The sequence below is a fragment of the Varroa destructor genome, unplaced genomic scaffold, assembly GCF_002443255.2.
Source record: "Varroa destructor unplaced genomic scaffold, Vdes_3.0 BEIS01000001.1, whole genome shotgun sequence".
Classification (NCBI taxonomy): domain Eukaryota; kingdom Metazoa; phylum Arthropoda; class Arachnida; order Mesostigmata; family Varroidae; genus Varroa; species Varroa destructor.
The window spans coordinates 6,205,027-6,349,205 of NW_019211454.1; the positions used below are offsets into that span (position 1 = coordinate 6,205,027).

Below are 144,179 nucleotides of genomic sequence, written 5' to 3' on the forward strand. Positions count from 1 at the left end.
AAAAGGGCTAACGGTTGGAGCTCATTTTGACGAGTCATTTGGTAGTTGATACTTTCCTGTCCAAAACGCACATTGATTTCCCTATAAAAATGAAGTAAAAAGGTGTACTAAACACAGCTCTCTGGACTATTTTGATGAATTCTCAAGTTCTTCAAATCTGAATCATACTGAAAATCGCCACCCTAAACGTTATCCCAGAATTACCCAAAGCTGGCATAAAAGCTAGCAATAAAGTCGTTATCGGGAAAAAAAAAAAAAAGTTTTTATTTTTGATGGAAAGACTGGATAGTAGTGGATTCTTGTTCAAACTCCGCAAATGTTGTTCATCATAATGAGTTTGTTGTTCTGTCCAAGAAGGGACTAGCCTTCATTTAGTAGCAGAAGTAGCGAATGAACGCATGTTTGTTGCGACAAACAGCCCGCTAAAATTTTCCTTCGTCATCCTCCTGTATATGTCTATCATTTCCTGTTGAAGCATACTGGCCTAATTTATGATGGTTTTAACATAAAGTGCTGCTTTGATTCCATATTCTCTCTCCCGACGTCCTCTCGCGTCGCAAGCGGTTGCTGACACGCGTCTTGAATATGTTGTCAGGATTTCCAGTAGCTTGTGTCCTTCAAAAAATCCATTACGAAATCAACTTCATCGCTAAGTTGCCTGCCGCCCAAAAAGCTCTGCTTTGGCTGAACTTTAGTACATAAATGGTTTGTCCGAGTTGGTGTATTGCGCAGCAGTATACGCTAACATAAGATCGTCTGGCCCGGTTATCAAGCACTTGTATTTGTTGCTATATATATATATATATATATATATATATACATATACATATATATAATCTGCTCATGCTTTTACTTTCGCTAATACTCGTCACTCGAGAAACATTATACTAAGAAACGAATTTATAAAATAAACACATTCGTAAAGGCGCAAAGGTAAAGGGAAAGGTAGAAATGATAAACCAGCCGAGAAATAAGACTAAAACAGCGTTTATGCTACACGGTCAAATGAGCCTGCTGCCCGCGATAGGCCATTGTATAAACAAATCGCATAACTAAGATTCTTGTCTATAAGACGATCGTATGAGCGACGTATGCCTATTCTCATTTTCGTAAACGATAGAGAACCGACTCAATAGAACAGTCCGTTTCGCCCAATTAGAGATTGAAAGCTACTGAAGTAGAAACGCGTCATAATGTAACCACTGCAATCGTTAGCCATTCGATTGTGTAGATTTCGAAAATGCTTATCCATAGTTCGTAGCATAAGATCTCCGTGTGAAGGAGAGTTCTGTAGTGAGCGATCCTCACAAGTCGTTAAGGCGATGCCTAGAGGACACACTTCAAATTAACGGACAACAAACGGCGTCAAACGGTATCGCTTAGGATAAAAAAAATCAAAGCGATATGTTAATCTGTCGGACAGTAAAACACAAATCGTTTTACAACATCTTACGCTGCTGTTTCTAGTCACTCAAGCAAAAATAGCACGTTAAAAGATTCATACGAAAAGTAAACGAAGAAAACGGATGGAAAGAGCCGAAAATGAGAAATTTACCTAACATATACACAATGGTTCTAAGAACGCTTGATTTTTATCATTTGCTATATGTTAATTTGGCCGAATGAGACACGTACGCTAATTGCAGGATAGGAACGTCAAACGGAAATGAATTTAATGATCAACGTGAACGCAAGAGGCAACGAATATGCGACCACTAAAGAGAAACAGTTGAAGAACTGACTACACGCTGCAATCTTCTAAGTAGTTTCAATGTTAATTCTAGCAAAGTATTAGATCTTGCCACTAATAAAAAAAAAAAAGAACTCAAACGGGCTGAACATGACGCAACGGAGGTTAGCGCGGTGAGTTGTCAGTTGCTTCCAAGCACTTCGATCGCCTCCAACGCTCGCGTAGATGACTCGAACCTCGAATGAAGCGTCGGTCGTTGTAGAACGGATTGCATTCAAAGCAAGTACAATGCCTTCCAAGTCTCTCAAAAAGATCTATTTTAGAAGCATTATTATGAGTAGTATCAGACCCGGTCCTCATTTCTGCAAAGTGCTTTAACGCATGTCCACTTCATAGTAGATCAGTTTCCAAAAAACGCAGGCAGAATATATAATAACCTTCATAAAAACGAATATATTATAAAGTTATCGAATATTGTGGTAATTAGAGTTGCTACATATCTCAGGGCGGCCTTCTTTCTTCAGGGAAAGCTTCTTGACTGAAGGGAAAAGAACTGGTAAAATAGTAGTGGAAAATCCGAGCTTGTAGTTTGTCATGGATAAACAAGTGACCGCTACACTCGTTTTACGGACGAGGTTCAACGTAAGTTGGCGCTTTTCGTATTTCCTGTGCATGACGTGCCACTCCATGCTCTTCCTCGCTTATGCAATGTATGAAAAAGGCAATGAAGGTGGTATGCCATGTACAGCAATGTCGGCTGGAAGCCTCTTGGAACAAAAAGACCCTTTCTTTTCTTTCAAAGAATCTTGTTGCCTCGTTGATGTAGCCTGACAATGTGGGGTCTGTTTTTGAAGGATGCGCAGTTCTTCGCCATCGCAGTATGCATTGCAGTAGCGGTCCGAAAAAGGGAAACGAACGGTTTTGAACACGTCAGCAGATATCCGCCTTGTGGAACAGCCATGTTATGGGGTTCATGGGGCGGTGGCCAGTCAAAACGACTAAAGGACGGCGATTGAATTGAAGCGACCGGATGGTACGACAGTGCAACTGGCAAGCGAAGTAAAGCAAAGATTGCTTTTGGCTCTAAAGCATTCCTTTGTTGGATTGCATGGAAAAGCGCGTTTCCAGGAACTCAAATAAAAATATCTTACGTCTAATCAAAAAATATCAAATGGTCAGTTATGTTAATACTATGTCGAATTGACGTAAGTGGGATCTGTTTGAATTCCAAAAGTGCCATTGTCGTAGAATGTTTCTAGCGTTCTGTTACTTAGCGAGCCTTAAAGATTTTAGGATACACTGCTGTCTCTTTTATACAGGTATGCAACGTAGAGCTTGTCTAAGGTAAAAGCGTATACGTGTAAATAAGCATTAGGATTCCCGTGAACACTACAGGGATACTGTCTAGTTCTCTTGCCCGAACGCGTCACTTTGGGTGATCGCTCTCCACGGCCACATGAACGACGCAGCACGCCCCAATAATCCCAGATAGCCAGTTCCGCAGTTTTCGCTTGCCCCATTGGGTTGAGCTTGCTTTTCTACCGAGTTTCCCTTGCTTTCTAATAAAATAACTTTTAATAAGGACGCAGTGAACTCTGAACAACGCGGCCCTCCGTTATCTTGAGGCTTGCCTTGGAAGCCAGGAAAAGTAATGTCGGCTTATCAAGCCGAACAACTCTGACTCTATTTGTTTTGTACTTTTAGCTTTGCAGATGCGCCATAGAATACTTTTCACTGAATAACTAACTTTTCGTAGACAAACCTCAGTTGTTAAGGTCTATTCATGGTATAGCATTCCTTTATCAGATGCGATTTTTCGGGTACTGCTGCCAGACAGTGATCTAGAATAATCGGTTTAAATCATTAATTTTAATGCAGCCTAAATGGTGAGTTCAGCCGTCCACAGTTCTAAAGAGAATCTGTTTAGAATACAACATATAATGGCGCTTTATGAGAGAAGAAGATTACAGCACAGACGAAATAAATTTCGCATAATCTAACTAGATTGCGTATTATAATTCCAAACTGACCTATTATACCCTACCTTATTATTTCCAGTGACTAGGTGTGACTTTTTTTACTCATTCTATCTATTTATTAACTCAGATCGTAAAAAGAGCCTTTTCAGACGTACATTTACCTCTTATTTTTCATTTCGCGTTAGTTACGCGAGCTCATTATACGAAACTCCTCGACCTAACGTTAACCTAGCTGTTTGCTTGGTTGAGTTTGTTCTGAGCCCTGTTATTTCTACCTGCCATAGGAAGATGCTGTGGTAGAAAGGTATGACACTGCCGCCTCGCACCTCTAATTCTCACAGAGTTGCTTACTTGTCGTTTTGTCCCGCGGACCTGCAGTGAGTAGAAGCAGGTGTTAGGGCAGATGATTCAAACGGCCTCAACCGGCGGCTTTTACAAAAGAGTAGTTAAACACAAAGGATAAACCAAGCTAAGCCTTATGACGATGATTATCACACACGCCAGCAAAAACAGCCAGCTGAGGGCCCCGAAAGAAACGTACATTATGTCCAATTTAGTAGGATAGAAATGCAAGGTTTTTGAACACGGAAAGGAGGGAGACGACGAAGGGCTTGCATTTGCGGGTTGACGTTACCCTGATGTTTTTCTACTTGCGCTTCCTCTTGTTTTTTTCTCTTGCCCCTTCACATTCTCCTTCTTTTTGCGCTCTAATTACTTTAATTATGCTCTGTCCGTCTTCTCGTGTCGTAGCCGTTCACTAGGGCATCGGTTCCCGCGCTAATTACACTTCTGCTCTTTTGGTCGTTTGTCTACCATACCCATCTATCCATTTACACTTACGAGAGGTCACGTAATGTAAACTAAAGGAACGACGCTTCTTGGTTTCTTACGTCTGTCACCAAGCGGAGCTTGGTAGGCTTTCCAGGAGGTTTACAAGGCTTCGTGGGGTTGTTGATCGCTTGCGTCTTTGAAACCAATGTTTTCGTGTTGGCAAAATTAACACCTAGAAGTTCAGGAAAGCAGAGGATGAGATCGGAGGGATAAAGTTTTGACAATAGATTCACAGCTGCTGAAACATTTAGCCTTCCTATGGCTTGGCTTGCCGATTGCATATAGGTTGTCTCACGAAGCTCCGTGTCGACTGTATTTCCGTCTAGGTGATTTTTGCCAATTTCATTAATATGCCGTTACAAAACCTGCTTAGCAGTTCGCGCGGCAAATTCAATTTTCTGCAGTAGTTAAGCTTATATTTTAGCCTATTTGCATATTTTCTACGAAAATCAACGAAGCTTAACTATAGCTTTTACTCATTTATCTAATACGTTTCGTAACAACGTTTAATTAGCCCTCAAAAATCGTAGATATATTACATTTAATTGTTTCGCTTAAACGCTCATTATATTGTATTTTTTTAAACAAAATTGAATAATTGGTTAAATTGGAAAAATTAGGTTGGTCAGGATATTGAGTGCTGTATTAAGCAAAATTACTCTATATACGCTTGTGCACATTAATTTGCTTGCATATATATGTAGATGCACACACACATATATATATATATGTGTCTGTGTGCATCCACATATATATATGGTATATATATATATATATATATATATTACGATAAAACACATTTTGCAAACGTTGTAAAAACAAAAAAATACGATGATTTGCATCTTTTCGATTCGGTTTCGTCACGATGGGATAATGCATCATCACTGTAGTAAATGTTCAGAGCTTCAAAGCTTTAACGGGCAAACCCTGTGGACACAGTAGAAGACGCATGTAAATAAAAATTTCCCATATATAACTACAGTTCATAGGCGCGCACGCATTGTATTTGGCGCCTTTTGCAAAAGCCGTGGTTGGCTTAACCTGGGTTCCCTGATCCGTGACCCGGTTCGCCTTATACATCTTAGACTTCGAGTATATATGACCAAAAACGCGCACGAATTTGCATGATTTCTCGCCTCTTCCCACTATTCGTTGCTTCAAGCGATATGTAATATATATAGCCACACACTAAATCAATAACGTAAACAGTGATGAACATGAACGAGTTATCATACTCCAGTCTGGCTGTGACGTCAGCTGCGGAGTGCAGCAGACGTTACACGCTTTTGCCAGGCCATGCCAAAAAAACGAGAACTGAATGAGCTCATATATTATACATTTTCGTTTGTTTCTTTGTTGCTAGAGCGCAGGTCGACGCGCCATGTAAACGACACTGTCTAGCTGGATGAGTCTTTCGGTACTCAGCTCCATTGTTACCATTTCTCGACGTTCCGAATTCATGTTTACGTGAAAGTTTCTAAGAAGTGGACGGGATTTAAAACCTGAAACTATTATAAATGACAACGTAAATTTCGAGCGACGTTGCCATGAAATACCAATAAGGGAACAAAATTCATAAACGATAAAAGGCTGATGTTTTGATCGAGTGGTCGTAGGTTAGGCTCAATTTGCGGTGCTTCTTTTTTCTGTTCGGAAACAGCCTTCGAGGGTAATGCCGATTTGGGAAAGTCTATGGGTATACTTGATTTTCAGCGTGTTATTAACTGATTAGAATGTAACAGGCTAAGTTCGAAACGTTTGCGCTAATTCGTAAGCTGTACCATTTGTGCATTATTTCTACCATTCATGAAATAGATCATTGCTGCAGGAGTCAATAGGTGAAGAATGGGAGTCAAAAAGTGAAGTTAATCTACATATAGTACTGTCATTGTTATGGATCAAGCGCAATGAGATCGCTAGAAAACATTATGAACAACTTAAGACAACTTAGTTCCAATATCTTACCTTTTATCTGATGTGCCCAGCCATATATCGCATACGGTGGCTGTTTTTGCTACGTCAGAGGCAAATATAGATCTCATTTCTTGCGAAACCTCGTCTGGCCTCCTCGAACCCCGCTACGTTCAAGCGTTATCTTATTCAATAGCTATAGTCTTGGATAACCGGAGTAGATACTCTGAAGTCTCTATTCATCCCCATAAACTCCAAAATTTACTAGATGCCTTGAAGGTTGAAAAACGATGGCCCCAGGGGATGCGGAAGGATGTGTGTCGATTTACAATGCTTGGGGTAGTTTTTTCTATGACGCCTCCACTACGCTACAGATAGAAATATTCTCATTATCATGGTGAAAATCATGAGCTTTATCTTTAAGTTCTCACTAAGCCATATCATAATAGCAGTGTTCAATAAGAAAACATTTAAGCGAATTTATTAATACTTTTTAGGGCCTTCCTTTTAAACTGCGATGTCAGTCGAAGCTTGAAACACGTTTGGTGAGTAGATAACTTATTGCAGTTTCAGACTGTTCGTATGTATAAATCGTATAATTGATACATATCAGCCATGTATGGAAAACTTAAAATAAATGTTTCAAGTTTTGTCCCCGGTGCTGCCGTGGGGTATTGCTTTGAAGGGCTGGTCATCGGCGCAAAACAAGGTGTACCAGGTCAAGTTTCGAAACTAGACCTACCTTCGTATCTCTCATTTTGGTAGACAAACATCTTACCGCTGCATTATCGCAGAAACTAATATCGAAGTCCTGGTGGTAAGCAGCAGATTTGAACTTGATAGCTAGCTAGGATCGTTGTCTTTGTAATTGTCCATACATGATCTTCCACATAACAATAACTGAAAACAATTTATTTGACGGTAAAAATATTAAACTTTATTTCTTCTTCGATTCTCATTCTCGTCTATTTAATCTTCAACATGTCATTCATCATCGGGGTGATACCTCATCACTATGCAATGGCCCATCAGAATTGTATATTCTCTCTTACATATAATCAGCTTCGTCGGAACTATCACCCATTCATCTACTGTTAAAGGTCATTATATCTAATTAGTAGCACAATCTTATCTATACACGTTGTTGTTGTTGTTGTTGTTATGACTAAGGCATCGGGTGACGCCTGCCCCAACGCCTAATCAACACAGACTAATTATTTTAACACAAACCCCCGACAGCGCCTCTGCGACGGTGTCCCGATCAACCATTCAAAATCCCGGTCGTTATGTTTTGCTTGAGTCATTGTGTTTAACAACACTTCATTATTATTAGACACCTTTCCGACAGTAGCTACGTATAATGCGCTTTTTTTGATTTTATTTCATAGTTTGCTTTCTGAATTCAGTTAGTTAGACACAAAGAATTCCATAGGTCACCCTCCCGTTTTTTCGGCCCAATTTGCCCACTTCCGCAGCCCAAGATAAACTAGTTATGTGGTTTTTGGCGCGAGTTCTGTGTTAATGTACACAGATATGCGTACAATAGAGATCTCGACGAGGTTCGTTACGTTCACCTAAAGCTTTGTTTTTCGCGTTTTTTTGCGCTGATTTTTCTTTTGAACGACATACTTCGCGTCTTTATCGAACGAACAGGCTGTTTATTTACATCTACAGTAAATGTTCCTGCTCGTGCGCTCTTATTTGATTCATTTTTCTCTACTTATTGTTATTATTATTATTATTATCATCGTATAAGACAACAGTATTTCTTTCAAATTTATTTTATGCAGAAATAATGATTCATTAGGTTGTTTACTTCTCGAACAATCGTTTATACATACGAGATCCGGCCAAGCAGAAGCGCTCCAAAATTTAGTAGGGCCAGTTCTAGTTGTTGAGTCAACCAACAATGGTGGCAGTCGAAGCTCGTCGTTATTATTGAACCACATCATAATTGTGCCTCACTACCCACCTAATTTGACAAAATTTTGTCTTCGTCCAACCTATACAATCGGTACCTCAGTTAAACGAACAATCGGCTAACATCTCCGCCATATCTGCCAGCTTTTTCAGATACTAGTGACGTGCCATTCCGTTATTAAGACGGTACGCGCCAGCCGCTCCCTCATAAGGCTGCAGCCATAACTGTCCTTGTAGCTGCTTTCGCTGATTTTTGTCTTCGATATTTACATGACGCTTGAATTACTAGCGATCGGAGGACGCTCAGCTTAAAATAATCTTACTCATCCCCTATTTGTTTTACCCTTTCGACTTGATGTAATCGAAATTAACTTACTTATTACTATCACCATTATAGTCACTGCCGCTACTATTCTTATCTGTTCGGTTTGCTTGCTAAGCTACGAACGAACTTCATTTTAACGGAAAATTATCATAAGAACTCAATGGTCCCTCCCGCTTTGCTGTCTGTTGTCGTAGCGGTTGCGCGCGAATTTTTCTGGGTTGATCGACGGAGACGGCATAAAAATGATGATAGATATAATAATTTCATTATTATTGCTAACAGTAACATTATTACAATTATTATTTATATTTACTGTCACTAATTGTCTCAAAAGGAACGAAGAATGGTTCATGGATAGTCTCAGCATTGTATCAGGCAGACGAGTTTGACGGACTTTGAAACTGAACAACTTTTGGACTAGCTAAGTTGGAATGATAGTTTCTGAATTTGCAACAGAGGTACTGTCCTTCAGTTGTTTCACAGCTTCTGAATAGCCATATATTTACCATTCGCATCCCTAGATGTAATTTCTCCATCTAGGACTTTTGGAAGTAAATCGATACTGGGGTATGCTTGTCCATTAGTTGTCCTTTTTAGGATATGGAAAGCCCCCTGTAATTATACAGACTAAATCCGGGAAGTAAGCGAGTTGAAGTCCACGTTGGATATTTCTTCGCTCAATCCAGGAAATCATTGAGGCATGGCAATTAGGTCTGGCGTTGTCATTAAGTAATCAGACTGGGTGCTTTCGATTGCTGTGCCAACGGTCCATGAGACTCATTAAAGAAACCGATGCCTCTGATGTCCATGGCACATACTGCCGCCACCTTATGTCCAAACCCGCTCAACACTGCTACCGAATTCAATTTCTTTCCGGGGTGACGCCATTCTTTCGCCCGGTGCCTCTCCGGTTGTTGATAGAGCTCGAAGTACGCCTCGTCTGTGGCCACCGCGTACTCCAAGCGGGATTTTTGTTGGTACTGCAAATTGCACGTGGAATAAACTATTTTCTACTTACCTGGAATCAATTCACGGGAATTCATTGGTTGCTCAGTTTCTGCATTTTCAGTATTTGAGTTAAAGTTCTGCGCCACGTTACGCCTACGTGAAGCCGCAGTTCTGGTCGATAGGATCTTCAGCTTCCAAGCTCTGCTTTCGTGAAGAGCCTTCTCCATTACGGCAATGCACTTTTGACTAGTGAACGTTGATTTTCGGAAATGAAAAACGTTTTCTCTTCTGAGTAAATTTCTGCCGAAGTGAACTCACAATTTTCTAGAAGGATGGAGCATTTACAATCCATATTTCGTTTGCTGACAGCACGTAGTTCAAAAGTCAGTCAATTTTAAAGTCCGCCGTGTTTGTCTGCAACAACCTAACAATGAACGGGGTAAAGAATTTTAGACGACCACCTTCAGGGCAGCGACAAGGCCACGTCATCTAATATGGGCTAATCCACACTACAATTAACCCGCTACACCGCTTACAAGTATATCGATAGCAGATTTAGGGAGTGACAGCTGTTCACTCGGTCTGTTTAAATTGCACGTTTTCACCTGTCTCTACACTCCCACTGTGCGGACCTGCGAACTTGATCGGCTAAAACCTACCTACCTAATGACGCCATTAACCCATGTAGCCTTAGAAAGACCATATGCAGTGCAGCGATACTCAAATCAACGAAAGGAAACCAACGTTTAATTCGTACCACCCTTCGCCGTCTAAACGAGTCGGCAAGTTCTGAATGTATAACATATTTTTCAGAGGATTAATTTTGTTATGTTTCCATTCCATGTGTTCTTGAACGATTTTTGTAGCGTGAAATTTCCTGATACGACATTCGTGTACATCTAGATCCTGATAACGCGTTAGTCATATCTAAATCGACACCTGTCACTATCGGCTGACTGTATGTGATCATCGATGTTAAGAAGGGGCCAGTATTGAAAGACAGAAATATCTGTGGCTTACAATACTTCTTAATTAGATAGATGTGGTATGGTAGTCGATCGCTAAGACTATTCGTGAGGCCATCCCCGCCGACCTTGCTATTTTGCCTACTATTGCTTTTCGTCCACCAGCTCGTAGCTTACTGAGGTGTTTGGTAATGAATTTATCTCGTTAATACACTCGCACTAGATGTGTTTAACACCGCGCATCACCTCATATTTTGTTATTGCACAGCTGAGGGCCCTTTCTCTTCCGTACATTTAGCCAGCTATCTTAACACAATCTTGACTTAATTACAAGTCCGCGCGTTATCTCCACACGAACATTTCTTTAACAATCCCCGCATCGTATAACATCAGGAAATTGGGGTTCCTATTTACACGGATGTCTGTACGTTTATATGTTTTTTATTATAATATCCTATTTTTAACTGTATCATTAGGGTCTGGGCGTAGCTCGTCTGTCTCGTTGCTTTTATCTTCTAGTTAACGAAAGGCAATAAAAGTAAAAAAAAAAAAAACATTGTATATGTATGTTCAGATTGACGAATTTTAGTACTATTGTTACCTTATCCAAGTCCGACAAACAGCGTATTCACCCAGGACGAAGACATCTGCTTTCGTTCTATGTCATTCGAGCCCCTGTAACGAGGCTCACATCTTTAGCTAGTATCATACATCCGTATTGCAGTGGCGCGCAAATTTGAAAGTTAGTCACACCATTAAATTGGCCTATGGCAACCGCTGCCTACGCTGTTTGCTTTATGCATTCAATAACCTAAGCTACATATACACGATGGACGTTGCACGACGCGAGACATGAAGTTTATCGTGCTGTGTTTCAGTTAGGCTCGGTTTTATCCAAATCTTCACTCTCCTCGACGTGCAACGTCCGGCGGAGTCATATACGAGCATTCACTATCTCACAAATATTCGAGGCGGATCATACGCACGAATCATTGTTAGGCTAATCACGGCCACCATTGTAATTTCCTGTACCTTTCTTACGTCTCTTCTTTTCTAAACAACACTTTTCATGTATATGTTATCGATATATACAAATGTGTGCAGCGGCCCAATCCACAGTCTAATTCGGCGGTGTTGCTAATCAGCGATTCCGTGTTCGAGCTTAGACACCTGTTCCGATGATACATATACTTAGCCGGTATAATAATAATAACGCGTACATGATTAAATCTGCAAACTAATCGACATCGATGAGTCACGCCCCCTTCCTCGCCATTGTTGTGCTACAGTTAGTAATAATAAAAGTAGCAAAAGACCTCCGGCATCAGCGGACGGGCCTATTTGATCGAAAGGCCACACTTACAGCGCACTTCACAAAAGGAATCGTTTATTTTTTTTTTCCGTTTTGTCTATTTGATCAATTTAATATTGAAGTTTGTTTTAGCTGCCGCCGTTGTTGCCCATGCCATTGAGGTGTTTGCTGGTCCGCGCCGTGGGCTGAGGCGTCTTGAAGGCGCTGCCTGTTAGAGTATTCTGGTTGAGCATAACGGTCAGTTCCTCTTGAGGCGATAACGGAAAACAGACGCTGGCTTTTGATGGCAATCGTTCAGTGACGGTTGTACCGCCTCCTCCAAAACACTCGTCACCTGCACATCTGTAAATAAAAAATCGAGGATGAGGTTTATTGAAGCGAAACTGTTTACTTTATACAGCATATCTCGTTAACTCAACTGTTAATCAGAATAATTTAAATCTTTCCTGGGCTCTCTTCATTAGTTGACCGTCACAAAAAACTAAACATCCATGTAGTCTTATAGGGAATTCTGGGGCCTTGCCTGATGTCTCCTTACTCAGAATATACGTCGCTCAAGGGGCTAACTGCGTTTATAAATAGATCTATGGTATGACTACGGATATATATATAGGTAGAGATGGCAATCATTAAGGTCTAGCCGACAAGCTTATTTAGACATTTTAGTTAAGCAAATAGGTTCGAAGCAGAAACCCGAGCTAATTAATAACAGTAACCTATTAATATTCGTCCGTTCAATTTACACTGTTAAAAGCTGTGGGAGGTTACAACGATGGATCACTAGTGACAAATAAACCTTTTTTAAAGCATAGCAAATTGACGCGTATCTGATATTTCCTCTAGGCGAAATTTTATTTATAATATATATATATAAATAATTATATATAAATCTAAGTTAGTAAAAACACTTAAACCAAGTTTGGTAGTGCTACATATTCTTTGGCAAGGTGGCGTGACTGTGAGGCAGTCACTTAGCGCTGTTACGCGGCCCATTTTCGTATATACGATTCTGGCCGTCGTGGTGGGTTGAAGCGTTTTTGGGTTTCCAAATGAAGTATGTTTCCGACCACATGATGACGTTTGCTTATACGAACTAGCAATAAAGCGCACGCCACCAGCCCTTCTGTAATATATACACGTCTATACATACTGGCGTCAAGCCGTTTTCTACATTTGCATTGAAATAACGACCTAATGTGTCTGATTTAAAGGCTAGTGTACACAGAGGAAACAGGTCCCTGGTTCGGAGTGCAAATACTTTCAGCAAGTGACTGCAGTGTACACACTATTAATAATCAATGAACGTATCATTTTTTTATTTCGTATATTTTGAAAAGATTGACAAATGACAGGTACGTTTGCATACAAACTACGTTTTGTCTAGAATATGGGGGACAGGTGGGATTTTGGCACCCACACAGCTGCAGTTTGGGTCTCGCTCGTTTTTGACTATCCTGGCACACATAATAGTTTTTCGTCCCTTGTCGTATAAGCATTTATGGCTATGGTGTGCCGGTTACCAAAAACGTATAGCCGTTGCGCGCATGGTGAAAGCTGATGGAAGTAAATGCCGAAGCGTTCGTTTATTGTTGTACAAACCTAATATGATTACAACGGCCGGGTGTCGATCCTTTGCGTCTGGCTACGGTCGCGTAAGCACTCGCCGCAGACATCGGCATGAGATCTCGCGTCAAGCTTGCGCTGTTCTTGCGTCGCTCGAGCGATGAGACTCCGTTCGAGCACCCTTGACGATACGAGCTAGCTATGGAAGACGACCATTCACTAGATGAATCTTCACTCGCCTCAGAACTCTGTAGATTCGGTGCCCGTTGGATCCGGAAGGGGGTCGAGTTCATCCAATTCGCTCCGTCATAAGTTTGACATACTAAAACTGAACATAGAAAAAAAAGTTGCTCAAGAATACATGTTTGACTTCGGTTCTGTTTATCCTTCCTGTGACTGCACCAAGGTACGCTAGAGTGCCGCTTACTTGAAGTAAAGTAAGTAAAGTGAGACGACCTCTACTTGGGTTGATATAGATATAATTGGTTATCGAAAAACTACTGACCGTTTCTCTAATTAGACAGCTTGAAATTTATACATCAGGTACTATCAATCAGATCGGCGTCGGTGCCACATTAAGGCTAGATGTTGGCAGTGGTTCATATGGTTAAATTGTTAGAATAGAATAGATACTGCGCTCAGATTTACGACACACTACCTGCTCGATTTTGTAACTTTATTAAGATAAGGGCACAACTTCTCTCTAGGCACATAAATAAAATTGAGCTACATACAACCGATGCATTATTAGAAGAGATTGCCCAATAATGGTACTCGCGGTTTTGTTGTGGAAAAAATTAATTGCAAAGTTGATGGAATCGCTGCGAACGGTGATGAAGTCTGGCTCGTGCATAGCCAAAATGGCGTTAAAGAACTAAACATCCATCAGTAAACAGTTTTGAACCACTCAAGGAAGGGTAGACACAAAAACAAACTCGATGTTTGGATGTGGCACGAACTCAGGCACGAAAACAATTTGCGCGATTCCTATTCCTATTTAGCCGACTCTACGGGCACGCAACGAAACTGAGCTATTTAGGAACGGTTGGCCACGGATAATAAACATTTAATCAATATACAAAAGGAAAGAGGAAATAAGAATAAACTAAGTATGTTTTACAATGAGCTCAGGCTGACGCTAAAGAAGTTGACGCTACGTGTTTGGCGGGGCTGGACAAGAAGTGTGCATTATAAGTAAGTTGGTTGTTTGGCTGGATGATCTAGCCGGACCCTACTATTAACAACTAACAAGATTACTACAAGTTAATGGAAAAAAAAAAATCAACTCAAACTGGTAAGCAGGAAAAGTGTTATTTGTCATAAATGCCATAATAACGCCAGACAACAAACATCATTAACTACAGAAAAGCCAGATGGGAGATTTTCATAGTCCAGATCTAGTACCAACAGATTATTATCTGTTTTGGTCTGTGCAAAACTTTCTTAGTAGTATTTAGTTTTAATAGAGCGGCACGAAAGTTACCTATCACAATTTTTCGCTCGGAAACCATAGAAGCTTTAAAGAAGCGATTATATATAAGGGAGGATAGCAAATAATCATTGATAAAAATAGGGCATATTTAGTTTAATAAACTTATTTTGAGATGTAAAAAAATTGACTTCAATTTTGGTTCGGTCAGTACTTTTTCAGTAAGCTATAGTATATATACATATGCTCGGCACTCACTCTTGTTTCGTGGACAGAGTTCTTGGTATGGATTTTGGAGTTCGTCGAATAGTCTGCAAGAGGTCGTGAACCTAACGTTAAGACTGAGTATTTGACAATAGTAGCACACTGAATTTACTTACTAGATATGAATGGTTCGCGATTACTTGAAAAGCAAAAAAAATCAAGGTAAGTTTAAGTTGCTACGCTGTGGATGTGCCCCTTTGTATCCCTAGGGTCTTGTGAAACGTTTACTTATTATCTAACGTTATTAGAAGATCATAGTTATTAAGGCAAGTACTACGAATTCTACGGCACATGTCTGTTCAGTGATAAAGCATCAATAATCTGCAATAAATTTATGAAGATATAGAACTATTCTACGTAGTGTAATTTTCCAAGTAAGACATTGTCTATCTCTCTCTCTAGTATACGAAGGTTCCGGTGATATAAAACTATTTTACAATTCCTAGGCTGTTAAAAGGCCATTTTTAGCAAACAGTTTGAAGTAGTACATCAATTCACAGTAAGGTTGATAAAAAGTTGCCAAAAACGATATTGGTAGCTTGAAAGCCTAGATGTGTAATATTGTAGTAGTTCAATATAACCTTTATCGTGCCCCACCATAAACTATCTCGTCGGAAAAGCTCGACAGAGGAAAATAAAACATTCATTAAAACAGTCAATTTTGTTTTCTTTATTGACTTCCGTCTCTGCTCAATCCGTTGGGTTCTCGTAAGACTCTAAAGGTGGCTAACAATGAAGGCCAACTAATCTCCAATGGCCAGGCGATGAATTCAATGCTACAGTATAACAGAAAGGTCAAGGCAAATACTAATATGAGGAAAAGCGAGGTACCCAGCGCTCGTGGAAATAGAAACGACGAGATAGTGAGAGAGAGAGAGAGAGAGAGAGAGAGAAAAAGGGGAACGTAACGATGCAATGCTATTGCAATAATTATGTCTAATTACGTGAGTTACGAGGAGCTCGTACTGCGCAGAGTCGAGTCGCTCCCGCTCGGTCCCTGGGGGTCCCACTCCGTTCGGTCCTGTGCCGTTGACCTGGCCCTGAGGCCCACCGCCCGGGTTGCCGCCTGGACCGCTACCACTACCGCCGCCTCTATGCCCTGGGTGGCCTAGTGTGTGGTGATTATGAACGGCTCCGGGATGCATGGCGTGCATCTGGAGCGTCTGATGGGCACTCTGACCGCTATGGCCGAGCGTGCCTGCGATGGCGCTCTCGCGTCGTGCGCACACGTCTGAGTCCTGACTCCCGGCGACTCGGAACGTCGCGTACGGCGTGACAATGTCATCCTCATAATCTGCAAGAAGTAGCGGACCGCAACGGTATGCGTTATTTGCTGACGACAAAGATTAATGGTTACATGAACGCAACAAAACAGAAGTGAAATCTAATCATTTAGGCAAAGCCAAAACTAATTTAAGGAGCAAGCTAGCTATTCATATTTGATTGTTAAATACATTATGCATGGTACATTTTAGCTTCGTACAGCGTTTTTTTTTTTTTTTTTTTTTGTAGAAAGTAAACAAAAACGCATGTAAACGTGATTGCCTACAAATAGCTATCTACAAGTATTACTTACATTGTAATCGTGCATCCGGATTACGGACCAGCGTACAATGCTGCGACTGCATCGATACAGGCGTAGCAAGCTTCGCAGGGACCTGATACGTTGATGAAAAATTGTTAATATGTCGGGGGCTGCCTCCACTAAATAGTGTATCGCATGACTCAATAAACTTTTTCTGCGTGTCGCCGGTAGACGGCGCTCGCGTCCGTTCATAGAGGCCGCTGCCATTACCCAGCGGACTCTGTTGGCTGTCCTGGAGAAACATTAACTGTCGACGTCGAACGTAAACGTAGCCGCTGATCGTCAAAATGACGGTGAGCGCAAACACTGCCACAATGACGGGCACGACGATTTGCACCTCTTCGAGAATTGAGTTCGTCGCGTATCCGTCATCGAAACTGTTGGCTAACGCCGGCGCGATAGTTCCACCTGCGATAGTGCGGGTAGCCACAGCGTAGATGTGTACCTGGCTTCCGGCGTCATTTGATGCGGCCACCTTTATCTCGTACCATGTCGCTGGACTGAGGCCGGTTATCTGTGGGAAAAGATAGCGCGCACATTGTTTCAATTAGACTATAGGCAACGAAAAACAATTGACTTGATGATAATATTCATTCAAAGGGTGATACTGTACAGGCTAACATTCGCTTAGCGCCGTTGTCGATGACGATTGACAGCACGCGAGACAGAAAAATAGCATATTCGTCGAGGGTCTTTCATGATGCAGGTGTGCCTCCCGTACTGCCTGAAAACTCATTAATAATTCATGCGGAGCAGCTTGGCAGCTAACGGAAAAATGTTTCTTTTTTTTTTTTTGTTAGAAAGCGAAGTGACTGAATTTCGCTTCACATAAACACAATCGTCCCAAACTGCAATGACCTATATAACCCCACGTTAGGGTGCCTCCTAGGCAGTCTTGCAATATTATCCAATGCAATAGCTTTTATAAAACGTAACTTGCCTGCAGTTTACTTTTCGAAAAGTAACGCTGAGACAGGCGGAACTGTAGTAGAAAAACCAACTAGCGCTTTTACTTCTAAATTATTCAACAAAAGTTAAACGAGGTGTGAAAAATTATACCTAGCTTTTGAAAGTTGATCAAAGAAAAAACATCCAGTACAGCAAAGTTGTAAGAGTTTGATAGCACCAAGGTTTTAAGTTAACGTCCTTTTGCTAAAATGGCATGGAGTGGCCCACATAAGCTCACTTTCCTTTATATTACTACTACTTCGAGAGTACGTCGACGAACGAAGTAGCTCTTGATACGAGTCGAAATTTGCCATTTCACTTGCTTGCTTTATTATTATATTACTGCGGGTTCTTCTGACTGGTTGCAGGTTCGATTAAGCTAGACATTTGAACTGTGCGATCTATATCACCGCAGCGGAGCGCATCTTACGAAGCACCATGAAGTCCAGACTCACCGGGCTACACATGCTCCGACTATATAATGCAATCCAATATAGAAAAATCAATCGTAGCTGTAAAGGCATACGACCATTTGCATAAGAGAGCTTGAAAAGACGATCTAACGCTTTAGCCTATTAAAGATTGACGAAATTACTAGAAATGCTACTCTCAAACGTACCACAACGCGGTCTTGAGCCTGGTTGTACTGCACTTGAATCCATTCTCCGCGTTCATTGGACGCTTGCTGCTTTCGATAGTTGATAACATAAGCGCGCATCGGACATCCACCATCGCTCCAGGTACCGAGATCGAGTGTTATTGAGCTGTTGCTGGGCGTTGCAAAGTCGTCCTGAAGCGGTGCAGCTGGTACTCCACCTGTCAATGCATTCACGTATTGTATTAAGAATCCATGTAAGAGCCGCCTCCTAGGTGTTTTTTAACTTAAGAACATAGAATGCACGCAAATCAGCCCCCTAACCTAACCCCCTTCCTCAACGTCTCCTGCTAAATTACGTTAAAAACTTTTAGTTGTGTTGTTCTAGTACTTAAATTAAGAAGACAATAGAGTTTTGTTATACACCTTCTGTCTGGCCAGTGATGATATCGCTGGCCTCTCCAACGGCTCCCGACCGTCTCGTACCGACCAGGTACACCTGGTATTTAGTGCCGCACTGGAGGCCCTCGAGAAGGTACCAGTCCTGCTTGGATGAAACTTCTACTTCTTCCCACTGACCGCCAAACTTTCTTCGGTAGTGAAGTATTAGTTCTGCAAAGTTATAAAATAATAAATTGACATTGAGCACTTTTCTACGCCTTTCCTATTATATACACGTACGGTTTATTGACCAAAACGGTAAACGATGCTCTGCGACAAGTCTTATTTTTATTATTCATGGAAACGTCTGCTTACAATCTGTGGCGGACATCGTTGTCCTTGACTCCGCGATTTAATGCGACAAATAAGATCGACTATATAGGACCGCTCAAAAAGCGCATTTCTACCTGATACTCAAAGACCTCAACCGAGCTATACAACCTACAGCTTAAGAATAAGACGGTACAAAATAAACACTTCGTCCGAGATAGAACAAAGGACCGTCAGGAGGTCCTTACCCTTAGATGGCCTCGGAATACCGTAAGCATCTAATTGATAGATAGTACACAGGTAATATAACGGATGTAATCCAATGTAACCAGTGTAACCATTGTGGGCACAACGATTACTTGGCCGCTACATTAGTAGGGCAGTGAGAGTGTTGAAACTCCTAAATAGTCTGCTAGCCTCGACTTCGAGGAGGAACCTTGAAACTACAGTCGAGCCACCCTCTTCACCTCGCTGTCGTAAGCACGTGTTGCTCGAAACCTTCTCAGACCTCGGACTTCTCAGCGTCCTTATGTGCACGTTACGTCTAGATGTGTCGACAAGCTGAGGAAGACAGGTCGCGGGTGCATGCTCTATCTGACCCCTCGCTATGACGGGTCCTAGTAGACTCGTGGAACCGATGGCCTTCTGTCTTATCACCGGCTTAGCCCTAGTGACTGGAACCATCCGAGAACACTGCTTAGTGTTCTCGAGTATCTGTGCGAGTTCCTCCCTCCGTTGCTGGTGCCCGGCATTCGACCACGCCTACAGAGGTCCAGCGATAGAAAGAGGCTTGATGAGAGCCCTGGACTGATGAGTCGAGGCTTGGTTAGCGAAGTAGAATAATGCAGGATCAGGTTCCTCATCGACGGCCGCTACCAGCAACTATCTTCGTATTCTGCACTAGTAGTCATACCAGTAGTAGTCGCTTGAGATCGTTAATAGCAAACAAGCCTGAAAGACGAGCAGGTTGCCCACGAGCGCCAAGCCTTTCCCATGGGAGAAATACTGAACATGACCTGGGTACATGGTAATGGGGCGACTATGGATACGAGATGAACGGACAAACGAACCAACGGGGGAGGGGGCTGCCGAAGCGTGGAAGACGAGCCAAGGATCGAGCCATTCAGATGGCCGATACTTCTGCTGCTGTCGGCAAAGACGAAACATTGCTATATGTATCGCGTTGTATGAGAATCGGACATGCTCGTTTCTAGTTCGTCTGATCAGCGCTGAAGCTATAAGTAGGTAGAGAAAACGAGATATTGTGCGAGATGAGAAGCCATGGACGATGAGCTTCGTGCATCACGAAGAACGACCAGTAAAAAGAGCGCTACTGGCACTAATATTAAAAGGGACCTAATGAAGCATTTGTAGATTCGGAACGCAAAGTAAAATAGCAGTGGCACCTTGGCTTAGCCATGAGCAAAACTAGGCATGTAAATAGCTCACCGGTTTAGGCTAACGTCAATATAGTAATCCGTCCATTTCTTTACAGTGAATATAGTCAGAGGTTAGCCTTATGTGCAGCGAATGCTTGTCTCGGTCCCCTCCACGACCTTATAGGAAAGATATGTTTCACTCTTCAACAGCGATCTGTGTTACTCGCCGTGAGGTAGTTAATGGTCATGACTACTCACTGTAGAATAAATATACTGGTAATATTGAACCGATGCGGCGGCGAACACCTGCGCACGTGTCCGTTACCGATCTTTTCGACTACGATTCGACAACGCAGAAAAATGGTTCATCCTGGAACAAGCGTAGTGACATTGCTATATGGTTGAATTTTGCTGCTAGGATTAGGGGCGGCAGGAACGATAGATGAAGTTAACGCCGCACGAAGTTTCAGTACTATTGTGCATGAAAAATCCTGTATTTGTACATGCATATATCCGTACACACGTACAATACAAGTTTAGTTTCTCACTCGCTTACACCTAACTGGTTTCTGTTCCGCCGGACCGCAGGAGCTCGACAGCCAGCCGGTAGAAATACTCACTAAACATGGCGTTCATATACTTTCGGGGTAGATCCCATCTAATCCGGAGCTCAGAGGTGGACGCTGACACTACAGAAACGGCGGACGGTGCTGGAAGTAAGCCTGAAAAGAAAAGCGAAGAAGGTAAAGAAACGATCAGTGCGAGTCGACACTAGACGCCCATGCACAAGCCGCTTGTGGCAGTTACCGACGTATGAGTTACTTCTGGCACTGCTAGAACTCGACCACTGTTTCTAAGCTGCCATCAATATCAAGCCATCTACGAGAAAGTGACTATCTCCTAAGAGAGGCTGTGATACGTAGAAGCTGCCTTTAAGCTCTCCAGCTGAGGATGATGGATAAAAAAAAGTCAGGCAAGTTTAGTCGCAGCTTGCCTCACTTCTGTAGGGAGCACTTCGTCAGTGAGCTAAGTGCCTCAACCCATCGCGGAAGGAGGGTTCGGACAGGTTCCGGATGCTGTGCCATGCGAAGGAATACGGCGCTACCATGGAACCGTTTGTACGTGAAGCGTATATGTTTGCGCGGATCTGGCTGCAATGTCTGAGCTTGGCTTGGCATGCCCTGCATCTCCACCTACCCTCTTTCACGCCGATTTTCTAAATCACTCTTTCCAAGTGACCCAACGGGAGACAAAGCTAAGTCTCGCTTGCGAAAGCGGCCAATTGAGAAGAAAATAACAGGATAGACACAATAGGCTAAACGAAGGTTCTCTGGGAAAAGTCGTCCAGCCGGGACCCATTGCAGGTGTAGCATCTACCGTTAGTGGCAGAACATAGTAAAGTAGGAAGCGATAACTTTTAGACGATCGACTAGCTCCGGGGAGGAAGAGCTTATCAGCGCGTCTTGTCGACAGAAGAGCTGTCGCTCGTATATCATAAAACGTGCAGTCAACAGCTAATCCGCGCGCGCATTAGACGTCGTGCATAAGACGCTAGGCGCGTCATTCCTTTTTAAAGATTTGGCTTTAAAGCGATAGGAAATGAAAGAAATTGAGAGCAGGCTGAACGGCCATCCTGTGCAGCTTTTGTTTAGTGTAATCTCGCCAAGGGAATCACTTAGAGTGTGCTACGCCCGGATACGTATGAGCTGCTCGATTTCCCCTTAGTTAACGTCAGGATTGGGTATCGACCCACAGAATAAACGGAGGAGGGTGTTCACGATGATGAGATTACCGAAAAGATAAAAAATGGCTTGAATTGATCGTCTCTTAAATAAGTCGTTATTAAGCATTTTCGATCGATAGTATAGTTCGAAGTATAATAACGAGCCTGGGTGTTAGCATAAGAAACTCAATGTCGTAGAGAAGTGAAAGATTTAAGTTTTTTTGCCGAGTGGCTTTTTTTTATCGACCTCCAAACGTTGACCTGCTCGTTCAGATATTTATATACAAGTCTACGATTATGAAGTCTGCAAAGTCTCTTTCATTTCTTTCCTTTTCTTTCATTGTGAAGTTAGTTCAAATAGCAAAATAGAAAGATGTTTGTAAATGTGAAAAAATTGACATTATTTTTTCTATAATGGAGTTGCGAGATCAAATTCATCATTTGCTACTAAAAACACCAATACAATATTGCGGTTACTCTCGTCTACGTAAATTGCGGACCAACTGGATTGCCAAAAACTAAATAGATATTGATGAATTAATTTTTCAATTTAATTACAATTTATTATGATTACGGCGCAAACCGCCGCAACGAAAAGCATCGCTAAACAGCCACTGTTTACAAGAATAGCCGTAGGTTATTTAGGTTCTCTTTTCTCAGCATTCGCCTTCCAGCCCCGAATCCCTGCTGCCGCAACCTGTGTATTTGTATACTTGGCTCACGTCCATGCTCTTTTTTCCGTTTCGTGATAAACAACATTAACTAAGCTGGCGGCAAGTATCAGGCTGGCACGTGCATAGGGTAGCAGCCGTCCTGAAGAGGCTCGCGAACTATCCTCCACTGTATATGGCTGAACAGATCCAGGACGCAGAGACCCGGCTCTCGTATACAAATTTTATGAGTTTGTGCACTTATAAATCTTACGGCTAGCTCTGCGGGGGAGCCACATCGGTTGGGAAGAGCCCGCTTCTGATTGGACGAGCGCAATAGCTAGAGAGGCTAGAGGACCCCGCGCGTTCTGCTAAAGGAGGGCGTCAACGCCAAAACGAGCTTCTGAACGAACCAGATGAATGGACCACAGGCCGCTTCCGTGTGGTTTCTTCATGTTACGATATATTAGGAACCGTGATGACAAAGAGAAATAGTAAAGTGCAAATGGTCATGGCAGTAATTCGAAAAAAGGTACGAACAGTAAAAACGACCTAAGTGGAATTTTGGGCCAGGCGAGTGCTAAATTAAGATCGGAGTAGATTTGTCTGGAGGGCATAGGTGCAATGTACATTGGTAATAGACAGGTATTGCGAAACCTGTTTCCATCAGTGTTATGTTAAAATTCTATGAATACAAACAATAGATGAGAGCTATAACCTACATGACGACTTTGTCTGTAAAGCGATTTTTGACCGTTTCAATGTTTGATCTAAAATATATGAGTTTTAGCATAGGTACTCAACTTTAAGTTAACTACTCTTTTACCTTTAATTTGAACTTGATAGTTAATCTCATCCGAGCCATGTCGATTTTCCACTCGGCAAGTGTAATTTCCGGTATGCTCATCGCTGATCTCGCTAAGCAGTACCGAGCCATTGCTGAGAAGCTGGAATCGATTCTTGTTTTTGTCAAGTTTTTCCCCGCGAAAATTCCAGACATTCGAGCCCGGTGGAACACCGACGCTGAGGCAGTTAAGTGTCATCGAAGAACCTTTGGCTAGGAAGACCCGCTCCGAGAAAGACGCTATTCGGGCGGGAACTAGCAAATAAAATAGACAAAAAATATTATCAATACGACATTCTATAATGCCCATCATTTTTTTTGCCGATGTTGTGAATGTAGCGTTCATATACATACGTAGCTTCAAATAGCAGTTGGCTTAGGCAATAGATCTTTTGCCAGTAATATCAGTGTTGTAAGCACTGAATCAAACAACCTAAACACACGTTTTCAACGGAAAAACGTTTTACGTTCAGTTAAAAAAAGCTGGCAATAATTATCTCTCAAGGCTCAAAAGTAACTCACTAGTGTCGCTTGTTGACTGAGACATCACTCGGGTGGATTCGCCTTCACCTATCTGTGTCGAAGCGCTCACCCAAAACTCGTAACGACGGTTAAGCTCAAGGCCAGTGGCCTCAAAGTATCGTTGGGAAGCAGCGACCTGATGTTTGCTCATATTCTGAAATTTAAAAAGCCGTAATTAAAGTACGTTTCATAGAAGTTCGCGTTTTCATACTGCTTTTTTTTTTTCGAGTTTTGGTCGGAAGAGTAATCTCTGCAATTATATCCGATACGCAGAAATATATATAAGGTTAAACTGAATAATTTCAAATAATAGTTATGGTAGGTAAGCGAAACAATGGTTTCTTTTAGCAATCTACCAGAAACGGTGACCAGTTTATTCTATAACTTGGCATAAAACGCTTAAATTATCAATAGGCAAAGGCAAGATGGAATTGAAGCTAAGAATTTTTGTTGAGGCCGGCCTTCAAGTCAGCTTATTTTTCTCTGATAAGGCAAACCAATTGGTAGTGCCCAAGAACGTATTTAGTTACAATATCAAAAGAAAAAAGTATATTAAAAAAAAAATCAGAGCTTTTCTATCCAAGAATAGACGCAAAAATTTTTCTAAGACGGCGTCTTTAAACGTTACAATCAGCCAAGCGGTTATCCAGCTTACTCAACCAACAAAGGTTCTAACGTCAACTCATTCATTTCGCCGTCATCTTCGTGTTTCGTATACCCCCCTTCTTGTACATGTTAGGAATTGCCAAAACATTTCTCAATCGTTTCGGGATCGTCGGCTGCACCCCGTGTCCGTCTGCCCGTCAACCAGGGGTGTGAAATCCCTTCGAAGCAGAAGGACGATGTGCTGCTACTGCCGCTGATATAAGAAATTGTTATGGTCCGGCAGCAGCAGTAACGTCCACTCTTATAGCGTAATGTTGTAGATCTTTTCTCTGTAGTTAGGTGGGACAGTCGGACGGCGACCTGCGAGATGAGGGGGTAGAGGAAGGAACTAAGGTAAAAACGTGGAATGACTTCGGTAGCAAACGATTTTGAGAAGTGGGCTAATAGCATGCGTTCAGGGGGAATGCGTGTTTCAACGTGCCGTACGCTGACCATGTTAGCGGCACACTCGGAGGCAGGAGAAGGCAGTGGATGCGCTGGTAAATCTGTGAGTGCGTATACCTGAACTAGCTTTTTTGTGTGTGAGTTTGTATGCTTGTTGGTTTTTTTTTTCGGTTTGGCCCCATCATCCGGTTCAGCGTAATAACGGTGCTGGACGATAGTTCGTGGCTTGCTGTGCACTGTACTGAGGGCGTGTAGTGTAGCAGTGTTCTGAAAGAAGCTCTAGTAAATGGCTTACATGGCTTCCGTTCGGCTTGTCGGTGCTGCCTACGCTTCGCTGGTAGAGCGTATACGTGGTGATGACTCCGTTACACTCCTCGGGGAGCTTCCAGCTGACGAGGATGGCCTGCTTACGATACGGAAGCGCCTTGATGTCTCCAGGCGGTCCGGGAACTGCGAGCAAGCACCGGGAAACGACGATATATAAGGAAGAGGGTTTGAGAGCCAGCTAATGTAAAATACGCTCCTGAGTTTCTCATGCATGCCCTGAGCATCGGGTGTAGGCACAGACCAGCGGTGACGATGTGGTCTGAGTAGCTACGAGCCTCCCATGTCTGTGCTATGTCAACCTAGGCGGCGGGGAAATGCCTTCCCAATGCTCTCGAGAGGTAGCCACAGACATGCTGCTACACACGACAAATAGCACAAATTACACCTCTATACCACATGACGACAGACAGCATCGCCGTAGATAAGAAGGGACATAAAACTTGCGTAAGACCGTCCTTTGCCACGCTGGCGCAATTTCAAGCGTACAACTCCTCGAAATATTTATTCAGATTGCTTTAGATATGGCAACCATAGTATGATTCTACTGGTTGGCTGGAACACTGCAAACTACTAGCAATGATCATCTGGGAGCTGGCTCACTCGTAGGCACATATAAACACACATAAACAGATTTCGAAAACGAATCCGCCCACACTTGCAACAAGTAGTCTTGCCTGAGGTTTACGACCAGTACAGCATAAATAAGATAGTTTAAAGTAACGAAGTAAACTAGTAGAGTTTAATAACAGCCCAAGATTAGTAAGTCCTTCTACGATCTTTGCACGATTCTAGTGAAACTGAAAACGCTGGTATAAATATCGGAAAAAAACGTACCATCCTCTAATGTTTTACAATAGACAGGGTCACTTTCAATTCCATCACCCTTTCGCGTTCGAGCCAATAACTGGATGGAGTAGTTGGCAAATTTGGCCAAGCTGTCAAGGTTGTAGTCTTGTTGTTCGCCAGATTTGATCACTATCTCGAGAATAGGCTCGTCGTCCTCTGCAATATTCATACATTAGATCGTTTGCATAGATCGGAACATTTGAAAAAGTTTAATAAACCAACGGCGCAATGGTTTAGCAGCTGAACCTATAGCTAAGAAACCGAGGAGACTGGCACAAGCCCCGCCAATGGTATATGTGACCCGACAGGTGTGATTAAATAAACAAATACATCAGTAAAGGAACGGAATGCTTAATAAAATGAGCGTATCAAATGGACCTTACGAGTCAACATATAGGTGATTGGAAACCTCACCGTCTTCATGGGATTCAGTCTTTCGATACCGAATCTTGAACCCTTCGAGATGGCCATGCAATGCATTATGTGGCGGAGGACTCCAAGTCACTCTGACTTTACTAGACGATTTAGCCTCACAAGCGACCTTTCGAGGAGGTCGGCTTGGTACTGCAAGACATAACCATATATTTAGACGCTTGAAAAAAGTACAAATACATTTTTATTCAAGTTACAAACCGATTCTAAATCCTTCTAGACTAAGTATGCAAACAAACGGTTTACAAAACCTGCTAATGAATCTCACCGCCAATAAATGTGGCTTTTCATGTTAACCGAACTGACTCCTGGGTGCCAAAATGGAGCGCCCGTTTTCAAAGCCAAAAGCCCGTTCGGTTTCCCGAACAGGTCAGACGAATTTTTAATTTTCTAAAGATGTCTGGTTACGCCATAACCTAAATATCTATAGATTTCTGTTTAAGTTGAAACACCAACGCGCTATTTTAAGCCGTAATCTGTCAAAGCGTGTGTTTTGATTAGGTCGAAATAGGTTTTTTGCACATTTCAAACTCTCGAAAGATCATTCATAGCCCTGCCAATAACATTTATATTGTTATAACTTTGTATATACCAACTTAAATACCTACTACTTACTGTACTTCACTATAATTGTTACTTATAGCAATCCTAAATCTAGCAACTGACCATCCTCCATTGTTAGCTTGACAATAGGGTCTGAGCGTGGGCCGGCGCCTTTCTTATTGTAGGCCTGTATGCTAACTGAATATCTTGTCCACTTATGAAGTCCTTTAAGCTCAGTTTCGGTACGCGGTTGACTGGAAGACTTAACGTCAACCGTTTTGTATTGAATTTTCTCACCGGATGAGTTGTAACCAACATAATAACCAAGGATATCGCCATTGTGCATATGCACCGGGGGAGGCTGGAAAATCGAATACGAAATCCAAAATATCTTGTTATATCATAGATGTATAAGTGTATAGAGGAATGGTTTTGCATACACAAAGTGACACAAAACTTTATTGAGAATGAAAAAATTCATTTAATAGTTAAGGAGTGTTCATTAGTTAAATTCGCTACTTATTTTACGTTCTTTTGCTAATTAAGCAGATGTGATTATAAAGAGTATTCAAACACATTAGCCCCACCCTATATGTATATACGTCTATTATAAGCTTGCTGTGCCACATATAACTATTACTGAACGAGTTCTTCTAGATAATTCATCAGTTATTTTGCGCTCAACTTTATAAGCATAAAACATACATTTTCAATTTCTACCTGGATTTATTCAAGTTCTCTTCTTTGCGCCATTTTCACCAGCTTGCTCTTTGTGATCGACTCAAAAGTTCCTTAATATACCTTTATTTGCCGTCACGATATGCCTTTCTCATCGTCGTTTCAACAAGTCAAAGTTGGCTGAATTTCACAGTTTGCCCCTAGCCCAACCGTCCTTTCGACCTACAGTCGATATATCATAAGCGTATAGCGTACGAAATAACTCACCTAAAGGACAGCCTTCTTAGAGCAACTCAGCTCTTTTTAGGCTTGCCTCCCTCATCTCCGAATCGAGCAAAAACAAGCAGAGAAAGGGCGCTCTGACAGACGACACAGTGTGACCAATTTCGTCTAGCCTGTGTTATCGTAAGGACAACTGCACAGAGTTCAGCTAAACCACGACCAGCGCAGTCAGGACCACTATTACTGTTACTATTATGAGTATTACAATAATAAGTTATTTTTGCTTTCTCGAGGGATGGCACACTCCATGTGGGAATAACGACGGGTTTGGCTGTACACGACATAATTCACTCATGTTTTATGTCCTAAGCTGTGCTACTTTACTCCAGCTAAGCCAAACGGATCTGGCTGACAACGGCCTGGCTATGTGGCGTCACTGCGGCCTCATATCGCCTTTTCGAACGTGCATGTCAACCTAGTTGGCAGTGGGGTCGGGGACCGTGGGCCGCCGCTTATTGCGAATCTCATCTATGTCCTATATAGTGCCGCCTTCAACGAGTGATCTATTGATCGATAATTCTCACATTGTCATCCGTTGCACTGAGGACAGAAGATGACGGTCGGCTAACAAATGGAGAAACGTTATGAGATTCATGCGATTTACGATAAATGTTAATTCAATGATGATGACATTTACTCGTGAGACCACTGAACGTAATCTCGAAGAAAATTTACGATTGAGATAAAAACATAATGAATCATTACCATTATTGCTAAATTTTGGGCTCTGGTACTGGCGCGTACGAATCTTAACTAAAGAAAAAAATAAGCCGCTATCAGATGAGAGAATAAGCAGCATTCAATAACATCCCAAAAACACAATTTGTGGCTATGTTCAACCTGTGTACAAATTTTCTTCTATTTTTTCAATCGTCGTGAAGTACCTCCAACCATGCTTGTTTAAAAAAAAACTATACATATTTTCTCCTCCGAAGCTTATTCATGCTCTCGTATTGCTCTATCGTCTCACCTAGCTTCATTTAATTTATTTTGACGTAAATTCAAATTAGATCCGTCGTTTGTCCAGTGGCGAAATCGGATTTCATGTCCTCAGGGGGATCAGCCTACTTACCATCCATGAGACTCGTAACGAAGTCGAAGATGTTGGCTCAACGCTAATTTGTTCCGGGGGACCCTCGGGAACTATAGGACACAACGGAAAAAACAAGAAATATTAAATACTTAACACTGGCTCTGTTTGTCCTATCCTAATTGAAAATACGAAGTATTTGCCCCAAATACTTTCGAACACCGATATGAGGCTTAAGCTGTTTCCCTGAGACTGTATCGAGTATTTGATAATGTCGCTACTGTTTTAGGCCGTGTGTTTTAGGACTTCGTTTATTTATTCTAGAGTGTCTAGTATGTGACGACCTGTGTATACTGCTAACTTGGTCCATTGGACCTATTTGATTGCATAAATCTTTAACAAAAATTATTACGGCTTATCGTTCGGCGTTCGGTCACTGCTATTTCTCTTTAACGTTTACCTCACAACACACAGGAAACACGTTGAGTACATTTTATCGTAAGTAGATTTTGATTACCCTTTATCTAGCCTAGTAGGGACGAACGATAATCAAACGTCATCAAACCCTACATGAATTGTGACTGAATACAGATCAAACAAAACGTTCGCCTGCAAATCGAAACTGATAATCGGCGCAATACATAGAGCTCAGAATTTGTCACACGCGACGATGCGTGCATAAGGAAATACCAGTGCGTTTGAAAAAAGTAGATCCGCTTTAAACGCCTCACTCTGCCTACTGACTACGGACCCTGTGTAATGCTCTACGAGGGTAGTTTATAATGTCGCATGAATGGCAGCTTAGCCAATGCTGATTCTGGGTAATATAAAGGAATTTTGTAAATTCTAAACCAGCCAAAAAGGATTTCTAGGTATTTGTCTATTGGATATTAGCATTATGTTGAATATCGCGTACCCAACCACTATCTTGAATTAGGCTAACGTATTTTACGTTGCCTCTGAACCGGCATCCGCTCATTGACTCGCTGACTTGGTGTGGGGGCCAGATGAGTCAGGTCTTACTAAGTGTCGTAAAATTTACATATTGCGCCTGCATTACGCCAGCACCCGGTACCCAACCACTCACTGCAACTGGGTGCTCGAAGCACACAATCATCCCTGTAGAATGAAGCCTTCGTCGTCTCGCCATCATCCAGCATCAATCCGTTGATCCTTTATTTCGCTCCTATAAGTAAGAAGCTCGTGTTCTCTAGAATAACTTCAGCTCGATAACAAATGGCTGAGGACAGATGACGATTTCGAGCCCTTAGTCGCAGGGTCTCGCTTACACCCAGGCACGCTTCCTTGCCGCGAGCTTTTCCGCCCTCTTCTTCTTCTTTCCATTTCCTTGAACCTGGTCGAAATCATTGAATCTGTACCAGTACGAACGACATCGATTAAAAAATGATAATGGGAGCTAGAGAGGTGGGTTCATATTCTCGTGGAACGATGCTGCCAGCCGGGACAGAGAGAGTGCAGAAAGCAGCAAATTTCCTCGACTTCGGCCACCATCTGCGCAAATCGAGGTTCCGGTTCTGGCCTTTAGGTTTCCCGATGAAACAAAATATCAAACAAGGTCCTGCCACCGAATTCTATTGCCATCGTGGACCCACACGCGCTCCAGCTCGTAGACGGCGCCTGTTGCTGTTCAAGACGGGAATTGAAATTGGATTTGGATCCAAATGCTGTTGGCCGCTGAATGCTTAGCTTCTTGGCCCTGTCGGTAAAACTTGTAACCACATTTATCCTGAGGGCACAGGAAATCACAAAATGCCGCGTCTGTTAGCATAGCCTCGTCGGACATGGAGCTTAAGTGAAGAACAAAGCTTCACTCGAAAAATGATACACTACCGTGCTTGCCGTCCGTTCCTGCTGCGTTTAGTTGTTCCGTCACTACAAAACGGAAGTTGTTGCCGGCGCAAGGTTTAGTTATGACAGGTATCATTGCACTACTGTTGCTGCCATCTGCAAATGACATTCTACTAAAAGCGGGTTATTTACATCGGTTTCAGGATAGCGGTGTCGTCTGCATCGTTGGCAGTGTATACGTTGCGTTCATAGCACTTTTGGTTCCACCTTTATGAAGCCGAACGTGCTCTTCGTCCCCCTCGTTTTCTTTCACTATACGCGAAAAGGCAAATTTGCAATTGATAAGAAGACATATTGCTCTATATAAAAGTAAGAGATACCTGAGTTCTGGTGGTGCATTGTGTGATCACGTTAGGTTTATCGGGTGAGGTCAATGGCTCAAAGCGCGTATTATATACTTTAAAGGTTGTGTAACGATCTGGAAACCCACCTTCGCCCTCGGTTTGAAAGGGCACCTTGACGCTAGGCAGTGATTCCCCAACACCATTTTCAGCAATTATGACCAATTCGTACGATGACGACGGGCGCAAGTTCTTGATAGGAGATTGAGTCTCAGTTGATGTAACGGTCATGTTATGAGGCGACGTTAAATGCACACCAGATGATCCTAAATTAGTTTGAGAAATAAAAACGTCGTCGTGAATAGCAACCCTCATAGTAAGATATAGAAACAAAGATTGCTGTTAGAAAACTGAAAACGGCCCTCGTGTCTGTTCTAACAGAGAATATTTCATACGAGTTAACTGTCTGACGAGTACAATCAGGTCACGACGTTTATCTTGAATCGCGTGATAAAATCCCATGCTCATAACACGCACCGAAATCGATAACAACAGGTAATAATATACCCACGTGTCGTCTCCATTATTTGAATGCGGTACTGATTGATGAGGCTGTTTCCACTGAAAGGCGGGTCCCACTGAACTCGAGCGCGTCTTGAGCTAGACTCAATAATCCGCACGCTACGCGGAGGGTCAGGCGGTTCTGCAAAAGTGTTAGAGGAATATAAACATTTAGAAAAAAAAAAAGTTTCTCCACAACGCCTAATTTTAACAGGCTGATATATTGATATGTGGATGTACTGTTCAACGTTCGAATGGCGCCTAACAAAGCGGTTCGTTTAAGAATCCAAAATATTGTAGTCTTATTGAAGAATTCGCTTTTACGTGCTCATCTCTTGATTTGTACATTGACCAAATTTAGAACCAGCTAAACCTATAGAAAAAAAAATCAGTACAAGCAACAAATGTTGCTACACTGTAGAATAGAACTACTACATTTGATGCAAACGGTAGTCCCCCAGAAACTGTGGCAGCTGGGCTACAGACCAGTCTCATTTGTCCCCATAACTATTAACAGAAAGAGGCGGTAGAAAAATCCTCCCGTTATAGTTTACTTGGCCTTTGTCTAGAGTGGAACCAAACGAGCGTCGTTAGGCGTTGCTTACCCTGCACAACGAGCTGAATGTTCGTATCGTCTGTGCCATATTTATTAGTAGCTACACAGGAATACAGTGCTGAATCTTTGCGTCCGACACGGCTTAACGTCAGCTCAGACTTTGTTCCATCGGTGATAGGCACATCCCGGACTTTGGCCACTGCCAGACCTGCATTTTCAGTAGAGGCAAGACCTAACAGGGGTAGCTTGTCTTTATGCCATTGGATTTGAATCGGCTGGTCGCCCTTTACTTCGCAGGTTAGTTTCACGTCTTCATCTTTACGGACCATTTTTGTATGGAATTTGGTTTTGAATTCCGGTGCAACTGTTGAGAAACGGACAACGTCGATGTAATAACGAATCAATTATAATTATAATTATTATTATTATTTATGCCTCGATTGTTTTACGTAATGTACTATTTCATGTTATCACATCTAAAAAGTTACCAAAGTTACTCACTGACCGATCGAACGGTTAGCATAGGTCGTCAGTGCTGACCAGCAAAACTTAAACGAAAAACTTCTATCTAGCAGTCGGCTCTGTGTGATCGCTATTCTCTACATCTTTAAAACAAAGTAAATTGAACTTACTGTGAACGTTAAGCGAGATCACAGAGCTAAGCCCTGGACCGACATCGTTAGTCGCCTGGCAAAGATAAAACCCTGCGTCGTTCTTCGTTACATCCTGTATCGTCAACGATCCATTCTCATAGATTTGATAATGGTAACTTGTTGTAACGGGCTCATAATTACCTTGCCCTGTAATTTTCCATAGGCGCATGTATGCGACGAACACACATATGATCGAGACACGTATTACGCATGAGCGACTCATCATAAGTTACATAGTGCTATTCCTATCGATTTCTAATAGTACATGACTATTTTGTACAATGTTGTTGTCGTTGACATTAGCATTTGTAGTAGATAGCCGCGCGTCACACGCACTGGCTTTATAAACTTGTTCCATGACCATTACTATGCAATAAGTTCTACCCCTTGAAAGTCATATCCTGTCACTGTAGGCACATTTAGCCCTTCATAGTTACACCCTGTATGTAACGCTGCTCGACTAACGTCTACAGCTGAATTAGACTGTCATTTGTATAAGGGCAATAATCAAAAGGGAATGATATTAGTCTGCGGTTAAATCAAGCACGCCCATATCGGCAAGCCTTATTTTGCTGGATCCTTTCAAACGGAAACCTCTGTTCGTATACAGTGGCCTGAATCCAGATGTCAGAAGACTGCACGTAAGCTGATTGTTGTCCGACTGCTATAAACTATCCTTTCGCCTAGACTTTGCTTGACCCACACACAGCCTAGTTGGTCTGTTAGCATACCGCCGTTGTAGGTGACCAGGAGTTGAAAGCTGTTCCGGCAGAGGCTTCGACGTTCACCGATGTTAGCATTTTCGCATTGTGCTAACCGAGGGGATGAGGAAAAAGTGGACGAAATTGAAGAAAATTGGACTAAAAGAGGGCGAACCGTCACTGTCCAAAAGGGATCACGGCAGTGAGCATTAAATTTACGCATCGTATAGACCCGGGTAGAATAGGGTCAGCTCGATAAGCATAATGTGCTTGGCACGAAATACGAAGAAGAGGCCTGTGGGTGCGGATGGCCCTCGGAGAAACCCGCATTTTCAATATCAATACGAGAGGTCCGTTTTAATAGGGGAAAGCTGACAGCTTCAGCGATCTAAAGGCCTTGTGGTGAAGTCCATGCTGGAGCAGGCTGTACACCGTAGGCTGCTGCTAAATGTAGGCATGGGTATTCACTCAAATCGCACGTATAAATGTAAGGTGAAGTGCGATCGAACCACTTCTACTTTTCATGCTTTTAAGAATGATGGGTTGGTTACCTTCCCCGCTGGCTTTGCTAAGTTTTGTGTAGGAAAGCCAGCTGGATGCGATGCCGGATCCGTGGCTGCTGGCATAGACAGCAGTAGTTCGCTGCTTGCTTGATGGAAAAAGAAAGGCGCGGGCACAGCTTACATGCTGAGCCAAAAGAGGTTGAATCTCTTCTCTTGCAAGGTTCCTGTAGGATTCCGCAGGCAGCGCAATTGAGGAGCTGGCGACGCCGACTACCGGCGATGCCAAATCTAGCTAGTAGTGCCTAGGGCGCTGCTGCCGCTAGAAAGCGCCTTTAGGTGCTCGCGAGCGCGTCGGAGCGTAAAAGCTGACACCGCAGATTCCTGAAGGGACCCCAATCCGACTACATCGAGGACTGGCTCTCCTTCTCCGTCGGGAGACGCTGCGTTGGAAAAGCGCAGCAGACGGCGGTTGTACGCTCCGTGAGCTGCGGGCCGCGCTTCAAACCGCTCAATCTAGAAGCAATAGTCGCAAAGACGGAGGAAAACAGTGTAACGCCTCACGTACTATGTTACTGGCCGTAATAAGCTAGTACACGACATCGGCATTAAATCTAATACTCGACTCGTATAAGAGTGTCAATTCTTGTGGCCGGTCATAGCGACATTGGAAGCATGTTGACTAGGTTGTTATTGTCAAAGTGACAGTAGTGAATTATAGACAGGCGGGGGTGGACAATTCACTTTCTATATAATAGAACTTGCATTCAGTATGAACTGGAAGTATTGAGTAAAATGGAAAACTACTTACTTCCGTCCTAGCTGAGCAAATGCGGACTATTCAAAAGATACATTTGGTCGCGTGGTAAGTGGTCAGTTCTATTAGTTATCTAATCATTTCATAAGCTAGTCTATATAGTAGTTCCTATTTGCTCGGCCGCCATTACAATGGAAGCCCTGTATGACTTCTTTTGGGCTCAGTCGAAATTTAGTCTACAGATACTGTTATTGTTACACGACCTCGTCAAGGGTGGCGTCAATCTCGTGCTGGATTTACACTTCGGTTTCAGTTACAGATGCGTGCATTGCTCGTGTAGCCAATGATACATAGTTTGTGATGATGGATCTGCGGTAATAGTAATAATAGTAACGATAAGAGTCTCTATCGATGCGATGCTTAATATGTACGAATATCAACTACGCAGCTTACCGGCTATTATACTATTTCCCTATCCAAAAAAGCGCTTCATCCATGCATAATTTTGGTAATAAGGATTCTCTATCTATTTCTCAAATCCTTGTCCTCTGCTCTGCTATCAGTCTACTACGGAGCCGGCCAAAAGTGAACTGAGCGCCGCACAAAGGAGCCCCTGAAATCAATTGTGTTACGGGATTGACTATTGTTGCTTTATAGGAAACCATCCGAATGCTGCCGCCGGGAAAAGGAGGTACGCCGAGCGAACCGTGACAACTGGACAAGTCCATTTGGCCAAATAGACCTCGTTCGGCTTTAGGTCGGATTTAGGTAATGCGCCTCTTTTATTTTATTCTCCGGACCCCAACTCACGCCGGTATTGGTCATCACAATTACTTTATATGTATAGCCTCCAACTATGCTAAGCAGTACTTATTAAGACGAAAGAAGAAACAGCGAAGTAATAAAATGTCAGTACTCTTGACGGTGAGTTTTACCCGTTCCTTTCTCCCAACGCAGCTGCGGATGTGGGTAGCCTTCAGCCTGGCAGTCGAGAGTCGCTGACCGACTCACAACAACGTCTGTGTCCTTAGGCTCAATTGACCATCGAGGAGGCACTGAAATATCATAGATTTTATGTATGAGCTATAATGATATTGGCATTTAGTTATTCGTGAATTTACGGGAGTTGTTTATACAGCTTTAGGTTTTTTACTGTATTGGCGTATGGCAGGGTCACGTGAAACACCTCTAGGCATTCAAGGCATGCTTCAGGTTCGATGATTTTCATACATATGGCTATGAAAATGGTGATGGAATAAATATCGTCCAGAGCTAGCTCACTGAGTAAAATCATTTTAAACGCTTATGCTATAGTCTTCAAGAACAACAGTAAGATCGGCTGTTTGATTGGGTTCTTCACAGGACGCTTTTCGAATCAAGTAGTGATGGAACAATTACATGGCCTCTCGATAACAAAAAAAAGGCTACAAATGCAATTACAGTGGCATGTTTTTTTGCGCTGAAACAAAAATAGCTTCAAGTAAAAGGTAAATTTTTGATTTTGTTCTGCTTGAACACGTCGTGTCTAAAGTATGGAAGAAACACGGAAAAATAACACACTGACTGTGCATCTAGATGTTGTCAAGCATGTTCTATATGGCACTAGAAACACTTACTAGCGGGATAGTTCGCTTTTCCCAAAAAAAAAAACGTAGGTCACAGAATTAAGTCTTGAAGTGTTCTTTCACGGGCTAAACGTGTTTTGAGTTATTTATTAAACCTAGTCACCACAATATAAGGCTTCGCGTCCAAAAATGGCCATATTTCAAAAACAGATGTGCGTGCGTGATGTTAGAAGATATACTGCAGTATACCTCGCCTTCAAAGCGTGCGTATTAGTGTAGAGTCTACCGCTCACCATGAACTGTTAACGTCGACGTGTAATTAACCTGCGCAAAAGCGTTTCTAGCAATACAAGTATAGTCTCCATTGTGCCTGGGCTGAGCCTTCTCGATTGTAAGGGTGGCAAAATCATCTGAGTACTTTTGGACCCGCACCGAGTCCTCGGGCAGAGGACTTCCATTACGCAGCCATGTTACTTCAAAAGGCGCATCGCCATCGGCCACTGAGCAAGTTACGACAACCTTCATCCCTTCCTGAATTACTCGCGGGAAGGCGAAGGGCTGAAGAACGGGTTTCACTGTTTCAACAAACACAGACAAACGTGACCCTTAACAACTTTGGTCGAAACCTAGTCTAAACCTGTGAAAACAACGGTATTAACAAAAAAACGCAAAAACATTCTACCAGACATTTTAAATATGAATATAGCTAAGAGCCATTTAAGCAGGGGCCCTTTATGATCAATATGAAAAGCAATTCCTAAGGTTTAATCACAGTCGATTTTGTCACGAAATCTAATTATTTCAAAATCAATAAGCCTAAGCCAGATGTAGCAACTTCCGTTATCAAGTCACGGTTGCCACACAGATACTATCTTTTTTCAGTTTAAGTTATCATTCTTGCATCATAAGTCGCTGTAAAGCTGAATATATATATGGCATTATATTAGTTGTAACAAACATGCAAATTCTTTGGTCTAACCCATACTAACTATGCATTGTTTTTTTTTTACAATTTTTAGAATTTCATTGTCAATAAGTCCTTGGAATTAGGCCCTTTTTGGGTATAGCATCAAAAACTTGTTTCCATTTGTAGTACAACCGAAATAGATCGTGCTGTACTTATCTGGAATTTCTCTAGCAGAATTATAAAATGGCATGGCAACTATAATATAATGATAATGTCTTCTTTTTCGTAGTTCTTTGATTTTCCCGGTTATTAATGTCTGCTCTGCATTCCTAGTTACTAAAGCTTAACTTTCCAATACCAATTTGACTTTTTAGTTATCGTACTAATTTAAGCAAGGGCTTTAGCAATCATCTTAAGCGGTCTCTCTTTGCCGGCATCAGACACGCTTTCCAATTCCATGAACATCGCCATACAATCAGCTTACAGTAAGGTAGGCTGAGGTTCTGAATAGGAATTTTCACATTTTAGGCAACCCGTTCGAAATTTGACCTAGGCCAAAAGGGAGTATCACCTTCGACGTCGCTCTCTGACGAAAGTGAAGCGGCTGTAGCTTCCATTTGAGGGCGTCGGTAACAGTTAATATTCACTGTCAAATATAGTTGATTTAAAGAAACTTTTATTAAACTCAAAAAGCATTTATTTAAGATATCGATTGAGCCAAGCATTTCCTTGTAGTCATCCCGCCCCCCCGGGCCCTTTGCGCGATTAGCCGATACTAGTCGATGTATGTAGTGTAGTATGTGTTATAAACAAAAAAAAAAAAAACAAAGAGCCGGCCATCACGTTTCTATGCTAGTGTTGGCTAAACATTTCACACACGAATTGAAGTTCATTGAAGCAGGAGGAGTATAAAGGTGGGTAGCAATTTTCTGTCGGACTAGAAGAACAGCTTTTTCATTGTGGCATACAGCACAGGGTGACACACGGTCAGAGCTGACCTGTTTTGCTGGCCTGGAGACGCGCTCGAACAAAGGAGCCCTTGATATCCAGCGCCGTGTTCTGCGTGGCAAAACGTCCACGGAGGAATCATCCGCGCGCGTTTCTTAGAACTACTGATCGGAAAGCTTGATTTCAGAGTAGCGACTCTCCCAACCCGCTCCCTTTATTGCCCCGCTGTGTTGTCTGTACGGTGGCCCTGGGCGGCACAGTTCGACGGATGCAACAGCCAGCTCGTTACACACCGCCTGAGGCCACCAATGTTGTTGGTGAAGCAGGTAAAACCGCTGCAATGTAACGTTTCCGTTCGTATTGAAGGCAGACGAATCCAATAGTTGTAAATAAACATGTTCAACTTTATCATTACTTGCTTTATTATTCTCGATAGCGGGGCTCGAAACCTTAGATATCTTTAACATTAGTTGAAGTCTAGAATGTGACAACAGTTTTGAATTAGTCGAAGTGCAAACCGAACAACAGACATTAAACTGGGAATCCTGTGTTATTTCATGGTTTAGCTGTGTGAGGAACATCTGCTAAGGGGATTCTCCCTAATCAGAGCGTAGTGGGTATCCGCCGACAAATGGAAAATGAATCGCAGATTTATCATGTGATATTAGTCATGTAATAGCGTTAGGGATTACCGCTGAAGTAGGGCTATTTTCTGCGATTTTTTTTTATCCTTTGTGATCGTAGAATCGACTTTATCTGCTTAGACCTACCCTGAACTTTGACTCGCAATGTGCCGGAATCGGCGGTTCCATCCTTATTTCTTGCTGTGCAGCGATATAATCCTTCATCGCCGTTCTTCACCGCCGTAGCAAGTACCAGGGTCCCGTTAGCAAAAACTTGTTGGCGCCGATTTGTTGGGAGTCGTCGACCATCTAATGTTGTCAAAAAGATGACCAAATTGTGTACAGATAATTACAACTTTCCAACACTGTTTGCAACATGCTTTGCAATCTTTCTGCAGTTTGTAAAATTAGATCGAATGTTTTGTCTTTGTACCATTATTAAAATAAGCATAAGCCGGGCAAGCATGCTAAAGGCTTTTGGCTGACTAACCTTTCTCCCAGAAGATCTCCGAGATCGGATGGCCTGAATACGGACATTGTATTCGGACAGTCTCTCCGGCGACTATGTAGCGATCTTCCATACGACGTACGGTTGGAGGGCCACGAATATTGATCCGAGCTTCGTGCACCTTCTCGCCGACGTCACTTCGCGCAATGCACGCATAGAAGCCGCCGTCTGATACGCGTATGTCGGAAATATTAACATGCGACACAACGTCACCTCCTCTTCGAACGTAATCCCCTGCGCGAACGCGCTCATTATCCTGTACGGGTAGACCGTCGAGGGTCCAGGTAACCTGGGGCAGAGGCGTTCCCAAAGCGATACAGTGCAGACTCAAGCTACCCGAGCCAGGCTCGATTGTACGCTCCTTGAACGCGTCGGTAATCATTGGTGGAATTTCTGAGAGTTTTAAGTAGAGTCGAGCGTGGTGTCAGAGAATAGAACGCGTAAAAGAGTGTGTATATATTTGTTAATTTTGATTACCTCATAACTTTATCAAATTAAAATGATGTAGCTGCGGCACCGTAGTAGCAGAGTGCGCCAGGCGATCAAGCAACATTCAGGCCACTCTGTGATATTTGCTCGTCTTATTTCCAAACAAAATATCTATTTTTCTAATGAAGTGCAGTCTCCTAACTTTCTCACACCACGTTAACAATATCAACAACGCGTACCTCCTAGGACAATTTCGCTAGTGGCCTGCGCTGAGTCCTGCTGGTTTCTAGCGTAGCACTGGTAAACGCCACGTTCATTTCGAGTCAGCGATGGAATATGTAGTACGTGCGGTGAGATCAGCTGATACTTAGAGGACGAACTTGAGGTCTCCAGTCCCTGGAGCGGATGCAGGGGCCGCTGATCCCTCAACCACGTGATCGAATCCACTGGCCACCCAGAAACGTTACACGTTAGCGTAGCAGTTCGACCGGTCTCTACCTGGACTCGTTCTGGAGTTATGTGTACTGATAGTGGGGCTGAATCAATAATCAGACAGACACAAAGCGAATTTTAAATAGATACTTTTTGCCATATAAGAGACGACAATTAAACAATGTTAAACTCGATTGATTTCGTATTGTTACTTAGAACTGTTGGGCTCATGGGACATTTGTTCGGAAAATTTCTGTGAAAAGAAAGCTCTTCCAATGGAGAACAATCATGAAGCCTACTGAAATCGGACCGATTGTCACAGAAACGGTTCATTAGAAAACACAAGCGTAGGGTAAGTAAAAATATACTTCAGGCTGCGTTTACCGGGTGGCGTAGATGTTCGAACAGTTTGCTTTGAATCAAAAAATTAAGCAGTGTTTTTAAGCAAGATAGTTTGCGGAAGTAGATCTCATTCAAAATACACAATCGTATATGAAGTTAGTGTGAACTGCAATTCTTAGAAGAGGAACCCACTCTGGTGAAGGATGCGCCTGCCGACTAGCCAGTCTATGAGGTTAAGGTCAGACAAATGTAGGCATCGTGAGCCACTCTGCCAAGGTGATAAGGTCAGCACCATTACGAAAAAGACAATTTTGGATTTCTAGTGTCTTACATGGACACCCTGAACCTCGTTAGAATGTCAAGACTAATATTTGTCAAGCACGGTATCATCGGCAATTTCCGACCGCTTTTATTAAGATACACCAATATTTCCAGCAAACGACATTTATTACGTCGGCGCAACCAAAAAAACAACTGGGATTTAACATTAAAGTATTACTATTACCATATACAATATAGAACCGAGAAAAGGCTTTAGAAAATGCTACATTTCAACGACGGCAACTTTTTTCCTTTTGTCTTCAATGTAAATAGATCGGTCTTGACCTTAAGTTTTGGTAAGGTCATACTTAAAAAATGTAGCATAATATTTAATATTTGTGTGCCTTATACTTCTTGTTCGTTTTGTTATTTATTATTATCTATTATTATAGTTTTATAGCAGTTTTTGCGACTGCGAACGCCCTTTGTGGCCTTGATAAATAATTTCATCCCCAATTTACCTGTAACGGTGAGAGTGCTCTCGAGAATTTGTTCTCCGGCCGAATTGTTCACGACACAAACGTACATTCCACTATCTTGGATTTTCGTCTTAACAAAGTAAAGCGATCCGTCCGCCTGTATAACGCCCCTAGCCTCTGTGGCTGGCCGGAAGTTATCTTTGCGAAACCATCTGAAAGTAACGTAACAGGGAAGACCCACTTACTCAAAAAATGAAATATGTTTCTAAAGCGTATCTTTCTCACAGGATGTTGACCCAATGTAGGTAAGTTGATTATTTAGTTATCACCTGAAAAGTAAAATATGTGGTTTTCTTATCGCCATTACTTCACGAACTTCAGAGTGGCCTGGCTTTGACCTCAACAGAAGTATCGGGGTCAACTATATCCAATTGAAATCGGGAATCTGTATCTTTAAAGTTGGCTGGACGTACATGCGCACGTCATGGATATAATTACTGTATGTTGTTGTGATCCCGTTCTCTGTTTTTTATACTTTTTGAGATAATATATAATCTATAATATATAATAATGGTACAATAATAAAAATAAGTTTGTTATCTTTGAATCCTCCCTTTGCATCCTTGATTGTGAATGCATAGATATTCATCTGTGGTTCTCAAAATGCCCAGCCGGCAAAAATAACTCTACCAAATAGTTGACTTTCGAATATAAGTATGTATCATAACATTGAAAGTACCTATTATCTTAATAATATTATACTATTACACACAGGCTTTAAGCTGAAACAGCTTTTTTATTCATTGTCACTGTGTATGCAAAGTAAAGCTTAGCTGCAGTAAATAGCCTGCGGCAGCGAAAATATGCAGACGTTGGTGAGGGAGGGCCTGCCTAGCTCTCATAAGGCCAAATGAAATGAATATGGCACTGGTAAGCAGTTCACGGTGTATAAGCAACGCGGCCGCACCAGATTCATGGATGTCTGAGCGCGTGATTGAACGCTTATCTCGATGATACAAAAAAAGGGTAGGGCATTTTGACGTCCAGGCAGTGCTGGCGTAAAGGCTAATGGGTGACTAAATATGATAAGCTCCGTATTGGCTGTTAAGAGAAACGGACATGGGATAAAGGCTGCAAAGTTCAAAGCGTGCGTTCAGTATTGACCGAAACGATACAAAAAGAGAGCAGATGATGCGTTCCCATGGCTTTTCTTTTTATTTGATTTAAAAACGGGTCTTGTTTGCCGTTGATGACACACCATTTCTTTACATTGATTTGAGTCCTATGTCGCAGGCATGACATAGAAAGCTGAATGATATAAGGAACCTATTTTAACTAAACACAACATTGTTTCCTCGTCATAAATCAAGGTTTAATGAAACAATAAAATGAGTGCTCGAACCAAATGTAGAGACATATTTTTTCGAATAACCCCAATGCTCGTCTAGCGTCCATCATTGATTCATTCTGAGCGTTGTGTCTCCGATCTTACAGCAGAATCGATTAATCGTTTTTAGATGTCAGAACACGTCGTAGTTCCGTGCTTTTCCGTATGAAGTTGTCTTCATATTCTCTGTCACTTTTCTCGGGTGGATACGCGACCTACCTATATGTCGGTGTGGGGAACCCTTGTGCGACACAAGTTAGTTCCGCGGCAGAGCCCTCGTCTGTTCGTACTTGTGCCAATGTGTCCGACAGCCTCGGTGGATGCGCGCCCTGAGCGTCGGTGATGATCAGCCTGCCGGCTGTTGCACTTAACTGGGTCTCGCCGCTGAGCGCATGGCGCGTCCTACAGCGATAGCTTTTGAAGCCGTCCGCTATTGTTGCCTGCCTGATGTGCAATTCGCCGTGGGCCAAAACGCTATAGCGACCTCCTATAAAACATAGGCAAGACGGAGACAAGGATTAAACCAGAGCCTGAACACGGTCCAATGCATTGTGTAGTAAAGGACAAGATGTAACAATGATGTTTTGGCAGAAGCCGCATGTTCGGGCAGGGGCAGCGAAGGTGCTATTTTTTTTAAGGGAACGGTCTTGGTAAAACGCGCTATGGGATAACCTTTGGGCCTATTAATTGCCTTGCCTTGTTGCGCGACAGTTATTTGTTGTGTTTTACGAAGTGAATCTTTACTTGATCAGAAACGACAACAACGGATAAATTAGGATGTATGAAACATAATTATGCAAATGCTTTCATCGTAGGTATTGATTATCAGAGGATATGTATTTACTAATTACTCATATCTTTTTTTGGTGTACAAGCCACAAAATTATTATATCTATCTCTCTTTGCATGAGGCCCGATCACTTTATGCTGAATAGGGCTCAGTATCCATTTATTGTACAGCGAGTCAAAGTCTGTATGTGTAGCTATGGTAGTCCAGATTGTCGAGACAGAAAAATACACGGTTTTTGTGATTTTTTGATTGGCTTGCCTTGAGGACAAAAATTTATGTTGAAAACATCATGTAACGTATACAGGATGAGTTGTAAGTTATACAATTTGTTTTTTCATAAAACTTGATATAAATTTCGGTAAACTGCCGAACACCAGTAAGAAATTTGTAAAATATCTTCATTTTCAAAACAATCTGATATAAAGTCTTGGTTGATGATTTCTGAAAGGTATCGTTGAGCTTACGTTAGTCGCTTGCTTTAAACTTTGAGCGACGTCATACTCATATGGCACATTCAAAGCAACAATGGAATAGCCTCAATTAGGAGCTGGCTGTTTAATTGCACCGAACAATTGGCATAGGGTATCAAACATCTGGTAGAGGATTACATAGTAAGTAGATCGCAAAAGCGAAGTATTTGACTAGGTGAGTAAACATTTAATATAAAGTAATAAAGTTACTTAAGTAATACATTCGAACTGCGAACACTATATTACGCAGTAGAGGGACGAAAGGACTTGGGTAATTTTTTAAGAACTGGAATGGAACGATGGAAGTTGCGCAACAGAGGAGCTAGAACAGCTGCGATACTTGAAATTAGCTTAGGTTAAATTGGGAAAAAATTATATAGTAACGAACTGGTTGCATTCGCTATGTATCCGTAGCACGGATGACCCATATGGAATCTATGAATAAACAAACGAATTTCAAGTTAAAAATGACCGAATGTGGTACATATGTGGTACTGTTCGTCATCATACAGGTAGAGCGGCAACAGTAACGGATATTAGAAACCATAAATATGTTGTGAAAATATATATCCCTATATTATAAAACGATCATGCTTGAATACAGAAGGAGTAGTCTTGCTGCTCCTAGCATAGCATGGAATGATCAGACAAATATAACACTAGTGCGGGTCTCGGAACAGCGAACTTTTGGCAGTCTTCCCTGCTGTATCAAGGGGTTTCCTATTACACGCTCACTATTACGGCAAGAATCGATCAAGCATCGACCTCCTTTTGCTTTCCATTGTTATCGTTGACATAACAGTGTCGTACATAGAACGTAACGAACGTGACCGGCTGAACTTTACTCTTTTCGTTAGGGTCTCGGTGTACCCCTCAAAGCAGGAACTAACCCCATCTATAGATAATGTTTGATAGGACTCGCTGACTTAACGACCAGCAGAAGCCTGACGAGTGGGAGCCTAGCGAACAATCGCAATCCTTCAGAAAATTTCACCCTGCTGACCTTTTTTCCATCAGATGGGAGGATGAAACGAGTCGAAAACAAGGGAAAAACCATAAAACAACAATAAGAAAGGGCGTCATCGCCGTCGTCGGCGCGTTCTGCACATTTGATTAGAAATAAGAAGGTCCACGCGGAACATTGAAGGGGAAAGGTTTTCGGAGGCTGACAGCACAGTCCACTACGTCGAGTTGGCAGGACCCCCACTATTAAGCGACGGTTGTAGGTATAATGCGTGGATAGTACAAATGCTTATATAAGCATATATGGAGCTAGATATACGTTCCTATATGAATAAGAGCGCACGATGGTGGGAAGACATGTAAGCTACAAAAGACAGGATAATTATGTAGCTACTTCGATGGCCATCTGGCTGACCTTCTCTCGCCTGCAAGGTTTGGCAGCAATGCTACGGTAGGTGTTATATGGTAAACTGTGAGTGTTAAAGTTTAGATGAGAGTCGACGACTGAACCTGAACAAGATTAATCACTTCCTGCACGATTGCACTGTTGGCAGAACAGCCGAGGAACTCGTTAGGCGAGCTGCGGATAGTGACGATGACGAGCCGGGAGTGATAGGGGAAGAAACAAATGCTTTCCTGTGTTCGCTGTGGCCGCATGAATTTGGGCTGAGGGCAATCCGACGTTGGAGGTATACCGAGTACCTATCGAGCCAACGCAGGCCTCGGTACACATCGGAAGTCGTGCTGGTGAAAACTGTAACCGACGGCAGCGATAACGGGTTAGCCGCAATAGGTGAGCTGGTACTTGGCCGATTTCTGAACATGAATGGAGGAGTCAGGTGGAACAGGCGTTATGGTATCACGGCGTGATGATGTTTGTTGAAGGTGGTTAAAGGTAAGTTGTTTACGAGATGTACTCATATAGATTATTTCTGGATTAGGCGACATTGCACCAAATAAAAATATGAAGATTTATGAACAGCAGATATTATTACGTTTAGGTTTGTAGCACTTTTGTATACAATGAAACGAAGCTAAGACTACTAGGTCATTGCGGGAATAGAAGTCTCATCAAAAAATCCAAGGGCTCGTTGTCAGATCAGCCTAGATGGATAGGTGGCTAAACAAGAGGTTTTTTTCTTGGCCTTTTCTATGAATCTGTTTTTCGGCAAAATAAAGAAACTCCGAATCTTCCTTTCTACGTATCGGATTAAAGCCGAAGGGAAAAAGGGCGAATTGGGAACCAAGCTTCTGTGTCTCAGGTACCGCTTGTACTTGCCATTCGCTAGCTGACGCGATGCTCGTCCCAGGTATCGGCACTGTTAGTGCTTCCTTTCGGAAGTTGGCTAACGAGAAACAATGCGAGAGGGTGCAATGGTAGCGATAGTGCCATGTGCAAAATACAAAACTCTACACGCTTATACGCTGCCAGCGGCCCAGTGGCATGCGTACATTCTGTTTAGCCAGAATCGAACGCCAACGTCAAGTAATCGACGATTAACCTGACTGTTTGTTGCATACGAATTTTAAAAAGATTGCCCACTTTCAGCTACGTACAACCGGCCTTATTATACGTATATTTAGATATACGACCCGGACCGAGATACGGGAAATCTCTGCCACCACTTTACATCTAACTTTGGCTATGCGCTCGCAATCTCTGTTATACTACTGCTGTTATACTACTGCCTATAGCTTCGTTTTTCGAACAGGATCAAATAAAATAAAGGAGCAAGCCGTACTAAGTTATAAAGGAACTTGTTGTTCGTCAGTTTTATTCTGGCTAAGTTCGAGAAAAGAAGTAAACATCATTTGGACAACAATTGATCTCTCCATCGATGTTTCGTTAGTCACAAGGCGACCCCATCTCTCCCAGGTCTTTTGAATTGGATCAACAACAAACAGAAACGAATCAGGCCCATCGTATACAGGCAGGGTGTATCAACAATTTTCAAAGTTCATGCGCGACGCGCGCTTCTCATAGCTCATTACAGTTGTTCCTATTTGTGTCTTCGTCTTCTGTTACATAATTACATAACGATTCGTGTTACAAGTTCGTGCAACACGTCTTTCCAAGAACTTTTCCGTAGAGGTACATTGTGGGTTAAGCATTATATTTATTTACGAATAGCAGGCTTCACTTCTAGGCCTTTGCCAGAATAGTGTGGTACTTTGGTCGGCATTTCAGCACTCACTAAATCAACATTTACCTATGTCTCTTGCATTGGCACTTCTGTTCAATGCTACTGCGTCTCGACCGTTAGCTAAGTTTTTTATGTTCCTGAATACATTCGTATATGTTTGTGTCTATGTCTAAACCGAAAATGTTGTCAACTGGTATAGTATAACAAGTCCTCCCCATGCGTTTGGTTTGGGTAATATGAAAGATGAAGGTAAAAAGGCAACAGGTTAGGTCAGTTCTATCATGGTCGCTTAGATCACTATTATGAGACGTCAAAGTCAGAGGAATGACGGTTCGAGTAATTCGAGCCGTTCGCAAGAAGGCAGCCAAAGAGTTTCGCTTGTTAATCAAAATAGCAATCGTTTCGTCCTCCTGAACTCCTTTCGTCTCTAGAGGGCATCTGTTTCCTTTCAAACGAACGCGCGTACCCTACGACTTGCTTGAGGCTATATAGTTACTTCAATTCTTCTTCCGGGCCTTGCCAATGTGGCCTAGTCCCTGTAACCGATCGCAATGGATCACGTACACGACACACGAGCGAGTTACATAAAAATAACCTGTTTCACGCGTTAAAGCATCATTTGCCCCGGAGCAGAGTGCGCATAATGAGGAAATCCTAGAGACACATTGACATCTGTGCCATATATAGTAGAATGTCCCGATATCGAGAAACTGGGAGCGTGAGGATTTTGTTTGCATAAGAATTAACTTCTCCGTAAACATTGTTAGGATATTAAAAAAGTATGTTCAGGTTTGTTTTTTTATAGTACTTTTTTTTGCTGGTTCTATCCTCAGCCTAAGCTGTGCTTGTATATTTGAAAGGACAGATATATTCTACGTAGCCTAGTTCCTTCTGTTATTAGTTTAATATGATTACCTTGACATGGGCAACACCCTATGTTTCAACACAATAATAGTAGATTCCTTCTTACACTTACTAGTATTCTGAAAGGAACACCAAGTTTGAAAGTTCTTGGGACTTCAGCAGTTCGCCTTTTTCCAAACCATCATCATCATCCGTATATCAGTAATAGGTCTAATAAGTCCTATTTCATCCTTCTTACTTTGACTAGTTTACCTTGTCAGGTTATGTTTTGCAGCGACTTAGGCTTTTGCAGACCTCCCATAGGATTTGCAGAAGGCACCGTCTTGTCTTTCTGGCCCTACTGCAAAATCGGCTTGCCGGCCTGCGGGCTCGATGCCCCAACCCTCGACTATCCGTCGAGAATTGATTCAAGATAGCTTTTGTGGCGATTAATGTATGATGAACTTGAACACGCGAGGCTGCCCTCTTCCAGTGGGCTCTGATGAGGAATGGAGAGCTTGCTAATTCAACTACAACACGTTTAATAACAATAACAATTTTCGAGGATGCCAAGCATCACCCATCAAGGCTGCTGTTCTTTGAGTTGTACGGTTGAATGAGCTGTTGGAAGCAGTCGGCAAACGCGCCTCTGCTGCTGAAAATGGGGCATATGCCTTCATATAATCGCTATCTCCCCCACCGTCAGAGAGGGCCATACACTATTACAGACGCCTTCAATTGCGTTAAAATGCAACAGATGGCGGTAATCCACAACCGATTAAGCTGGTAATGACTAAGAAATTGGTAGCTTTTTTTGTGTACCTGTGTGAGGCATATCTTCTCACATAAGTCCCAAATGAACGAATAAACAATGAAAAAATATGGAACATATGTCGCCTTCGAACAATAAACGCTTAAGATACGGGAGACTCATTGAATTTTCTCTTGAACTCTCGTTTCATAGCCTTGGTCATATTAGAACTGGACTTACCACTAACGGCCAATTTGACCCTTTTCAAGTTTTTAAAAAGTCCATGTATTTAAAAATTATTACATTGCCATCAGACTTCAGGACATGGAAATGCTACTGAAAGATCAACGTTCAGTTATAAAAATAATTTGACCGCGCACGGTTGAGGTAGCTATACACGACGTGTGTGTAGCTTTAGTCTTGAATAAATAAAGGCGAATAGCAAAATATAACTTACCAACGGCGACATTAGAGGTAATAGTGACCCCATCTTCGCGTTCCCACGTAACCACAGCTACATAATCTCGAACGTAGCTCGGGATGTGACATCGCAGCACTGCCGTGTTACCGCTGATGACGAATTCGTCATAAACTTGTACTTCATACCGTTGCGCAACAACTGCAAATGCAAATAATAACAAACGCTAGATTTTTTCTACATTTTTTTTTTTCATTAAACGCTAAACATGGTTTCTTCTTTTGTGAACAACGTCGAGACGATAGGAATAACCGGAAATATCAGAGTCTATCGTATTTGATTGCATTCTTTCTCGTACTACAATATTACACTAAATAATGCCGCTAACATGGCAACAACTATGATCTGCTGATCCGACAAATTTCTGTTTACTTATGTCTTGGTTCTTTCCGATGAAGCTTTTGTCTTTTTCTAACATTGAAGCGACTGCCCACGGTGACCGCTCCCGCCGGGTTCGCTAACAATAACGTAAGTCTTTACTATTAGCTACTTTACCTATTTTGATTTATACGACTTCTAAATAATTTTCTGTTTGGTCGCGTGAGAAACTAACTTCTATTGGAAATAGGTCAATGGGTAATACCCCTTTGAGGTACGCCCGCAGAAGCGACTATAGGAATTTAAGTTTTTGAAACGTTGTAGTTCCAACTTAATAACCTACGCTTGTGATCAGTAACAGACGGTAACTTCTAGTCATACTGCGGTAATAAAGAGTGAGTTCAAAATTTAATACACATTTGCGAGCTGGTAATGCTATTTTTTTTTATTTTTTATTAAGTGGGAATACAAAGCTTTGTAACAGTCAATTATGACAGTATCCACAACTAATAAACTAGAAAATCCACTTAGATGTTTCTCGTCTATAGCTCGTTGAATATTAATGAACCTCCTCACGTAAGTTTCTATTCAATTCAATCTTGCCTCAAAAAATCGAAAACATGGATATTTTATACGAACACCTCTATTCCATTAATAATCGAATCATAACAAGTGCAGTGGCAAACCACGGCTAAGTTTTTAGACACGTGTGTTCCGTTTTTATCCTTATCCAAAGAACAGAACAGGGAGATCTATGGGGTTCCTTATGTACGTGCACATTTTTGGGATTGTTATGCTAGGATGCCGTTTACCCTTCTCGCTATATCCTATATTTGTTCTGTACGTCGTGGTGGTAGTTATATTATCTCGGGCTCATCGTTTCAGTATCTTCTCAGGGCTTTTTCCATCTTGCTGGAGCCAATTGCCATTCCATTTTTGCTTTTTCCATGTTACGTACATAGAGCTAACGTACCAACAGCTACAGCCCTTTTGATATGCCACCTTTGGTACCCCAAACCCGATAGCCCAGTGGCATACGGATTGCAAAAACTAGGGTTTATATCCACATACTTACACCTAAATATATATAGATATATATATATATATATATATGTCTCTGTGTGTAGGAAAGAAACATCAAAGAACCAATCAAAGTACGACAAACGTGCTGTACACATGTATAAGAGAAATATCATCCCATCTAAGCTGGCTGACATTTCCGACTGCAATGGAGAAGTTCGTCGCTTATAGCTGCAATTGTCTACATTTCACCGAACGAGTTAGCAATCAATAATAAACGAGAGTGCCCCAAGGGCACTGAAAGAATATTGAGGGCAAGAAGAAGTTAGTGCAGGAGAAAACACGCGGCAGCTATATATTACGATAAAGAACACTGGATGAACTAATAGCCGTTGAAATAACGCTGACGGTCATGGTGGCCGTGTTCACGTGGTGCAACAGTTTATCCTTTCGAGGAGGGCAAAATAGCTGAGGGGCGATAGCCAAAGTTTACTTAAAGAGCATATAGACTGCGCCTGCGAGGAAGCTAGCACTGCAATGCAATGTCATTTGCGTAGATGAAAGTAGAAGGAGAAATAAGGCGCTTAAACCAATGGTTTGTTTAATCAATTTGTTAAGCCTTCGAACGTTTCACCCGAGCCTAGCATACCGAGCAGGTTCTATATAGGGAAGCTGAAAAAATCAAGAAGGATTTTAATTAAGTAGGTGGCGTAGAGGAAAAGTGAAATCGGACAAGAAGCTTACGTGATGCTTAAGACAGCGTCGCATTATTATGATTATTGAGATGAAGAAATTTTGAGTACAGAACTTAGAAGAAGTTCCGTTTTTCAGATTTCCACCACAACGTATGCACATTCAAAATAGTTATATAATTGTAAATAATTGGACCACTGTACGATTACGAAACTCAGTAAAAGTAAACGTTTATAAACGATCAATTACCGTTTTTAAAAATCCATTTCCAGCAAAGCTGTATCTACTGCATATCGGTTCTTAATGCCCACTTAACTGCCTAGCCAAACATTTTAGTTAGCGGCACTGTTTTCAGCCCTAGGATTACTTCAAAGTTTGTTGTAAGCGGGTGCGCAGGACGTTAAACATAATTTACAATCGCTTTTTTTGTTTACTTGGCGTACCGAACATCTACTATTGTTGGCACCGCAAGAAACCCGGTTTTTGCTAGAACAAAACTACAAACTCATTATGGGGGAGGCAAGAAGTTTGCGTTCGGAATATGGCGGTTCCCAGATGTGTTCACGCTGGACGAATTGCCATTAAGACCATAAATTTTCCGGAGAGTTTGAGTTCGATGATCTACGTTGTTTCCGATCTTTACGCCGCTCCAACAGAATTCAAAGCAGATTTGGAAGGGACAAGGTGCTAGGTCCGCAATAGGGATTAGATTGAAAACGCGTGGCGCAAAGAACCATCTTACATCATTGCTGATGTTCGGTATAAATAAAACCGGTCATTTTTGAGAGACGGGTATCCATCGCCCATCGCGTCTTACAGAGCCGTAACGACTGGGCGTTATCCGCCATATAAATTTTCATCTACAGTCAACTCAAAAACTAAATTTACTAGATTCTGTTTATATCGGGCGTCTTTGGGTTACAGTTTAGTATGTCTACACATATCGATATCGTCTTACTTCTGGTTAGTAGTAAAAAAATTACTCGTGAACATGTAGAAGGGATTTTTAAAGTCTCTCGTAAGCGGTATAAGTTCAGAATATTAAACTAAAGCACAGTAGTATTAAATAGATGTAAATTTAATCGCCCATATATCTGTTTTTATTCAAATGCAACTAATACACGAACGACATCTATCTGGCGCTATCACTGACACGCTGTGTGTTCCAAGTATATCGCATGACCAATCACGTGCACTGCGATTCACCCACTGGTTGCATTCAGGTACACAAAGCCCAGAGGCCGACAGAGGGAGAGGGAGAGAAAAAAAGGGAAGAAGAAGTTCCTTTGTTCCCTGTCAAACCCCATTTTCCAGACCATTCGGTCGGCGTGGAGAAGGATGCTTGAGCGTCGTGTTTTCGCTGTGCCCCACGCAGAAGCGTTCATGCTCTATTTAAACATTTGCATACTTGTACGTACGGTCCTCTCTAGACTGCAATTACTTTGTCCTACCAAGCACTTGGAAGAAATCGTAGTTCCTACAGAGGCAGCGGATGCGCGCAGTACTCCATACACACTGTGCAATATACCCCCACTGAATATAGAATCGGCAGATAAGAGCTTATCAACTAGAAACAGGATAGCAACCAATGAATGAATTTGACGTATCCTGACGAAAACAGGCGCCGGTAAAAGATAGACCATAGGATGCATAGAATGGCAGTTTGTTAGAGTGATACCAGTCCTTCTTCGCATCATTTAGTGGCAAAATTAATTATTATCCTTGTTTACAAAAAGGATAAAATGCAAGCTAAATTATACAGTAGCATAGGATATGTCTTAGAGGTAAAATCGTGAGGTAGATTTTTCAATACTAGACGATTTTTTTTATACGGTGATAAAAAAGGAACGCCATGCCAGAAGACGCTACGAACGCAAACGCGTATTATGTTCTATAGCAGGGTATGGTCCTTCAAACTACTCTTTATTAACTGAATTTGCACAGCTAACACTGACGAGATGGCAGCTTAGGAAAACACGCAGCTTTTGAGGCTGCATTACTAAAGTCCATTTTCAAATCGTAGCTGCCGATGGCATATCATTAGATATTCGTATATAAATTGCTTCTACATGTAGCGAAATATAGAAGAAAAACTATCCCATGTAAATAGAAGAGCTACTCGGTGATCCGAGACAAACTGTTTGCAGCAAACTTACCAGCTCTTACACGGACATCCCTCGAGCCTGTTGTTCCAACGGAGTTTGTCGCGACACAGCGATATGTTGTTGCATGCACGTCCTGCCGATAACGATTTGCCTGGAACGACTGCAGGTAGAGTGTTCCGTTCGGGAACGTCGTACGTAGGTTGTGTACGGTAGTCACGGGCTGTCCGTCCCCAGCTGTCACCCACTGAACCGTCGGCGATGGAATGCCTGCCACCTGGCCGCAGTGAATAAGAACACCCGCCGTGTTAACGAAGTGAATTCGGGACGCCGGCTCCGAAAGGAACCGTGGCGCTTGCTGATTCGATTCTACGCTTCCACCATAACTCGAATCGCCAGGATAACCTAGAAAAGTCATCGAAACGTTAGTTTTACTATGGATAAAACGCAAAATAAAAACGATTATTATTATTATTATAGTATATAGAGAAATGAGAATACACTGCAGCTTATTATTGATCGATTTACACTTACTGCTACAATTTGTCGGAAGCAGCATGCGACACACACAAAAGAACTGTCTGTTTGAGTATTAATTCATAACGTGCCCTATAAATAGAGATCCTACGACCATGGATTTCAGCCCCGCCTAAGCTTATGTTTGTCTATCTTATTGCAATATACGACACTTACCCCTGTTATAGTATAACATGGATTTGCTACGACTGAGACTCTCATTGGAAAAAGTGAATAGGTACAAACATGGCATTAGGGGCTTATAACTGAATGACAACAATTCTTACTCAAGACGAGCATCTTATACGCGTGTATCCGTCAAATCTTGCTGCCTTTCGAAGCTTTTAGATTTTCTCAATGCCGCGCCTCGCCGAGAAAGCTACGACGTACGTCAAACGTTTTACGGTAGCCAAACCACTGCCAACTTTTCTACGACGGCGGAGATTACACACTCTCATAGTTAGTTCATATCAATAGTTTGTGTAGGTAGCTGGTCGTAGATGGATGGAGTTAACTTTCACCACGACTATCAGCCATTCGCAGAGAAAGTCTAACTATCCCTTTGTCCGGAGCAACGCTGAAGCCGAACGACACGGTTTGAATAGACACAGAATCGCTCCTCCCAGGAGGCACTCTTCTCTGCTACTGTCTTTCAAGTCATTCTGGGCAATTAACGGTCGACTAAGCAGTTTCCTTTGCATATCAATGATTGCATTTGCCGCCACTATACTGACTAAGCCCTCGTCCCGCAAGAACCTGGAAGGGAATGGCGTAGAGGAATACCGTTTACGAAATGTACGCTAGAAAGGTGAGCCAACAACAAGTAGGACTGCTTCGGGTCACGCCGAACACTTACAGGAAACGAAAAGAAAGAAAACGGTGTGGCTTTCCTTATTTCTCCGCTAAGAACTTTTCAGCGCGTTACATATCGTCTATTGTACAATGCTACAAGTGAAGTTGCTATTACCACGTTGTTTCACCCTCGCGACTAGCTGTTAGAATAGTTGTTCACTCTTTTCTTCTCATTGGCTCGATTCATTTAGATAATTGCCGTCCCATGAGATTTTCACACGACGATAAAGGGATCTCCCTGATGTTTTTAGAACAAAACGAATCTCGCACGTCGGCATCGGGTATCGAATCACTCGACTGGCCGGTAGCGAGACGTTCCACCGTAGCACAACTGTATACTACTGCGGGACACTCTAGTAGATCTCGGAGACCCGGTAACGCTCTGGGATGCTAGACATTTCGGCATCGTTAACCGTGATGAATAGCATGCTTGATTGGAAAAAAGAAAGGATGGATTTGGGGAAGAAGGCGATGTGGGTGACGTGGATACGGTAGGCTCCGCTGGTAGAAGGCTAAGGGCAGTTACACAGAGACGTCCAGCGAGGCACCAGCTAAGGCAAATTGCGCACGCCGACGTAAACGATATATCTGCAGCACATCGTTCGTCGGCACCGCGCCAGACTTGCAATGGCGTAGATTCTCCAATTTACGAGTCTCTTTTGAGACTGCCATTCGTTATCCGGCCACGGTGTTGTCGGCCCACGGTGTTTCTACGTCGAGCCAACCATGAACGAGACGCTGTGTCGACAACGACGACAGCGTTACATGTCTGTAACGGGAAAAACGAACAAGCCATCGTTCAGGCTAACACCCTGACACCCCAACTATCATTGAGGCACGCCTTGAGCGACGTTCTTGTCTGTGCGATGTGCACGTCCTGTTGCAGACAGACTGAGCTCGTGGCTCTGTTTGGCAGTACAGAGCCACACTGTGGAGAGACCCAGATTTAAGTTGCACAGCTCTGCGCATCTCGTGGAAAGCTCTTGGATATAGGGGCCATTGCTGACTTTAACCAAAGCTAAAGAAGCATTGGACCACCCACATAAGTCGCAACCGTTGAACCACTGCGGCTTCGTCTTCTGCTGTCAGTGAAGAAGGCAGTCCGCTGATTGCCGCACATGCGAATGAGGTCGCTTAAAGGATTTTTGAAACTAACTTTTTGCCTTGCTTGGCTGAACACGTTCATGGAAAACGCTGCGAATAGCAGCATTAGAAGTAGCAGCAATCTCGGGAGCTCGAAAGTGGCCATTTGCTAACGCCCTTGCATCCCTACGGCTGTTATACTGGGAGGCTTGACACTAGAAAAACTGAGTGGGTATCCGACCTTGAGGGACATTCAGAGGATGGAAAGGTCGCAGCGGCAGCGCCAATGACAACGAAGCGGAAGCCTTTCGTTCCTCAGAAACCTTACTGGCAAGCGACGCAAGCGTGCAGTAACAACAACTGTCGCAACCCAAAGTGCGTAGCTACTACGTAACATCACGCTGTAGACAGGGCATCTGCTCAGTCTTTTTTCAACCTTCCGTTTCCTCTTAAAGGCTCTACTGCCCCTATAGAGGAAGGACTGCGCACCGATCGTGTGCACAGTTCTGTGGAGTATTATCCCCCCCCTCCCCCCCACCCTTAACCAACGGCCCAGTTGAGCTCAGAGGCTCTACTCTAGAATCGTTCAGTCATCTTGTTTTAGCGAAGGCGATGATGACTTTGATTTTCGCGTTAAAAAAGGGCGTTAAAACAAAACTTAGTATTAACTGTTGAAGTCGCTGGCTACCCACAGCCGCAATAAAGTATCGTGGGTGTAAATATTAGCGTCAGATATGAGTTAGATGTGGTTTTCTATGGTTGGGACATGTGAGATGTAGGGAGGCTTTTTCGAGCTTCATACAGATATAGTGCGATACTAACTTTTTAAAATCTTACTGACCAAGAGAGGAAAATCAATAATTGATAAGAGGAGGGTTAGTAATAAAACACTGAAAATGCACCAAATTAATAACATATTTTAGCAAGTTTTAGCCATTACATCATCAACTAGCTACAGCGTACTGAGGCTTTCCAGTGGACCCTTAAAATATCAGAACCGATACGGCTCTGCTTTCCCTAATGAGCAAATCTAAATTTGCAAGTTGTAGTGCCCTTCAGGTGTGACGTGGCGCCCACTTGTGAGTCTTGCTAATTATTCATAATTAATCGGTCCTCAACGCCAGCTTCATACCGAAATCGAGTTGTGTTCGTATCTGGGGCGCTTGAGGTACTCTGCAGAACAGCTTCAGAGATCACTAAAAATAAGAGTCTCACAAAAAGATACTGAAGACAAGAACCGGCAGGATGGTGGTAGTTCAGCGATAATAAAATGTTTCTCTTCGGCATCTTCCATTCAGACATGTCTATAACATTGCTCCGTCTCGTAGACAATATAGAAAAAATTAGCGATGGCGGACATAAATTGGTCCTGTCTATTAGTCATAGTGTTATTAATTTTTGGTGTAGTACAATCTAGTCCATTTAGCAACGGTTGCTAAATGACAGTATGAACTAGCAGCTATTGCTTCTAATTAGTAAAATTATAATTATTAGAAGAAGCGAAAGCGGACTGCTCATAAATTGTTCGAGGAATCCCATTAAACTAATACGATATTTATCTTACGCGAGGTTAGTGGCTATATAACCACACTATGACGTTGACACCTAATCAGTATCAGCTTATGATAGTTCATACCCGTATTTTTCGCCAATGATATCAACGAAAAACTCTGTTTCTCTCGATAGAATTTCTCAATACGAATGTAGTTTTGCGGTTAACCAGGTACGTAAATTTCACAAAATTCAACCCATCGATTCGCTTTTTTTTCGCAGACATAGCATTGACTTGAATTCCATTTTTAGTTCATCTATGTACGCACATGAAAGCACATACTATCTCGCTAGTTATATGTAAACCTCTACCACATGAGCGCATCTAGGCCTTGCGTCTACCTTGTCTATTCCATTAGCACCGTCTTTTTTCGAAACGAAATCCCACGATTCAGAACTATCTATCCATCAATCTCGATGAGGTTCCAGAATCTACAAATGGCTACGTTCTATTTGTTGGCAGACGGTCGATTTCGCCGTCTCGACGAAAGCTTCACCTGCTCAGGTACTCTCGTGGCAGCAGACGCTCCGCTTACTTCTCAAATATCAATGTATCGACATAAATTCTGTATAGAAGATTTTCGAAGAGGTAGCGCCCAGGCCTGGCCAAGCCCAGTGGTCCTGTAACCGCCTTCCTCTCTCTCTTTGTCCCTTACCCATCGATGGTTCTTCCATACTGGAGCTTCCCATAAATGAATTGAGAGACACCTGTTAGCTGTTAAGATTTTCTTTCTCTTAAGGCGCTTTGGCCTAACATGTGATAATTTTCACACCACTGCCACGACCAATACACAACTGCATCATAGCAACAGCGCCAGTCCGTACGGACGGACGCAAATGTGCAGATCCATCGAACAGACAGATCAACAGAGAGAAAGGCGCCAGATACGAAGCATGCCAAGCTTCCGTACGTACTAACGTAGGTGGTAAGATAGAATTAACATGGTGTGTTTCGAGTGAAACTTTAATTGAACACTGGAACTGTCTCGGCACCGTTGACGCTTCCAAGGATACAGACGGTTCGCTACGTGCATTCATCCATTGGCTCTCACCTCTATGGTAGAACTGATGGAGTCTGTGTATAAACTCTACTAACTGAATTGGTAGCGGCAGAATGTGCAACAAGTACATTGCTAGCAGGTCAAAAGCGTGTGGCAGGACAGCACGACAAGACAGGGCCGGCCTGGAAAGAACACCCCCGAAGGCCTCAACACCGAAAGGGATAGAGAGAGTGTAAGGAAAGCAGAATGAAAGCGAGACGATACAAAAGACCATTAATCTGAACTCCTTACACTACATTTAACAGCGGAGGTTCTAGCAGAGAAAAGGGCAGCAGAGGTGGCAGCAGACGCAACTGAGGCAACCGAAGACGCGTTCTTCGTCGTTATGGTGGGTGCAGCAGATGCAGTCATCGCCCACTAAGGAACGCTCCGTCGACTTGCGAACTAAACACTGAAAGAAATTGCGATCAACATTTGTCGTCGACGCGCCCTCAATGCAGCACCTTTATGATTCAAGTGGACAAGAGAAAAAGCTCAATGGGCTGTAATCCCTCACACAAATGGCAAAGAATCCAAGACGTAGATAACAGAGGTGGTAACCAATAAATTGAATAAATCAAAGTAGAGAAAAATGCTCCGTTAATAAGGTAAAAGACACGGAATGATAAAGACGTAGCTTATGTATGTAAAATTGCAATTCATCGTCAACATAAGGAATAATCTTTTATCTAAAAAAAACACATATTTCTACATCTGTATATGTTTTCTGCTGCGAAGCGTGCTAATGGCCAGGAGCTGAATATCGGCTCATCCTTCCGAGCCTATTATATATCAGTGTTCGCCACCTAACACCCCAGCTGACCAGTAAATGTCACGTTTCATTATTATTTCATTACCTCCCTTTGTACAGATGTCATCCTTTTCTGCACACCCTATCTGTATAGAACTGCATAACCTTCCAAGCACTCTGTTTTATACGGGATAGAGCTAGATAGCTCGTAGTAGCAGCCTTTCAGTTATCATTTCAGCAACAGCTTTACTGTAGCAGATAGATATTTGGCCTTAGAAGTTCGATCACCTCGCTCAATGCGAGAATCACATATATGGATGATTTGTGCTTACAACTGTGGAGACCAAAACTCGTTGCGTAGGCCAAATCCGCCCTGCAAGGCGCCGAGTCTTCGTAAACGGAACCTTAAAGAAGACCTTTAAGATTCTCTGTTTGAATTAAGCCGATAAAACTGCAAAAAAAGAAACAGCACGTAGACAGTAGGACAAATTTCTTTCCTCTCTCGCCCCGCCGTATTACAGAGGTAATAGGAAACACACCCGACCCTAAGCCTGTTACTATAATAAGGACAAACAGGATCCTAGTGAGGACGCACAAGGAAGCATGAGCGCGGGCAGATATGCCTACTCACTCGAACGTTGGAAGAAACGCAAAACGAGGACTCAAAGAACGAGAAGGACGTTTGTACGTCTAGAGAAGACACCCAGAGTAGCAGCCAACGAGGAAGAAGTTAGAAGGCAGAGAGAGAAAGGGGGCACTGCCAAAGTGCTCTTAGAAGACAGTCACCGATACGCAGGAGTCGAAAGACAACTAACTGGTCGCAATAGTAAAGGGAGACGTCGACCGCGCAAGTTCCCTACTGCTTTTACCCTAACACCACCCAGGTTGTCGTCTTTTCGCCATCGCCAATTCGCTGTTCTGTTCGCAGACGTAGGATACAGTGCCTGCTCGTCTCGGGAAAAAGACGAGTAGAAGGGAAGGGAGATTTAATTAGATGGAAATTAGCCCTCGATTACAGACCGCAATAGTTTGGGCTTGGGAATTGAGGCGGCAGAAGATAAGACAAAGAGTGAAATACAAAGCGAGGTTTCTACACTCACTTGTTAACATAGACCCTTATGTACATGAAGACATGATGGCGGCGACACCTTCTAGGTATTCGCAGGAGTAGCCTCTACAGAAAGCAGGGAGTAAAGCGCGTTTTCACATAAGCAAGATGGGCTCTGTCACTTGTCGGTTCTATTCAAGAGAATTGCTCATCAAGAATAGGTAGCGGATCTATGATCGGGGCTAAGCAATTACTATACAAAGAGTGAAAGTGATAAAGAACAATGGAGAAATAGATCAACTGGCATTGATCTATTTGTGGCAGAGGAGTGCACCCGGGTGCACGGAGCTGGTATGATAACTCTGGTAAGGTACACCGCACAGAAGGTGATGTACAGGACGTTATGTGGCTGAAGATCAAATCTGGTTTCCCGGTTATCTAGTGTGTAAATAAAAGTATACATTTCGCGCATAGTCTGATTCGTCAATTTCTTTTCGTCGATGGTGTATATTTTAGCTGAAATACACAAAATAGAAACGATATTGTTGAGAAATGAACCACATAACTGCTACTGCATCCAGCTGCCGGCATATTGACCGCCTATATTAACATATAATTAGTGTTCTATATATTTCTATAAATGACGCTATGAATGTGCTTCTTCAAAAAGTCAGTTCGTGTTGCTCTGTAGCAGCAACTCCCTATACCGAGAGTCGTACAACTCCATCTCGTACCTCATACATAAACAATTACACGCTGCGTTATGGGTTTATATATATGTATGTAATATATATATATATATTGTATGCATGGACATACATACTACTTTAATATAAAATGTGCCAAAGTCGTGCACTAAAAAATTATATACGTATAGCAATAACGTGATTAATGTATTACATCGGTGACATACACAGTGCCATAAGCGTCAAACAAAAACGAACGTCTCGTTTTTCCAGATTGCGCCTGCAGATTCCGTCTTCTATTCTGGTTCGTTCAAACCAGAATGGCTGGCAGAATGGGCGAGCCCTCTTTGGGTTTTTCCGAGGAAGAATTTTCGATTGAACAACAGTAGTAGCGATCGATGGACAATGACAGAATAGGGTGCCGTCTAAATCCAGAAACCCAGCCACGTATTCGGTGCCGCTGTTTGTACCGTTGCATAAGTTGGTCCTTCTGAATCATCGAATAAATACATATCATTGGCGCTCTCTTGACACTACCCGCCATTCGATATATGACCGTCAAAGGAGTTCGCCTTGCTGCTGGCTTATACATACATACAGTATTCATTGAACGAAGCTGTCTGTGTCCTCCAAAATGTCCTGGACGTCATCCCACTGACAAAAATAGTGGAGAAGACCGACGTTGCAGCACGCTAACACTATACATTACAGTACAACTGTCCACGTTCTCAGTTCTCAAGTTCGAACAGAGATCGCTGCATATACCCACGTGAAAGTGCCTAATATGCGCCAAAGCTTAAACAGCCAACATTATTCGTCTGGTAAAGATCAACGGATATGTATGCGTTTCCCCTTTGGTCGGCCTACCGTAAGGCGCATACCGTAAGTATATCACAAAGGCCACAGTTTTTTACGATCCCATAGCGAGCTCATCTTCTTGGTAAAGCGGTAACTAACTTGCGCTACTGCTGTTATCGTCAGTAGCACTATTTTTGTCTGCACAATTATGGGTTCTATCTGTCAGATTCCGCGGGGGACAATCTACCCCGGCAGCAGCAGTTCTGGGAGATCGAACGTTACACTGGGCTCCCAGAGTCTCCCAAAAATCTGACCGCTTCAACCCGCTAGGTGGCCTTGCTTGAGCTCTGGCTGGCCCGGTCTATGTTACGTGTTTGAGTGTCATCTGTCACTCACTTGTACACGCTCTATTTGAGTCCTTCGTTCGATCTTGTATCCTGACACACTCAGATTATCGCCTGTACTTCCTGCACTGGAACGAGCGTTGCCGAAGGCGGCTGTGGCCAGACGCTTGGGGCTGTTGAAGCCCGTGTTGTGTCAGTGTCGGATGAGCGTTAAGGCTGGGTCGGCTGGCAACTGGCAAAACCCTAAACCCGAGGCAGCTGAAAACAATTGCCTAGAGATAAGCGGAAAGGTCAAGAAAGCGCGAACCACCATTAGCGCCTAGCAGAGTGTGCGTGGGATGTAACAAGGCCTCTCCATCATGCATCCTTTCGGAACTGGGCGAAGCATAATATGGTGTTGGGCTTAAGAGTTAAAGCAACGGTTGATGCCCCTAGCTACGAATATTGACGTATGTACAAACGGTTCGCTGGCATGCTGATCAATGATTTCCGAATTATCGTGACGAGCAGCAAACAACCTCTCATGGGAAGAAGAGCACATTTTCCGACAGATGGAAGCGGATGGGATAAGGGTGCTTCTGAGCTTTAACCACATTACAGACATACCAACGTACACGCGTATATACGCATATATGTCACATATACAACGACGACAAACACAAGCCCGAAAAATGGTCTCTTTTAGAAGACACGTTATTTTGAAAATGTCTGGTTAAATAGAGTCGTCAGCTCGATTGGATTGGATTTCCTTTAAGGAAAGGAGTTCAAAATGGTTGGAAAATAGACGATCGTCATATGACAGCTTTTTGACTTACTAAAGTGTTTCTAACTTTTGAACTATTAATAATATGAGAATATAATGTACGCTTATTGCAAGCTTCACTCTACCCTCAACCGTTCGTTTGCGATGCTACAGATGTAATTAGAAGATTAAGTTCCCAGGCCTTTGATTATGAAAAGTCTTAGTCACGGTCATTTTTGATAGTGACGCTTAGATTCGAAGCGTTTAGAAAAGTTAGTCGAAGTGACTTCTCTAAACGATCACTGAGTGCTAATTTTCTCAATTTTTTGAAATAATTCCGAGTGTACACTCACAATGGGCTATAATTATCACCATAGTAAAACATCTAGTAATACCCTCGAATGCTTTTCAGTGCCTCTCTATCCACTATCAAATTGTCACCACACGAACCCCGAATTTACCCGGTACTTGACTAAATATTTTGACCTCTTGATACTTATTCGACATAACAAGTCGCGCATGATCAAGGAGATTTCTTCATGCTTTTCTTTAGCAAGGCTATGAGATTTCGAAAGTTTTACTAGTTCATACAATACTGTCTTGAAAAGTTGCGGTTAGGTAATATACAAATACCTGTAACCTAGAATCTTCAGGTAATCGCTTTTCGTTCATTCTTTTATAGTACAGAGTTAGCTTTCATAATCAGGCTTGTTTTGAGTTGTGTGTTGCGGTCAGCCGGAATGCGACGATACCCAAATGCATTACGTTTGGAAGACAATGATTTCAATAAGTTCTCGCATCTAACTTATTATCCACTTGGAACGTTGCGAGCTACAGGCTCCTAAAGCGGGGCACAGCTATGAGTTCCGGATCAGCGAAAACAGTGCTATGCAGAGAGCTCCTTCACCCTTGGCTAGCTTTCTACGTAATAGCCGGCTCCATGATGTAACCAAGCACAGTTGTATCAAAATTTTGCTGTTTACCTTTCGACTGAACGGAAGCTGGGCGTCAACAAGCAGGCGCCTCATGATGATTATATAAGAATTGTTTTTTCCGTGATTTCTGCTATGTGAAGTTAGCCGGCGAGCCAAATAACTGGAAAACGTTGGTACTTTGTCTGCGGTCACAGCATCTCTAGACCTTACGGACGGTACAGCAACGATCAGAGACAAAATTGCTTTTTTATGCATTGTGACCTTTCTGTTGTCCCTGACAAATTGTAAACTTCGAGTGCGCGAGTGATCAGTATGAGACAGTCTGGTGGTTTTGACCATCCACGATGCATTTTAACATATTTTAGTCTGGTTCACAAACATTTTAAAGATTCAAAAACGGCTCATCTGAAACTAGAACATATAAACCGCGGGTTCCCGGAACTTGAGCAAGCCCTGGGTTCAATGTTTATATTTTCACTCCGTACGCAAAAATCTATTTTTAAAGCCGACATGATTTAACTAAGCGATTACTGCTTGATTACAACTCTTCGTTAGAGGGGATTAACGACGTAAAAAAGATTTCATCGGTAAATTCAATAACAACGTCTTTATTATTGTTGGGTATTCGAAAAAAATAACTTGAAATTATTAGTATAGAAAAACTAGCCAGTTCGTCAAACAACATTAACTATTCGTCAACCAAAAAAGTATCCGTTTTATTCATCATAGTGATAACCGTGAAGGCTTATGTCAGCCAAAGGTTCCTATGAGCTAAAAAGAACATCTTCAAGACTGACTAGAAAATATTGCCTTGATGTTTGTAGACGTACAATTCAGATAGATCCGATCCTCCGTTTAGGTAGAGCTTGTTCGCGTCCGTTTCGTCTAAACCGCTCGTATGCCCATACCCCAGCGTATTATACATGCCTCAAGCTATCTCATCGACCGAGTAACGTCAATACAGTGTGGCCGTCGCGACCATCGTTTCAATAACCAGCGGAGCAAACTCGAGCAAAAAATCGATTTCGTCAGATCGGATACTCTCTTTCTCTCTCTGTGTATAGGTTCGTTTCGAAGGAGTCGAACCAAGCTCCGAAGGAGTCGATAGACACGCCAAATATTGCCCGACGCTATGGCTTCCGCTAGCCACAGACGAATGGGCGGTTGTGCATGTATCAAGAATAATACGTTATCTTATCTCCATGCTTACGTCCTCTTTCGCGCGCGCCCTTGTTCGCTGTTCCCCTCTGTGGTCTTTCTACCTACGTTTATCTTCTCGGTGGTGCCGTAATGGGCTATTCGTTTTCATTTCTTATATCCTTCTTTAGCTTATTCTTGGGGACTGACGCAGTGGAGAAATTCAGATGAAAAGATCTGATAGACAAAGCATTCCCCGTAGACGTCTGTCAGATCGACTTGCTTGGTATGTCCCTGCTTCCTTGACTGTCGGTGAATATTAGTGTGACTATGTATGTGCGGTCCTTTCCCGTTAGGCAGTGGTGCTCAGTGTGATGTTCAACTCACTCTATCTTTAAACCCACTCTAGCACCCATTGGCGGTAGCCGGCTGGCAATGCTGGTCGATTGTAGCAAGGGCAACTATCTGCGGATCGTCGTGAAGGCCTCTCATCCGATCCCCTGTGGAGGTGGTGGGGAAATCTGATCGCAGACCGTGGGGTGAGTGTCTTAATGAACTGGCCGCTCTTAGCAAGACAAAGGGTAATGAGCGGCCAATTCCCTTTACACTTTGCCACTATGTAGCAATACGCTTCGAAAAGAGGATTTTTCTATCCATCTTTTTATTTAGAGATCTGTCGGTGTGATGTCGTTCTTGAGGTTCGGTTGAGATCTGTTTACCTCTAAGTTTTTGAATCGCCTCCATCATCATAAATGGGCTCTATGGACCTTTTTTTTGATTTATTTTGGAATCCGATCAAATAATCGAAGTGATCCAGTTTACCTACATGCATCAGTACATTAGGATCAACGCCGTTAGCTTGTTTCCTCTTGAGAATTAATTTTTATCCCATGCTGCTTAACGCACAAAACCAATAGACTGAACATTGCGGTCAAACAGGTTATGCTAAATAACAAAGACAACTTCCATAATAAAAACTGCGTTCAAAAACTATTGAAAAGTACCATTTATCGAGACGCAGTTCCGTTGTCGCCAATGATACTTTCCAACATCCGGCAAAGGCAGTTCATGACCGTGGTTTTTACTGAACAAGTAATTACCACGGTCATAAACTGCGCGAGCATGATAATAGTTGTCTGCGCCAAATGTCATCACAGCTATATTATTTGCGTTGGATATAGAACCTAGAGTCTATCTCCTATACATAAGTTTTAGCGTCTCTCTCTCTCTCTCTCTCCCGCCCTGGAGCATCTTGTCCTTTTCCTAGGTATCCCTGCAGCCACTGCTTTCTATTGCCATCCTTAATGTTGTCCTTCGTCACTTCGCCGTCCATCGCGGAATCCCTTGACATCAGCCCCACTACTCCCTGTATCGTTAGTGTGTCATCGTCATCCACAATCGCCCGGGTCCTTATTTTTCCTGCTCCAACCTCTCGATAAGTTTGTACCCTTGTTGCGCTTTTATGCAGTGCCATTGCTCGCCTGCCTCGCGATGGCCCCCGTATTGATGGTGTTCTATTGGGCACAATAAATGATCGTTCCCCCTTTTGTGGACATGCTTGTCCTGCCCATTCGACGGCCGCTTATGTCTGTGTGTAGGTGGGAAAGAAAAAGAAAACGAGTAACCATCATCAAAACAAGGCAAGCCTATCGACGTTCGGGCTAACGACATCACGATTTGGATATAGCGACAGGACACTAGCATAAACCAACGCTTGTTGCCCATCCGATGTTCGCCAACGTTCGTTCCGTATTTGCTTCCGGAGCAGAGCAAAGACGATGGCGTAATTTGGGGATACTAAAGCGGAAGCGGGTGCACATATGCATCAAGACTGCGGAGGGAGAAACTGGTAACAAATAGACATGCAGATAGGCACGCGTAGGAAAACTTGCAGCGGAAAACAAAGGAAAATCGAAATTTCCACCAGTACGCGCTAAAGATTCAGAAAGTTAGCGCGAACGGTTAATACGTTTGCTAGCTGTCAATAACAATATGCGCATGTCGAATGAGCCGAGTATAATGTTAAGTTGCTACACAAAGGACGACGAATTACTACGGATCGTCTGACATGTTAGAGATGGCACCAACGTCAGCAGTGTTCCGACCTGAGTAAACAAATAGTGGATAGACATCTTACATGTGAAAGGCAGTCATTATTCCGTATGCGACAAACGCGACATATCTGTCGCGTAACATCGGGCCTATGACATAGGGAAAATAGTTTATCTATTGCGGGATTTAACCACCTGTGCATATATGTACATACATGCTCAATTTGCGGCTTGCTTATTTGTCGTAGAAACTAGAAAAAGTTTTAAGTCTCTAGATGCGACGCCGATGGACGTCGAGAGGCGACAGAATCCCACTCAGAAAGACGTCTTCAAAAAATCAGTAGAAATTTCTTTTCGGAAAAAGCATAGTGTTATCCTGTCTCGTCTCCCTAAAAATAATGTACGTTTTTCTTATCATCGTCAGTCCCTATGTAGCTCATGTTGAGAGCAGCGAAATAACCGGTTCCGTCTTTCCGGATAAGCATAACCTTCGGCTCTTTTGCTTATTACCTTTGATCTATTGATTTATCCAAACTTATTGATGGAATAGCAGACTAGCGTGCTGCCCATAGGCCAAGCCGGCTCTTTGATTCAGCTGGGTCTTGAACGAGGCCCTTGTCTTTAGACAGACGTGTTCGTTTATCTGAAATATAGGCGGTAGTGAGTACCTGCGTATGATCCTGCGTAGGTCTGCAAGTTGACGCGGCATGTGTCGGCCGTACCCTATGTACCGGATCTGTTTAGACCCTAACCTTTCTTGGTAGGCATTGTCCACTGTCTAAATCAGTGATCGATAAGCGGAGAACAGTCGAAAGAGTGTTTTCAAGTTGATCGCGTCGCTTCGCCATGCTATTCCTGTTACCTGTTGATGGCTTCGTTTGGATGAAACTAGTGCATCGTTGGGTACACATACAATCTGTCTGCATAAACCGCTTGTAAAGGCGGCTACTTAGTTGTTCCATTTGCGACGAGGATCTTATTCGAAGCCAATGGGAGGCCCACAAGACTGGGTGTTTTCCCATCGGGCCAATCTGCAAACTAAGAATTGGTCCCTTGAGTGATATTGATCTGTCTGTTTCTTGTACCATTTTGAAATGTCCACGTATGCGGCAGGGTATTAGCACGCCGGTAAAGGTGCGACGATCAAGCAGCTATGCTTGCTGACTTCTTCTTCCTTAGTTCAACCTCATCAATAAATGGGTATGCCACCTCTGCTGTTCTACAAATAATATCTCGTCGTTTTTCTAGTTCCAAAGAAAAGGCTTCTTTTGAAAATGGTAGAAGTTGTCGTTTTCTATTCATCTCGCAGGAAATGACCGTAACTAGAAATAGAAAAATGGAAATTAATTTGTATAAATCCTTTATATTGCAATGAGTTGATTATTCAATCTATAATCAGCAAACACGTTCGCAAAGGCCAACAATGTTATACATGCGAATAAAAAGACGAAATCAAGACAGATGTCTAGTTTCTGCGTACCTTGACGTATACGTTCAAGTGATAGTCGTGTGAGTATACTGTATAAGATGTTATTTAATTTCTAGCAACTTAGTTAAGATTACCTGTAATCCAATAATTAAGTAAAATCGATAAAGCTTGGAACCGATTTCGATGCATGAAAATGTGGGTCTCCCACTTAATGTACTCAATGTGCCACGCAGCGTACTATACGATCTGTACAATTAAAATGATGACCTCATTGATTATCCTGTATATATATCTGAAGTGATGATACGCTTTGTTTTATCAGAACCCGTCCACAAATAGTTATTGGTTATCATAACGTTGACATGCATCAACGAATCCGACGGACCAAGCATGCAGGATTTTCCCTCTGCAATTGTACACCAAATCGACCTATAATAGACCCACTAAGCGCTTTATTCGGTAATACAAAATAGCCCGAAATGTTCCAATTTAAAATTCTTGGCATTGTTTTAAAAAAAAATCAAACATAGCTAATTGAAATGGCAGCATCATCTCTTAGAATTTTTACATCAAATTTCGTACGACGATTTTATCAAGTTATATACTGTGGATGCACTTCCGACACTTAGGCAAAACAAAAATTAATCTAGAAATCGTCATTACTTTGGTCGCTGATTTTTGTTTTCGTCTGAATCACCTATATATATATATATATATATCCCTTATACTTCTCTACAATGGAACCTGATCAGGACCATTGGATGTAAGATAACCAGAACAGCCTGCACTTGTCAGTGTTCAACTGACAAATACGATTAACAAGAATAAAGTAGCAACATCAGCGCAGTTTCTAGAGGAGAAGCTCAAAACGACGGTGAAACGAAGGCTGATTATATTGATACGATGAGAAAAAATGGGTGAGTCAAAATCTCCGCGTGCAGAGAACATCCACCGTTACCCCTTACCCCTAAACTCTATTCAATTGTCTTTGTTGGCCAACATAGGACAGGCAGTCGAGGGCATCTTCATAGGCTTACGGTACCCTTTTGGGACAAGCGTTGACCCTTCATTTGCTTCCATCAGCTCACCTTTACCCTAGACCAGTTCTTCGACTCAGTTTAATGTTCTATAGGTCTATCAGAGGTACAGCTGATCGAACCAGAGATCCTACATTATAGTGAAATCGCTACTTCCTCTTACTTTTAGAGGACTTCTCGACGAGCTGATGGGAGCTGCGTAGTTTGGGGTACTACTGCTTTGACCAGTCAGGACACCGTAACAGAAGATACTTGTCCGGGCATCTAGCGATCGGCGCCACCCATCGCGTAACTGTAATTTCCTCTCTTTTTTCTCTCTCCCCTTGTTTCATACCATATTTTTTATTCATCTTCAAATATCTTTTCTGACGAGCATTCTTCACTTGTCCCATTCGTCGTCGTTCGTTGGCAGACTATGGTTTCCTTTATTCCATCCGCGAGCGGTGCATGAGGCGAAGGTGCGTGACCCGTTTGTTTTTTTGGCACGCTATCCAATTCCTTGAATAGAACTCGTAGTTGGACATTGGCAGTGATAAATCATATGGCGAGAGAGCTAGGCAGGAAGTAACGAAGTCTCTAAAGATGCTTAGCGGTCGCCACCTATGGGGTCTCGGAAACAGATGCAGACACTCTGTACTATGTTAAATGCCTTAAACAGACGTAACAACTATGTGAGCTTGGGCAACAGGACAGCATTGCTACAGATAGTTTAATCGAAATCTTTGAACAAGTTCATTTGACAGGGATCGCAGTCATCCTTCCGATTCGAATACTCGGCTTGTAGCAACAGTGGGAATTAAGGTAGAGGCAACTCCTTGCACCAAAGGTCGTAACCAACGAAGCGTTTAAACGACGGCCTGCAGACAATGGCAACCTTATGGGGAACTGGGATTTAAGTCGACTACAATTCAATGATTCAGTAGCCACCGTTAAGCTATTCACATCTTGGCTATTCGTTAATTAATGACATAAAATAATTCATATTGATTGAAAGACTAGGTTACGCTGTGTCAGCCCGAACGTAAGACTAGGCCAGCCTGATCGGACATGTAATAATGGCTATTGGACATGCAACTAGATCATATCAGTAACAGCAGCGGCGATACCGGCTATAAGTCGAACCAGAAAATACTTACATCAAAGAAAAAAAAAAAAAAAAAACAGGAATCTTCTCGATTCAGCGTTGACAAGCAAGCAAGAGAGTGAATCTAGTGGCGGAACGAGCTCAGCAAGCTTCCTATAGGACTTTTTTTTTCATTGAACGCGTATACTTGTTCGCGCTATTGCTAAAACTTTGTTGTTCGATGTCGCGCTATCCGTGTTCAGTTAGCGGGTGCCCTGGTACGTCAACTTCAGGCTCGGGTTGGTTGCGTTCAGGAGTCTGAACACGTCGCAAACGGTTGTTTTTTAAAATTGGATTGAGGCGCTCAACTTTAAAATCGGATTTCTAATAAAAACACTAACGCAAAGAAAAGGTTGAGTGAAGAACTGCGCGACGTAACATCAGCGGTCGGTTCATGGCATCGTCGGAAGAGCGCTGGGCTCGGCTAGCCGTGCTACCGGTCGAATGACTTTCAACCCCTCTGGATGCCTTCGACTGGCCTATTACCTACTCAATGCTTGTCCACACGAACAAGAACGAAACGCGAAGATCAGAAAATTCGATCGAGACTTTTCCAATACAGAAATTGAGAGTAGAAGCTGTTGACGAATGACAGGATCCTACAAAATCAAGCAACGCTCGAAAGACACACACGCCGTGTACGATCATAATATCTGGAAGTTTATTTTCTGTTTACGCTTGAGAATGATCTACGTTATGATAGGGACGTATTCCCCACAATCGGATAGAATTGAGGCGCACCATTGTAGGGGCTCTAAGCCTAACGTCTATTTCGCAGATAATAACGTAAAATGAATATCTGAGTAGATAGGATGAATATTTCATTTCTATCACTAGTTTTACTTTCATCCTTTACAATACACCTGCTAATAGGCTATGTGTTCTGATAATGCTAATAGGCTAACACTTGTTCCTTTATTGTTACGCCCTCTATACATTGCTGCAGCAATTTCTGATCTAAGAAAAGAACATCGTACATCGGATAATCTTGCGTTCGATTTATGAAAAAATAACTTGTTTATAGCAGGGACGTTATGCTTTAATTCCACGCTTTTGCGCTTAAGTTTCGTCCTCTTCGAACAATAAATTCCCTTCTACTTTAGGTTAAACCATCCAGCAGTCCGTCTGGTTCACATCAGACTAGATCTAATACACTTTGATATCACTATAACAGTTCTCTTCTTAACGTCTTATGCAAAACACACGTGTTTATTGTTTTCTACTTTTTTTTTTTTGTTTCTGCCGCTTTCTGAGTTCGTATCTTCAGTGTCCCTGAATTTTACAAAAACCTGTCACGCTGTCGGATCGACGCGATAATAACTACAGTGGGTTTTACAATTAAATCATATTTGATCATAGCGTTAGACTGCTAGAGCTTGCCTAAATACTGCTTATAGTCAATCTCAGCCTTAGAAGATCATTATCGCAAACGAATTAAATGTAGGCTTTGGAGGATGCTACCCAGAAAACTAGCTTTAAAAGCATATGTATTTCCCTCAGCCAGCATCGATGCTGTTCAATTACTTATTTAAACAACACCAGGAGGAAACCTATCGTTATAAACGGCACCTGTGCCAAATTATCTAGCAACTATACTCAAATCGTCACAGCACTTCTATATATATACTATGATTGTAGAGGTGAACGATGTTATTAAACCATGTACTTCTCTGCTTGCCGAAAAGCAAATAATAGTACATCGGAAGACTTCAAAAAATCTGAGGATACGAATCATAGCTAGAAGTCTGTCTAGGCTCATGTCTATGTTATTTCTTAAGTATTACTTCAAAACGTAATCATGCCCAACCATGATGCAACACCATGTAAAATTTCACAACTGACAACAGTCCGAATAAGTTCTAACCGAATCTAATGTATTGCAGGCCCTAAGCTAATGACAGTGTCCGGTTTACAAAAATGGGTCTCAGTGAGTCTCTTCTGTTTCCGGGCTGCTAACTTAACGAGCGAACACGTTATTGGGGGACGCATTGTCGTGCCTCCAAGGCGCCCCAACGTATCGTGCACATCTTAATTGACCCTTCTATAGCGCATCTTTCATGATGGTATATTTCCTGCGGTTGTTATGTGGACACAGCCATATGCTTTTTGCTGCCGCTGCATATATGACCGCGATAAAGTGTACCCCCCACACCATCGTTTAAGTTCCTGTTACACTGTTATGCCATATTGTATAGAGAGGGCGTGACATGGTGGCGACGAACTTCCATAGTAAACAGCCACTGGTACCGCTGCCATGCAGAACCATGCGGCACTGTACAGCGTCAACGCGGACACCACACTGTCCATTGTAGCAGAAGGGAAACTGTTAACTGGGCCTACGTGTCGCGATGTCGACGTGTTTTTGATCTGCATTTATTTCTCTCCCTCTCTCTTTTTCTCTTTGTCTTTACCATATGACGCACTATCGATAGGTTAAATAGGTAGTAATAACAAGCAAAGCGCTAAGCTGTGGGAGTTATGTTTGCCACATTCAATATCCGCGCAGACCCCAAAATAACGGTACGTTGAGCGGTTTGATACAGATGCTGGTTCAAGGCAGGCATTGAGGCAGCGAACCTAACAAACATAGCAGACAAAGGGAGAAGCCCTACAAACGACGTGCATCCTATGTCCTTATGGATACTCAAAATAGACCGGTCCGCTAAGACAACATCATAGCAGGCAGCGTAGGGCGTCTTGCTGCCCGCGTGACCCTGCCAATCCTTGCAATTGGTCTGTTACGGTGTTCCGTTATTGGCTTAAGGCCTTTCGGTGGCCAATGTCATCTGGCTTCTTCCACAGAGATCGCGGTACCTTTTCTCTTATAGATTTTCCCTACGGAAGCCGTTCCGAAAGAGACGCAGGCTGACCCCGTTCAGCAGGGTGAGATGAAGGACCAACAATCGGTCAGGGTTATGTTATTCATGCTTGATGGGCTTCACTCACGCAGGACCCTCTACTTTACACTTTGGGAATCAGCGTGGCAAAAACACTAGAGGTATGTATAGAATGTTTAGCATAGGCCTATACACTAAATGCTGGACGCTTTACTATGGGCCCAGCTTGTTCCTAACCTTGTCCGCCTCCTGACGAAGTCTTCAGTTTCTCCTAAAGCCGACGCCGACCGTCTGGTCCCCTTTAATCCTGTGTTTCGTCTAAACTCTACACCCAAGCACCATCAATGCCCCTCTAAAGCCGATATCTAAGCCAATCTCCCTTGTGGAACTAGCGTTACATCGTCATAACACCGTGACATTGGGGCGAAACAAGCTCCATCCCTTTCTAACTCGCCTCGGTGTTCTTACCACCCCCACCTATAGGCGTTCTTAAAGCGTTGAACAAAGCCGGTTCTAGTTGGTATCAGATACGATGCGTGCTTCATTGGCATAATGGTGCGGGACATGATATTAGCCCCTTTGTGCGTTTTCATCTCGACCCATTGCTTGCTTACGTGCATTAGGCAGAGTCAACGATAAGATGAGGTCCACAGTATCATAATACACTACGGGCATACATGTAGAGAGCGTATGGATCAAGTCACATCATAGCTATTGTACGTATAATAGCAACAATAGTGTGTGTGTGTGTATATGACTGTCCAAAACACCGCGCAGAAGGGTACCGCTCATCTCTGAGCGTCGCTTGCCATGACCAGTTCTCCCTTACAAAATGTCGCCGCATTCCTGGATACCAGAGGATGTTGTCTGGGTGGATGACAGATTTACTGCCTAGATATGGGTACAGCCATACGGGAGCATAGCATAGATTATCTTTCGATATGTCGCCAGTGGTCAAGAACTAACCTATATTTTACTGAAGAGATATTTTGATCGTAGATGGTAATTCGAATGTGCAATTTTTCTTTCCACCAATTAACTATCCTAATAGCGGTGCTTAAGGGTTCGATTATTTAGAGCTCGCGGGCGCGGGTAAGTGTATGATGGTGCAGACGACCTATTTTTATCGTGACTAGAACCTACTTACGTTTTAATGAAATATTCCGATTCGTCCTGAATTTTGTTCAGTTTTGCTGCTTTGCTTTTTATATCAACCAGCTCCCAGTACTTTGAAGCTAATACAAATAGAATCATCATGTGCATATGTGCATACATTAGTGAAATGGTATGTTGGAGTGGGCTATATGCCTCACCTCGAGACACTTATCTGGTGCCGCATTCGTTGTACATCGATTTGTTTGCTCGACAGACGGGAGACTAACAATGACAAGCGAGCTCGCTGGCTTACTTAGTAATTCATATACAAATGAACAAAAGTCTCTAATTAATCACAAAGATTCTATACCGCATGATATATGGCTTCGTGTAGCTAGTGTACTTGGTCTAACTTGTATGCTGGGATGATGACCAGGTTCTCGAGCAAGTCAAATCAATAAACTAATAAATTAACAGGTAAAGTTTGATCAGTCAAACAGTATTTATTAGGAACACAGTACCGAAAAGCAGTTCGTGATGATGCATGAAGCAAGAGCAAAAGCGATTGTACCGTGCACTGCATTTTCTACGAATCTTTTTTTAAGCAGCCATAAGAAAAATGCTCAATTTCATGCTTGAAAAAATCACTCTGTCATCATGGATAAGGTAGCAAATTTCAAGCTTTCATTTCTTCACCAAGGTTCGATCACAAACAACATTACCGTGCCATTTGTTTCGTATTTCTCTATACTGCCTAAATCAGCGAAGTTCTTTTTACGCGGAATTTCGATCGTTGAAACTATCACAGCCATTTACAAGTATTCCCGCCAACACCAATCACATGACAGCAACTGAAAAGCTGAAGTTCCGCGGTAGCACAAGAGGGATCCAGTCCAACGTGCAATGTCTTTTCGGTCCTTCACCGAAACGTTTACGTTCCACGCAGACGCCATTGGCTGCAGCTCCACCCGCAGCGCTATCACCTGTCGCTTCTTCAATGTCCTCATCGGCGCTTAACAGAAACGAAGAGTCGGACGTATCTCACACGGCCGCACAACTAGTGGGAAGACTAGCAGGACATGCAATCAATATTAGATTAGTCGTGCCAGTCTTGTCGATTTGCTTGCTATCCTCTCTTTCCCTCTGCAAGGACCAGTCGAACGGCGAGGAAAGGCCGTCTCACACCTTCATACCTTCGTTCAACCCTCCAACTCTGCGCCGGTAGAAACGATTATCATTTTCCATTGTCGTTGTTTACTTCGTACGTTGTTGCTGATGGGATGCTGTTCGTTGCAGCGTGTCAAGTACCGGCTCAAACGTTGCTAGCCAGTGGGTATGAATGGGACAGGCACATGTGTCGCCGATACTGCCTGTTTTAAGCGAGCTATTGATGCTGTGGCATAAGGGGAGGTAATGGGGAAAATACCAGCATAGTTCCGATCGGGCACACTGTACCCCTTGTTCTTCCGCTATAAACTGCTTTCATTCAGTTGTAACAACAAATCCTTTCAGATAACAGCTAGCGAGCCCGATCCGAACAAATTCCGCGGCAGCTCGTTTATACCCTGCAAAACTCCGCCACCCTTCAATGCTAGCAGTAATAGTGCCTGTGTACGCTCTGTGTGCGTACCCTTCCCTGCCATGGTGTGAAAACACGTTGATCTGGACCTGTTGTTTGGGTACGTATTGGCCCCTATGAGAACGGAAAGTTAGGCGCGCGGTGATGATAATGACAGCGAACTGATGAACGCATTGCGGCCTGACGAGTACGTTACGTATTTGTGATTTGTGCGAGGCAAATCGGCGAACGCGAAGCACACCACAACATAGCTCGCGATCTATGTGGCTCTGAAGTCACTTGCAGCGCTGTTTGGTATAGCTATCAATCATATTCGTGTCGGCTCCTCACTCCGTTCCATTCGTCATTTCTAACACATGCCTTTAGGTCGAAACTTCTCTATGCTGGGTGACCGTACGCACTAACGGATAGCGGTATAAGTACATGTAGCTATAGGCTCACACAACATGATGGGAAGACAGAGTCAGGCGGGGAATAATAATTCATCGAAACATTCGTTTAAGTTGATAATGTGTTGGCGCGCTGATATCGAATATGAGGCGATGTTTTCACAAAACGGAAACACGAAAAGCCTGTACTAAAAAATAGGCTGCCATTGAATTATATATATATCTCTGATCTCCGCAGTGATAATACAAGCTAATTAAATACGCTACAGCTTTAGTAGGTCGTAGTAAGAAGTAGCTTAAGGTCGATTAGGTTTGTATTATCATTTGGATTGAACAAGTGAGATATCCACTAGTCTGTCTAATGAATCTTCAGTGTCTAATCAGCAGAGCCTGTCGACTGCATTTTAAACACAATTAATAGAGCAATCAAAGTAATAACTCTTACTAAAAACAAATTGTTGTTGTTTATATGAGCTTGAACTAATGAAGTTTGGTATTCAGGTGCTCTCGTCTGAAGTAAACTATAGTTTTAGTTCGTCCATTATCATTTAGCTCATTACTAAATAAACCCGTATTGTGGTAGCAAAAGATGGCTATCGAACGTTCCATCGACTATACAGGACACAGTTGGAGATAGACATAATCTATTGGTGGGCGATCTCGTGGCCTACATGTATGCGGGGAACTGCACACCGAAAAATCATGCTGGAATCGAAGGACTTCATCTATCGCGCGATCTATATGGGATTGTTATACCTAAAATTTCACATGATATATGTTATATTTGATCGAAGAACGAAGTTTGGAGAAGAACAATGAAAACTTATGTCATTAGTATGTGCCGTTTAAACCAATGTGTTACTCCGCATATGTTTTTAGGATCTATACATTAGCAGCGTTCGAGTAAAGAGAAGCATAAAGAAAAAAAAAAAAAAAAAAAAGCTTAATCAGACATGATCTGTAACCGATTCTGGTGACATTAGAATAAATATGCGAAGTACATTCACAAGCGCCGTGACATTATTTGCATAGATTGAAGAGCAAATGGTAACTATCGACAATAATTAACGAAAATTACTGGGTTGAATGTATGAATGGCCCACATGTACCAGAAGGGCATGATCCTGTACGTCATTTGCGCCCGTGGTTACCTAATGGGAAGTGCTATATTATGTTATGATATGCTATATATTATAATATTCGATATCATACAGCACGTTTGCACGGCGCCTACAATAATGCTGTGCTTAAATTGTTCAATGTACAGAGGTAGTTTCTATGAAAGTCTGTGCAGTCGTGGGAGTGTGTGTGGTAATGTCTATAGTTTATCCGGCACAGGTTTTCTCTTGAACAAACCGTCCCACTAACTTTGCATTTGATCGCATTTGGTTTACTTCAACCTCTCTGTTTGCCTACTCGGTTTTGATACTCTGAATACAGACAATTGATTACGAAAACACTTCATCCAAAGTATAAAGAGAATTATTATTATTATTAGGTAAATTTCCGATAACATACCGTAATCAAAAGTAGTCGTTTGTTTTAGAACCGAAGCAGCCTAAAGGTACTTTTAAACAGGAGGCCTAAAAGTAGGAAAAAAATCAGTATCATATGAGCAAATGGGTATAAAATTATACAAACGTTCAAAAGGACAACCATGTATACAACCTAACAAATAGGCGGCCAAATATGGATAGATACGTCAATCCCGGTACATCAATAATTACTAATTTTTAACAAATTACGTCAGAAACGAATTAAATGGTTTATTGTAGTGGCATCCGACTGTACGACAAATGGCCACTTCGACGTGGAAAGCTGGTTTTAAACTTTGGCATCACGAAAATAGTCACCCGTTGCAACGTATAGTTTAAGAAACATCTAATATGGATCAAGCACCTCAATTGACTGCTTGGTACGCTTATCACGAAACGTCCAGTTTACTAAATCAGTATCAATCTATACACGCTGCTCATCCAAGATAACGATAAATTTTCTGAGTAATGCTTTTTATGTGATTTGATTAACGGCGAACGCAGTAATTGGCAATTGGTCATACCATCTTCGAGTCTAAGAGTGAGATTCGCAAAAACGAAATCGTCCGACTGACTTCTAGTCAACGAAATGGGGTAAATTTGCAAGCTATGCACTTCAAACTGCTGTCTATCACACGAATGATTTCTTAAGTGAGCAGTGGTATACGGTAAACGAATAGGGAGCCTGGAAACAATCGCTTGCTCAGTCAAAAATTCTGCTCCCCTTCTCCTTTTGCGAGCGACGAAATATTGATTTTCTCCCCGTAGTAAAGCCCGCGTAAGGTGATATACTCCGCATTGACTGCGAGGAATCAATGTTCTTCGTTGCAGGTTTCTCTTTCACCTCCGGCCTAACTTAACCCTTTGGGGCTTTTTGTGGAGCGATGCACTCTGAGAGCTGTGATTTAGGGTTCCTGCGCAATTGACTTGGGTTTCTTGTGGGGAACAGGGCAAGACCAGGGCTGAGCCGGAAGTTTGAAAATAACATGACCCATGAACGTTAGTCGTCATGAATTGTTGTGGAGTCGGCACGTACGGATTTGGAGCGGGTGGTATTGAAAAATGACGTCTCACCTACTTCATTAGTAGATGCATACGGCGATATAAGTTTCACATGTCCGCCAGGCTAGGGCACAGTGGTTATGATCTATAGTCTGCCCACAATCAAAATAGATGGACAAGTGGCAACAAACGTGCCAATTTTATATATTACTAGTACACTTTAGGACGAAGTCACTACATCTGGTTCTTACTCTGTTATTATTATTCTTGTTGTATAGCTACGTGTGTCAGACACTTCCCAGCCCCAGATCTCTCCCAATAGGTACCTTCTTCTCAAAACGTTCACCGATTTCCGATCATCATTCACCGTCTTCCTAGCAAATCCTTCATTCGATGCACACGGTCTTTTGCTCAAGCACCTTTTAGCAAAAGCTCAGCTTTGCAAACTGATTGTTAGTTCCTGTGAGCTCTTCGTGGCACTTTACCGCTGGAACAGTCCAGCAGCCCACAATTGTTGCAGTTTATTAGGGACCTTTTGTGGAATCTTTTGGCAGGTTAATCTCCCTTCGTAGGAACAAGACAGGCGTCGCGAAAGGTCACCCGATTTGCGCGATCCGATGTCCGCCGTCGTTTCTTTGAAGGGCCTTCTTACTGGATAACCTATCTACTCTATCACCTTTGCCTTCATGTGTCGGGGAAATCCCTGTTAGCTGGCTTATGTCTTTCGACCGTGGTTTATCTTTCTGACCCCACGGCCCGGCTGTTTGTCAAGATAACTATCAAATACCTAATCCAGCTCCTCTACCTACCTTAGTTACCAAACTGTCCACCAGACCTTCAAAAGGTTTGTCCCTGATTCAACTACTGGCTTATTTGGAGACCACAGCGGTCTGTGTTACTTATCGGGTACTGCTACAACCGAGAGCTATATCTCCTTAAAAAGGTAAACCATATATATATAAATATATATATATATATATATATACAAAAAGTACACTATACGATTTACAACGGCCCTCAGAGTACAATCGAATTAGCGCGTCAGTAACAGAAAAACCTTTTTTCCGTCAACGTGTAATTTTGCAACCCTCTTTGTAATTACTACTGCAGGATTTCTGTTAGTGTTGTTACGTAGCAATAACACTCCTACAGAACAAATGCAATTCTCAGTATGACGACCATCGTAGGATGCAACAGGGGCCCGCGCAGGAGTGCCAACAGAACTCCGTTTATACTTCGCGAGCCGTCGGGGCTTTGCCCGTAAAAGTAATATCGTAGAGACGGCAGTGGATTCCTACAAATGCCGTTTCTTGCTCACCTTCGTCTTCTTTTTCTCCTCGCCACTTCCCATTCCGTTCACAGTTACAACTGCACACCTCTTTTTCGCGTTGTTGCACGACAAGGGTCACCGTACAATGCCAGGGAAAAGTCGGCAGGCATTTACAACGGGGGCTTCGCACGCACAACGTTAATGCGCCTCTCTCGTAACGCCCTTAATGCTCTGCACGCACCTACTGTCCCATTACAGAGTAGTAAAACATTCCATGTTCAATCTGGGTGCCTTGGTGGTAGAACGCAAAAGATTCAAAGCTGAAATCTTTGGGCCCTAGGGCTAAGTTGCAAATCTTCTCCTACTTCGTTCTAGACGGGAAAAAGAAGGACTGGGCCATCTGCATCACCTGACGGCAAGCCGCGGGCAAATTGAAACACGCGCTTTTATCAGACCTTATTGTAATGGATGCTGTTGGCTATCTTCAGTTTGGCCTGGTGCGTCAATGTACACCTGTTGAAGTTGCCGCCTATAGGAGAAAAGTCGGAAAAACGTTGAGATATCCGTGTAATAATTAGATAAAAAGTTCGTCTACAATATGTAAGTAAACTAGCACACTGGTACTGTGAACATTTATTTAAGATGCCTGAAACAAAGAGCCACTGCGAACTCGATAGCACAAAATCAGCCATTTTTGCCTATGATAGATCTATATATGTATATATATATATATATATATATATATATATATATATATGAGCAGTTGAGAACCTCAAAATCTTTTCCAACCGTTGACGATACCACCTGGCCAGTTCACTCCTATTGCAACATTGTTAGTCGTGCCCGGCAATGTCACGAAAGTCGCCATGTCGCTGCTTAAAATTCCATGCATACTTAAAAACTCCTATAGGGGCAGTCTCATGCCATCTAACCGACGGAATTGTTGGCCAGGAAAACGGAGGCAATAGCGCGGAAAATGTGCCTGTGTGAACAATACTAAGAACGAGTAACTCTTTTCACCCTTCTGAGGTGTTTGTGTGCGTCATGCGTGAATGTGTTGCCTTGTCACAGCCAAAGCAAAAAAAAAAAAGTTGGGTTCTTACATGTGATAGAACTCAAAAGGGAAATACAATATTCCAGTAGCCAGTCTCTCTTACGACCGACGGCGCCTACGGTGTGGGAAATATGTTGAGCTGTAATTGCGTTGATGATGATAGAGAAAGGGCATTCGCGATAGTTATTCCGAGCTAGGGCGAGAAGACTGTAGTCGGTGACAGATATAACGGAAAAAAACCCCGAGATTTTGTTGAAGCGGGGGGTCCTCTAGGAGGTTAGCTCGTCGAATTCTGACGAGCTTTTTTTAGCGATAGAAACACATTAGAATTTTTTGGTTTATTCGAATGAAAAAAACCGTAGGGATGCTTTTAGTATCACTATAAGATTGACTATACGTTTAAGAAAGTTGACAAAATTTATTCTTGTCGCAGGCCTTTTGACGTATTGCGAATACTCTGAAATAATCGTCCATCAACAAATAACACGACGTTATAACCTGAAGTTATGTTTTAGTTAAAGAAAAGTCGAAGCATTCCACCCATCAGTGGATGCCCTGCTCTACACCAGTATCTTTACGATATATATGCGCTGCGAACTTATTAAAACGTTTAAAAGACAAATAAATTATTAGTATATGTATATATCTATGCGCAACTTCTATATATATATATAGAAGTTGCACATAGAAATACGTCGCGGAAAAGAACAAACTTACGAGAGCGAATAATAATCGTGTCGATACATTGAAAGCCAAAGCTTTCTGCGTTTTTTTTTGCTAACTTTACCCTGCCCATACAAGCTTATACGAAACGATCTGCATAGATAAATGTGTTTGCCGATCTATGTTAACCAGCGTTGCAGATCTATAGACCATAGGCAGACTACTCACTGCTGGCTCTCGACGAGCCCCGCCCTCACTTTCCGTACTAACATAGATGAGAATACGTTATATCCTCTTTTGAAAAACGTCAGACAATGAGCTTGTTGAATCGTTCAAGGTTATCCATTCTTGCTAACACAAAGTGTCGAGGTACAAAAACGCAGAGAGCACGATGCAATTGAGCCGTTGTGCTTTATATCGAAAAGGGCGCTTAAATGCAGACAATTCAGGGAGGTAGCACTTAAACATTCACCCGCTCGTCCACGACCCCGGTCCTGGGCCTCTCCCCGTGCATGAATAAAATGAGTATATATTGCGCCAAGTACACGAGATAGCTATCGTACCCATAACGATGAGTTGCGCATACACCGGAAACGCGTTTGTTTGCTTTGCCGCCCGGGATGACGCGAACGAAGTCAGTTGATATCTGTCCCAACCCTAACAACAAATAAAGCTGAAGGACATGTAAACATTAAAATGTCTTGTTTTTCGTTAGTTTTTGGGGATTTCCAAAAAAGACTTATTTTGCATTGTCAGAGTGATTGAATTGAACAGCGTACAAATAATTTTGTTTACGCCTTCTTCCAATGTGCAATTACCGTTGTTATAAACTCGTCATGAGGCAATGCCATTATTGACTCTAGTATTCAGCACTATCGAGTTAGTATGCAGGGCGTTCTACAATGATAGTTTAAGGCAAAGTGATTTTGGCTCGGTGGGTGATATTATAGAGGTATGTATATCCTGTACTTGTCAATATATACTACCTAATTTTATCACAAATCAATAGTACCGCCGATTTATTACCTCAAAGCAGATACATGTAGAAAACTTTTTATTCACATGAGAAGGTAACTGTTTGTATCACAAGCTTTTCTCGTTCCAAAAAGTCTAAATAAACTCCGTTTCGTTCAGCACTATACGTCGTTCAGCCGGTTCTAAGTTACCCTGTTAGAAGTTATGATGTGCGTGTTTCCCCACCGCAATCCCCGTGGGATTATCTACTTCCATTTGGCCCGCGTCTGGCTATGAAATTCTTCTAATAGTGCCCGCTTTTGTCCGATTCAATATTATTGTACCAAGGTTAAAGCGTTACTAAGTCTGCGTCTATTTTCACAGACTTCTATACACATGCATACGCAGACGTACAAAGAGCAATATCCTTATAGATACTTTAGCCTTGCATTTGTCGTTCGTGGACTTGTTTAGTAGGTACTTTAGCAGGCGATTACGAAAATATACGACCCCAGTCGACCCGCTAGCACCATTCACACCACCTCTGTTTACAAGCCAAGTTAGGTTTTTCTGAAGGAGACATTCCTTCTACACTTCGTCTCAAGCCGTTCACCGCTCAGCCTCTCTGTTTGGAAGTAGGTTAGGCCAAAGCATTGCAACGAGCGCGTTACTTCTTTCACATTTTGATCCTGCACGATGCCTCGCAAGAACAACGGCGCCAGCAGCGGCTACAGCTACAGGCCTAGCCTCTGATGGCGCCAATTGACAACAGCAACGGCGACAACCGAAGAAGGAGCTAGGCAAGGAAAGATACCTTGCGGAGATCAACTTGCATCTACAGCGCTAGCTCATCTGGACGCGGGTATTATCCTTTCCAAACGAAGCGGTAAAACAAAGACCGCGACGGTGAGCAGCCGCCGCTGCCCTGTTGTGTCGACCCAACAGCTAAGGGCGGAACCAGTTAACGAATGAAGCACACGGCAACGACGTCGACAGGACCATGCAGTTTTATCCACCGGCAAATGCGAGCGTGATATACACGTCGAGTCGGTAGAGTCTCGATCTTCTCTTGTGTAGGCAGTTCTTGGCTAGCCTACAAGAGGACTCGTAGGCTTTTGCTTAGCCAAGCGCCTGGCTGATCTTCGCAAGAAACACAACGTTGAATACGACAAGGAAAGCCCCTGAGAACGTTAAGTACTTGCTTCGAGGGATCCTGCCCAGTGCGGCTCGTCAGAGCTGTGGCAAAGTCCATGTTGGAACTACGGTGGTGCATAAAGGCTTGACGAGAGGATGTTTTGCTTCAGCGGAGAATAGAGAGAAGAAAGAGGGAAAAAGTGCGGACGCGAGAGCCAACAAAGCAAAAAGAAGCGGGGGAAAAGAAACGAACCAAATAGCTGATGAACCAAAGGAGAGGGAAAATGGAGTGTCAGGCAAGGGCAAGGTGTTGAAGAAAAGACTAGTTACGATGTGGGGTATGTATGTGCTTGATGAGGATTAGACGAAGGTAGTCGCGAACAAAAGCGAAAAGATGTGAGGGGAGAAAACGTCTCGATAGCGTGACTCGAGTAAGTGTGTGGACTGACAGGCAGGCTGGCAATGGCTTGCCGGATATCGTTGAAGAGATGACGGCGGAAATGGTCGAAGAAGCGGCGAAAAGAAGCAACTCTTTGCTGATAGCGCAGTGTCTCACACTGGCCGGATTGCATGCAGCCGTGTGCTTAGGAAGACAATGAAGACGATGACAAAGTACAGGTTTGTCGGGTTCGGCGACACGGAACTAGCGACGGCCTGCGTGCAGTGCACACAGCAAGGAATACATTATAGCGGGGAGCTGAAATAAGTATTGTGGATATAAGCGGCCTGGCCGTGAGCAGGTACTTTATGCTATAACAAAACAGGAAGTAGGTGACCGTCTTATAGAAAGAGCTCGGTTGGTTTCGCATAATGGAGCGCCGCGCTGACGGTCCTAAGTTTCATATGCATTTTGCGACGTTTTTAATGTTTATAAAAAAAAAAGCAGTGAGACAGAGGATGCTAAATAATGTCAACGTCTGGCAGTGTATGTGCTTGTGCCGTTTTTTTACGTGCGTCGTTATAATGGTGATGATTATTATCCCTATGGTCATTGTTCGTCTATGGGGCGATGGCGACTCACATGGTATCACGAACATGTACAGCTGGTGTTCACTATCTTCTCCAATTTAAAATGCTCGTCTCAAAGCAGTCGAGGCCATTTGCCGGCTATACCTCGGTCTTCCACTCGCAGCATATATTGTTATGCAGCGACGCACATTTCCGTGGACCCGATTGGACGAGACACCCAGTCCCGTACCCATGCACCTCCATACCTAAATTTGTCACCGCGACACTCAATCATTACGGTACTAAATAGCACTTCCAGCAACTTCATCTTATAGGACCTCTGCCGTCTCTCACTTAGTCCTAACGATCAGTCGTTGCTTTATTATTATTGCTTTCTTCTTTGTATACATAAGTACTCATCTACTTTCACAGCATAACCTACATATTATCATGGATATCAGTGATTGGCACCTTCTGCTTACGTTTTGTGTTACAAGAGTAATTCTTGTACCTGATAATGAATGACCTGTCGCGGAAATACTCAAAAAAAAACGAAGAAGGAACGATTCTGATTGATATTTAACACTCGATCATTTCTTATAAAATATACAAACTTGTTTTTTTTTTTTTATGCCGAATTGATTTAATTGTAAACCGACCGATTCTTTCTCTCCCAAGTTCATTTTTTTTGTTTGATTCTTTTGGGGTCGGCTAGTGTCGACCTGAACCCGCGAACCACTCTACGATACTCATCACTCTTTAACCCATCACCGGTTTCGACGATCTTATTTTGTCGATAACTGTTTCTCAAGGGAGAAAGAAGCTTTTTTTCACGTGTATCTTGCACAAAAATATCGGTCGAACGGTACAAATATTATAACTAGTATTATGCTCGTGGACGTGATGGCTGAACTGCTGCAAGCTCTGCTAATAACATACACTATACAGCCCTGTATTAATAAAAGATATAATTTCATAACTTAATAATTTATAGTATAATATTATAAAGTGCAATTGTAAGATTGTGAAGCGCTACATACTTTATAAATAACTTACTATATACTTTATTCATAAAATATTGCTCTTATAGCACAGCCTAAAAGCAACAATTCTAGGCTCTTCCAGCCGAGTCGGCCATCCGTAAGATCCAGCGAATCAATCGCTTTGAGCATCACGATATACCAGTTACAACTTGCATTTTAAGACGGTCTTGCCTTGCAGCTATAATTACTAAATCAGATATAATTGGATGTTTCCCAGGAAGAGGTACCTCCGAGTATCGCATTAAGGTTTTGCTTCACAAAATGTATGTATGTATGTATGTGTATGTATATTTACACCATGCAATTATATATAAAACGTACACAACTTTAATATATATTTCATATCCGTACAATAGAATTTTTGTGAAAAGCAGACGATCGAATACTCACGTCCATCACAAAATATATACTGAATTTAATTGTGCTCGAGTATCGTGTAGGACAGCCCATTCAAACAAGTATAGAAATTACTGCGATGTCGAAAACCGATCGAACGTTTATGCAGTTCTCGTCATAGCATTGTGTGAGGCTTGAGGGCCGCCCCGAACTAGCTGGCGCCTCTAGGCTATACTAACGCAATTATAGCAACCATAACAAAGTGGACGAAAAGCTCATCCGAAGTCGAAATCTACATACAGCTAGATACAAATAGATATACGGCCAATCAAAACGTGAAGGATAAGAAGTGACGGGTTTTTGGGTTGTAGGAGCAAGCGACCGGTCATGAGTCTCGGTGATGCAGAGGAGGAAAACTGGGGAGTGGGGTAAAACTAGACGACTTCATTCACTCTTGCAAAGGGCAAGCTCTAGAAACGCGAAAGTAGACACCGTTTACGTTGCAAGAAACTTCTAAACGCGCGCCACAGCGTTCCCTTAGCTAGTTAGAGAACAAAGACGATGCGACGTTAAATGGGAATAAGTTGTAGTAGTCCTCAATTTTTTAGCACCCCGTCTTTCTGCAATCTTTTGATCAAGCCCCGAGGGCCATTTTACCTATCTTAAATTTTCTTTAAGCGTCTCAGTTTCTTTACGTTAGATAACCAAGCTCGTTCGCCTTCTCAAAGAAAGAAACCTTGGAACGGTTAGTTCATCTATCCGACTAACGTCTCCTCCATAGACGAAAACAGACAATACTCACTTAGAATCTTGGACTCTCGGAGATACTTCTATAAAGGACCTACCGAAAGCGCTGGTAACGAAGCTAGGGTAACGTGAAAAAGACAATATATTTACTTAAGACAAAGAGAGAACCTTAGATGAGCAGGGCACATGAGAGGTTGTTAAGGCTAGAAAAGAGAAATTACAAGTGGTTCATTGGTCTGGTTGACAATATCTGGGAGTACACATCTTTAAATTATTCTTATTATTATTAAAGAAATATTAAAAAGCACACTTCATAATGGTGGGTGCAACTTAAGCAATGTTACTTAAAGTTAAAGTCTACCACAAGTTACTAATGTTGCATGCATAGAATAATTAGAGGTTCTTAAGAAATATATATGACAGTCACACGTCTGAAGAGGAGATGCTATAACCTATAAGACGATAAACATACACTGATAGTATAATTTTCGATTATAATATTTGTTCTGTTGTAATGAATAACTTAGTATAGGCGAACACCGAATTGCATTAGCTGGCTTTAGGGACCATCAAAAATATTCTAACCATATTGAAAACAAACTTTCGCTTCGAAGGGTACGTAAAAGCTGTTATAAGCAAATGAAAACGTAGCATTTTCGCCTGATTTTCCCCATTCCGTTTGTTTTACCGACGATAACAATGCTCTTAGATGTCCCTTAGAACAGCAGACTTCGCGTGTACAGCGCAAGCACAGCCTGACTGATTCACAGATCCTTCGCGAACCCTAGAATTGTACACGATTTACCGGCATTGAATATTTCATTCTGCTTGATTGCGGACGCTTGCAATCATATTTGCCCACATCAAATTCGAGGTAATCTGCATATGTTAGCGAACGTTGTCGACACCAACGGCGTCGACGCCGACGCCTGACGACTTGCGACGGTCCAGAACAGTCTGCCACCCATCAATGACTAGGATCATGCTGGTTTCTTGCCCGGCTTAAGTGTGATGAATGCAAATTTCTCTGTGAATGATGCCATCCACTGGGTAGGAGAAGACGACAAAAAGGATTGTTTACGGTTGTACTATGATGGTATGACACTGAACAATAAACGCTGTGCAAGAATAGGTCATCACCATCATCACCATTTTTGTAAATTAGATGTTTCTTGATGTTGAAGCGAACGTCCTTGGTCATGGCAAAAATGCAAACATATAGCACATACTATAGGAAAAGTATCTGCAATTAGAATATAGTGAACAAACTAAAAATACAGTAAGATATAACAGATATTATTCGTTAGACAAAGGTCCGTTAAGGTGGTCAGTGTCAGTCGAAGCAAAAAGGTGGAACAAGTTCCCGTTACGTCATGATACTATCAAGGAGCATTTTATGAAACTATATTCGTTATTACCATTAGCGTCATTATGTTGGGCTTCAAGGCCGCTGTGTCCTAGAAAAACCAGAGGTTCCTGTTTCAAAACTAACTATTTTTAGTTATCTTCCGTACGTTTAACCTCACTCAACTCCAAGTAAATATTAAGCTGAGATCAACGGAGACGTTTAAAAGAACAGATGAAGTACCTTATGTATTAATTTGATTTGTAATCAGTTATGGTAGCCCACTTATGTATTAATAAAATAAGTTTAAAAAGTTTAAAAAATAAAGTAAGTTAAGATGAACTTCCATAAAAATTACTAAGTTTCATAAGAGAAGTTACCGACGTCTAAAGCTGCAAACCGAGATCTCAATCCAGCTTTCGACAGTAAGATGCTCGCCCGCTGGTACGTTGAGAGGACCATGAATAGATTGATGTAAATAACGCTAAAGGCCGCAATGAAAACACCCGGGCAGGTTGCTTTCGTCGGCACGAAACCATATCTGAACCAGGGAGCATATTGAGCAGCTAATGTATACTTACATACCTGCCGTTGAGCGCATTTCAACAGATCTTAATGTATTATGACGGCCGACCATTGTTCTTATACTAAGAGCGATAATCACTGATCTGTGGCAGCATCAATTTTTATCCATGTTTTTTTATACTCATCCGAAGTTAGTTTAGCAAGGGACTGATATTCTGACAAATGCAATACGCGTAAATACGGTTTGTTTGTGGTTCATACGTTCGGCATCTCGCAAAACGTAAAAGCTTTCATCATATTTGAGATTTACTGATGTCTAACATACCCATCTTATTGTAACGGAGCCAGAGGTGAAATAAAATGGCGTTCCATACCTTCTTGTACTTGAGCTCACACAGGCGCGTACATTCATAGCTACGCTGATCGGTAAAATCTCTGAACTTACTGACATGAGCATGCGTCGATGTTCGGAAAAGTGTCAAGAATTGTGATCTGTCGTGGTAGGGTCGAAATCGAAGTAGACACTGCTAGCTGGCAGGAGCATACTTTTCTCCACCTTCGTAGGCTGACTGTATAGCAACTTCGTAGACGAAGAAAAGGAAAGGTCCACAGTGATCCACCATCGCAGCTGGATGAGGTATCGTAGTGGGACCCGACCTGTCCCGACAGAAAGCCTGACGGAAGCGTTGCCGCCACTTCCGGAGAAAGAAATAAGGTTATCATCTATGTGTTCCTTTTTAGGTGTGTATGAGATTGTACGGGTTGGTTGGCGTAAAAGAGGGAAAGCAAAAAAGGCCCAACTGCAGGCGAGTGCTCGCGCTTCTGGGTCGAAGTGATCTCCGCGAACAGAGCGAGGCCTCAGGCCAGGTCTTCAAGACGAGTAGAAGCAGCGTCAGCAGCTAGAGGGAGAGGAAACCTACGATTATGGAGCCTACAAGGTTCAATTCCCCACCAACGATACTACCCCCCCCCCCCCTTAACTACTCCCTGTCGCCTTTACCGCGCCCTAAGAAAGTACTGCCGTCTTCGACCGACCGAATCAAACCCGACCAATGAGAAGACGAGTTATCGAAAGACTCCGCACTACTGAGTAGAGCCGCTCAGCTATTGCTTCTCCTCTTTTTTTGAAGAATAAAAGAAAATCAGTCGTGGAGACGGACTTCTGAACGTCCATGTTCCTGCCCCTTTTCCGGCTGATGCTCGCGTCGCTGGTAGTCAAATGGATCCCCAAATCGAAGAATCAGAATCCGAAAGAAGATTCGAACGGATCGGTGATAGAAGAACGTGAATGAAGGAAGACGAAGATGAGAGAGACCACGCGAAAGGAAGAACCGGGTCGTTGAGGAATACCTGCCACTGAGTAAGTGCGAGAGCTGAGCCAACATCGAGGGGAGAAAAACACCATCGACATTGAAGGACAGGGAATGTCTTCTTCTACTGAACGGTATTCTAGACACAAACCGATTTAACTTATTAATGGTACAGTGGTATTCGACAGAATCAGTAATATAATACGAGCTGTCAGTTGAATTTTGTAACGTTACGAGCACGAAAGTTGCGTAATTTAAAACAGATTTTCTTTCTTTGCTTAGTGTTATTTGTAATCCTTAGAGGCAGTTTAGGGGCATAACAGGGAAATGCATGGGATAGTACATAATACATACCAGTAGAATTCATGCCCATCCTATATGTGCACTTTTTTGTGCCCACCGCAGGAAGCGAAAGGAACTTACAGAAGACAGGGAAAGCAATAATTGATGCTATGGGCTAGACAGCTTGCGTTGACTGGGCTAGAGTACATTTATGCACGCCGAAAAGCCGCCAGGATAATTGAAAAAGTTAAAAGAAACTACTAATTGCACTGGTAAGGTTTGACTATAACTCTTATTTCTTTCAAGAAAACATTAAGTCTATAGTCAGATAGTGTAAACCTAGCATCTCAAGCCGTATCTGTCGTGTCGTTAAGCATTACCGTAGAAGCAACACCCCTTCCTTTATATCGATTATATCCGAGAATAAAAATAGCCGTATATGGCAACAGTCACTCCCACAATGTGGTATGGCAGTGACATTGAGTCGAAATAAGTGATATCAACCGCGAATGAAAGCCTGGCAAGAGGCAGTCTTGCACGAAGGTAAAACCTAACGGCAGAGAGGAGGAATGCGGAACTCCCGATAGTTGCGAGGCCCCCTAACAGCGCTAATGCCGCAGGTTGGTATGCCGTCCAGCCGCTACTTCGTCTGCTACTTCGCGGGATATCGCTAACCAAGTACACAAAACCAGTCTGTTAGTGCTGCGGAAGACAATGGAATGTAGGTGCTGGCAGGTTCCGTCAGAATCTGCCGGTTGGGAGCGTCAAGCGTAATCGACTGCGACAGAAGTTACCGTTCAGCAGAGGAAGTGACATAGCAGCTATCGAAGATATAATACGAGGACGTTAAAACTATCAAGTGGGCAAACTATTCGCTAGGAACTACAAGTTTTTCTACCAAATTAGTTTTTCAATTTATATTATAATTTCAACAAAGAACATAATACAAATATTGAATATATCTAGCATCGAATATTAGATTTAACCACTAATATCAAGTCTAGCAATAACGATTAAGAAAAATAGATCACGAGATTTTTGCATCTCGGTGATGAGTTCGCTTATGTTTCAGCTCGGAGAACATTGCTATAGAATGTTTAGTTGACTATTCAGGGGGCAAATTAGCCATGCATATGTATCGTAATTATGGTCTATCAGCATTTAAGTTTTCATGACATAGCCATCTTCACCAGCAGCAAAGCATGTATGTGAGATAGCACTACTTCGTCACCGACCTTATTGCATTTGTCCCACCAGGACGATTCCGGCGACTTTTCCGACTAATAATGTTCGCACGTAAAGGATGTTAATAATCACAGGAGTTCCATATGGCTTGGAAGAGACGGAAGAAGATTCAACGCAAAAGCCCGCCGCGAAACCGGTAAATCCAAATTTTGCCAAGCTCTAGCAGATACTTGCGTCTGCGCAGTGCCAAGTTGCAACGCTAGGCGGGGTATGCGGACCAAAGGGCGGAGGGGGTGAAGAAGCAGACCGAAATCTTCTGAGAGAGAGAGTAAGGGTGTCTCTTAAGGACAGCGGCGCGGTTGAATAGCTTACCGACCGACTGGCTACCGCGTGAAAATACAAAAAGGACTGCTCTTCAGCCTTTGGTAACGGTGGGCATCGTTATTCTTGAAAGGGTTAACTATAAAGGAAATGACGGCCTGCACGCGATGTGTACGCACCTGTCCGCCTGTGACCATGCACTGAGTGCGTAAATGCTAATTGTAAGCTCTGCAATGTACGCAGTGGTGCTATACTACATGACGTTAAATATCGTGCAATACCAAAGACGAGAGAACGAAAGCAATGTGTTGGTAGTTCTAATAGTAATGGTCATAGCTTCGTTGCAGTATCTATGGCTTTTCTGTACCGGCAGCCCGCCCCAGGGCAAAGAAAGCTAACGTGGAGCGAGGGGTGCCATGTGTAGAACCGGTGCTAAGGGTGTTCAGACAATGGCCGCGGTAGGAGGCGAAGTGGCAGGAAGAAATGGGGTTCCCTGTCCAATGCCTTTCAACTCGAGCTCATGGGAAATACTTCCCAGGGGAGCTGGACTCGTTAGCGACAGAAGCAGTGAGTCGGGCAAGCAAGCAGACAGGTAGCTAGCTAAAGACAGTGAAAGTACTCCGAGAAAAGACCTTAGCGACCATCGGCTATCCGCTTCATAGTTGCTACTAGTAGTAGTCGCTAACTAACAGCAAAGGCAGTCTAGATGCATCGTGCCGCGGAGTCAGTAAACAAAGTCAGCCGCTGTTGCCACCCCTCGAACAGCAACGACAGGGACCGATGGTCCGCCAACAAGCAGAAAGCGTTGCACATACGCACAGACACAAGAATAGACACGCGGAGAGAACCCGATGCCGAGACGCCAGAGGGCACATAACGTCATAGGGACGACGGGACGTAACGGCCAAGGGCCCGACACCACATGACAGAACGATGCAGGCAACACAAATCTTTGCCTTTATAAGATTGAGCTTTGTAGGATAGCATAGGACAACTCTATCTGGGACGAGAGGAACAGAGGCTTGGAAGCGAGACCAGCTCGGCTGCGATTCAGCTTCAGACGCTCCTTAGGATACGCCCAGATTTACTATTATATACTAGAGATTCTGGTAATGATGATGATGATGATCATAATCCAATCACGAAATCGGCGGCCATCGTTCCCACTGTCTTTAGGAGAGATAGCAAACCTACAAACAATCTATGTACGTACGGAAGACTATAATATTTTGTCGCGCGCGGCGTTGTAACAAATTCATGCTTAGCTTCTCACGTTGCCAGGATAGCCTTGTATTGCCGTTGCTAGCGTCGTGTTTCGCGAAGATACGATGCAAATAGCATACAAGCGCACAGATGGTGGTGGCAGGATATTGCTTTCACCCTGCCGTTCTTTTCGTTGCCCTATTCTTTTGGCCGTGTGGAAGTGTTCATATAGGGCTGCAATGGATTGTGGCCGGTTGTAGATTGGCTAAAAATCTTTCACAGCCAAAGAAAATTGTCAACAGTCTCTCCGTGTGTGGTGTGCACGTACCGCGTAGACGCAAACAGAATGACCTAGGTACAAAGATCACATAGCGAGTATAACTGAAGATGTATTAATTTGTTTAAGCAATTGCCTGCGCTTTAAATAGAAATCCACAATGTTAGTACAACGCAACGTGTACATGCATATACCTCCTTACGAATTCATAGGTGAACAAAATAAACTCATAGATTAAATGTACTGTCTTCTTGTACAATTTTATGGCTAAAAACGGTCCTGACATCCAATCACATCGCATTGTACAGGTCCAACTTAAAGAAAAAATTGTAATACTCATAATCGAATAAAAAATTTGAATTTTACGCCAGACATCGGTTAGTCTGGGCTTGCTTCAGACGGCGTGCTGTTTCCAGAATGAAACAGATGGACGTCTACGCTCGATTTCGAACGCAGACTGTTTCACTTGGTGTTCCTGACTTCAGTAGGCGGATACGTACTCATGGCGTCATTCCAAAGTATTGTTACGAGAGAAAACGTGGAAGGCTCTGGTTATCCCATCATTGCAATAGGACCTACTATACTTTAAGTAAATTACATGAGCTGCTGTAATAAATCGTGGCCATCTGTAGGTGAATTTGATAAATGCAGCTGATTAAACGTGTCTGTATCGTAGCACGTATGCTGCTGATAAGATTAGTATAACCATCAACTGCAGAAGCTACTACACTAGTTTCTACGGATTGATTGCTTTCGTATGGGCGAGGTTTCTTGTAGGTTGCAAACCCACCAGTCAGCCAGTCACCGAGCCGCCCAGCAGCTCCATACGGCAACGTTAACTACTTCCCAGTTCAGCGAGCGAACGGACAGATAACGAACTCCCTCGTTCGGGCGGCAATTAATGTCCACTGACTTCCTCGAACCATCTTGCTACCTATACAAATATCCTAGTGATATATCTTGCTTGTAATCGCCTCTCTAGGTACTTTCTCCATCGCGGTAGGCTTGAACGATGTGGGCAACTCCCGATCTTAAACCTAACATCGCCCTAGCTCTGTACCTTCCACCGAAGAAATTTCTCTCTGCTGGAAGATTCCATTCATTTGGTCTGTTCTGTTAGTCGGGATTTATAACTAACTCTACCGAAAGAGGGGCGCATGTGTGTATCTCCGAATGGTGCAGTGATCCACCAGTGATGAACCAGCAGAGAGCTCTGTCTCAAGGTGTTAAAATTAACTACTAAACCATCAAAATTTACGGACTGACTTTCCGTATCATTCCGTGGACCGTACATCTAAGACCGTTCTAAGAGGAACAAAAGATTTGAACTTTGTGCACAGAACATTTACTATCGGCAATTTTCAACAGAAACCGAATCCAGCGTACTAGCCATCTACAATTCGATTATACTAGTTGACGCGTATGCGCAAAAGTATTCTGCTAAAATGATGGTGTTAAGCGCAAAATACAAAAGTCAAAGAAACCTCTGCCACAAAGTCGCCTTCTTTCGTCGTTCAGCTGCTGCTGGTGGCAGTGCTTGGTAACATTGATATGGGCTCTTCCCATTCTGGGCCACTGCAGGCAAAATGAGGTAGACGTGGGTTCAATGAAGTCTTCATTCACCACCGCCGCTCCGATGGTTCTCAGTCCATCGGAAACGCCCGGTCCCAATAAGAGGGCTGCCACCAGGGGCTGCGAGAGCTGCTGCGAACGTAGGCCCGTTCGTCAATCAGCCTGTTTGGGGATGAATAAATCAATGTGGGAAGGAGAAGCGCAAAGCAAATGGATGAGGTGAACGACGAATGAGGAGAACACCGACTAGACAGGCGCTCTAGGAAAGGATAAAAAAAAAACGAGGGAATGAATTAGTATTATCCCGCATCGGAGTCAAAGAATACGGAAAGTAGTATTCGTGTGGCTGCGGCACCGAAGTCGGCTCCGACCGAATTGCCGACTATAACTACCGCGGAGTACCAAAGCTACCTACTAACCATGAAGGCACCACCGAATGCAACTGCACACACTCCTATTCTCTGCCGTCATTGCCAATGCCACAGACCCGCGCATCACACAATAATGGCGGCTACAATCGAGCAGAATGAGCTCGAGTTAGATCAGATTCACCTCCAATGGCACTCTCTTATCACTCCAAGCACCAGCAGCATTACTACATATTGCCGACTGTCCGGCTGCTTGTCTTCTTAATCACACTGTACTACTCTTGGAAATAGAAATAGGAGCAGCAGTAACAACGGAGCCCCGGTGCTCCGAAGAAGAAGAAGATAGTTCGAATGATAGCAATAGCTGAGTTCGGCGACCGTATCTGCCGCAAAGTTCGCTAAGAAACTTCAGTGTAACCACCATGTGGTATGAAACAGTTGAGCTTTTATATAGCAGCCCTCTGGGATGCTGCCGGGTAACCTGGCCCCATTGCAAATGGAGCGTGCTTACGTAGTTGTTAACATATGCAGAAGAGTGATATTATGCAGATGTGAAGGTTAGTATGTACAATTGAGAGACTAGTGTTCGTTTTATCAGAAAACGCTCATTTTACGTGACGCCAAACAGACGCGAAATTGTATCCTTAGACAACTAAATGGGATAAACGGATCGCTGTTGTCGATAGAGCAACTGTTCATTTTTGTTATTATTGGGATTTTGCTATCGAACATTTTTCCTGTACTCTGACTACCATCAATTACCTTTTAGTACCGTTAGTACCGCTAGCTGACCCGTACGCATTTACCTGCGGGGTGATTTACGTGAAGTGATATAATCTAAGCAATAAAAAATATATAGTCCGCATTAGAACTCAACGTTGTAATAAAATAGATTACCTCTTTTTTCTTGTCGATTACATATAATTTTATTTCCGTAAATTTAATGTTTGGAACAATCTTCACGCTTGAGTATAACTTATTCTGTTCTATTGCCTGAAATATATTAGGCACTATCAGAGCATAGATAATGCTGTATTGTAGCATGTACTCTAAATATACGAAAAACACAAAACAACACAAGCCATCCGGTTAATTAAGAAAACGATTAAGCTATCGACCCGCTATTAACTCGCTATGTAGTTCCTCTTCAGCCTTTGCGTTTTCCTCTACCACTATAGCGTTTTGCCCTCTTCTATGCTCAATTTTTTCTTCGTTCTCTGGTCGTGCATCAACCTACTTCTCTTGGAACCGCGCGTACGTTCTAATTCGAAGAGCTAATGACGTTCAGTCGGTCAGCAGCACCCTGACCGGGTTTCGACTACATCTCTCGTTTTGGGGGCTGGCTAGCGCGCTCCAAACAAGAACTAAGCCCGATAGTCACTGCCACTACCAACACTGTAGTTATCTCCTATAGCACGACCCTCTTCAACGACGTTATGTGAGTACACGCCCCATTCTCCAGTGTTTCTATATACCTTCCCTCCCCAGCTGAGCTTCGATTGGGTTCTGTGTTGAATTATCCAGCCTAGCGTCACATAACCCCGTCGGTTTCCAACGATTCCGGTTTCACTTACGCAGGCCCAAGATCGGTTCACTTTGCTGCCGCCCGCGAGTGCCCATCCGGTTGCTTGTGTGATACGCCGTCGGGAAACGAGCCTGCAGAAATTACCTATCCCGTTCACGGACCTGAAGTCGTACCGAAAGAGCACTGCTCGTCGGAACTGCATCATACCGCAGCGTCGGTGTCTCGTCTAACCAGACAACACTGAACGGGAACGCCAATAAAAAGAGGAAATAGGATACAATAGAAGCGCGGAGAGAGCAGCACGGTTGAATGCGCTAAAATAGGCTTCACGTAGGGCCTTCTACAACGAAAAAACTTCCGGAAGAGATCAGGATTAGACAACATTAAACACCGTGTGTTCTAGGAGCCTACCAGAGTAGCTCGCAGCACTGGCCGACATCTGGCTGCTTATTGTAGCTTTCCGTAGTCAACCGCTACAGAAAACTGTAGGAGCTTAGCTATAGGGTATCCCTCAAACGTTGATTTCATGTAAATACACATCTTGAGCCTTTATTTTATTGTAAACTATCATAGGTTTTATCCCGCGGGCTTCGGCCCATATTTACTAATATTAATCTGGCACCTCCTTGAAAATGTAGGGTATAGAAATAGGCATCATTTAATAAGTTTCTTGCTCGCCGGCGTAAGAGTGAGATCCCGCAAAGAAGACGGAACTGTCACACTGAGTATAAAGCACAAAATAAGAACTGATTTCGTCAAAAGAAAAGCTATAAACATTGCAAAGCGCGGCTCTGTCGGGATCTAGATTTTACTAGTGGATTGTGTTTAACGTTCGGCGGTACCTGGTGGGAGCTCTTCGACGGATTTAAAATGCAAAAGCTGTGAAATTTCTGACGACTTTCACATACATAAATTTAAATTAGCGCATAGTCTGGTTAAAACACACACTTTTCAGTTTTGCTGTCTACATCATACCAGGTACAGATGTCATTTGCATATCTTTAATACTAGCTTTCAACCTGGTTATAAACTTGAAGTTAATACGGCAACGTACATTTCGATTCTTTGATTTTATGAACAACTTCCAATTCTATGAACAAACGTGCTATTAAATAAAAAAATCTTTTCATTAATGCAATTTACAATCAATACAATTGGTGTTGTTTGGAGATCTTTGGATATCGATAGCCATCTACCTACTCATAGATCAGCTTTATCAGATTTCATCAGTAGTTTTTCCGGTTTCATCTGCGCTACAGATCGGATGCCCTCACTATAGTTTTTTTAATTTATCCATTTGGTATACAGTTTGCCGCTCTGTTCAAATCCTTGGACGGGGCCACAGACTCACTTACCGGGCGGAATCTCAATTGTCTCATTTGCCTACTGCTACGTCCTCTAAAGTGACCAACAGAAGACGAATCTGCTCCGCGCATTTCATATGAGCCTTGTATATGTGCAGACCCCGCACACTCTAGTGAGGTAACAAATGCAAGATTACAATGGGCGCCGTCACTGTCTTGGCTCTTGATTGGCCATTTCTCAAAGAAATGCAATATTTCGACTTTTTTCTGTCTACGTCCACGAATCGGAGAAGTAGGAAAATGACGACAATACGCAAGAAGAGCTGAAGTAGGCGGCAGCTAACATGTCAGAAGACTCTCGTAAGGCGGCTCCAGCTAGCGATTTCAAAGATGCATACAGCCGGCAAGCAGCTTCAAACTCTCCCCATAACATAAGCTCATCTTCACCCCCGTCTAAAGCCACTTTTTTCGATTCCGTCGCTCTTCTTTCACTCGTTCGACTGTCGAGGGCATATACACTGTACACACTGGAGACGCGAGACCTATACAACGAGGTTCGCGTTCTCCTCATCCTGCGGGAATTGAACTCGCTTTTGGTCCTGGCCTCAGCCTCGGTCTGTTTTCTCTACTCTACTGCTTTTTGGGCCTAGCTGGAAGTGCGCATAAAACTAAGTCTTCAGGACCACAAGCAGCGGCATTTTTACGCGGTGGCAGTTGGTTGGGATCGGTTGGAGGGGCTGACGAGAAAGGATATCGCACCGTCTCCAACGGATAGGAGCTCATCTGTTTCACTGTTGTTCCCTCCACCTGTTAGAGACCTCAAGAGCACCGTGGAGCGCTCAACTAATACAAAGCACATAGCCAGTTCGGCTGCATGGTTACGCGTACAATGTTTGCACGCCCGCATGCCCCACGTACGCACCGAGTATTCACTCGAGAGAAAGAGAGAGACGAGGACGTTGTACGTGCCAACACTGTCTACAGTACGGCTTCGGTACGGATGTGATAATCTCATAATTTTGGCTTTTGCCGGCCGTACACATTGCAACGGAACCGAGGAACAGCCTTTGCAATTCCCTTTGCAATCTATATATGGCTGATAGTAACCGAGTTGCTTTTCTACAGAATAAACTCAGAAGGTCAACATTATATGAAGATGTCTTACAGTATTCATTACGCTGCTTTAAAGTTATGGTCTTCGGCACATAATGAGAATGAAGAACATGGTTCTCCATGATAAAAGCTAACTTGCTGCTGTTTTTTTTTTATCATCAAACCGTTATTTTTTCATTATGGTGATACGTAAAACCAACAACAATTTTAAAGTAGCGTAATGGAATGTTAAATAATAAATATATCAAAGCAGAATAACTTAATAGAACGTTACAGAGCTATTTGTTAGGTCCCGTTTCCATGTTGAACGTAGGATGACTCTTAGACTTGTTGGTCCTTTTCGAAATGAATTCTGGAATTTAAGAATGGTCAACCATCTAGAACATTTATCGTTCAAAGTGCTCAATCTATGTAGCGTATATATATGCGCATAGGGGTCTTTGCGCCTATCGTTAGGATACCATCTCGGAGAACGTTACTCTGTCTTCGTTACAATGGACGCTTTTGTTTGGTGCTCGGAGAATGTCCGTTTTAACAGCCAGTTGAATTTCCATAAAACGTTTCTGGCTCACTCTACGAGCCGGCATCGTCATACTGCACCAGCAAAGTAAGAGTATTTTTGATAACTGGGCACAAAGCGAAACGGACCAACCCTCTAACAGCCTGAAGTCAAATTGAGAACGTTTTCGTTCTTAATTATAACTTTCCTTTTGGTCGTCTTTAAACTTCTGTTCGTCTTTCTTCTTTCTTTTTATCTTTTTGTCCGCTTGCTCATTACACAGAAAACTGCTCGCGGCCTTCGAGCGCAGGCCCAGCACACGCCCTCCGTTCTACGTTGGCCGTTGTGCCGCAGGAATTATTCTTCCCTACGGATCACTGGCGTCGACTGCGACGCCCAGTTGGGAAACGAAGTCATGCGAAGAAGCCGGAATTGGCTACGTGAAAGCATACAGTTGTTGCGAGTGCTGAGTAGGTTGATCGCTGATAGTTGGTCGATATAGATGATCTTTTGAATGGTACATCTCTGTCGTAGCAGAATCGAAAGATAAGAAACAGCTCGAGTAGAGGAAAACGTAGTTTCGTTTACTATAGGCTTTGGTGAAATTTATATACTTTTTAGTTAGTGCCTTCACACGAATGATGTAAACCTAGTTAATATCGAATCACAAGCCTATATACTAAATTTGATGACAGGTGTGATTTCGTTCTATTCATTGACCTACGCATAGTTTTGCTGGTGGGTCTTCGGCAAAGTTAACTTGTAGTTCGATAGGGTTTGCCTCGTACATGATCCGTAGATTAGCCAGACCCATCGAATATTCCGGTTCTACTGAACAAAACGATGAGATTCGCTCTTATCTAATATAGTTTGTTCTGTGAGCAGCGCAGATAATATTCAGTTCAAATGAGGAATGAGGGCCTTTATGGGTATGAATTATACATATGAAAACCATTGTCCTCATACCAGGAACGGCTCGATAACTTTCTATATATGTGGAGAGCTCTTTGTTATATTTCAAGCGTTAGAAGTTTCGATTTGTACGTAACTCTAATTGAGTACGTCTTCGATGATTTCGGCTATATCGATCTTACTCGATAAATCTATAGTTACCTCGTACGTTAATAGGGAGGCGTACAGACAGCTGTTTTGTAATAACAAGTATATTAAACGATGAAGTTAAAAATCGCTTCTTCAAGTTACCTTATGATATACAGGGTGGGTCATTTGAATTTGGAGTTTTTTACGAATTGTTTTTATAATTGTATCTAAATAACGTATATAACGAAATTCTTTGCATGTGTTAAAGGTGTCATTCCTGGAAGTTATGATTATTCCATACGACCACCATTTACCATAATTATAGTCTCAGCTCAGAACGTAAACATCTAGCTAGCCATTTCGACAAGACTGCTTTAATCCGCATGTAGCTTCTTAATAGTAACTATGCCTCAAGCGATGGCTAAACTTGTTAAAGTGTTTCTTAAACACGCAACATACAAAACGAAAAAATCAATAATTTTCAAAAATATAAGAGCTCAAAAACGTCAATAGGAACAAAAGCCATAAAACAACGTAAAAAATTAATTCTAGTTTTGGTATGGGTTCGTTCCAAGTGAGCATATTGGGTAACTACCGATCTCCTCTCCAATTACAAAAAAACTACGCACGACTTTTGCCAAGTTTGCGACCTTGTTTTAAAAAGAACTAGCCATTTACTAGTGTCAGGAATAGCTAACATATGCGCGCTACGCCAAACGATCCGTCAAAGTTTGTGCACATTTGAACTAGCAACTCCGTATATGTTCCTGATCGATTTCTTAGTATCTAGGATGATTCATTAACTGTATGAATGCATTGTATATACACCCGTATCTGAGGAACCACCATTATACCATTGGGTTATTTATTAATGCCTGTACGTATTTCTACCGCAGAGAACCCGTTTCACCGAAAAATTATTTGATTCGTAGTAAAGGCCAAGAGTTTCAAGATTGAGTTTCATGCGCACGTGCAACATTGCACCTGGCCTGATCTAGACACTCACATAAAAAGACCTAGCTTCTATCTACTGGTAAGGCCCAACAGCACAGGCCAAGCGACATTGAGAGTCGAGGCGGCTGCCAAACGCTCCCGCCAACCGGTCGCTGCGTCATCAGCAGTACCACTGCGACGTTTATGTGTGCCGATTCAGACTTATGAGAGAATATTGACTTGCACGCCGTCCCCTGCCCGGCCACTGCTGTCCTCAATGAAATTCTTCTTTCGATCGGTCTTCAGCTTGGTTTGGGCGGACGAACGGAAGTAGATCTACCATGCTCCCGCAGCTTTGCCTCGGACTCTTTTTCCCATATCTACCGAAGGACGGTTAATAGAGTCGATATAAATTGAGGATCTACATTGCCTCAGACGGGGCGAATCGGCTGAGGAAAGAAAACTTCTCTCTACTGTCTCCGGCCTCCTAGGACTCCATTCCCGTTGGTTGGTTTTCCACCGCCAACGAATAACTAGTGGCTGACCAGCACCAAAACCAGCAGTAGCAACTATGCCTGCAGGAATTGTTGCCTCCTGTCCATGTTTCCATCGTCCACCGGTTTGCCGGTGCCGCTACGTGGGGAACCGTATCTCGGCATCGGCTAACGTTCTGTTTACCTTATGGAAACAGAGGCAAAGAGAAAAACGTTTGTCCAAGAGAAAATAGACAAGACGATACCTTGGTTGACTGGCTGGCTGCGTTAGTTCACGAGTCCATGAAAAAGGTCTGCCTAACGATGTCGGGTTGTTGCATTCTTGCTGACATCTTGAGTTGCGCAGGACCAGATGTAGGCCGATATCCAAGTCAGAGAAAAGCTTCGCAAGGACGACAGATACGGTAGATCAGAGAGAGAGATGCAGACTAGATATGGCGTACAATGTATGTATCTAATGGAATTGACGGAATGCAAAGCAGGACGCGATACCGAATAGCGAAGAATTGTCCAAACCGTGCCTGAATGTCTTTCGAGCGAAAGTTTTTGCCAAGGCAGTGTTTAGTGGGCATTAACATATTTTCTATGTAGGTGAATGCATATGTAAATAGACACTGGCGGAGTATCATGAATGTAAACACTAGTTTGGGGTATCATAGTCAATCACTAATTGATGCTGTTAATCTTCAGCTGAGCGCAGTGTTTGATTCAACATCCGTTATTCAGTATGCTCAGACAATTAACGCAACTTTATTGTAAGTAAGGTCATGTGACTCACTATTAAACCAAAGCAAGTTTTGTTACGTATTCTGTGCTATTCCTCGAAGGGAAACTTGAGCTGTGAAATTGTGAGCTGACCCTCGTTGCGTGCCCCCATCTTTTTTTGCAGTCATTATTTTCAATCGCATTCGTCCAATACAGCATCAACGATACGTTCCGCCTGCACTGTGACTTTTCACTTCACACAAAACAGTTTAATTCTGCGAGATGTAGCCTTGTCGCAACATCCAGTGTGGCATCTGATAACGTTCCATCCTCCAAGTCGTCTTCGGGGTACAAACTTGCAACGCTCTTGGTAAAAACTAATCTAACGTTATTCTCTATGGTGAAAGCCAGCAGAATTACCGTACAAAGCAGACCACAGCTGTATTTTCTCTCCAACCTGCAAGACCTAGTCGGTCTTAGTAGCAGTGCTAAATATTGTCTGTATGTGAGCGGGCCTTCGGGCACTGTTTACTTTGCGGGGCCATCCAACAATATCGAGAACCACCCCATAGCCTGAACACTCTGTCTACGCCGGGATGTCTGTTCCAATGTGTCACTTCGATTGTGCGTGACAAGTCAAGCTGAAGCTGAATCCACTCTGGACAGTTGTCAATATTCTCGATACATCGACACTCACACGGGCATAGACACGTACATAAATTCGTTGTACAGCAGTTTGTCGCTTTAGAATCAGTATCTGGCTCTGTTCTTTTGCTGTTAGCAAAGCTAGTGGCGACGCGAACTATCGACAGTAGACAAACACCAAACGAAATGCAGATGTCTTGGGTAGAAGGAGGCTTTTTGTCACAATCAGGTTTTAGCAGGTTCACCGATAGGCGCTCTGAGAACAGCAGCAAAGATAGACGTTCTTGACGCAGCAAAAGATCTCTTCTGGGACGAAAGCGTCCAAGATAGAACGATAGTGCAGTTGAATCTCAGTAAGGTCTCTTAAAAAATCGAAATCAAGTCCAACTGATCCTCTGGCGAACGGGTCGGCCGTGTTTACGAGGCAGCAGGATCTTTTACCGTCTATTCTGATAGGAACGATATTATTCGCTGTCCTAAAGTTTGCTGTTTTGTATATATTTTCGATTATATTTGTTGTGTCGTTTCTAAAATCAATAACAAACAGAGTAGTCGCTTAACTGTACGTAGAGCAATAACTGCTTATGCTGCATGCTTTCAACTTTAATTCATTTTTTTTTTACAATTTGGCACAATTTCATTCATTTATTTATTAATAACAAACAAATTCGTCTCTACTAGATTTTCTAAAAAATATAGAGTTGTAGAAAAAACAAATTTGAGTCATTTTGGGACATTTTATCCTCTTGAGGGTCATCCACTGAAATATTGTTGCTCGAGTGCTGAACGCGTCTTAATCTCAATCAGAAAGTATACTTTTATATCTACCTTTATACAAGCCGATGCACCGGAGCTGGGAAACCTACGTTAGAACATTGCATTGATTGGCTTCATGGTACTGATGTGATTTTCGTCACCATTTGACATTGATGAGCGAAATGCATACTGTGCACTCGGGATGGCACACCTTTTGATTTCATGCAGATGACATTACCTTCACAGCGATCTGTTGGACCGAAAATCCGTTAAAAAGAGAGGACAGCCTAAAACGTCCCTGTATTATTTTCTACGACGCAACCAACCATAAGTCCAATCGCATACATTTGTCACGGCTGTCTATGTGTATGCTGAAGTTGTGTGCAGAATGTGTATGTATAATCAATATGAATTATATAGCATGTTGTATGTATATATATATATATACAATCAAATATTTCAAAGTATATTTTCGTTGTTCATTTTAAACAAACAAACCTAGATCCGCTCCCCTCTTGTTCGGTGTAGTTAGTCACCTCTAACAAATGGAAAAAAAAAGACCCAGCATATCGAGTAATGGGAAAACTGCTTCGTTTCGATGGCCTCACTTTCTGCCAGGTTTTCACCCTCACTGAGCCGCTCCCGTACGGCGCCACCGAGCCCGATCTTTCTAGTTTACTCTCAGACCACGCTCGGTGATGGCCGGTAAATCTGATTGATCAGCTGTCTACTCCGAATCGATGTCAGTTCCCAGTCGGTCTGATCACTTCGTTCATACTTCTCTTCTTTCTGTTCCTTTCCCCTGAATTCGCCCGACACTGGTAGTCAGATAATTTGCGCCACGCTAGCAAGGCGAACAGACCGAGGGGACATTAGGGACTGTAAGTGTGGGGGATGCGTGCGAGGGTCATCCAAGAAGGTAAAGAGTTGGAAGATTTTGCTATTTGCATTTGAATATGGCGCCGGTGTTACTGCGAAAAAAAAATGTTGAGTGGACTCTTTCGAATACTAGCCTTTAGTTAAAGAACACGAGATAGAAAACAAAAACGCGTAACGAGAACTAGCGCGAAGGAACAGACTGGGCTTCAGAGGGTGTCAGCAGTAGCGAGGCAGTAAAAGATTCCGATCTAATGGCGACCTTACATTTATCACCATTTTCGTGTCCCCATATTTTGCCTTTTCTTCTTGACCTTGCTCCTTTTTTCCCTTAGCATCCATTGGTTTTCATCCCGACGACAACGACGACGGCAATAGAGCTAAGGACGACAAGACATTTACACGTCATGGGCACGACCGAACCATTTCAGTTGGCTCGTCTTAGACCTTGTCGTGATCGTATCTCGCTTCCACAAAAGTAAGAAAGACACAGAAAGACTTTTAGACCCAAAGCAAACAGCCAGTCTACGAAAGACTATGAGCTGGCCGATGTAGCGAGTAAAATTAGAACGTTTCGCTTTACTTCTTATACGTTGCATTTTTTCGATATATATGAAAACAGGTACAGTGCAAGAAAACTCTGTGTAAAAGACATGGCGTAGAGTCATCCGTCGTCGTGTATCATCGTGTTGCTAGTGCAGATTTCGTCAAGCTGCCGGTATCAAATCAGATACTACGTGCGCCACCACGTTCGTCGCAATTTACTACCTGAGGAGCTACCTCAAAAAGGATGATCACTTGGATGTGTTTCCGCTCGCTTATATCTTCTGTTCCCTGTATTTCTTCCTGTTTATCTAGCATACATGTACTATCTATCTGTAAACCACCTTATGACATTGCCTAATGCAGCCCTCAAGTACGGTTGTCCTTATTCGGCCCATCCAGTTTTTCGGATTATCCCTCTCTTTCTCATTTGCTTCGTTTTCCCTACGGCCACTTTCGTCGAAATGGAAGTAAACGATGTTACCACCATTTATCCTGCCTTGTGCCCCGTCTACGTACAACAGGAGATCATCAACTAGAGCCTGACTCTATACTACATACCAGGTCCCCCCCCCCCCCCGTTTAAGCACGAAAAAACCCGTATGGCAAAGCTACCTTTGCGTTTGGATTCTGCTGCTCGATCCACTGGCATACGAATAACGAGTAGCACAAGCAAAGTAGGAGAAGCGGGTGATTTTTACCTCGGCGCCAAGAGATCGTTGTCACCAAGCGCCGTGGGGAACCATTATGTCAATGTGATACGCAAGCAGCCTATTTTCTAAAACGACCGTTCAGCCGCAGGTACATGAGCCAGTCTACGATTTCGTCCAGCATTCTCTTTCTGCTGTTGCATTCCGTGTTCTCTGCACGGTATCTCTAAGTTCGTATGCGCGGCTCGCAGGGGCCTCGTTAGGTCTCAACGGGCTCAGCACGATCGAGGGCGATCTTCGTTGTTCATCGCCATTGATAGTCATCCGCCTTTTCCGAAGAAGAAGAAACCAAGAAGTGTCGTTTCACCAGATACCAACAGCCGCTGTGCTAGCTACCATAAGCGCGTTATTCTTTGGTATTCCCTTGCTGTGTCACCATTTCCCAGTCTCCTTTGCCCGATGCCCGCAATGGTTCTGTGTGGGTGACATCCCCCTCTTTTCGAATCGTTGATGACGTCTTTCTTTTCGCTGACGTCTCCCGGTACGATGATACACACGTTGCAGAACCAGCAGAAACATATGCGATAGCCCATTCCGATCACTGCAACTTTCGCAGGGCTTAAACAACGGCGAAGCACAGCCTGCGCCCGTATCTAGTGTATGCCACAAACAACCATTCCAACGACGGGGGCAGCAGGAGCAATAGAAGCAGCAGCCAAGAACCCTTTCCATCTTCGCAACGACAGTGATACATGCATTTTTGTGAAACTTTCCTTGCTTTCTTTCATTTGTTGGTGGTTCCCAACGTCCATAACTAAGTTTCTGATCCCTTACCAACCCCAGTATTCTCTCGCTCAAGGTGGTCGCAACAGGGGCTTGCCATGTTTTCCTTGCCGTTGCCAACCATTAGTTATACGTCTCCCTACTGCCTCGAGGATATCCTACACCACTCCCTTCAATTCTTTTTCTCCCCCTGACACCCAACTCCCTGCTCCTACTCACCTGCTTCTGTTCTTACTTTGTCTTCTTCTTTCAAATTGCTGGCGCCTGTTGTCGCTAGCAACCGTAACGAAAGGCTGCAAGGCAAAACGAAAACGCCAGCCAATGCTGAGATTATATAGATAAACAACAGATTGCCTACATGCATTGCCTATGCAAACCATCGCTCAGTTGAGCGTGCTAAGAAGCGCTGTAGAGAGAGGGGGGTAAAAGCACGCGAAGAAAAAACTTAAAGGTTCGCGAAGTTTCTGAAGCTTTGAATTCGCAGCTGTCCCAAAGGAGCTATCGTCAAACGGAGCAAATGCGCCGAATAGGAGTTACTGCGGACTGTCGCAGCTGGCCAAACCAGCAGCAACAGTGAAAGTAGTACGAGTGACAACGACTGCTTCACTTCGAATGGCCTTTTATGCCTGGACAAAGCAACGATAGCAACGAGAAGTTGAACGCCAACATACATCGATACTTAGATACTAAAGAGCTGGAGTGACTCAATAAAAAAAAGTTCAATAAGCGTCTTCCACGTCGCACTATCAAAGTGAAAAAGCCTGTCACTGTATAACGTTAACATCTTCCCTGTCGACCGCACCATAACACCACATACTTTCGCTCCGCAAGACGTCTTCCGTGAAGTCTTTACGTAAAACGCGTCGCCCGACACTGCTTCAATTCAATGTGAAATCTCTTGTCAGCATCTTTGCTCATTACTGGAAGCAAGTATAAATAAAGGAGTCCCCTTGTCCGACAAGTACGGCCAGCGATGGTATCCATTCGATATCAACAAAGGTTTTTGCTGTTGGCTTTTTGAATAACTGCGGTCAACTATCACGTAAAAAATATTTCCTTATGGTATAATCATGGGTGCACGCTAGATGTGACGCAAGAAGTAGCAATTATACGGCTAACTCAAAGTGCAATGAAACTTGAAAGAGTAAAAACATGTTTTAAGTAACAGAAGTAAGCACATGCTAATATATTGTTACCATCGACATTTCTGTGGTCCATCATGGAAATCGTTAGTGAAATCGCTGATTGGAAACGAAAGTTCTGTTTGTACGGTATGGCCCATTTCCTTCCAGCCCATTTCTGGATGCAGCTGGCGCTTGTCTGAGTAGAACATTATAAAATAAATCTTCGGAATTAAGCATTGCTTTAGACAGTTAGTTTTTTTTCAGCGCGAGATGAACTGTGTCTGCGGCCTGTTTCAAACCTTGAGAGTTTCCCGTACCCCTAATGATAAGATGATGACACAAAGTGTCCGAAAAGAAAGTGCCCTTGCAGGTTTTGCGCTCAATTCACTTACCAACATTCGCATGGTAAGTATGTCGTAACTAGCCAATTGTTGCTCTAGATCGAAAGCTGAAGATAGTCCGATTCTGTAGCTTAAAACGATAAAATAGTTTTCGAAGCAGGTGCTTTAGATTCTTCGGTCTGTGAATGATCGTGGAGACCTCAGTCTCAAAGCAGCAAGGAACAAAATAAACCCCTGTAGCAATAAGCTAGTCAACGATTGCGTAGACACAATCGACATACTTACTTGTTTATATCTCCATCTCCATCGAATGAACCTATTTGCATAATGGCGACACTTTACTATACGTAATACACTTACCCTTTTCCATTTTACCCCTATGAAGTTCCCTATGACATTGAACATCGAAGAATCGTAGACAGCCACAAAAGTCCATAGAAGCAAAGACATCGGCGCCCATAGATATTTAGGAAAAACCACTGCATATTAAATAAGATATCGTTTTCTATTTCTAGTTGTGAATCCTCAGTTGTAAAGTTCCTACGGTAGCTATTAAACTCTAAATATCGCTGCTCTTGAAATGTTTGAAACTTCTCGGCTAACGTTGATTATACGGAAGACGAAAAAGTTAAATTTTAGCTGTCGTTAACAGGATCACCTCTAAGCACAATCGTATGTCAGCTAATAACGACGGGGCAACGCGTGACTTAAAGATTGGTCGAGGCGTAGCTCAGCAAAAATTGTTCATTTGAAGCACACGATGGTAACGAGCGTGAAATTTTTTGGGAGACTGAACGGGAAACATCCAAATGCTGGCAGAGAACAGAAAGATCCTAGTTGGCCTTCGATATCTTGATAAGATGGGAAAGCACGTAATTTAAGGAAAAAAACTTCAGCAGTAGCTTTGTTCGATGCCGATTTTAGGAGTTGACTTATTCTAAATGGTTGCAAATACCAGGTTAATCCTAAGGAGCCCATAGATTAAGGACCTCAACCAAATCTATAAGAATCTGATAAGTATCAATCCCACGCTTGTGCAAACCTTATGATGCTCTGGACCTGGGCCATGACTCCCACGCAATTCAAACAAATGTGACCTTTTTCCAATCATTTCGTTTCCAGTTATAGGAGTTTAAAACTCCAACAAAAATCGAGTTGACTTATTTAGTCCACGCCTATATCGTCTATATACGGAAAACCGTCTCTGGAAGTCATCGGCGTTAACACTATGACGTTACATAGGCATATTAATTTAGACGGTCAATTTTTGTTTCTAGGGCCACATATATCGTAAATTATGCTGTAGCCTCAACGACTACAAGACGTCAGTACCTCTAAAGAATGGTCCCGTTAGATTATTTTAATCTGCAATCGAAGTTATGAACAAGAGAAACGGATTTGATTGGAACTGACCGACTTCCTAGCTCTTCAAAGTGCATTTCTTCGAACTTCAATGGTGAGAAAGCCATTGTTTTACTGTACTTTGCTTCCATAGGCGAGCTAAGCCCGTACCTATCAAAGCGATGTCCGGCTTCATGCATATTGCCCTAACTCTGACTTCAGAAAATCATGCAAGCTATAGTTATTGGAAAAAACAGTCACAATCAACAAAAAAACCATTTGCAGCATTACAGGTTCGATTGTATTTTCACAAAAGCTTAATGTTTCAATAACAATTCAATCCCGCCTGTCTCCGCTTCACCTAATGATATATTTATGATCGAAAACGAATTGGACCGTAAACGATGATGCCAAAATGATGATAAAATTGTTTTTGAAGAAAAGATTTTGCGCAACGTATTTTCAACGGCATGTACAGAATTGTCTAGTTATGAGTAAATCTCTGTAGTCCATTGTGGAATCGGTGTTTATCGATGCAAGCTCAAAGGATTCGAAGCTCGGAAACGACAGTTTCGTTAGCTCTTGCATTAATTCCTTGAATTCTACCTAGCTGAATGCAGGAGTTTTGTTATGATACGTTCTGTTTCATCCGGGATACACGAATAAGCATAGTTGAAATCAGTAAGGCGACTAGTTTATAGCCAGATCATGTCTAACATTAAATTTTCCGGTCCATCGAATGCCCGCCCACGGAACGATAAGAGACATCGTGGGGTTCGTACGGTTGTCTCCACACAGTTTTTGTACGACCTTTTCCTATAGTGTAGATAAAACACTTGTTGTTCGAATGAATCATTGACCATCCGCTTGTAAATCAACTCCGAATATAACGGGCTGCCCGTTCAATGAGGCATGCTACAGAGATGATTCGTTGGTACACTTTCGGATCGGCGCTAAAATAATGAGTTATACTTGATCTGCATCTTCATCGCGCTTCGAATTGACCCGGCAAATACGAACAAAATACTATGCACTACCGTCTATAGTGTAACATTATTTTTTTTATAGCAAAACAGTTCGGTGCATAGGTGTCTTGCATCGCGTCTAGTAGGCGAAAGTAGTCGGAGTTAACGTCAATAGCGTTTGCGTCTCATTTGCGCGTCATTTAGACATACCTGTTTATCTCATTCTGAGTATATAATATTGCACTATATGCAACACGGTGCATGGGTGACCAGTTGAGCGTCACGTTGACCGTGTACCACTCGGCGTCAGCTTTGAACCACTGTTTTATTTTCTAGATACAAAGTTCTCTAGCTTCTTTCTTGACCTTAATATCTATAACTTTACTGGCATTTTACTAACTATACAATATTCGGTTTAATAATCTCAGTTGAGCTACTGCTTTGTCTTGAAGCTCTGCCTCGTATAATACTTGCTCGTTGTACACGGATATTACCACAACTGGCAGCATATTGAAACCTGCGAAGAACTACGGATATTGCAGCAGTGGCAGAAATCGCGTGAGAACTTTTTGCCACGCCTATAAATTCAGCCAGAACCCAGTGTTCAGAACTAGCGATAAGCGATAACAACAGTGCGGCTAAATACGTTTACATAAAATGCACTGCGTGGCGGGTGTCAGCAACAAGGGCCAGCTTTCCGTTATTTCTACGCTACTAATAAATATGCGTCACAAATTATATGCTGTCATAAATATAACAGACAATATTCTATAACAATAACGACATCATCTCATGTGTATTTAGGCAAAGTGTTGTTTAGAGAAATTCATTTATTAGTAATTAACGACATTCGCGTCATGTCTATATTTTGTAGGCGCTAAGTTTGTATATGAGTTTTTTTTTTTTTTTTGTTCTAGTGACAGCTTTTCTATTTAGCGCGTCAGACGAACATTCTATCCTGGCATAGTAAAGCGAACTGTGGATCTGCCAGATTTGAAATTGTTCTGCGTTTTCGAAATACGTCGAAGTGCTGTCACTAGCTAAGAACGCGGGCATTTTGAGCGCATTCTTGATTACTTAACGACTGTATTCATCTGCTAACATTACATTGCTATAAACGTCTAAATAGAAAAGTAAATTATTGTGGCGGCCATTAGAAGAAATGCTCGCATTGGAAATGTGTGCGCCGGCACGAAAGACTTAGCAACCAACGTTTACTCGATTCGAGAAAAGTGTCTGTTTTAGGTTGTTTCAACACAACATTCCTATACGATTATACGGATTTCAGTATACTTTGCAAAAGATTGCACAAAATTGCCCTGTATCACTTTGCGTTGACTCGCAAAGCTGCCTCTGTGAAAGTTACCACTTGTAAGTTGTTCTCAATCAATTTCTCTCACAATTTGCACTGTGGACGTGGATTAGCCGTGCAGTTGTATTTATTACCATTATGAAACAGCTGGTTTTCGATGAGCCCGATTTTTGAGGCGAATGGTATTTGTAGAAGCTTTTTTTCCTTTGCTTGAATCAGTTAAAGTCGTATCCATGTCTTAGATATGTAGAATTATTCATTCATTCATTCATTGAAATCTGAAACGTTTTCTGCCTGATCTCAACCGAGCGTGACTCTTTCCTTGATCCGGGATTCACTATCGTCTGTTTAGGTTTTGCCGGTCCTCGTTTACAGGTCACATCTAGCGATCTTTTGATTCTCCGAACAATATTGGGCTTCAACTTTTCAACAGGCATTTTTACACTAGAAAAGACAAAAAAAAAAGCATTACAAAAATCTCCAGTGAACCGATATAGCAGTGTAACTCGAACGAAGTTGCAGGCTTAGTCTAATGTAAAATTTAATGAAATACAAGTCTAAAACGAGCCAAATTATTTGTCTGTTTTTATTCTCATTTTTCTCCCATAAATAGCCTGGAAAATGACGGTATCGGTTGAACACAAAGGATATGATATAATTAATAACGGATAAGAAACAATATGCAAGGTATATTATGCTCTTATTGTTTCGGCGTAAGATATTGCTTTGAGGTACATGCATATGTACACTGCATACAACCGTGTCAATGTGCGTGATTTAGCTAGCGGACGATTTCCTATGACAAATATAAGAAGTAACAAGTTTTCGCAGTTGTATATTTACAAGAATAATGTGGCATTGATAGGTAGAAAAGAAACATTAACGACCCTTAGTTCACTGAAGAGCTCGGACGGTAAAGCGATACGAGCTTAAGTGGACGTCTATCTTTTTCTTCGTTGTAAATTGAGCAACATACTATAAGGAGCCTGTTGCCAGTAGTCTCCAATACGGCCTACGAATCGGCACGAAATGCTCAACTGTAATTACCACCAGCTTATCGGAGCAGAAGAACAACAACCGATTCTTCGGTAAAATAAATAGTTGCTTAGAATACAAGCATCGTCTAAAGGCGTTGGCCTCCCATTTACAAAATCCTCCTAGCACATATCCCCACGATGATGAAAGTCGACGGCATGCGATTTTGCGTGTGCCAGAAGAGCGCTTAGCGCCGTTTATAAGGTAAAGCATTCCAAGTAATACTCAGTCCTAAACAAACAGGCGTTATCAATTTGTTTACCTGTCTGGGTCAATTGCAAACTGAAGGAAAACGCGGACCTCGAAACCGCTGGTCCGTTGTTACTCGACGCGACTATAGTCGATGACCATTAAGCTTTGCATTCTAAACGAAGGCATATTTTAGCAATATAACTACCATTGATTAGACTAATCTGACTCACTTTTAGCTCGACTGCGTATAAAAGTCACACACTTTTTACTTTTTAGAAAAACGCAGAGCGTTCAAATAAGGACATGCACTTATATTGGCCGAAATATTATCCTCGTTGCGTATACCCATATCCAAGTTTTCAGGTGGCCCCGCTCATTTCCTATAAGCGACTAACTCTCGAGTCTTCAGGTTTTATCAGGTCATCGACATACTTCGTTACTGTTTGCTCTAGCACGACGTCTTCAAACCGAGCGTATTCACACTGGCCCCCGTCATCAACTACGTGATCTAAAACGTATACTCATATACTATTAAGCCGCCGCTGTCAAATGGTTTCTTTGATTTTTTCAGATAGCTTTCAGTAGCGGGCCGATGCTATTGAATTCAATCACCTGGAGGCATTTCGAGCGTACTTATAATTAGCCACGTAACAACTAAAAAGCTGAACTGTGTGACACACACGTTACCGATAACTACGAGCAGAAAGGTTTCTCTCTCAAAAGTCAACGATAGTAAAAATGCCATTGATACATAGGCGTTGGGTACACAGAGGCTGGCACAAAATAACGCATTCACAATCATTCTCGTTCAAAAGAACAGACCATAGCGTTGTCCTACAAAGCTGAAATTTCTCCAAAGAAAAGCGTCACCGGTAGCAGCTATGTTGACACGCACGTCCTGAGAGAAGGGCGCTGCATGCTAACAAGTTTATTGCCTTCTGCTAGGGACACCTACAGATTATACACAACATTGCCGTATGCGTTTGTATGCTCTTACATATATATATATATAACACCGGTGCGCAGAACTGTCAAGCGCAAACGAACATTTTTCTACTTTTTACTCATTCGATTTCTGTTTCCAATTTTCTTCATTCAAGTACTTCGACTGACAGCTAACGATCTTGTCAAGACGCACACTTCCCAACAGCGAAGGAGTAACCGTCGCGGCACCAACATCAAGCCTTCTTTTTACCTAACTGCTGCTTCACGGATCACAAAAGGTGCCGTCGCCTTACTTCAGACCTGTCAAGATTCTCTCCATTGCTGCATTCACATATCACATCTCACTAAAATCTTTGCCTATTTTGTTCCCAATTCTGCATATGCTTCCGCTTGCTCGATAAAATTTTAACGAGAACTCAGGCTTATTCGTCGAAACAGGGTCGACACTAGTAGGACATGCACGTTGCAGCTGCTTATGACGTCATTCAACGGCCGAACAGCAACTGGTGGACTGTCGACGTTTTGCCAAAACACACGCACACACAAAGCGAGAAATATCTCCAACGTTGTTCCGGAGGCTTTGATTCTCCCAAAGCCAGGCCATGGGCCTGGGCCGTAAGTTGCGTTCGGAGGTTTTCTTTTGCTTGCTGTTGACTCGAGTTCTTTCCTCGTCGCTTGTCAAGAAAGAAGGACGGAACAGCAGGCTTCTTTTCCGGCGACTGACAGATCCCCTCCTGTGGTAAATCCGATGTGCTGCTGCCGCCTGCGTAGGCTGCATTTCTGCGTGCGTCGTTTCCTCTCTTCCGTAGCCATCGTCGCTTTATAGTCCTATCATGCTCGTAGTAGCCCATCTACCAAGAAGCGCCGGTGCACTGCGGAGCAACAGCTGCTCGTAGAGACAGCGTGCTTCTTCGCGTACTCAACAAGAAGTGACACAAAAGAAAGAAACAGATAGGTCATAAGACAAAGTCGAATACACTACACCACATGGAAAAGACACCTCCGAAGCTGGTGGTGGCGTCTCGGTCGCAGACATCAAGTATCAAAGGGAACTTGAACATTTCACATCGTCACCCTGATTTCCACACAACTTTATCCCTACGAGCCGACGCGTACCAATATAAATTGAATGCTTTTTCTGTGCGAAGTAGCAGCTAAACTGAAATCAGAAGCAAAAAACCTGCTTAAGATGGTTCTTTTATCCCTATTTTACCTTATTGCTGTCGAGGCAAAGCAAATTATTGCGCCGGAAATAATATAAACACATACCTCCTTTCAAATTTAATGACGCACGCAAGTTATAGTAACGTATATATAGTAACGTAGAATATGTGTACAGTATAATAAAGGAAGATTCAGAATTCATAGGATGAATCGATGTTTTGTAGCCTCAGTAGAGAGTCGAGTTATTTTTTGTACACGATGTTACATCTGATAGAATTTTCCAATTGCTTCACCAAAAAATCTCCTTTTACTAATGAGTTGAAAAGAACGCGTGGGGGGTCAACACGTTTTATGAGATGGCATATGGTCAATACATAACATTTTAACACCATAAGACGCCATTGGTCAACTGATAATACCGGAGGAGCGTCCGACAGAATTTCAGCGTTGTTCACGCATGTGGTTTGGCGCGCTGATTCAAAGTGACGACCCTCTAAAAAAATAGTGAAATTGTTCCATTTTAATATTTCTCTTTTGAGACGATTGATTTGCTCACAAGTGCCCAATCTGTTCATGAATAATTTCAACGTTTGCTCAATGCAAACAAACAATTTTCAGCTTATTTGTTATACGGTACAGAGCATTCACAAGTAGTAGCTTCGCTTACAAGCGACCTATGATGTAACATTAATCTAGTTCCCTGTGATTCAGAGGAGCAACACAGCTCCCAAGTAACGTATAGCACTCGGACCTGTTCTATAATGTGTTGTTTCGTTTACTTACCTTGAGACAATGTTGCGCATAGAGCTATTATTAATATTCTGTGAAGTATATTGTAGGGTGCTGACAGCCGATAAATAAAAAATAGTGTCCAAAAACGGGCTGTCATGACGTCGGCCGTATGATCGCTTGCTGCCCGGCGCGACATGGCCGCTGGCGGCCCTGTTGCCCTGCAGCAGCTGCGACAATCTTTACTATCAATTGTGTCCGTTGGTGCCGTTCTTGCTTGCAGCAGCCGCAGCTGTTTTGACGGCGACGTCGAGAACGCTTAGTCACCACAGTGTAACAAGTCATATCCGTTGGTCACTACATCACCACAGTATCCATCACACACAACAGCACTGCCCACTATCACCATGTCAGAGACGAGCACACCGTATACGCAGAAAAAAAAAACGGATAACACAGTCAGTAAACTTTACATATAGTAGCTGCAGCAGATATATTTTACTACTGCAGGGAGGTTGGGGGGTGAATAACACCTACTATATCATGCAGCTGCTTCGCGTTGCTCTCGCTTTTCCAATACACGACGACGCAGAATCACTAAATCTGTTCCTTATTTCACATGTGATCCACACCATAAGAACTAAACAACAAACCCCAATAGGCTCAAGATCCTTGAAGAATTATCGTACCGTTGTTATTTTATAACAGTGATTACTTCTGCACACTCGACATTCTCACTGGCTTCTAGCTTTCTGGGAAGAAAGCACTTTTTGCTGAAACATTGCATGACACGCGAAAAGCACACACCGTTTCCTTTACGATAGTAGAAATTTCAAGGGGGATCACGTGCTTGCCAGCACTACGTTGAGCGACCCAAGGCCGCACCCGACGTGACCTTTCCGTCGGATCTTTGTGTCGAATCTGACTTGTCGACCCATCGAGCTCACTAAGCCCTGGCGAACTCCCTTTCATGACGAAGGGTAAGGACCTTTGCAATCGACCCTTTCCCAATATACCCGAACGTGAAGTTCGACGACACGCGCGCCTAAAAAGGGACACTCATAGAAGGCCCAGTGGCGCCCCCTGGCAGTGCGCTGTTGAATCGTCGATTTTCCTGAGCTTTTTTTGCTTCGAGTGTAAGGAAGAAAGGTTACTGTGGGCACAGGGGGTTGAAGATAATTCTCCCTGTTTCCTGTTCTTGTCGAAGTAGGCGGAGAAGCGTCGTTACTCGGCGGCACAAGAAAAGGGCACTTGTTAGACGGAGGAGCTGGAGGCCAGTGCACTCAAAGTGCTTTACCTGAACAATCACTGAAGATGCTGGGAAAATACAAAGCAATTAGACACCTCTTGGTTTGCTCGTTGTGTGGTGAGTCACAATAACTTAGTGAAGTACAGTAGAACCTTAGTATGAACATATATTAAATAGCAAGCGAATTGTATCGTGTTTAAAGATGGTTTATCGTATCGTATAATGACGCGAATATTCTATTCAAGACACAGTGGGCGCTACATGATGAAATCTGATGTGCAACACCCGGTCTTGGATATCTGGACTATTAAACGCGTATTTATTTCTTTCTAAGAATGTTGACTGGAAAGTATTGCACACCCATAGCAGCGTGCAAATCCGGGATCGACGGCCCCTGGCCGCCTAAAGATCGATTTCCCTTTAATTCCACTCAGCACTCACAAATAAAATGCTGAATTTCACGCGTTCAATCACTAATGGAATCAAGTACTCCTCGCTCAGATTTCCTGCTTAATCCCCTTGATGAATAATAACCATATTAGAAACATGTGGCGTGGCATAAGTTCGGAAGTGGTTATAAATACACTTTGTCTCGTATTGGAGGGTACCAGCCATTTGAAGAAGCAATAATTAATGGCACTATCGAACGTACCGTTTGAAGTACCTCTTTGTAAGGCTAGTACATGTTTAATTGTAAGAAAGAGAGGACAAACAGATGGAATAAAGAAAATGTAAAAAAAACTAGTAAGCATCCTGCAATGAAAACAAGTTCTGAACGGTGAAAAGTGAAGAAAGCCTATAATATGTGTAAATTAAGAACAGGATCGTTACAAATGGACAAATGTGCTTTATTCCTTATATTACTGTATACTGTACATAGATATTATAAATAGAAATTTTGACAGTAAATACACGAAACTTAAGTTAGTAGCTTTAAAAAATGACCGTGGGTAATTGTAAAACGTTCGTCTCGGTTACAAGACCTGAGCACTTGGCGAATCATGGTTGTATGATGACCTATCAGACGGCACAAATGGAACACAACTTTCTCGGGTGTCGTTCAGCGAGCATATGAGAGACTACCAGGAGAGAATTCAAGACAGAGCTGTCTAAGCGTTTCTGACCGAAGGAGGCCGGATCGCCTAGAAACTTCTTTTACCATTATTAGAAAGTGGGAGAATTGTACTACCAATACGTGAGAGCCAACCGGCCACTATTAATTTAGCGGATGGATTGAGTTTCAATTCAATGTACTTCTGACTAAAGTCCAAGAGACTGAGGAATCAGTTGCTTTACTAAATGTACTTCTGGCAGCTTAAGTTAATCCTTACGCGGAGTTGGTTCGCTTACTTCAAGATGATACACCGTATAACTCTGACACCGCTGTTCGAAAACGCAGTCAACTTCTTGTTACCGACATACTGATCTAAGGCATGTCGACACTAGCTACTTGCAGGTAAGAGCTGCTATTATTAAGTTTTGGTATCTTCAGCTGTGTTAACACTGGCAGACCTGAATGCGATGCTGAAGCACGTCACTAGGATTCGCCAACCTGTTTGTCCGTCAGAAACAATGTTAGGTCTAGGGGGATTGACCTTGACACGTCATCTAATCAGTCCCCGGTGCAAGCTCGCGGTAATCGCATTATGGAAAAGATAGAAAGTTAATGGGTTTACTTTAAAAAAACAATACCAAAATGGTATTACGGGAGTTGCTACCAATACTTTAACAATCAGCCAAGGACCTTTTCTATCTGTCACTAGAGCCATTCAAGAGTAGAGTAAATTGTTATTTTCTAAATAGCATAATATTTCTGGAAAAGAATTACGACTGGACAACCTACCTTCAAGCTAAGAAGCACATAAATAAGGGGAACTGCCACAGAAGCTCATTAACGTACAACTAATTAGAATCGTAGCATGCAAGCATGGTAGTGTAGTGTTCAAGGTACGAGGATTTTGGTGGTTTTCGAAGGCAATATTGACGATTCAGGTTCCTCAGGGAATCCCTTTGGCGACCATTCGGCATATTCTGTCAGTCCAGGGAGGTCAACCCCGGGGTGATACGCTACCGTAACTGGATGGAACATACAACGTGAGAAAACATTGGCCGCGGAGTAGGCCTACTTAATATAATATACGTATGAAGGAAGAGTCTCGCCTTGTCAGTTAAGAGTTTCAACAACCTTGTCATACCAAAACATGAATATTTAGTGTATAATTACATCAGGTAACTTGGACATAGTATGTTCTACCACGTGTAGTCAAATAGTGGCAGTAAAATATTAATAGTGTGCTATATTGTATCTGATCTTACGATCCACTGAAAGTGCATTGTATTGTCTGCGTCCCACACATAAGCTAACTACCATATTTCCGATGAACTACCTTCGCAGACTCGTTCAAAAAGTTCTATGATGTGCCAGCTGTTCTGATGTCCTGAGACATACACACGTAATAGAACCAGTGTACAAGAAAGCTGAATATTTGTCGCCGCAGATGAATACCACCTCAATAGATGATTCCAATTTTACGTTTGACGCTGCAGTGAAGCACTGCTTCAAACAACTGGCTCTCATTAGCACAAAATGAAGTGTGTACATTCGGTATTTTGCTAAAGTTCGCCTATGTTATTTGCTTGGAACGTTTTATCATAATTTGCCTGATGTGTACCTTTTTCTACCGAATATGACCTTACGCTTTCTGTTAAATTGTAAAGTAATTACTGCATTATTTCACTCGGCTTTACCAAAATAGCTATTCTCAGCACAAAACGCATTGTGTTTTTCAGTAGGCCAATACGTTATCACTGCACTATCACGAGGACTGCTGTTACTACTTAGAGCCTATATGCAGGCCTTAAGTGGGCTTTAAGTCAGGCCGCTTGGCTTTCTCGGCGCCATATGACAAGGACAATAGCAAACAGTATTCAACTTAATATGTATCACACACCTACCGACATTTATCCCTGTGTTATATTCGAATCAATATCTTCATTATCTGCAATCGATAAATCGAAATAAATGTCCGGAAAGGGAATATATTAAACCTGGAAAAGGCTAAATAATGTCTCAGGTACGAGCGTGGAAGTTCTCTAATAAATTAAAATTTACTCAATTTCAAAAATGTATTTATAGACGATGCCTTCCTATTTGCTTAGAGTCGAAATCGTAAAAGTTAACTTGCTTCACTCAGTGAGATGGATTTCAAGTTTACGTCTGGTCGGATATGTTTGTTTAACAACACGGAAGCTTAAAATTCGCCATTTAGAGCAAACAGTACACTCTGAGCATACTAAAAGGTAGCGCCAAAAATAAATTCAAAATGGAGAAACTACCATCTTTGTAGGATGGTTCCACTCGCTGCTTTGTAGAAATAGAAAAAGGTATTTTTCAGGTCAATTTATAGCCTCAATTTCAAACATTTAAAGATATATAAAATGTTACGTTCATATTCACGTCAGTAATTTCGTATTGTACTGTGACACCTCGTACGTAAAATGAACACAGAGCTTATGAGCTCGTCTGGAACTGATAACTTGTGGAGTAAAACTGCAAGTGCCCTCAACTCACAAGTTTACCGCCCCTTGACGCAGTTTAACGTGGCGCCATATGCTCGCCCCCATATGTTAATCCCTTAAGATGCAAAGCACTGGGTTTCTACCATATTCCAGACGCTTAACTCCCGGCTCGGCACGTTTGCATTCTTATATCCATGTGTTCGACTGAATGATATAGACATCTCTGATTTGATCTTTTTTAGCTAGACGCACAGCATCTTTACGCAGTTGCGTAAATATTCCCATATTCGTATGCACGGCTGGTTAACTCTACTGTCGTCGCCCTTCAAGATCGCGTGGCCCTTCTTAATCTGTCCATATCTTTTTCATATCCCTACCTTTCTCTCGCTCGTTCTACCTCGCCTCACATTTATTTCCATCGAAAATCGGCTACGATCGAACGAAGCCAACAGATCCGAAATCAGAAATCGTGCGCGTGCCTTTGCTAAGCCTCCTTCTTGGCACCTCCTCACGATTCACACCCGATTCGTCCTCTCGCTGCGTCACTTTCTTTTGGGCTCTTCTCACATCTCTTGATACACACACAGAGAACCCGACCAGTCGCCTTCGTTTGTGTATGTTTGAATATAGTGCGCATAGCAAGTAGATATATTCCGAGCGATATGGTACATCTAGTCGCCACTCCCCAGACAGTTTTCAACTGCCAAAGATATAGCGTGTCTTATATAAGATGTCTATATGAAAAGAGAACGCCAAAGTTGAGTGCATAGTTTGAAGAAGCCTAGGGGGTTGGACGAGGCTATACGTCACTGCAACTTTCGCCTCCGATGCCGTCAATAACATTCCTATCTGCTGCGTGAAGCAGCGTTGGGCTCCCAAAACTGAGACTAGATATTCGACGAGACACATAGGTCACGTTCGAAAGGAGGGGTGAGAGGAGCGTACTAGAAGAAGGAAAGTGTATGATAGACGAAGAAAAAAGAAAGCACTAGTGAGGATCGACGTGCAAATAAGTTTAGGCATGCTTTATTCTGTCGGTTTGGCCCCAGAGTTGACGTCACCCGAATATCCGGCCGCGCTCCTTCGAGAAGGGGAGCACTTCTGGGACTAGTAAAGGAAAAAAAATCCGTCGACTAAAGAATCGCACGCTTTTGAAGCTTGTACAGGGATTGTGGCGATTCCAGCGTGCTCCGGCAACAGCAGCGCCACCAGTTTTCGTGACAAACACAGCACGTAAATCGCGGGTGGACTCTTGGCCGTCCACTTCTCAATCCTCCAAAGCAAACGGAACGGTTTATGCAAAAGGCAACAAGGAAGATGGAGAAGCAGGCAATAAAAGACACTGAGATGAGCAAAGCGCTCGTGACGGCGGCAACTCATGAGCCAATGATGGAACACAGTAGCAGCAAGCATAAACAGGGCCCAGAATCGAGACGAAGACCTCTTAAGGAAAAAGGGGGAAAAAGAAAAAGTTTGGAAAAGAACGTTCTGCTTCTCCAAAGTACGGAATATCCTCATTTCTCGAACGAATTCAAAAAATGAAGATGAGATTGAAGAGATAAAACTTATTTTTGGGTTTTTGCTCAGGCAAGAAAACTAGACCAAACAGAGGCATAACAGCAACAGAGAGTTTCAGAAGCAATCGGCTACCGTTCGAACGAGTAGCTGACGAATCCGAGACTAAGCGGGGCGTCGAGACAGAGTCCTTAAAAAAAAGTGAGGTGGTCGGAGTCAGAGGGACCCACAAAGAGAATCTGCCCATCCCAGATTCCTGCTCCGACGTCGGCATAAGTAGTTTGCATAGCTATGTAGTATAAAGAAAAAGAGTCTACAGAATCTGTCTGAGAGCACGTCATTGCGATGAAATATAGTGACGCGATGGCAGACCCTTTTGGAATAGGAAACATTACATACAAGTTGAAAATTCAATATGTCGTTGCCGTTGTTGAATTACGAACGCGCATTCTCCTCTCCCGGCGGCTTTAGACGTCTTGGAAACTTGGCAGATGCGTGAGTTTTAAGACGATATATTGCACAACGCGATTGAAGCTCTCTCTCTCTCTCTCTCTCTTTCTTTCTGAACTTACTTTGCGGATCGCGGTCTGGTGAATGATGCAGTTCCAAAGGAGAACTGTATCTCACAGGGTAAAAATTGCAACAGATACGTTTGAAAGCCTTAATAGTATTAAAAAAATGCACGTGTACGTAAAAGACACGTTCATCTCAATCACGTATGCTTCACCACCCTTATTAATCCAAGCCTAATATCTATTAGTCAAATGTTCGGTACACAGACAAGCCGCAACATTAAAATAGTATTTTTTTTTTGAGAAAAGATAGGGAAAAATATGTTTGCTAACCAGATATTGGATGCTGGGTTTCACTGATTTAATGACCTGTAGGTTTTAATTATTTAATACTGGTTTAAATATAGAGGTCAATGTTTTACCCGTGAGCCCGGACATACGCTCCAGAACTCCGTAAAGTTCTTATTTATGTACTATCTGTATATGATTTAATCATTGTTCAGAGCTTTTATGGGTTAAACCTTCAAAAAGCTATAAAGGTTTACAATCGTTACACATGGTCTCGTCCTCAAAAGGGAACGAATGCCGCATGATATTCTTGCGGATGCAAACGCTGTAAATGCAGTTTCTATGTGTTCGGTTAGTACTCCACTGCTGAGAGGCTACACAAACGACAGTTGGGTCTATTGAGCATACCGATTTCAGTGGGTACTAGTAACACTAACATTGATGCTGTCATCACAAACCCTGAATTCTTTTTCCCCCGTTTCAGTTGAATAGAAAAAGAGATTTTACTGCTTGAACTCATATATAGTTCATAGTCAACTTCTAAAATACAACGCTCGTTGCCTGACTGATACGTAGTTGCCACGTGACTGTTGGAAAAGTATATATGTTTAAAAATAAGTGTCAGACTTAAAGCCATGATTTGGAAGCAATTCTGGAAAAAATACCGAAAACCGCGCCATTTCGAAACCAATACGCTTTTTATGATTCTTCTCTTATGATTCCACTCTCTTTTACACATATTTTCGTGATAAATTGCCCTATGTTTTAAAATGTTTGCTTTTATTTACCCAGTTTTATTTAAAAATCGATTGCTACAATGCCAAAAGGTATAATTATTTTTTATAGTAGATTTTTCTAGGTCCTCACTAAAATCCCATTGCTTTTATTGGCTCAGAAAAATTCATAATCATTTACTTTGTCAAGTTAAAACCATAGGCTATGTCTAGTTCCTCTTCTACAAATTGAAGCATAAAAAATTACGTGTCAACGAAGTCGTTTAGCAGGCGCAGGTCAGCTCTCATACTCAGAAAAACATTCTTTGAAGTAGCTGTGGTTTTTGGGCTTCCTGTGTTTTTAGATTCAATGTAAAAATACTGAACGAACATAGTCATGGAAATTTTTTAATAAATCCGTCGGCAATCATAGGTATTAAGCACATCTAACGTTTCTGAGGCCGACACCAATGATGTATACCTATTGTATGCATGGTCATGCGTTAGGCTAGCCCGTTTACAGTAAAACTACGATGAACCTTTTATAAGATAATATCTGGCTACGGCTTTAAAGGCTATTACAAGATATATGGGACTCCTTTAAGGAAGCGGAAATCTCACTTGTATAAGCATATATGGAACGGCTTGCAAAGCTTAAAATCGTAAGCGAAGCTGGACCAGGGTGCTATACAAAACAAAAATGCGTTCCGGAATATTCAAGACCCCCCAACAAACAATATCACACAGCTCAGTACGGTCCACTCGATTCATAATATCTCCTGCAGTTTTCTTCGACAGTTGCTTCTTTATACTCTTACCGTGTATGTATCCGTATGTGTGTATGTAGCTGATGCAGTTATGCATTGGCTAACATACACATTCTCGGTAAGAATTTCAGTACGCGCTCCTGCAGCAATTCTCTCTTGTTACTGGGGAAGCGCGGTACCATTTCCTAGTATTCTTATAAGAAACCGCTTAATAAAGGGGCCCGTGTTCTTTTTTCGAAACACCATAGTTTAACCGTCTGAACCCATCCTTCATGGCAGAGGGGGTGAAAAAACAACAATAAAGGTAGTCGGTAACACGGTAATTATACTGCCAGGCAAAAGCGCCGGTTGCTGGACATGAACCGGTTCTGCTTTACGGCTAGATCATACGAATGAAACAGCTCTAACCTGGGTGCTCATTCTCCGCCCAACTGTCTACCGGATTGATTCCTCTAGCTTTGTTGCCTCCTTACAGAAGCAAGCCATCTCAATCCTACCGATCAACCCGCCAATCGTTTGCCCACTCTTCCTTTATGTTGCTGATCTTAATCCGTAGAACTTTACGTGGACCGCGCAGACGTGACCGATACGCCGCCTCGGCTGACCGCTCGCCCGCGGTGATGCCCCTTCGTTAAGCGGACCCGTTAGGATTTGAATATATGTTCAATATTTTAGGATTTATCGCCTGCACTTCTCAGGAAAAGAGAGGCACGAAGAGACGGAAAGGTGAGACGTACTTGACGGCGAGCAAGGACTAACGTTCCGGTTGGATTCGTCCTTATACCGATTGAAGCCAGCTAAGATACATACCCCCCCCCCCCCTCTCCCTTTTTTTTCATACGACGGATAGGGATGTTCCAGCACGGGAGCTAGAGTTGACGGTAGCTAGCTCGAATCCTCGCTTTTTATATCGTTGACGTAAGCTGCACCATTTGCGCTTTGCTTAGCGCCTGACTAGTCGTTTGCCATTTCTTGCCACAAAGGCGGCTCTCGTAGAAACTGCTCGCAGGCTGACGCTTTTAGTAGTGGCGACGCCAGACGATCGACTAAAACCGTCGTTCCGACAACAGTCTTTCGCGCTGCGGGGGGTTAAGCTGTGGAAGGCGAAAGTGTTCACCCACCAACGTATTGGGTGGGCGAACATTGTCTGGTGGCAAAAGCAGCCAGGACGCTCTTGGAGTGTCCTGAGCCCTTATACATCCAGAAATCCTTTGCGGAAAAGCTTTTTGAGAAGGGTGAAGGAAGACGTTGAAACAGACCCTGATCGAACACTGCTTGCACGCTGCTATTCTGTTCTAAACGATATTCTTTTATATATTTTTCCTCTCTCGCCTTTGGTTTTCACTTTCTCCTACAAGACAAAGGCCAGTGTTTACTTTGCAGCCGGCTCCCTTCGTATTTACACCAACCTGAGCTCGACCTGATCCTTCGCCTGTTCATTCGGTACCTGCGTAGTTTTATGTGGAGCGTGGATCGTATGGAATGGAGATGCTGGAGAAAAAGAAGTGAAAGAAAGAGATGAGCTATACGAAGCTTTCGGAAAGCTTTAAAAAGAGTGAATTTGCTTGTCGTACGTTGAGAATATAATGTAGAGCAAGAGAAGTCCTTGGGGGGTTTAAGATTCAGGCAGATACTTCAAAAATAATTTCTATGAATTCGCCTAACATGCAATGCAATAATGGAAATAAGATATTGCTTTGCGACTAAAGCTTTCGCGATGTACGATCATTATAGCTTACAACAAAAGATAACGGGAAAATGTAAAAGTTGATATTTGATTATTTCTGCAAAGATTAGACTAAAAAAGATACTCGCTTCGAGAAGCGGGTAACTGAAAGGGCCACCAACATTCTATTTCGAAATAAGCGACAGGGCTAAACCGGCAAGAAGTTCCTTTTGCAAAACAAACCTTTCCTTTGCTTACCGGATGCCTACTACGTACGGGATGAATGCTACAGCGGCGACGAGCCACGTTGCATTTTGGATCACAGAATCGCGGCGATATATTCATAGAAAACTCCAGTCTGATTCAATTCCACAGATATTTATCGTAAAAAAATCGGAGGAAACTCAACGAGCATGAATCGTCTCCATAGGGGTGGGTTTTTATGACAAGCACATCGGAAAAAATACCGATTTTTCCTAAATGAGCAACGCCTTCGTATTATTAAAGCAATGATCTTTCCTACTCAAAAAAACGAGCCGAGGCTTACGTAAGTAGTACCTGAAACCTGTATATAAACCTAGTTAAATTATGGAACTTGTTAATTTACTGAAAGCAGAACACTTCCCGGTAGGCGAGTTTCGTGCAGTTGTTGCTTGTCGAAATGGGAATCTCGTATCAAGCTTGTTGTGAACTGAAAGAGTCGGTAATCAAGAGTGGATAAAAGGCAAATGCTCTAACTGGTATGCAAAAAATCTATATATTGCCCCCATATCCGCACCGGACATTAGGGTTAGCGATCCATGGTAATAATTTTCCGTTAATTAATGAAATTGCACTGAAATACCGATTAATCCTTTAGGGTAGTGAAGTCAGACCATTGCCTGCTTTGGCGCCGAAGGTACTTTGGCTCGATAAACTGTGCTGCCTTTTACTCACCAACCACCTTTATCAGCTTCACACTTCCTTATGAATCAGATGGCCCATGAACGTCTTCTATACGTCGACACTGCCGAAGCTAAAAGACGCAAAAATATTAAGATGTTTTGCCGTAGTGTCGATCTACGGAATATCCTTATCAGATACAATAGTCATCGTAACTGCGTTACAGGCACTTCCGAGGGCACGCGACTATTCTGTTGTTGTGAATGACTTGTTAAACGAAATCTTCACGTCAACTACCTGTGATTTCTATGTAGAATAGGACTTCAATTGACTCGCTTTAACAGCATCCTGGCGAACATGACACTAAAGCAAACTTCAATCCAGCACTCTAATTACGGTTGTGGCACCATAGAAATCTATTTATACCCTCTACGTCATTCCTCAAATTGGCTAAAGTAACAAGTTTTTCGAAAATATCCCCAAGTCCTTTATCGGTACGTTTAGCCTCTTTCAGTTTTCCGAATTGTTCACGGTACCTAAATACCAAATTGCAAGTTCACTGGCGACCTCTTTCTGAAGGCTGACTCCGTCCGCCAGTCCACCAACTTCATTACTAAGGCTTTTTCTAGGACAGCGGCTTTCGAGATCCGGTATAGTTGGTTCGCGGCTTTTAAGTACGGTTGGATCTCCATCTAGAGACTGTAACCGCAACTAGACCCAGTGGTACTATTACAGAGTAACTCTCTATCGAATTACGACTCGGCACCTCGGTACGTTGCAATAAGCTAACCAGTTGTCGAAGCTGGCCGTTTCGCTGAAGCTGCTTTAATTGAGTCACAGGCCTGTTCATGTCGCAAATTATCTCTATTGCTGTTACTTTCATAATTAGTGATGAATCAATTTTTCAAGCGGAATAACACAGTGATCCATTCATTGTCAGGCTAAGTACCTCAAATTTTGCCCACTTTCGAAAAAAATATCAATATCATCCCTTGCTGGAGTTACCTAATTTGCAACTAAAAATTCCGTTTTCTGTGATAGAGTTTTCTGTTTTATCTGGAATTGGGGAAGAATGAATCAAAGCTTCGCTTCGCAATACTGCTGCTAGCTTTAAAAGATAAGAAGTATTATAAGTGATTGTTGAGCATTGTTGGCTCGAGCGATACGGCCGCTGCAGACCTAAGTCAACGGAAAAGTTACTTGTGGCTTAAAATTATTCAGTAGATCCGTAAAGCAGTTCTTCCGGTTTTATCATACCGTTGCGTCCGTTTGTAACTGTCGTTGTCCTACCTGAATGGATCATTGCTGCAAAAGTAAAATCTAAGTCTAGTGTACGTTCCCTCTTTGGAGGATCAATAGATGGAATCATGGATCGAAGCATCAAGCTGCGCTACAGTCATTCTTACGACGGGATGTTCCGCCGTTCAACAAAACGAGAATATTTATGTTGATAAGTAGATGAGTTTGTAGATATGGAATCTTATTATCGTTGGCACAAATCTTAAAATGAATATATTAGAGTCTTCAATCCTCAAGTCCAAAAACAACTATATAACATTAAATCTCATTTAGTTTTCTAACCTACTCTATGTGTTACTAATTTTTTTCGATGATTTAGGTTCTTTTACAGCTCTGTTATTTAATTTGTTTGCCTCTTGCTTTAAACTAGCAAATAGGCGCAAAAGAGTTTTTGTAGGGTGCCATAGTTGTTTATGTCGAATAGGGCCTAAAATTGTCATGTAACAAGATCGCTGTACTTGTCCTGTATTTATCAGATTAGAACAAAATTGCTGACTGCATATTAGCACCGTTTTACTGTGTTAAAGAAGCTCAGAGTGGAACAACTATTTCAGACACCGCCAGATCTTCCATGAGTGTCCATGTGGGGGTATTCTTCTAACTTAAATTGTTATTTTTCAGTTAAAATTATAGTGATCTGATATAGTATAATGATCTGGTGTGGAAATTATTTGTTTTTACGGTGTGGACAGTTTATGTGAGCACGCGATTGACAAGGACACTTTTACCCAGTTCGTGTGTAATAAAATTGACCCTTTTGCTTTTAAGGTACTTTCTAGTGTATTTGTAACCTTTATTAGGGGGTTGTGCAAAGCACGTTTATAGGCACTGGGGGAATTCAACGCAATAGAGATTGCAGGCCATCGTTAGTTGCTTATTTAGCGAAGCGTGCTTCAAGGTATGAGGATCTTCAGCTCTTAAGCGCTAAAAACAATATGGGCAAGCGTTGCAGGATACTAGTGCTTTCTATGCTATGTAACACCCATTTTCTTCAACCAGAGAGGAGTCAGGGTGCGGGATCCAATGTACAGCTTTTTGACCCTATGCGTTTTTGACCGCAAAGAAACGTTCGTAACAAATTCAGCACGAAATATGAACAAGAGAGCAAAAACAAACAAACTGATTAGGACTTATACCCGCAAAGTTGCTAACAAAATTTATTATACTTTATTGGTAAGCGCTGTGCCAAGTTCCAAATCAGAATATCAAATACAAAATTTGAAGGTAAAATAACGAAGTAAAGGGAATAAAGTTTAAAAGCTGCAGGATAAACCCTCTGACCGACCTAATATGTAACGTAAAGGCTCAAATATAGTAAACTGGACATTTTATTATGGCAGTTCTCAATGCCAATGCATACGGATCAGGCCGAGCATTTTGCGTTTTAGTCGACCACCCTATATATGTAAAAGGGTTGCCAAAGTCCTGGGAAACAGCCGATAAGGCCTATTAGGTTAGCTTTTATTAATATAATGAAGTATGGAATGTACATTTTCACAAAAAAAAAATAAGGAAAAAACAAAATGATTCAAGATATAGGGTTTAATTTGAATGTTAGCGAAGGTCACACAGTATATATATTGAAGCTTTGCTAAATAAGACTGGTCTCATGCAGGATGAGCATAATACCAGAGCTAAAAATTTCTGGCCATCAGTTGGTCGAGAGGTGCGAAAGAATCGTAATCGGTACTACGATCTCGTGAAGTTGTATGCTTAATAAGTCACAGTACGTTAACTTGTGACTAGAATTCGACAGAAACGCTGTTTTTTTTTTTTTTTTAAATCATCGTTACCCATATGCCGACCTAAAAATTACCTGGGTATGGAAAAATCTACTTCAAGATTTTGAGCAATATCCCGAAGTATTTAACTCACGCCACTCCGCCATATCTGAAAATTACGTTTAATAGACTGAAGTCTCGTGGACTCAAGAACGCGACTTTGTGTTCAGAAAATATGTATTATTGTGCTGAGTTGTTCCGATTTTATGAAGCATGCTTTTCATAATACACCACTCGTCTTCCATCGCGTTTTGGTTTTTTTTGTTTTGTCTACTTTTCAGCACACTTTTCCCCGTGGAATCAACGGGCAAGCGATAGGGAAATAACAAGTGATTTGCTCCGTCCGATCCCGCAAAATGCTCAGCCGAAGCCGACTTCACTGAGCGTCATGGGCTCAGACGCAGCTATAAACCCAATTGGTTGTCCCTGATATCTATTTTCTGTCAGAATGTGTTGTAGATTCGCCTCTGGCGTGCTGTGGCATATGGTACACGGATAGTGGCGCTGAGCTGAAGTAGGTTGGCTAGTTGGCCGGTTAGCGTGTCTCTTTGAGCGCCGGGTTCGCATTCAGCCGCAGCTGTCGCCATGGCTGACTGTTAGCTGGTGACTTATGCCCGAGGCACACGCTAAGAGTCACTTTTGGGAAAAGCTTTTCGAGGCGAATCTTTGGCCAGCAGCTAACTTAGATATGGGAAAAATGGAAAGCGACGCTGAGTAGACGCTGATCAAGCTGGGGGAATTTCTGAAAGCAGACCGCACCCCAACAGCCCAGTTGAACCGTTTGCAGACACGCAAGAACGATCTCCTTCTTAAAATACTCCTGTCTAGTGAAGTAATCGAGAAAAACATGTCAACTATTTATTATTATCTTCTATTATATATAAGCTTACGCTGGTAACAGCATGAGATAGAAATCGTTTACATTTGATCTGCACAGAGGTGCGCTGCAAACCGCAAACCTCAGGGTAACGATGGTAATTAGAAGTGATTGTTGTCAGAGTACTGGCAGAGCTGTTTAGAGTAATGTTTGACGGATGGCGGTGCTGGATATATATATATCGGATCAAGCGTCTAAATTCTGATTTTTCTTTGTAACTTCTTTTTAAGCCTATCCAAACCTTAAATAGATATTTCAACACAATAAGTCGTTAAGGTTCCGCTCAAATACAACACATACACGAAATTCTAGCAGAATCTACTTTCAAAAGCCCCAAAAATTCAAAATTTCGAAACGGCGAACAAAGGGCGTAGATGATTTTAAAGAGTCTAACCGTTGAGGCTTTGTCGGATTAATTTGAAATTCATAATGCAGTGTTCAAAACGGGGTTAGCGTCATATAAGGGGCCCAAGGGTATCAAGAGTTACTTTTCGGGCCAGTTTGTCGAATTTTCAAATGCTTCAAGTCTAAAGATGTTCAGGATCATTCGGTTTGCCTTTTAGAAATACTTCTCGGATTTAGCAGAAGCTGCATAAAATGTAGACCGTATTTTTGAGATAAAAAGCAATTTTGTAATCGGTGGGTCCTAGCGTCTTACATGAACACATTTGTTAACAGTTGATCCTTATCCAAATCTCAAAACCAGCTCGTTGTTCTTCACAGCGGTAAAATCGTGCTTTTCTTCTGACTCCAAGACGAGCCAACGACCACGTGCCGGCTATTACAAGTAGCCTGTCAAAGTTTATCCACATTTTAATGCTTTGCCCTACCTATATTGTTATATAATATAATATCCTACCTTCGTTTGTTTTGCTGATGGACATTTAGTGGTGTAAACCAGATGTAAAAAAAGCATTTGGAGAACATGTTGTTGTTCTTATAAAGCTATCGTTTCTGATGTAAGTTCAATTATGATAGAAATACAAACTAGTAAAAAAATATGGTTAGCTCTAATTGAGGAAACGTTTCCTTTTTTTTTTTATGAAACAAGAACTTTTTTAACCTTAGTCTTACCTTAGTGTGGTATTTTTATAAACGTGGTGAACTATGAAAGCTTTGAAGAAATGTATGTTTGTCCTGGGTCAAACCCTGCGGTACCTTTGCACGGTTCGTAGTGGCACACAGACATGATAACTGCACCCTCATGAGGGATAAGCCAATTTAGCACTTGGACAGATTAGTGGCCTGAAATGCGGTAAGTTCAACCGATTGTGCGGTTAGTGTTAGACAAAAAGAAAAATCCCTGTTTGCGATTTAATATGCTGTTAGCATTAAGTGAAAGACAACTAAATAAACAGGACGCTGACCATATGTTGGTATAAGTTTCGTTATATCTGGAAAAAGTTTCTGGTCCTAACCAATAAAGGACACAGAACGTGAAACGAAATAAGTTCATTAGAAAAGTACATATAGAGTGCCTAATATGCATGATAGCTTTCAAGAAGAGAAGTTATCTCTAAACTTCAAGATATTTTTACCTTTCCAAGAGTTAATGATGGGATGGCAAAAAGTCAATACTGGTTTGATTAAACTCTAAACTTACAACTAAATCAAAGTTCTGAAAACAACTTTTTTTTTTTCAAATTAAGACGTACAGAAATCGCACGAAGGAAATGGTCACTCTCTGTATAACTTCCAATAATAACCTGCTAAAATAGCAAGAACAGCAAATTTAGATCCTAAGGAATTTGTCACCCAAATACTTCTTTTCGTTTAAATTATGAACGCAAAATTACGTCTCTGATAGCCACATACGGCATCACATCGTGTTTATGTACCTTCTTTTGATTTCAAGTCTCGCGTCCATTCGTATAAATATGCTGATCGACTTATATATATATATATATATATTTATTAGTAGCGATTTGTGATAAAAATTAATATGTAAGCCGCTGTAATGATAATTTTCCTGTTTTCGATCGCTGCGTTATGATAGTTACATTACTATTATTATTATTTAACAAAAAATTAACAGCTGTCCTTCATTTTGTCGTCTCTCAAAGCAAAACCTGCAAACTAACAGGCAATCTTTTTCTCTTCTCTCAATTATTAACCCTTTCACGCAGATCTACATGTGACAGTTTCCATAAACCATCATATCCATGTACGTTGCGTAGTACATGCGATGAACTCTATAGCGGTTTGACAGTCAAAATGTTCGGGAATATTTCACTTAGCCGGATGCTCCGGGTAGAATCATTAACATCGGTCTGGGGGCCTCCCCAAGGTCCTTGATAAGAAGGCACCGAATGTGACTGCCCGAAATGACTGCAACCGCTTTCTCTGTCAGCCTGCGGTTGTTGTCGCTGCTTCGGCAACCGTTAATTCAACGGTTGTCACTTCATTCACTATGATACTGACCAGTGGCTGTGCTGGCGCGTAAGGTAGCATGGTGGCCATTCAAACACGTCCCACATCCGGTGTACTAGGCCGGGTCCTGCATTGTAACTTTTTGCATGTCCATTTCCGGTTTCGATATGATATACTTGCCTTGTGCAGTGTTGGTTCACCTGCACAAATGCTTGCCGCAAGCCCTGGGGAGCGCATGTTGTTGCTGCTTCCGTTGATGGAGGGGCCGGCTCTCTCGGCAATGTAGATCTTCGGGATGACAATCATCTCGAGCGTCTACTCATATGTTACAGAGCAACTGTGCGCCGTCGAATAGTGCAGAATAGAAGGGTATGACGCGAGTCAGAAACTGCGGCGACCCAACCTAAATGACGCAGGTTGTCGACCGAAACACGTTTTGTAAGACTAGGCTCTTCCGCTACGCTCGAAAATGATGTCGGCACGAGTTCACGGCTAGGGATAGCAGCAACAGCAAAAGTAAAGTACTGTGGAAGCAATGTCTGGAAGATACGATAGGAGACATGAAGCCTCGAAGTGTAACTCCTGTATTTTCCCCCAGCCATTCTTACGGTGCTAGGTCGAGCGTTGTCTCGCAACAGAAATAGTCGATTTTTGTTCACTTACGCTGGATACATATTAGAGTTTTTTTCAACGGCTCATTTCATTGTTGACAGTATGCTTCAGCCGTAATCGAAGTACCAGGAGTTTTGGAACTATACTCGATAACACCTGCATTAGAACACCAAACAGACAATATGAGATTTTACAGCTGCAAATTTGCTTCAGCATGATGTCTTCGCCGTTCTCTTGTATCCACCCACTGACCTGACCAATAATCGTAGGGGGCCCACTTCTAAGCACACGTCTCCATTCTGAAATGGTAAAACCCGTGCCTTCTGAGATGGGTCAGCTTCCACTACAGCTCTCGACCCCTTATTATCCACCTTCTCAAAAAGTCTTTGACAAGACTCATTTTGGAGTTCAAAATTTCGTGCCTCACATTTTTTTCAATGGCTAACAGAGTTTCTAGTAGCAGAACACTTACCGAAAATAGAGTTTATACGATAAGCTGTCTTCGCCGCTGTAGCCTTAAGATGAAACTCATGTTCGTAAACCACTTAGGTTTTTATGGCTGACTGCAGCTCGTCTGTTTAGTGCCCGAGTGACAATATCCGAGTGAACGATCCCAGATTTTAAAGAGTACAAGTGCATCTTGAGCAGGAGAAAAAAGTTGCCAAATGTCGCACCATTATAAAATCGCGGCATCTTGATATATGAGATTAATTTTATATATATATATATATACTGCTCGTTTTTCACAGAATTCTACCTATTTTTAACTTCACTTTCCCATATTGCCGTTCCCCACCCTGGAATGGGTATCCTGTTCTTGTAACTAGCACAAGCAACTATCTCGGTTTTCTCGTTTGTTCTTTGGGCTCAGATCTCCTCTCGGCCGATGCAGCTGTCGTTCGTTCACACTGCATCGTTTTTTGCGCTTACCTTTCGTCCTAATGGACTAGCCAACGTCGAATCTCCCAGACGTCTTAGGTTTGTTGTTGCTACTATTGTCCCGGTTGTTCGCAGTGTTAGGAACGAATGTACGTTTGGCCAGTTCGGTTAGTCGGGCTCCACGCACCCGTCACTATAGCTAGGGCCGCTACTCGAGGTAATACAGTGCGTTTGTCTTCATTAGAGTGGAAAAGACAGAGAACACCTGAACTTAATCTTTGCCAACAGCGTGCTGGTGCTGCTAGTAGGCTGATGTTACGACTGTTACTCGACGGAGTGGGTGGCTATGTATGCCTCATGTCTACCTGTATGTGCATGTCTACTGCTTACTTAAGAAAAGAATGCCTTGTGCGCCACCGCGCCTGGCTCATCGCCTGATGCCTACATAGGTCCAGCTTTGGATAGCGCGGGATGCGAGGAGGCGGGGATGTCCGTGTCTACTTGAATACTATTACTGCTGCAACATAACAACAGGTGAAACGGAACGGCTAAAGCTGGTTATAGGGTCGGTTACAAGCGGCAGCGACAACAGCAGAGTGTTAGTAACAGGAGAAAACTAAATGAGATGGTGAACCTACATCGACAGCGCAAAGTGCAAGAGGCTTAAAGCTCGGGCAGGCCATGGTCACAGATGTACTCGCTTGGATGCAAAACAAAATTACTTTCACGCGTTGGTGTGCTTCCAAACCCCTTAAAATCCCAGGGAGGATATCTCGTTTGCTCTCCGCAGGGTTCCTACAACGCGCGAGTTCGGTCTCTAATAGATTTGCGAGTGCTATTTTGATATTGTTAGCCTTTCTTTGCTCGTTTTCCAAGCTACTCCCATTTTCGCCCTATTCTTGTGCTATGACTCCGGCCATCTTATGTGAGTCGTAAGCCGTCTTTCCTGGCGCTACTCGTTACACACCTACCTGATTAGACAGCCGGCCGGCCACCCACTTACCACCTTTCGGTGTCGCTTTCCCGATGGGCACAGCTATGGGCCGAAAATTCGTGAGGTCACACGCCCGGTATAATCTAAAGAGAGATCGCATACTGTGTATAGACGAGAGTTCTCCATGCGGATATGCCTCGAGTCTTTTAACTGGCTAAGTACCCTTAACGATACGACATTATAGCTGTGAAACATGTCGCAAGTATTCGGCGACAAAGAGACTCATTCCGTGAAGCTATGGTTCATTCTTACATTAGCGAGTGGAACTGCTAACGGATCGATATTGAATCCATGTAGAATTCGTACTAGCATCATAACAATGTTAGTAAAATACGACTGCGTTTCAAGCTTCCGATAAAACGTAAGCGGAGATGGTTGCGTGGGCAAACAGAAACTTATCGATCTTTTTGTACATGATTCCGCCTCAACACGCATTGCCCATGATGTACGCATTACTGTATAATAGTTTTTCAATAGTAAATTTCAATAGTACAGGTAATCTTACTCGATAAAAGCTATTGAGTACAATGTAAGCTTAGATTTATGATACTCTATCTGGCTATATAAGAAAAGGCAAAATCCGTGTGGCGTTTCCTCTAATACGCTTCTCGCTAGAGATAAACAGTGGAAAAGGCAGCCCTACCGCCACCACTGCGCCCCCATCCACTATCAAACACTAAAAACAGCAATTTATATTAACGAAAGATCTATAGTAGCTTTATTATATTGAAATAGCTTTATGAGACGGGGAGATAGTGTAATAACAGTAGTACAGCGTATAAGACAACCATATAAATGGAATTTTCAGCAGGAATACTTACGATGTAAGCGCAATCACACGTGCGCGAGACAGCTGGCAGAAGAAAGATTCATAGGTGAGCTATAGTGAGTGCGTTATTTTTGGGCTGAAAAAACACACGTCGATTCAGCGTTCGGAAAGAGGCTAAATATTATAAAGGGAGAAGACAAACGGGAATGGGTTACAGCGATCGTGACCGTAAGAATATCCGAAAAAATTAACGACTCATGGTAAAAAAGTACCAAATATCTGTTTTAGGCAAGATGTAGACCACAATCTGTTAAAGAAATGCGTAGACCAAACAGCCTATTAAAAATGGAAAGTGAAGGTAGAGAGGCTAATCAAAGGATTTACGCGTGTGTTAATTTACGCACAAATTCTAATTCCGCTTCAGTTTATTGGCTGTATGTATCGTGTGAAAAAAGAAGTTATCAATGGCCAAGTTCAATGGGATACAGCTAAGATATATACTACTTATAAACTGAAACTATCAAATCTGTTGTAATACATTATTAACCATCAGGAAACGATCGAAGAAACTGCATGATTAGACAGAGCTCACAGACTCAAAGGAAGCCTATTGTCCGGTAGTGCAACTTACCAATATGAAGAATGAAGCCGTAAATGCGATGAGAAAGGGTAAAAACAACTTTATATTGTAGACAGTGGCTATCATGTTCTTTAATTTAAATGTTTGTAACGGTCACTCTGATAATGTGTAAGATAATAACAATCATTCAGACGTGAAAAGAGACGAGACAGCCGACAACGAGCGTCTTGAAAGCGACAAGCACACGCGTCCCCGATACAAAAGTCTTTTGGTCGGTAATGATTACCAGTAATTAATTACTATTGACTTCCTAAAAGTCTTAGGAAGTAGGTTGGTCAACCCAAAACGGCGTTTTAGACAACTCGGATTCTTTTGGGTTCCGCTCAAGGTAGCGGAATTCCATGGGCAGCTCTGTGCGTAGGATGGAGCCGATCTTCTTTCTTAAACTACTTCTCCTAAACAGAAAGATTTTCTTTTTACATAGATTACTATATTAAGGTAATTGATCGTGAGCCGACGACAGTTGTGTTATTAAAATATTCGTCAGAGCAATCGTTTCAACTTTTCAGCTAAAATGCGGTAAAAATTACCCCAAACTTTCCGTTAAAATTTTTTAACATTCAAATTAAAATATGACTTTTTTAGTGGCACTCAGTAACAAGCTGCAACACATCCTTCTCTAGCCAAAATTGATATCTCGATCTGAAAAGGTGCCAAGGATTAAATACTATAATTGTTTAATTTATGTGGCACTGGGATAAACATGGAAGCCTAGGCGGGGTTTTACTTGATACCAACTGAAAGCTCTCCATGAGCTGAATTGAAACATAACTTATATTACTATACCTAACCTACGTTTTCAGGTCGAAAATTCTATTTAAACGGTAAAAACTTAACGTGGCGTTTCATGTAAGGAAGTATTTTTGCTGCTAGTACATCAGGATGAGCTGAGCCAAAATGTTATAAATATTATCATCCTTAAAATGTAAATTTCGGCAGGGAAAAGACAAAAGTTCGATTTATCGCATCGGTTTATATGTACCTATGTAACAGTGGGATAAAACTAAGTTTAACCATGGTTAGTAGTAGTTTTTTTTAATAGATATAAAGAAAAACGTTATGTTAGGAGCAACGCAGATCGTATATATTGGAATAGGCTGACGAAATAGCTATCAAAGGGTAACTGATCAGGTGAGCAGAGAAACTACAACAGGATAACTGTTGGTGTATACCATAATTTAGGTTATTCTATGTGTAATATCAACAAAATGAACTATACAAACCAACCACCGCAAGAAAAGCGCGCGGCAAAAATCACAAGTTTGTCTGGTGGTAAATCAAATGTATGTAGCTGCACGTTTTGTTTGTTAGAGTCATTAGATTCTTTCATCAGTCGTGGAGAAATTAACAGTTTGCCTGCACAAGCGTGCACGCTATGAATTCGCACTGCACGAAAACCTCCTTAGATTTGCATGCTAAGCGAATGATTGCACGGGATCGCTGTTTCAAGTCCTTGACGCTGTATGTGTATGGCACATTTGCTTTGCTACGGTCCCCAATGACAGTAATTAGTATCAGTAGCAGTAACCTATGTGAAGTGCTATGTGCCCAAGAAGCTGGAATGCCGCATTCTCATTCTTCGATTTACCCTCTTTGGGTGCCCACGGGTTTCCCAAGCTACAATCAGTTGTCCGTCATCAAAACTCCCAAACCTTCATGCCATAATACAGTTCTCTTTCAAATGTCAGAGCTTAGTTAAAACCAATGTTGTGCTATACTCCTTCACCATATGCCTCTGGGCAAGCTCTAGCAAGAGCGCGAGATTCGCCGCTAGAAGCAAGAATCGTCGTCTTACTACACTTTAACGCATTTGCGGCGCCACTAGCTACATATACGTGTAAGGCGCCAGAGCCATGACAGGCCAAACTGTGGTCATATGATGGAAGTGTCAGCTTTATGTTCCAGGCTGCGGAAACTCGTCACCGAAACTGCAAACACACAGTCAAAGCAACATAAATCTGCAACGCTGTGAGGTCCCATTCCGACCTTCCTCTCGTATGTTTATTCTATATAGGCTAGTTACAATGCTGCCCCAACCTCTGTCACTCAGAGCAATATTGTCTTTCTCGCAGCGATGCTTACCTTGTCGTCATCGCCTTTCAGTGCATCTGGCATATTTCTCTTCTATTTCAATCCCTTACTCGCCGCTTCGCGTGTTACTCCACATTTTCAATAACGACAGGCAGCTCTAAAAAAACAGCCAAGGGAAAAGGGGCAGAGATTCGTCAGCAGTCGGTGATACCCTCAGGCCTGCTTGTCCTTTTTGTTGTATTTTGTCTTTCTTCTACTCTAGCGTTCTCGTGTGAGCTATTCTACACCGCGCACTGTTGTTCCCAAACTGATGCTAGCGTTGCTCTCTTTACCGGCTCATATGCTCATGTAAGAGGGACAGGGTATTCATGGTTTCTTCACTAAATTCGTCGCGCGCGGTAGCCGCTTATCGTTCTAAGGAGAAAAGTGTCTTTACGTAATAGCGACACTATGGGAAAAATCATGATCCGCTAGCCAAAGCAACTCAAAGCAAGCCTAGACGTTCGCTCGAGGATAATTCGGGATAAAGGTAGGGAAAGATTCTAGCAGCAAGTGACGCGCAAGTGTAGAGCGAAGGGGTATCGCAAGCCGCGGCTGCTAAGGCAAGCAGGGCTACTTTGCATGATTAGCACATTTATTTTGACTTCTTCGTCGCAGCCAGCCAGCCAGGCCATTTTCCCCACCAAGAGAAGGTTGGAGATCGCCAAACCAAGACGCACGACTTCGGCGGTCCTCAGTGTTAAAAGACGCTGAGAACCTATACACATACACAACTGTAGAGGAGCTGCATCGTTGTGTCTCCCTAAACCCCAGTACTTCAGGCCGTTCCTCTATGACGCCGGCCGGACCCGTTTCCGATATTCGGTACATGGTGAGCTTTGGATTGTGAGTGGCGACACCATCAACATAGAGCTACTCTTAGACAGATGCCGCGCCGCCGCGGATCAGAAGACGTGCCGAAGTGGCACCACGCTCAGCGTCTTGGCGTTGCTTTAGGACGCTTTCAATCCGCCCAGGATGTATATACTTGTACGGGGTTCACGTAAAGAGGGAAAAGAAACATATTAGTCAAATGGGATGGATTTACTAGAAAAGATTGCCCGAGCAAGCCTGTAAAAGCGTGTTTGTCTAAGTTCCTTGTCGCAATTAGCAATGTTGTCGTCTTTGAGGCAAGTGCCTCGAGTACTCCTACTACACGCGCACAAGCTTAGTGTCGGCACTACGTTTATCACCGATGAAAGGAGAGGTGGGTAGAGTCGCCAGTTGTAACGGGCGCACTAAGCTGACATAATGGCTGACATTATCAAGTAAAGCAATTGCGCGAACACTTGGCGGCACCTCGAATGTATCGCGAGACCTTCACTCTGATGTGTATTGCACCTCAATATAAGAGATGAGGAAGTATAAAAGTACCGCGAAGAATGTCGTGCTATTTACCTTTGAAGGATAATTCACTGTTTATTACACTGAAAATGTTCACAGCATTAACAGAACGTCGAGGAGAACTAACGTTTGTTGGGAATCAAAAAATAATATAACGGTAAAAGGGCTTATTTTGATAACGCGAAAAAATGAAAGTCAAGCGAAGTCGACATGATGCCTTTGGAATGGATGTATATTTATCTATACAGTTTTTAAGTAACACCACTTAGTTCACGTATGATTTTATTGGAACTCAGTTTTCTTTCAAAGTCGTTTGCTGTTTGCCAATATGTCGGTACGGAATACGTGACCACGATAAAATAACAAAACGGAAGGCAGCTTAGAGCTAGGAAGACCACTTCGTACCCCCATAAATTTTGTGATGTTATAGGCTGAAACGATGGGCAGAGCAGTTGGAAAATTTTTTTTAATGGGATCCGTCTAAGTCTATACTTGAGCAAGCGTTGTATCTATAGCGTTGACCCAATTGGATATGCCACAATGAAGTAACTATTTGTAATTAAAAACTATGTCAATTTCAACTAGAAAATTACAGAAATTAGTTTTAGGATATTTTACTTGCAAAGAAAACCAATTGGACAGCTGATGAGGGGATATAATTTTAGGACTAGTCCTATTAAAATCTTTTACTTGTCGGCAGTATTTTTTTTTATATATTATAGTGTTCCTTTGTTCATAATGATGACAGCAAACGGCACTTCAGGACTGTGTATGTAGGTAAATGATTACATCGGTATACTGCCATTTGTTTGTCCAGGTACTTCTCCGGCAACACCGTGTGAGCGCCGCCGATAACGAGGCGTACTGACAGGGAGAACATTGAATCGACAATTGATCTTTGCGTCCTAAAAAGCATCAAGAAATTCGTCTCTATCCAACCCTTCTATAAAAATGAGGTTGACGGCGCTTCCAACTTTCTGTTAATGGGCCTACTCATTATAGTGTGTGCCGTAAACATCGGACACGATTTACTTAATTTTTGTTTTAGTTAGTAAGAAGTATCGACCCAACAAACGATGATACGAACGGAGCGGGTTAAAATGAAAAATGAAGAGAGATTGAAATCGACCCAAGCTGATTTCGCCCTGCAGCCATAGGGTTCTTAGATGGGGGTGACGTATGCTCTTTGGCGTCATCGATGGTTCAACCTCAATAAGACCAGTTTTGCCCTGTCCATACGTCGCTTGGATATCCTTCTGCCGAAAAAATCCCCATAGACATACATAAACACACATACATACGCACCCAATATTTCACACAAATAAAAAGTTGTTCTTACAGGAATCCTGCAATCGTGCGTGGTCTGTCGGCATCACGCCAATGAATCGGCTGCGAACGAAGCTGATGTTTTCAAGCCGAAACACTGAAGCCTAATGGGGCCTAGCGGAACAGGCCATAGAATTAGGGTAAGTGTGCGGGAGATTGTTGGCGAAAAACGAACACCGTTATTCGTCGGTCCATTCGTCCTACCTTACCTGCGTTAACATCAGTGGCGGCTATCGGGGCGTCCGGTGGGCAATATGGTGGGTGTGTTCCTCTTCGTGTGTGGCATCTGCCAGTGTTAAAACGGTTTTGGCCGAGAAACCCAGCAATAGATATTACAATACGCTGGGATGACTTGAGCTGGTTACGCTGTTGCCCCATTTACCACTGGAGAGTTTTCCTAGAGGGAAAAAATACCTGTGCTTCAGGTTTAGCTGTAAATAGCAATGCTGCCCCTGTTGTATTTACTTAGCAAAGTTAAAGGTCGCTTATTCGAACTCCGCCAACGACACATACTATATGAAAAAGTGTTTAGATAGAGAAATTAGTATTTATTTGGCGCTACTGACGCTATCGGATTGGCCGACCACTGCTGTCAGAGTCTGCGCTGCTTTATTTCCATCGTCCAAACGGCTTGCTCTGCTTAAAGCGTTCGCTCTTTCCGCTTGTCATCACTATGCTGTGAATAGTATAAAGAAATTGCTGGGATATTAGTATTGGCAGTCAGTCAACTTTGTTTTAGCTTCGCCACGATTGGTCGGCTGCCTTAGCTGGTTCTCAAGCTGGCCACTCATCTTCTTGCCTAACTACGAGCTGGGCCGTATTGTGACAAACGAAGCTCTGCAGCCGAAAATGGCACCGAAAGCGAGCCGCCGGAAGAGCGGTGGGGACTCTGCTAGTGGGCTCTGCTCGATCGTTTTAGGTCATCCATCTCTCTATCGAAGATCACGCTTCTATGGCTTTTGCTCGAATAGTCGGTCCAGCAGCTATGAAACCTCCCGTTTCTTGAGCCTTCCCCTCTCTTGTACGTCCTATGCCCTCCATTCCACACTTCCTGCCGCCATACTTTCTCGAACGTACCTTATCTTCAACTTAGCAGAGCTTACTTACCGCTAAATACAGCAAGACTCGCAAATTACCCCTACTAACGCACAAGGGGCGCGTATGGGCATACACGTACTTTCTACTAGCTGAATCGCCACGTTCGCTATAGTTATTCTTGTAGTAAAGCGCAAAGTATCCGTGGGCCTCTCTCTCAAACATATACGCTCCGTCGTTGAATGTGAGAATCAACTAGGGATATGAGCCATTCCACTCCCACGAATAGTGTTCCCACTTTGCCTTCCTTCTCCCCTTTTTTGCGACGAATTTGTGAAACTGAGGGT

General features: G+C 42.6%; 1 protein-coding gene and 1 long non-coding RNA gene across 4 annotated transcripts; both read right to left on the reverse strand.

Annotated features, from left to right (window-relative positions):
• Positions 1-7,304: 7,304 nt before the first annotated feature.
• LOC111253991 (cell adhesion molecule Dscam1-like) lies at positions 7,305-118,051 on the reverse strand. Of its 3 annotated transcripts, XM_022814409.2 has the most exons (29): positions 116,780-118,050; positions 53,668-54,018; positions 49,460-49,621; positions 43,261-43,528; positions 41,697-41,866; positions 40,380-40,676; positions 39,694-40,104; positions 39,351-39,512; positions 37,019-37,300; positions 36,096-36,215; positions 33,182-33,349; positions 32,599-32,913; positions 32,004-32,135; positions 31,582-31,758; positions 29,325-29,395; positions 27,416-27,653; positions 26,732-26,881; positions 26,306-26,473; positions 25,440-25,594; positions 24,095-24,248; positions 23,555-23,827; positions 20,976-21,077; positions 18,692-18,877; positions 18,290-18,486; positions 16,714-17,236; positions 16,104-16,431; positions 15,132-15,184; positions 13,481-13,772; positions 7,305-12,223 (listed from the first exon to the last, which is right to left on the reverse strand). In XM_022814409.2, exons 1-29 carry the CDS (start codon positions 116,922-116,924, stop codon positions 12,010-12,012), a joined length of 6,264 nt encoding a protein of 2,087 aa, XP_022670144.1. In that variant the 5' UTR covers positions 116,925-118,050; the 3' UTR covers positions 7,305-12,009. The 3 variants fall into 3 exon arrangements, with proteins under 3 accessions (XP_022670144.1, XP_022670308.1, XP_022670472.1); XM_022814573.2 differs by lacking the exon at positions 20,976-21,077 and having other exon boundaries at positions 116,780-118,051; XM_022814737.2 differs by lacking the exon at positions 7,305-12,223 and having other exon boundaries at positions 13,603-13,772; positions 16,082-16,431; positions 116,780-118,051.
• Positions 112,215-116,771, reverse strand: LOC147758181 (uncharacterized). The gene is made up of 2 exons (XR_015325531.1): positions 114,935-116,771; positions 112,215-113,104 (listed from the first exon to the last, which is right to left on the reverse strand). It is a non-coding gene; the product is annotated as an uncharacterized LOC147758181 (long non-coding RNA).
• Positions 118,052-144,179: the final 26,128 nt, after the last annotated feature.

Coding starts and splice junctions, on each gene's coding strand:
- LOC111253991 (XM_022814409.2), bottom strand. CDS start 116,924: ATGTCGCGCCGGGCAGCAAGCGATCATACGGCCGACGTCATGACAGCC. Junction 32,914..33,181: donor GATCTCGCTTAACGTTCACA/GTAAGTTCAATT, acceptor GTTTCTCAACAG/TTGCACCGGAATTCAAAACC. Junction 26,882..27,415: donor CAAGCTAACAATGGAGGATG/GTCAGTTGCTAG, acceptor TATGTCTTGCAG/TACCAAGCCGACCTCCTCGA.